The following is a 128,085-nucleotide window of genomic DNA, read 5'->3' as shown; positions in this document are numbered from 1 at the left end:
AAGAGCGTTCTTCCCCAATTTTCAGTAAATAGCAGCATGTGTAAAGGCTGAATTAAATATTACCAATCTAATTTTTTAAAACTATTTTTACCATATTCGTATTATTACAGTATTCACCATTTAATTGTTTTACTATTTACTATCACCTTTGCTGTCTCATATAGTATTTCCCCTGGGGGTTGTATTATAAAATTAAGAAGGTACTATTTCTCTAAATGGCTCACTCAAAAACTGGCAGTTATCAATCCCCCTTTAATTCTTTAAAACTCTGGAAATAACCAGCCTATATAAATGAGAAAACCTAACACATCTAATTACAGATATTTACTGATAGCTCTAATAATTATTGAGTTTTGATTTACTAAGTTAAATAGTAGGCACTTTAATAAGTGATTCTAAGTCCAATTACTCTCTCAGGCAAGCAAGCAAAGCATTTCTAGCAAGAGGAAATTGGACTTTAAACCCATATAGATCTAGTCTTGTTTACTTCTCTTGCTTCTTTTTTTTCACACGATCTCCCTCATCTCACTGTGCTCTAGCTAGGTTGAACCACACTTGCAGCTTCCAGGATATGGCATATTCTTTAGTTTCTGAGCATTTGCACATAACTCTTTCTGTAATGCTCTTTCTCAGTGATTTTCCCTAGCTAAATCCTCACTGACCCTTGGTTTAACTAGCCATCACTTCCCCTAAGAAGCTTTATCTAATGTCCTCCAGACTGAGCTGGGTACCTCTTGACTTAAAACACTTTATTTTACCTATTGCAGGTCTGATTCCCCCTCGCCACACCCCAATCATAAACTCCTTCATCTCAGGGATTACTTGTCTCTCTTTGAATCTTCAATTATTCGTGAGTGTCCATGTAAATGTGCTGAATGAATTAGTAAGTGGGTGGAGCATGAGACTTCCCTGAAGTCCCTTAAAAATGTATTAGATCCTCTGGTATATTATGACAGCTATTTCCTCTTTGTGGAGGGCAAAGAGAAGAACAGACTGGAACTCAAGTTCCCAGAGGAAATGGAAAGAGACCAGATGTAGATGAGGGGGGGGGTGGCCCTGGGAAAGGAAGCGAAGCAGGGGGAGGCTCCTCTCTCAAAGGAGAAGGAATGGTGGCTCTACATTTCTCCTTTTGAAAGCTGGCCTATGTCAGGGAAGGATAGTGATAAGTCCTAGCTGCCTCCTTCACTGGCTTGAATATTTAACTTTTAGAGATTCTAATGGTTAAGGAAGAGCACTAAGAAAGAGCCAGCAATGCATCCCACTTTATAGTGTTGATTGATTTAGATAAAAATGCACTCTGGGATGGGTTAAATTAAGATAAGTTAAGATAAGTTAAATTAAGATAAGTTAAGATATAGGTACCTTTGGAACATAGATTCCTCAGGGAGGACAGGAATGGGTAGGGGTTGGAGAAGAGGTGACTTCAGAGAAAGCTGGTCTGGAAATGAGGGAGGCTTCATGCTGAGGGGTAGGAGAGCAGCAGAGAAGCCAGAATGTCAGTTCCCTTTTAACTCTTTCTGAGATGCTTAGGAGTGAGCAGTACACCAACTTAGTGGTTGTTTTGGAGGAGTGAAAGAAAGACCAGTTTATCGCTAGATATTCTGGTGTCCGCTTAGAGGTAGAAAAGAATAGTGGGCCCTGGAGTAGACCAGGACAACTTCACAGAGGAGGTAGGGTTTATACCGAACCTCAAAGGCCCAGAAGCATTTGGATAGGTTGAAAGGAACGATCTGGCAACCCAAGTGGGAAATATCTCGAGTACCAAAAGGTTCATGGCTGAAGTGAGCATGGGAAATATAGGAGATGGTAAAAAGAAAGGGAAAAACAGTGGTTGGGGCGTCCAGGATTCATCTGGAAAAACTGAAGGAGATAAAACACTCTTTATCTCACTTCTACTTCCTTAACTTTTCTTAAAGTTCATCTCTAACTTATAAAGTATTAAGTAAAAACCTAGCTTCCCATTCTTCACCATGCTGATTCCAAAAAAATGTCTAAAATAAGAGGGTTTAGATTAATTTATTGAACTGACTCATTGAAAACTGGGAAAGGACAATGAAATTTCATGCAATAGTTAATGATTAACAGCTTTTGAATCAGATGACCTAGGATCAAATATGGCTCTAGCATTTTCTTAATCATGGGATCTTTAGTGAGTTACTTCTCCACCTGAGCCTTAGTTTCCTTGTTGGCAAAGTGGGTGTAAGATCTACTTTGTAGCAGGTGTGGAGAAAAGGGAAGCCTCCTACATTGTTGGTGGGAATGTAAGTTGGTACAGCCACTATGGAGAACAGTATGAAGGTTCCTCAGAAAACTAAAAATAGAATTATCATATGATCCAGCAATCCCACTCCTAGGCATATACCTGGACAAAACTAAATTCAAAAGATACATGCACCCCTATGTTCATAGCAGCACTATTCACAGTAGCCAAGACATGAAACAACCTAAATGTCCATTGATAGATGAATGGATAAAGAAGATGTGGCACATATATACAAAGGACTATTACTCAGCCATAAGAAAGAACAAAATAATGCCATTTGCAGCAACATGGATGGACCTAGAGATTATCACACTAAGTGAAGTAAGTCAGAAAGAGAAAGACAAATACCACATGATATCACTTATATGTGGAATCTAAAATATGGCACAGATGAACCTGTGTACAAAATAGAAACAGACTCACAGCCATAGAGAATAGACTTGTGTAGCCAAGGGGGAGGGGAGGATGGAGAGGGATGGACTTGGAATTTGGGGTTGGTAGATGCAAACTATTACATTTTGAATGGATAAACAACAAGGTCCTACTGTATAGCACAGGGAACTATATCCAGTCTTCTGGGGTAAACCATAATGGAAAAGAATATTAAAAAGAGAATGTATATACGTATAAAATTGAGTCACTTTGCTGTACAGCAGAGATTGGAACAATATTGTAAATCAACTATACTTTAATTAAAAAAATAGATAAAAGATCTACTTTGTAGAGTTGTTTTGAGGTACAGATGGGATAACATATTTAAACTTTCTAGCACAGTAGGATCAATGGTTAAGTTGTCTGCCCTTAGGAGGTTGAACAGTCTATATCTCTGCTCAAAAGATTTTATTGACATTCTTAACTTCAATGAGATTAAAATGCTTTTAACTTTCAAATGTCTATCTCTCATATCATTACACTGAATCTTCAAACCTGAAATTTCTAAAACCTCCTGGATATCTGCTCAAGGTTACCCCAGTGTCCTCAAATTCAGCATGAATCTAAACTGGATTCATCTTCTTCTCAGGATCTTTTCTTTGTTTTTGTTTTATTGGAAAAGCTGAACTTTCTAGGGAACAAGCAAAGTCTTCTTTCCCACCACTTTTCCTGTGAACATATTTTTCTTATCCTCTAAATTAAATCCTTGTCTGGCCTCAGAGTTTTTCTGATCATTCTTGGGTGATTAAAAAGTCCAGTGCTGGGCTTCCCTGGGGTCGTAGTGGTTGAGAGTCCGCCTGCCGATGCAGGGGACACGGGTTCGTGCCCCTGTCCGGGAAGACCCCACATGCCGCGGAGCGGCTGGGCCCGTGAGCCATGGCCGCTGAGCCTGCGCGTCCGGAGCCTGTGCTCCGCAACGGGAGAGGCCACAACAGTGAGAGGCCTGTGTACCGCAAAAAAAAAAAAAAAAAAAAAAAAAAAGTCCAGTGCTGCTTAGCATCAAAACTCCAGACTCATCGAGTTAAAGTTTCACCTAACTGCAGGCAGTCAAGGTTGGTTTCTTTTTGCTTTCTTGTCCCAGCTCTTCTCCCATCTAATAGCTGATGTTTTAAGCTGCTTTAAAATTGGAAGGTGGGCAAAGAGTAAGGGGAAGAAAGATCTTACCTCACTGTACAACCATGAATCAGTGGTGTTCTAGAACCACTGTCCTGTGAGAGCTGATTGTTAAAATTTCAGGAATTGTATAAATTGATTGTTAACGCAACCATTGTTAAATATTAAATTATATAAACATACAATTAACTAAACTGTATTAAAATAAAGGTAATAAATACTCAAAGCTCATCATTTCCTAATTATTTTACCATTATCTACTCTTGAGGTTATTCACATCTATTTTATCCATATGGTGAAAATATCATACAATGTTGTACTACTGCACATTTCTTCCCAATGCCTCATTCAGTGATGTCACGCTGATTGCTTGAAATTGGTCATGATGGGTGTATTTACACCACGGAAAACTGCAAATGATGCAAATCAGGGATTGTTCTGTTGTATTGCCTAGACTTCAGAAAGTGATGGAGAAAGTATTAATAATGCAATTAAATGAAAATTGTGTGTTATTTTTGTGGCACATTGTGAATAGCACAAAAAATCGAGGAAGTATTATTTCAGCGTTCAAAAGCAACTATCCAATTCAGCAAAGACATTACAGTTGTCATAGATAAACAAGTGAAGTTTGACCTATGTCTTTGTTGTTCATTTTCATCTTACCAGTTACCTTAGATGGAAATATCAACCAACATTCAAATTACACTCATTAGTCAATTGGTATTATAGTTTGACTTGGGAACAAGTCAAAAGTGTTAGAAATGTATGTGTTAGAAGTGTTAGAAGTGTATGAAAGTGTATGTGTTAGAAGTGTTAGAAGTGTATGAAAGTGTATGTGTTAGAAGTGTATGTGTTAGAAGTGTTAGAAGTGTATGAAAGTGTTAGAGAATCAGTTGGCTATATGGAATTTACAGTAGAGAGTATTGCATATTTATTATTATTATTAAAATTATTATTAAAATTTAAAATAAGTGCTATACATCTTTATATCAGTAAAATTTGCTTTATATATATGTACTTTTTCAGATACGTATTTATATGTGTGCGTGTATTTTTTTTCCAGAGAGCCAGTTGTTAAACATTTACCAGCACACTCCTGGCCATTGATGCCCTGCTGGTGTGACTGATAAATGCTGATTCTTGGACAATGAGAACAGACTGGTGGTTGTCAAGGAGAAGGGGGTTGGAGGAGGGATGGATTGGGAGTTTGGGGTTAGCAGAGGCAAGCTATTACATATAGCATGGATAAACAACAAGGTCCTACTGTATAGCACAGGGAACTATATACAATATCCTATGATAAACCGTAATGGAAAAGAATATTAAAAAAGAATGTATATATATGTATAACTGAATCACTTTGCTGTACAGCAGTAATTAACACACATTGTAAATCAACTAAACTTCAATAAAACAAAATGAAACAAAATGCTGATTCTTTCACTTTTCGAATGGGCATGCAGAGTCCCCCCATCACTGGGGATCTTTCACCTGCAGTTTCTGGGTCAGCCCTTCTCCAGACTCAGTCCCTCTTGAGATGACATAGGGTTCACAATGGGCCCTTGGCAAACTCACTTATCCTTTTTTTTCCCCAGCAAACCCTGAAATTGCACACTAACACACCATAGCATCTCTCTTCTCTCTGCCGTCAGACCACGTAGGTAGCCACACCTCCATGCCTTCAGCTGAATGCAGTGCCATTTCCTGTGTCCTCCAGACTCCAGGGGATACCTGTAGAGCTCTCCAAATAGAAGTCTTCCTCACTTATGCTAGGCACAGGGACTGGAGGGTGAGGTGAATCCCCTTCCCTTCTCCTTAACTGTGTGCACTGTGAATGCATTGGGGCTAGTGGGGGTAAGGGCAGAGGTTGTTTCCTACAGCATACCTACAACCCTCTTCAAAAGAATTCTTATTATAGCCTTCTTCTAGTCATCAGAGCATTCTTTACGTTCTCGTATATAGCCTCAAGGAATATGATGGACTAATGCCGGCAATTTTTTCCTTTTAGCAGGTCCCTACTTTATAATCCTTAACATGGTCTAGTACCTTAAAGGCATTGGGATGTTTGGTACCTATTATATTGTCCTTAGCTTTGGGAGCTGAATTAGCACCAACCCCCCCCCCCCCCCAATCACATTTAACTCCATGAGACACTGTTTTTGTTCTATAAATATCAGAGTCATGCCATTTAGAAAACTGGAGGCATTTCTTACACTCTACCCCCTGGCCCCCAAATTCTATATACCAAGTCCTACCGGCTCAGAAATGTTTCTGCTTCCTCATTTCAGTTTTGATTGTGACTGCTCTGTCTTAGGCCTTCTTCTCCCACTGTTAGAACAGGCTCCTCATGGGTCTTTCTTCCTCCATTCTCTGCTTCTAATTTATCTTCCATGCTGCCATACGTGATACCTTACTAAAAGGGAAATGTGGTTGCTCTCCCTTCCCACCTTTTTTTCTTCTGGAACTTTTCCAGTTCCCTGAACACATCAAGATTTTCTTTTCTCTATTCCAGGTTGCCTTGTCCCACTTATAGAATCTGTGAGTCTGTGAATGGCAGGCTCAGATGCCACCTTCCCCACTATTCTCAGGCAGAAATAATATCTATAGTAGTTTATTACATTTAACAGTGTTTATCATGTTAGAGCTGAGTGTGCCCCTATTGGGCTCCTCTTTGAGGAAAGCGTATCTTTTTCTTTTTCTTTATTTCTTTTCTTTTCTTTTTTGGCTGCACAGCATGTGGCATCTTTGTTCCCCAACTCCCAACCAGGGATCGAACCCATGCCCCCTGCAGTGGAAGCACAGAGTCCTAACCACTGGACCACCAGGGATGTCCGGAACGTGTATGATTTTTCTTGCCTGTGCCTCTAATCCCAGCACTTAGCATAGTGACTTAAGCAGCATATATTCAATAACCATTTCTGGAGGTGTCAGACTTAGCACTGTAGGCCTGATCTTACAAAGACTGAGTTCTCATAGAATGGTTAGATCCACCACTGTGGATTCTAACCTCACAGTGGATCACCGTTGTGAGGTATGAATTCGCCTTATGAAATATTCCTGTTCTTTCTTAAATAGTTTGCTGTGATATTTCTAGATCAAGTGTTCTGGGTAGTTAGGTGTTATGGTCACCCCATGGTATCAGGATGGAACCTCTGCTCAAAATTCGGTTTGGATGTCAAGATTTGATGATCACACACACACATATATACAAACCATGAGTAAATGGAAAGGTTTATTACTCACATAATGAGGTTTCCTGAACTTTCTGGAGAGAGCTGGGCAGGCTCTCAAGCTGATCTTTCCTTGAGAGGCAAGGAAAGGAGACCAACTTTGCTTTTATTACAGTTAGGGGATTGGGCTGGATGAAGGTTCGGCACAAGTGGGCCAGGTTTTGCTGTGGTTTAACTTTCTTGCCAGTGCCAAAGGTGGGCACCCCCCATTCCCTCAGCTTGCCCCTCTGTGGAGCAGAAGGGGAAAGGGTGAGGCTTGAAAGCAGCCAAACGCTGCAGGTGGAGTCAGGTCCTTTATTACAATAGCCAGCCTTCCTCTTTTGGTTTCCAGCTCTATGCGATAGGTTCATAAAATTTCCAAGCTTCATACTTCAATTTCAATTTCAATCCTTATCACCAGAAGACACTCTTATTAAATTATAAGCCCACAAGGCAATTCCAGAGTCAAATGTAAATTCTTTTTTATCATCCACATCTCTTTTGTACTATAGAAAATTGGGAATTCTGTTTAGCCTTTCAAACTTTTTGAGTCACAATTAAAACTTCTAAAAGATGCCCTTTATAGTGTGAAAGGTTATTATAACACACTTGCATGTCCTTTTCCATATACTCTAAATAGCAAATATTAGGTTTCAGCCTTATAGGTTTCATGCTATTTTTGAATAAAATGTTTCTGCTTAAGTTCCATAGCATTTGTTAATCTCTATGCTTTCCACGTATAAAATTGATGCGACAGCACTTGAAGGAATTATTATTTAATTATTTTTATGATTAATTATTTTCCATTTTAGTATGTAAGGCAACATTTTAATATCAGCCACATTGAAGATAGAGAAATTCTGATTGTTTTCTCAAAAATAAATAAAATACTTCCTATATTAAGGGAATAGAAACAAACAACACTGCATTTATACTTGTTTATTGAAATCACTAATATTTCTCATAAAATAAATGAAGGTATAAAGAAGGTAAAGCATATTTTTCCCTCCAAATGAGAAACAATGTTCAATTATGCTATCAAATGAATGTGGCTAATTTACTTCAGTCGATATTAAATACTGAAACTAGAAATTAGGTTGTACCTCAGTGAATTTTATCTGTTTTGAAAAGAAATAAACCTCTGTTGTTTAAATAATACTGCAAATACTGCATTATCCATTCACTACATTAACCCAAGACAGATTTATATGAAGTTAAAGTAAATTTCTCCAGTCTTGAACTTATTTTTAGGTTTATATGAAACTTTAGAATTTTAGCTGTCAAAATGATCTTTAATACAATTCATACGTGGTTAACAACAGTGATTCACATTGAACGTGCTTGCCCAAACACATCAAGCTAAAAGTGGAAAGAAATTCTCATCAGAAGACTTGGGAGATACAAGTTAACCAATGTTTGATTTGATTCAGGCCAGGTCGCTTATTGTATGAATGACATTTTGAAGAACAGTTGTATAAAAAAAATGTTGTATAACACCAAAAAATCTTGTTCTTATTGTGGCTGTGAAAGGTAGTCATGGAGGGAAAAAATTTTTCTCAGGAAGATGCAGCATTTGTTTAAAGAGACGTATCAGTTGGCTGTGCTATGATCCATTCTTGTTATCCTTGAAGTAATCTAAAGTTTTATCAGTTATAGAATAGTTACAGCATCTGGTGTTTGTAGAGAATCGGACGCCCATTTATTCCCTCTTTTCTTTGACTCTAGCCATCTGCCCCAGGAACCTACACTATCTTTTTCTGTATTTATCAATGCTTCCATTGAAAAGGAATGTTAAAGTCAATTATCAGATGACCATGACTCATGGAATCATAATGTAACTACCTTCCTCACATTCAAAGATAGTTTAGAAATGTGTCAAAACATTTTACAAACCTAATAGTTTTGCAAAACACCAATAACTCTTTTAACAATATTCCTATTTTCCTTTTCCATCTCTCAGTCCTTTTCCTGTGATGATCCATTTTCTTTCGCCTGACCCTACAAGCACTGTTTCTGAAAGCTCCATCCTCCATGAAGTTCTCTTCCCTTTCTATACTGCCTTTATCAGCACATCTCTTCCTGGTTGCCTTTGGAATATACATTCTTCCCTTCTTCCTTACTAATAGAAACCCAATTTTGTTTGAATTGCCAATATGCTACCTAAAAGTATTTGTCCTTCCAGACTCTTTTGCAGCTGAGGTGGCCACATGATACTCAGTAAGTGGGAGTCATCCAAAGATTTGGGGAAAACCTTTGTTCTCCTGATACAGGTCCTACTAGTTTCTCCTTTTCCCTTCCTCCTTCTTCCTGTGTGGAAGGTGGATGTGAGACTAGGGATAGAGCAGCCATCTTGTAACCACAAGATCAAAAGTATGAAGATGGGTCTTCCCTGGTGGCGCAGTGGTTGGGGGTCCGCCTGCCGATGCAGGGGACGCAGGTTCGTGCCCCGGTCCAGGAGGATCCCACGTGCCACGGAGCGGCTGGGCCCGTGAGCCATGGCCGCTGAGCCTGCGCGTCCGGATCCTGTGCTCCGCAACGGGAGAGGCCACAACAGTGAGAGGCCCGCGTACCACACACACACACACACAAAGTATGAAGATGAAGATATATTTGCTAATGATATGGAAGGAAGAGATGGAAATATCCTTCTCTAAATGCTTTATTGAGCCACTTTTTAAACTCTGGCTTGCCTACCTCCAGGCCTCTTGTTACTTGAGACAAATAAATCTCTATATGTTTAAGCCACTACTGTTTTTCTGTGCTTATCGCTGAATATAATCCTCACCTAGCCCCCATTTATTTAAGTACTTTAGGACAGAAACATTTGATTCACTCCAATTACATCCTATCTTTAAAGCCATATTTATTCCTATTACTCATCTCTGATTTCTCTTCAATGTGCTATTTGAAAGTATACAAAACTGAAGGCACCATTCTGAATCATTTGCAAAGCCAAATAAATGGCTTTTAGTTCAAAGGGGTTCACTGATTTATTGTGACATTTCTCACTGCGATTTATCTCCAACATTTTGCTGTAAGCATGGTGTGATTTATAATTTGGGGACCTTGCTGACAGTTTGACTTTCATACTCCATTCCTGACCACACTGGTGTCAATTCGTGTTAATCACGCCTGCAAATCCAGTCTAATTAATCTTTTTGTAAAGTTACTTTGTGAGAGGGCGTGACATATTTTATCAGACATAGATTTTGATTTGTTACCCTTTCTACACTGAGGCTGATTAGCAGTGAGCAGGAAGCAGACCACTGCTCATGGCCATCTGATAATATATATTACCTGTGTGTCTACTCTTAGATCTACACCTGCACATTTCTATTTATGCCTAGATCTGATAGGGGTATCAAATAGCTATATAAATGTAACTGTTTCCAAGACAGTGGCTTTGTTTTCTTCCCAATTATCATGGATTCAATTTAATGATTTAACATGGTCAATTCCTAAATCTGAATATATTTCTTCAGTTTCATAAATTTGTATTAACCGAAATTAGTCAAATATGCTTGATAAGCATGTTTTACTTTTATAATGAAAAATATAATCAAATGACTTAAGAGAAGTACATTTAGGTTATGCAAATGCAAATCAGTATGACCATTCTAGCGTCATTCGCAAGTTTTTAATTGTTACATTTATTCATTCAGCAAATATTTACTGAGTACCTGCTATGTGTCAGACATTGTTCCAGGCACTTGGGATATATCAGTGAATAAAACAGACAAAAATTTCTGCCCCACCAGGAAAAGACAGATAATAAAATAAATTTTAAAAATGAATAAATAAATAAATGGGGCTGTATGTTAAAAAGCACTAACTGTATGGAAAACAATTAGAACAAGGAAAGTGAGATCAATAATATGTGCTGTTTACAACATTAATTAAGGTCCATAGGTAGGTTTCACTGAAAAGATGATATTTGAGCTAAGACACGAAGGAGGTGAGAGAGTTAGGTGCATGTCTGAGAGAAGAGCATCTAGACAATGGGGCAGGGACAAGGTGGCAGGCAATAAATGGGAAGGCCCTAAAACAAGAACATGTAGGGTAAAACCTAGTTCTTTCTTTCTGTGTTTCTCTCCTGTGTGGCCCCTTTACTTTCACACTTCTGCCACACTCACACAGAGTACCTCACTTCTAACACTTCTGGTCACCAAATATGTGGCATTTTTTCCCCCACACTCAGCAATTCTCTGTGACATCAGCTGGGAGCCCTACAATTTCACTGAAATCTAACACTACTTGCCTGGAGAGAGCATCAGATCTCACAGGCTCAGGGCTCAGTCCCACAAGACTCTCCCTCCCTACTTCAGCTGCCAATCACAACTAGTAGATCCCCAGGTCACCCACAACTTCTGTCCATTTGGCTACAAATCGGAGGTTCCCACAACCTCTCCTGAGGACTGAGTAATTTTCTAGAATGTGTCATAGAACTCAGGGACTTCCTTACTCTTACTGGTATATTAAAGGATATGATAAAAGCCACAGATGAACAGCCGGAACAAGAGATGCATAGGGTGAGGTCTGCGAGGGTCGCCAAGTATAGGAGCTTCTGTCCCCGTGGAGTTGGGGTGTCACTCTTCTGGTGTGGTGTGTTCCCCAACCTGGAAGCTCTTGGGATTTTATGGAGGGTTCCTCAGGTAGGCATGATCAATTATTAAGTCCATTTCCAGCCCATCTCCCCACTCTGGAGGATGAGAGGTAGGGCTGAAAATTCTGAGCTTCTCAACATGGCTTGGTATTTCCCATGATCAGTCCCTGTCCAGGAGCCATCCAAGAACCCTCCCAGAGTTGCCTCAATAGAACAAAAGAGGCTCCTGGTGTTCTTAACACTTAGGAATTTGCAAGGGTTTCAGGAGCTCTGTGCCATGAACCAGGGGCAGGACCAATGTATATTTTATTGTCTCACAAACCCACATGCTCATCAAAGGGAAAGTAGACGACTACTTGACTGTGGTACATTCACCCAATGGAGTTTTATGTAGCAATAAAAACAAATTAACTTTGATGACATAGTATGCAACAAAATGGAAGAATCATAGCAATAAGTGAAAACATTGAGTCCTCTCAAATTACTTACAGCCTGAAGCTCTCTTTACAAAGTTTAAAACAATTAAACACCTACATGCATGTACGAAAGCACACACACACTCTCTTTAGAATTATACATAATTCTAAACTATATAAAAATGAAAGAAAGTAACGATCGGCAAAAGATTCACAATGAGCACAAGACTCAGGTGGACGGTTACCTTGGACTGGATGAGACAGGAGGTGGGTTGGTGGGGGAAACCACATGGTTAGATGTAGTTTATTTCAAGGTTCTAGGTTTTACAAATAAGAGCTTACCATGCACGAACAATGTTGAGACCAAGTTGTGAAGTAGGGAGTATGATTAATCTAATTCTGTGTTTCAGAGGTCCATAAAATCAAATTTTTTTCCAAATGAAGGATTTCCTAAAAGTGTCATTTTCCACATTTTAAAAATAGAGAGCAGAAAACAATTATGAGGGACCATGCCTGACTTATCAGTGTTCATGGCCAGGAAAGAACTTGTGCAACGGTTGTGAAAAGAACACACACAATGTGTTTGATGTTCAGAGAGACATAAACTGAATGTACAGAATCTGAGGGAAGCTTCTGTACCGTACAACTCAGAGACATAACTGTGATCTCAAAGGTTGTTTTCAGAGGCAAGGATGGTGGTGGGTCACTAGCCACACATGAATCCATTCCAGTACTTCACACTGCTATCTGTTTAGTTGCAGGTCCCAATTTTCACCAGAACTTCTGCTGACGCCACCCCAAACTGGCACGACTACTACCGGAAGCATTGTCCTATACCAGGGGTCAGCAAACTTTCTTCTGCAGAGGATTAAATAGTAAATATTTTAGGCTCTGCTGGCTACAACTGTTCAGGCTTGCCGTTGTACTTATGAAAGCAGCCATAGATAATATTTAAGTGATTGAGTCCAGCCATGTTCCAATAAAATAAATTACAAAAACAGGTGGCAGGCCACATTTGGCCGGCGTGCATAGTTTGTTGAACCCCTGTTCTATACTACCCATCCAATGATGAGTCTCTTTATCTTATGGTAGAGGGATATCCATACAGCATGCTTACCAGCATGGTAAGATGGTATTTAGGCCAGACCTTAGGGTTTAATGAGTTATCTCCCAACAGTTGCCACATCTTCCAATGTGAGAAGAAACAGAACTCTGTGGTCCACACTACAGAAATCTTTACAGTGGACTTATTATCAAATAAATCTATCTCCATTGTTGCAAATTTGGGATGAGGATTTGAGGGAAAGCAAGCTCTACTTTTCAGAGTTGAAAGGAGGCTTCTCAGTTTTCTCTGGGGAGTGGGACTTATAAATGCTATCAGAACCCAAGGTGCCTTTCTGGGGGTGATCTACAAATTCTGTATACATATTCTTTGCCAGTGTATTTATACATTTGAAGCTGTTTGAAAACAAAAGTAAGCTGTCTTCTACCAGCCATTCAGACACTGTTTTAGGATAGCTCTGTGGATCTTTGAGGCTCTTTGGACGTATTATTTTTCATCCTACTTTTTAGAGTGCATAGCAAGCTCACTTTTTGCAGTGACGCAGCTCTGTCTTATCTGCAAAAAAGAAAACAAATCCCACAATAAAAGGGTAGCCAAAACATCTTCATTGCCTGCTTTCCTAATTCATCTGCCCACCTAGAGATTTTATTTGGCCACTTACGGGACCAATGTCTTCAACATGATAGCGACCACACTGGACTTTCACCCACAGAGAAAGGACCGGTGACTCGCTTCGTGAACAATTTAGTGAATTGTTCTAGTGTTCTTCTCTAGTGGGTTCCCCAGCAAAGTGCTGAGGAGGCCAGGGAGAACGCGCGCCCCCTCCCACAACAGTGAGAGGCCCGTGTACCGAAAATAAATAAATAAATAAATAAATAAATAACGTTGCAGAGAATTGCGTGTTCTTTTTCCTTCTTTTGTTGCAATATGTATAAACTATCTCCTAGAGTGTTCAAAGCCTTGGAGAACTACACTTCTGAAAAAAATACTAAAAGTTTATGTATCTTCACTTTTCTCAAAAGAAAACATAATCCCATTGCTAATGTCCCAAGACACCCCTTTCCCCTGCCTGAACCACACCCTTACCCTCACCCCCGGCCCACCTGCCATCTCTACTCCTCCATCTTCTGGCAGGATCATCTAAAAGTTTTATGGAACAGTTTCCCAAGGTAATTTCTGGAGGGTATAAAAGCCATGAAGAGAAGCAAACAGAGGGATGGGGTTTTGAGAGTGTCCAGAGGCCTCTGTTTGGAGGGATTGTCTGGGAAAGCCCTTGAAGAAATAATGCTTGAGCTTAAATTCAGAGATTAAGATGAGCAACTGTGTAAAGATGTAAGACAGAGCCCCCCAGGCACTCCAGAACAGCAAGTACAGAAGCCCTAGGGTGGAAGACAGCAAGCAGGGTGCATTGGAAGACTGGCAAGGAGACCGAGGTAGTGGGAGCGGGGTGAGCTCTGACCATGGAGGAGAGACGTGGGTGGGGGGCGGCCGGAGCACTGAGCAGAGACAGGCCTCACCCAGTGCTGTCTGCGCAGCCAGGAGATAGGACTGTCTCCTGTCGGAAATGCGAAGCCATCGGAGGATGTGAGCAGAGAAATGACTCAATCAGATCTGTGTCTCTAAAAGATCGATTTGTCCACAGCCTAGAGAAAGGGCTAGGCACAGGAAGCAAGAGCGGAGCCAGACGGCTATTGTGACAGTCCAGGCCCGAGACCTGCCCGAGACCTTCAATGTCTTGGATAAGGGCGCTGATAGCAGCCATGGAGGGGTCTACACATTCCAAACATTCAGAATGTTTGGAAGACAACCTGAAGGATTCCCTGATGGAGGTGTTGTAGGGAAATGTTTAGAAAATTCTGTGACAGCTCCCTGTCAAGGACCCCCAGTAGCTAGGGCTTTATCTATTTATTTATCAGGACTATTTTCTCCAGGACCTTAACTATTCTGGTAAGTTTTTAAGCAAAGTAACTTTCCCCTAACTTAGATGGTCTTGCCCAACATACTCAAAAATAACTGTGATTGTACAACAAATGGACTTAAATAACAATAGAGAAAGGGTTTTCAAAACACTAATAATTGCCCCTTGGTCATAAACATAGTCTTCTTTTGCTTGTCTCTATCAGCCACCTTTTTTAAAATTAAGAAACAACATCGGGCTTCCCTGGTGGCACAGTGGTTGGGAGTCCGCTTGCTGATGCAGGGGACGCGGGTTCGTGCCCCGGTCCGGGAGGATCCCACGTGCCGTTGAGCGGCTGGGCCCATGGGCCATGGCCGCTGGGCCTGCGCGTCCGGAGCCTGTGCTCCGCGACGGGAGAGGTCACAACAGTGAGAGGCCCGCGTACCGCAAAAAAAAAAAAAAAAAAGAAACAACATCTCTTTTTTGAGTATCTACCCAAGGTCATTACCCCTCCTCAGCAGTGGTGAAACAGAGTCCTTGGCGCTGTTGCCATCACCCTGGCTCGGCTCCCAATACTGAATGTGATTTCCTTTTTTTTGCGGTACGCGGGCCTCTCACTGTTGTGGCCTCTCCCGTTGCGGAGCACAGGCTCCGGACGCGCAGGCTCAGCGGCCATGGCTCACGGGCCCAGCCGCTCCGCAGCATGTGGGATCTTCCCGGACCGGGGCACGAACCCGTGTCCCCTGCATCGGCAGGCGGACTCTCAACCACTGCGCCACCAGGGAAGTCCCTGCAACGTTATTTAATGCTCTTTCCCACCTGTTTACTAACTTAATGTCACCTCTTGAGAGGCAGTGGAGTGCTGGGTTCTGAAGCCTGGCTGCTGGGTTTAAATCTCTGCTCTTCTGTCTCCCAGCCGTCTGATCTGGAGGACATTAAAGCCTGCCTGTGCCCCAGCGACCTGACGAATTTGTTGACAGGATTAAATGAATTAATACACTTCGGAGAATGGCCTGTAGCACATAACGGACAGTAAGTAAATGTTAACTATCATTATTACCAGACAGTAGAAAACAACCCTGCCTCTTGGGGCTTCTTAAGAGAAATGAAAGGTTGGAATTTCCATTTCCACTGTGGATGAGGTGGCGGGAGGGATCAGAGCACTTCCTGCCCCACTGCCTCCCACTTTTGAAGTAGTTCCCAGATTTTGTCCATAGAGCTGCAGGATGGGCAAATATTTTTGTGTCCATCCTTTCCTCAGGATACTTACACACTTGAAAACAAGGACAGAAATCTCACCTTTGGAGGCGGAAGAGCAGTACAAGTAATATCTGAGAATTACTAAATATTATTTGGGTAGGAAAACATTTTCTAACTGAATTGGTTGCTAAGTATTCACATACACACACACTATACACAATTTACACTTTTAAAAATATACTTATTAAATAGGCCTAGTAAAGGGAAGAGTTCCTCTTAATCTTATTATGTTGACTTGGTTATTTTCTTCTTTCCTTTAATCAGAGCTAACAAAGTAGAAATTTAAACTACTTTGCTTATTTTTATATCCTTCGTACCTAGAATAGTATTCAGCCTAGAATAGGCACTCAACAAATATTTGTTGGAAGAAAGAACTATAATCTCAGCAATTCTTTGTGGTCAGTGCTATAATTATCCCATAGCACAGATGAAAAGACTGAGGCTAATGAACTTGTCCAAGATCACAACTCATCAGTGCTGGAGCTGGGTCCAGCTGGTGCTTTTAAGCATCCCAAACCATTTGTATTATGTCTCCCTGTTTTAACATATCGATCCAAACTATGTTCTGCCCTTCATCTCAAATTCCACCTGAATATGACCACCTCAGCACCTGACACAGTCCCTAATATTTCACTCATCCAATTCAGCTAGCAAGTTACTGATAGAATCATTGGTAAATGTTGGTTTTCTCACATCAGTCTGCTGTTGAAAAATGTTGGTAGCACCCTGTAGAAATGAATGTTCCTGTCTACAGCAATTCTGTGCTTCCAAGTTTATTCCTGTTTTGATATCATCTTTTCTTATGTCTTCCAGTCACACAGGAAACTGAACTCATGCTTAATGTATTAACACCTTAATTTACTGAATGAGTAAACCAGTAAGTCATTCTTTGATTTACAAAAGACTTGCTAAAGCACAAAAGCAAAAACTGAGAAAACTGAGGGTCAGCTAGCTAAGTAACATGAACTCATTAACTGAGTTCTCCTGTAGTCTCTGAACATGATATTTTAGTCAGAGCCCTGGCCACATAAGGGTTAACTGTTAAGAAAAAAGAAAACAAGAGAGTAAGGAGGAGCCTCTGGTTCCAACTGACTAATCTTTTCTCTAACCTGTTTTATGCAACCCTTAGAACCAAAGAAACTTTACCGAAGGATTAAAACTTATGTAAAACAGAGATCCTTTTATTTCCAACTCTGATTCTCTGGAGAGCAAGAAGCTCCAGCTCAAATGTGTGCAGAGCTTTATTTATATTGGTTACTCAATACGTAATTTTAAAAAATCTGATGATCTTACACTGTAGAGGCAGCAATGAATGAAGATGATGGTGAATGCTAAGGTAAAAGGAGTTCATTTATTTGGGTTGTTGTGGGTTGCAATTCAGTCACTTCTGCTTGGAAAAAATATAAGGTAGGCTTAGTATTGGGAAATATAAGACTCCTTGGGTTTTCTAATTACCTTGTTTATAATTTCCTGATAGTGACAATTCTATTTAATGCAGGACCGTGTAATAGTAACACTATTGCTTGTTCACAGGTAAGCATGTGGAAATATACTTTGATTTTTTTCTAATATGTAGTTACCAGTGGTTTGGAATATTTGAAGTGAGTCTAAATGATCCAGACAATGTTTCCTTCCTGCTTTTTCCAAGGTCTGAAAATTCCGCCTTTGTTTATCCAGTTCCTCCAAGTCCATCCTTCAAGTTTTGATCAAGCCGCATGTTCTCCATATACCTCTCTCCCTCCCCTGAAGTCCTAGAGCATTAGAGGTCTATACCACACACACACACACACACACACACACACACTTCATTGGCATTTTCTTTCAAAATTCAAAAATGAGAAATTTATTTTTTTAAGCCAAATAACACAAAAGTGTAAAAAGACAAAATCAATCTGGTGCACATCCTTTTACAGTTCTTTCTATGTTCATGTAAAAATTATACAGAATGTATATAATTGTATGTATTTATATACATACGCTCCCCACTACTCTTATTCACATGAATAGGATCATCATTATACACATAACTTGACCTGTTGCTGTATTCATTTAAACTGTGTACTCTAGATATTCCTCTGGGTCAGCACATGTACCTCAATCATTCTTGGCCTATTTTTTCTTAGAAATATGTCTATTTCTATAGGATAGATTTCCCAAAGTGAAATCACAGAAACAATATGTACTGCAATTCACAACCCTACCATTTCTCTACCCCATTCCATTGAATGTTAAAATCTTTAAAATTTTGCAAATTTAATATATGAAAAAAACTGAAGGTATTGTGTTGTTTTGAATTGCATTTCCTTGTCTACTAGTGAGACTTAGCATCTTTTACAGAAGCTTTCTATAAATTTTTTTGTCTATTTGCATTTCTTCTTTTATGAACCTCAGCTCATATCCATGTTTGTCTTTTCTTATCAATCTGTAGAAGTTCTTTTTTTACATCAAAGATATAACCCCCTGCTTCTTATATATATTTCAAACATTTCCTCCATCTTTCTCTCTCTCTCTCCCTCTTTTAAACCTTATTTATGGTATTTTTTTGCCTTTGTAACTTTGTGTAATTTGTATTTTGATGAAGTCAACTTTGCAGTTTTTTTCCATTATAGTTTCTTAGGTTTTTTTTTTTTTTGTATTTTTGAAGAAGTTTTTCTCAATCCTGACATTTTTCTCCTTTTTAAAAAAATTTTTTTTTACATTAAAATCTTTGATCTATTGCTTTTTAAATTTTAAACATGATATTTAGACAGGGCTGGCACTCTATTTTCTTTTCCAATAGAGAGTAAATTATGATATCAATATCATTTGTTAAATAAACTCTATTTTTCTTGAAAAACTATTATTAGAGTACATATCAAATATTACATTTTCATTTTTACTGGCTCTAGTAATGGACTCAGTTTTGTACCCGTGACCTGTTTGCCTGTTTTTTTGGCCCATGATGCACTGCTTTAATCAGACTAGTGTTACAGAAGGTTTTAGCATCTCCTGAAGCAGGTGCTTACCATCCTTTTCAATTTCAGGGCAGGGCGGGGGCCGTCCTTCTCTCAACCTCAAGCCTAGAGAGCATGGCTTTAAGAAGTTTGCTCCGAGTGCTTTATATTTGTCCTCTGCAGTTTGGAGGACACAGGGGACCGGTGTCGGACTCCTGCTTAAGAAGTTTAAAAGGCAAAAGGCTGTGAGCGGATCCGCCTGCCAGGAGGTGGAAAGAAGAGAGGGCTACGTTGAAAAAGGACCCAGTCAATGGTGGGTCAACCAGAGCTAGTCTGCGGCTGGCTTAGATCTGGACTGATTGGATTATATGGGGCGTTGATGAGACCTCAGTAGAAAGAGGCTAAACTTGTAGGCTGCACATCAAAATTTGAAGAAGTTGTGCCTGACTAGTCAGGGGACATGCATTTACCCTGCCAAGGACACTGCAGATGAGAGATGGTGAATGGAGGGTGGGATCTCCCAAGACCTGCGATAGTGTCCAAGAGAGAGTCAGTTTTAAATATCCGTCCGGGCCAAAGGAGGCAAGGATGACATTTCTGGTCTCATTAACTCCTCCCATACAAGTTTCAACTCTGCAGGAGACAGAAGCAGCCTTGTTCTACTGTGGGGGAAGAGATGGGTGTGTGGGCGTGGGGAGAAGACGGCAGAAGCGGATAGAAAACAGAAACAACCTGGACCTTTCTCCCAACCGCAGCATTTGAACAGGTTATAGTGGAAGGAAAGAAGCCTGAATTTAAGTGAAGTTTCAAGTGAACAAGATAGTAATCCGGAACTGAGACTTTTTATGGGAATGAACATGACAAGAGGGCTTTAATTTTTTTTCTTTTGAAAGTTAACAGAAAGTAGCATGACCTGTCTCAGATTCCACTTAGTGTCAGGAAGAGAACTGGCCCAGTGAAATGAAATTTGATAGGCAGTGGAGGGGAGAAGACTAAGGTTATTTTCTGCTATCACCGTGTAAATCCCATGTGTTCAAGGCTCTTGCAGTTGCAATCTGTTTCTAATATAAATATTGTTTGGGAGCACAACAGTGGCTTACTTCAGTTTTAAAGTCTTTTTTCAATAACACCTCCTTTTGAGAAAACGATGGCCTTCTCTTTGGAAAGACTCCAGGATACTGTTGCTAGCTTTTCTACTTAAATATTTTCTACAGATACTTCGTATTTGCCTTTTAACCTAACATATTTAGCTTTAGAGGCATGTCATCAATTCCATAGGATGAAAATTGGTAAGGACGGTCAAAGCACAGGAGTCAAATTTGGGTCACTCTATAACAGGAGATTTTTTTAGTAGAATTTATTATTGAAAATAGGGATGATCATAATTTCAGACATGTGTATAGCATTTTAAATCTTCCAAATAGCCATTTTTTTCCTTATTAATCAGGAAATAAATAGGATTACATGTCCCGTATTTGAAATGAAGAGAGTAGAAATTGTCTTAGGAACTACTTACTACAGATACTTAGAGGCAGGATGAGGACAAAATGAAACTCAAGCTTGAGGACTTGAGTTGTTCAGTTACTTTGTAAGCAACAGAGGCAGCAGGAGCTCCCAATTACTGAAACTTACAATATGTCAGGCTCTCAGACTGACACTTTACATCAATTATCTCATTGTTTATTATATGCCAGGTGGAAGTCTAATCTTTTTGGGGCCCAGCGAGAGATTTACATTATCTCCTCTTTAGTTGGTTCTAGGAAGCCTAAGGAGATTTACCTAGATGGTCCCTTGGCGGTTTCTGAAGCTTCAGAGATATTTAGGTCACTTGGATTTCAATGTTAGAATTAATTCAGATGTGGCAGTAGCAGCTTGGGTGTTTCAAATTGTCATCCAAATATACAGTGTAAATGACAGTGCAGGAATAGTATGGGAGAATGTAGACTGGATTCTACATTGGCTTGGTTCACCAACATTTTTGTCTTACAAATTAGAAATTTTTTGATAGTAATAATCTGTAGTTTCATCTATTTTATGATAATATAATATAGTGATTGAGTGAGACAGTGTATTTTTATTTGCATTCTAAAGTGGAGAAACAACATATGAAACAGGACTATGAAAACCCATAGGAGGCACTTTGTTTTGAAAAAAGTCCACTTTTTTCCTTTTATCTCCGTGTAGGTGAGATTTTGTGTTTCTTCATTGACTAGTGACACTTACGTCATTTCTGGTTCATAAGTTCCTGTTCTTTATGCTGTAAATCTTGTTGTTAAAACCCATGCTAGGGCTTCCCTGGTGGCGCAGTGGTTGAGAGTCCGCCTGCCGATGCAGGGGACACGGGTTCGTGCCCCGGTCCGGGAACATCCCACATGCCGCGGAGCGGCTGGGCCCGTGAGCCATGGCCGCTGAGCCTGCGCGTCCGGAGCCTGTGCTCCGCAACGGGAGAGGCCACAACAGTGAGAGGCCCGCGTACCGCAAAAAAACAAACAAACAAAAAACCCATGCTAGATGAGGCCAGTTGGTAGGACTACCTATATGAATTCCGATATTTATTCAGAATAAGTAAATTCAGAAATGTCAGAAATATACACTTGAGTATATCTTTGAATCTGCTATTCTATCTTTTGTCATATTTACATGGCAGAATAAGTTGTTTATATATGTAAGGAAGAGGGCAGAGGGTAAACTCTATTTGAAGTGTCTGTTTTCTAGTTGGGACTCTGATCATTTGCTAGATTGGATCTTAGCCTGGTAATGTCTCACTGTATCTGGAAATTATGGTCACATTTGTGGATTTTCTAAGGTTAAATTAAGTTTTAAATATATATTCCTAGAAAAGGCTAGAAGGAAATGTGTGTAGGTGGCAATAACACCTAAGCTTTTCTGGGGCAAATTTCCAGATGAAAATGTATAGTAAAATATAACTATTGATTATAACTATTTTTTATACGGGTAAACATTATCTCCGAATGCCTTCCTGTATTATAGATGGGAAAACAATTTACCTCAGATTATTGGTCACAGAGACCAAACTCATTTTTCGTGGTAAAGCAGTGCATTATACATTTCAGGTGATTTAGCTCCTAAATTCAAAAATACCAAAAGGACAACATATACTAGAGATATATGAGATTTAAAAGATTTTAAAGAGCCTCAGCACCTCATGTCTTAAGATAACCACATATAAGCGTATGTTAGATTGTTGTATTATGGTGTTTACAATGATAAAGTACAAAAGGGTCTCTTCTACGTGTGAATACACTCTAGAAGACCAATCCTACACTTGCAGATTTTAACAGTTGTAGCTATTAGACTTTCCTAAACGTCTTGACCTGGGTTTACTTTTTTCTTGTCTTTTACTCAGACGTCTTAGAATCAAGGTGAGGCCAAATGTGAAGTAGTGAAGTAGTATAATTTTTTTTAATGCCTCATGCTTTGGTCATGCCATATCCTAGAATTTAATTAATAATAATCACAGCTAATATTTGCTAAATGTGGTAGAGACAGGTATAATTATATTCTAAGTGCTTTTCATGAACTATATCTATCCTCATATCTCTGCCAAGAATGAGGGAATTGAGGCTAAAAGAAGTTAAGAGATGTATACAGTGTTTCGAAAAAGAGCTGTGATCCTAGCAAAGGTCGGTCAGCCTGATTCCAAAAACCCTGCCCTTCCTACTATACCAGTGGCCTTACCATAGTAGTTTTCAGTGTCCTGTTGACTTTTTGCTCTTCAACATCACAACAAGGAATTTTTTAAAAGCTTAATTTTACTTTGCTATTATGACATTTGAACACATTTAAACAATCTCTCCTGGTACAGACAGATACTAATCCTAAACTCAAATTCAAATAAAGCTCCAGAAACTGAGTTTGAATTTCTAGGAACTCAAAGGAGAAATTATTTGGTTCTGTTTCAGAGCCTCTTATTTTCCGTGTCCTTTTCTGCAGCAGGGGTTCTGGACAAGAGAGTTCCTGAGGATCCAATAGTGTCTGAGGAAGCCTGAGGATGTTTCAGAGAAACAAATGGTTTCCACTGTCTTGTTCTTTTCTCTGTTTTGTCCTGCTAGCATTCTCTACCTTGTCGACCCAGGTTAACATTTAAGATTTTTATAACCAAAGTAGAATTGGTTCTTTAAATCCTACTCAGGCCTAGCTGTTTGCAGGCAAATGGTTGCAAATGTATGTAGGTCCCAAAGCCCAAACACAGAAATTGAAGCTAATTAAGACTCCTTTATGCCTTTTCCCGCCCTTCTTCCTTCTCCTTTTTCTTTTCCTTACAGTTGACCTTGCCTCTTCCCTCATCATTTTTCATGTCTGCAGTTGCCTATCCCGTTCTCCTAGGCTTTTGTTCTCAGCTAGCTGTTAAGTAATTTCTTCTAGGGTAATAGTGATAGTGATAAGGATTTCCCTGTCAAGAGAGATTTATTTGTCTTTTAATGAGGGACTCTTGAAGTAAAAAGTTTTCAAAATGCAAAAGAATGAATTTCAAATTGTAGAAAGTTTGGGAGGTTAATTTGGGATGGGAGTTCTGCTCCAGACTGGTTGCTTGTTCAAATAATTCATAGTTTGAAAGTGGAAGTACGTATTCAATAAAGGAAGTGAATAAAGGAAGTGAAACCAGAATACACTTTTATTACAGTTGTAGCTGGGACCACAGCCTCCTAGCCTTCATGTAAGCTCACACTAATTATTTCATCATTTCAGTTACATAGACCCCATGTTCACATGTTTATAGGATAATCAGGGCATTATGCCTATGAAGATGAAGAAGAGTCTTCTTCATCTAAAAATCTCCAAATTTTAATTAAGTTAAAACAGTCGTGATAGTTTTTTCTTTGTTAATGCAAGTATGGTTGATTTACAATATTGTGTTAGTTTCAGGTGTATGGCAAAGTGATTCAGTTTTATATATATATTTATTATATAGTTACATATATATATATTTTTCAGATTATCTTCCATTATAGGTGATTACAACATATTGAATATATTTCCCTGTACTCTACCATAAATCCTTGGTGCTTAAGAAGAGATTTTTAAAAATTTAAGTCTACGTTTTTTTAAAATTAATTAATTTAATTTATTTTTATTTTTGGCTGCGTTGTGTCTTCGTTGCTGCATGCGGGCTTTCTCTAGTTGCGGCGAGCAGGGGCTACTCTTTGTCGTGGTGCGCAGGTTTCTCACTGCGGTGGCTTCTCTTGTTGCAGAGCATGGGCTCTAGGCACACGAGCTTCAATAGTTGTGACGTGCAGGCTCAGTAGTTGTGCCTTGCAGGCTTAGTTGCTCCGTGGCATGTGGGACCAGGACCAGGGCTCAAACCGTGTCCCCTGCATTGACAGGCGGATTCTTAACCACTGCGCCACCAGGGAAGCCCTACAATTTTTTGATAAACTTAATTTTCCTTTTTATAATGCCTGTCCATGATTTCAATTTAAAAAATATTGAATTTATTAATATAGAGTTTGTTATATAGGTGGTAACATTTCCAGCTACTTAAATTCTATCCTTTTAGAAATTTTAGAATTTTCTCTCACTCATAATCTACTTGCAGCACAGGTAAACTCTACCAGATGTGCTGTTTCTATATTGTCTGCTATTTCCTTTTTAGGATTTGTGTGCCACTTCTTACTGATCATAACTGTTGTTCTAAATAACAAGGAATGTTCCCACAGGGAAGAAAGAGGATGGATTTCTAGAACCTGCATCTTGTATGGTTCTGTCAAATTTTCATAATTCTAGATGCAATTGTGCAGAACAAGTGTCTTGCATCATTGGTCATTGGAGCAGGAAAGGTAACCAGTGATACAAATCCTATATAGGATTTGGGTAGATTATTCTCATTATCCTATTTCTGTTTTTGTTTCTTTGAACCTTTCCCTACATCATTTTGCGCCCACTTTTATTACCCACCTTTATCTCCCCCCACCCCGCTTTTTAAATCCTTCTGGTTTGCTATTAATAACAAAAGTACCCACTGTGAAACCATATCATTCTTTTGCTTGTGTGCAGTTATCATGGCTATAATAGTTACCACTGACTGAACCCCAAAACTGTGCCACATACTTTGCGTATTTCATTCCTAGTCTTTAATAAAACCCTACAATTATCATTTTTGTTTTACAAAGGGAGTGTAAGAAGTCACACTCTATCAACTTCATCACTGTGTGATATCAGAACTTTATATTAAAGTTTACTCATTCATTTGCTTGTTCATTATTCAAGGAACACACTCATTCAACCAGTATTTATTGAGTATGTGTTATGTGCAAGGACTGGATTTAAATATTGTGTGGATTACAGGAGTAACTCACATACCCTTGTCCTAGATTTCAGGATAGATGAGGAAATAATACCTGTGCATACATAACCAAAATACAAGGTAAATCTGTAAACTTCTTCAAGGTATGCTCTAACCCCCAGCCACTAAAATAGTATTGAATACCAATGTGAGCTCAATGGATATTTGTTGAGTGACTGAGTGAATGTTTCAATAAACTGATATCAGCATAGTAATACAGATAAAAGTCTATGTAAATTCAGAGGAGAAGCTCCTTGGAGACTGTGGCATTTGAACAGAACCTGGGTGTAGACTCCCAGAGGGTGAGGGGAGAATATCGAAAGGTGAGCAAATTCTGTGAGCAAGGGTGTGGAGGTGGGCAAGTGTGAGGTGTGAAATGTAATCTGAAGTTCTGTGGGAAGGACCTTCATGGACCAGTTACAGGATTTGGGCTTATTCACTTGGCAGAATTTTCATTTAACCATAAAAGAAAATTTTCCGAGTTGTATATAGAGCAAAGAAATGAGTCTCAATAGAAAAGTCAATATGTTAAGAGGTTGGAATTAACAGATACACACTACCATATACAAAATAGATAACCAACAAGGACCTACTGTATAGCACAGGGAACTCTACTCAATATTTTATAATAACCTGTAAGAGAAAAAAATCTGAGAAAGAATATATATATATATATATATATATATATATATATATATATAAAATTGAATGCCCGAGCGCCACAACTACTGAGCCTGCGCTCTAGAGCCCGGGTGCCACAACTACTGAAACCCGTGTGCCTAGAGCCCGTGCTCCGCAACAAGAGAAGCTGCAGAAATGAGAAGCCCGTGCACCACAATGAAGAGCAGTCCCCGCTCGTCGCAACTAGAGAAAGCCTGCACGCAGCAATGAAGATTCAACGCAGCCAAAAAAAAAAAAAAAGAATCACTGTGCTGTACACCTGAAACTAACACGACATTACAGATCAACTATAGTTCAATTAAAAAAAAAAAAGGAAAAGTCAATATGAAAACTTCAGCTGGATTTGGGAGAGGGGATAAAGGTAAGCTACAAGGGATCTTACAGTATTGGAAATTTTTAATAAGGGTATTAGACTTTTCAAACTTTCTTTCACTTGAAACAAAATACACAATAAAGTAAGACAAAGCTATCTGATACTGGGTAAAGACTGTTATCCTCAAAAGCAAAAGCAAAAAGTTCTTTATATTCTGAACACATATTTCTTGCACCATTATTCTTTTGCCTGACCTGTTTGTCCAGTTCTCAGACAAACTGCTTTGGCAGAGTACTATACAAAATAAGCCACAGTGGAAGTAGGGAAAAATGTTTTTTTGTTTGGACATGAAGTAGAGAAATTGCCTGGGCTTTGGAGTCTGATAAACCTCGGTTCCAGTCTTGGAATGACCCTTATTAACTGTGTGATCTTAGACAAGTCAGCTCATTTTCTTTTACTGATACTATCCTTTATTTTGACAGATATGGCTTGTTAGGAGAAGGCAAAGAAATCCCTGTCATTCTTTTTTTAAAAATATCTATTTATAATATTTATTTATTTGGCTGTGCTGGGTCCTAACTGCGGCACGCAGGATCTTCGTTGCAGCATGCGGGATCTTCGTTTTGGCACGTGGGCTCTAGTTCCCTGACCAGGGATCGAACCGAGGCCCCCTGCATTGGGAGCATGGAGTCTTAGCCACTGGACCACCAGGGAAGTCCCTGTCATTCTTATCTATTCTTACAGAATGAAGTTTTTGTATCAGCCCATTTTTTATTCCTTAGTTTCTATCAGCAAATTGTATAACGATACCTGCCTGATGGAGTTTTGTGACGATGAACAATACAATATATATAAAGCGCATGTAGATGGTACTTAGAAAATAATGACTTTTCCCCCACACTAATTCTGTCCTGATTTCTTGTTTTCCTCACAGTGTTGTGAAAGGAAGATAAGAGGTTTTACAGATGCCTTGGATTGGGGGAAGTGGTATAACATAGTGGCTAAAAGTTCTGGTACCACCCCCAAATTAGCATGTAAACTCCATGAGGATGGGGGATTTTGTCTGTCTGATTTACTGAGGCATCCCCAGCACTTTACAGAGTGTCTGCCATATATCAGGTGCTAAGCGAACATATGGAATGGTGAATAATTGGGTTAATATCTTGGCTTCACCACGGGACTTGGTTTGTATTTGGTACAAACCGAGGCAGAAGAAGGTGAAGTGATTTGCCCAAGGTCAAACAGCCTCGGTATCTTCATCTGTAAGATAGAGAATAATAATAGTATTTTTATTGAGCTATACTTGGCATATAACATTAAACTGGTTTCAAGTTTCACAACATAATGATTCGATACATGTATATGTTAAGAAAGATGACCACCATAAGTCTAGTTGACATCCATCACCATACATGGTTACAAATTATTTACTTGTGATGAGAACTTTTAAAGTCTACTCTCTTATCAACTTTCAAATATACAGTACATTATTATTACCTATAGTTAATTACATCCCCAAGGCTTACTTTATAATTGGAAATAACAGTATTCATTTCACAGGGCTTTATGAGGAGTAAATACATGTGAATGAGTTTAAAATAGCATCTGACACATAGTGGGCCTGCCATAAATGAAGCTCTAAATGGGGAGGCAGTGGGGCTTAGCAATTAATGGGTACCAATTAAATCATACCAAGTACAAACTGAGATAGATAAACAGATAGGGACATTCAGAGGTAGGGTAGAGTCTCTGTTATTAAAAAAGCATATTAACTGCTCCCTCAAGCACCTTTCTGACCTCTACAGTGGGCAGGTACTGCCCCCTTACAAAGTGTGATCCAATGCCACATCAGAGGGAGAAAGTGGAAGCTTCCTCTACAAGGAAAAAGGAAGGAAACAGCGTTTAATGCAGGGCAGATTTGCAGCCAAAGTCTTAGCTGTTTTCATCCCTGACACGATCTCATTTCATCCTCACTGCCTATCTCTGAGTTATTTATTACTCTTGTCATGTCACACATGAGGAGACAGAGGTTCAGAGTAGTCACCCAAGTCTATGTGACTCCGGGCTACACAGTCCTCCTACCCCATGGCACTAATGAGGATACACCTTCATTAGCTGTCCCATACTTCCCCCGAGGGGCTTTGCTGTGGAACAAATGCAAATCTCCCATCTTTGGCTGCATGGTGAACAGCAGCAAAATGGTGGTTCCCTCCTCTGAGAAAGAGGAGGATTTTCTACCCATGTCCCAGGAGAAATGTGTATATCTTATCTTTTCTAAGACATAAAAAAGACTTTGGATCAATAACAATACATCAAAACTCAAATCTCTGGTCCATACTGTTGTTCATTTGTTTTCACTTCATAAGCATTTCTACACTGTCATCATGAATAAATAGGAAGATTGAAATTATCAGAGATGTTATTGACACCACCTATACAATGAAGAATTTGATTGCAATTTTTAAAGAAGCTACCATGTTTTACTTCAACCCAGCACAGGTGTATTTCATGTCATTAGTAGATGCGCAGAAGTAGAATGGGCCTTGGGAGCACAATGAAATTTTCCACTAGATTTTGTTACTCAGTGATTTCTTTAGCAGCCAAAAAAAAAAAAAAGTCACTGTATTATAAAGGATTCCTCCCTAGGTATAACAAGAAAAACATTAGCTGCTATATGCTATATGACTAGTTGTCACAGCATAATTTAATTTTCTAAGAAATTACTGAGAGTTGTCCTAATTCCAGACAATATAAAGTGTGACAATTTTTATAACATTAAGGATACTAATTGCAAGCCAAATGATATAGCTATTTTAACTTAGTCACATGTAGCCTCACAAAAAAACAATTGGCTGTTAATATGTAAACTCTAAGCTCCTGTTTGGCTCCTAAAATGATAAACCTACTCAGCACGAATACTTAATCCATCTCTCTCCTGACTGACCAGAACTCTCAAGTTTGATTGTCATGTCTGAGCGTCATAGATAAATTTCTAATGTGTTCTGTGTCTTTATTTCTTCTGTTGGAAATTCCACAGAACTCTGACTCACTGTGTTCTTCGATATCTCAATGTGCACTATTAATAAATGTCTCAAAGCAGAGACTTTTTAGTCGGTGGAAATGTTGTCCAAATAATGTAGGTTAAAGAGCAGCATGGAGATGAATGGCCAATGCATATTACTATGTTTACACAAAAATGATCAAAATTTTAAAATTTCCAAAGTTTCAGCAATAGGCAGAGATTTGAATTTTGTTTATGAAATTTGTTCATGAATGAAATGTATGTTATAAATCAATAAATAATAAGGGGGAAGGAACATAGGCTAGCATATGTAATTTTTCAAATGAAAGAGCACTTTTCTTTCAATAAATTGAGAAACATTTGCTCCTGTCCCACTCCACCAGAAAAACCATTTTAATGGAATTTACTCAATCTTACTTGTTATGAAAATTTAGAATTTTTATTTTAATTATTATTTAATGGAATTTAATATTTAATTGTGTAATACTATGTTTAGTTTATTTGGAGGTGGAATTCATTTCCCAAAGGGTTTAGTAATTCAAATCAAGAAAACCATAATTAATATGTTCTGGTATGATGAAGAGACATTCCATAGCCATTTATCCATTATTTTTAGTTACATGGTAAAACACCCCTGGGATAAAATGATAGTACTTGCTTCTTCCATAAGCTGTATGATATGTTTAGAAAGCATAATTGTGTAATCCAGGGGTCCCCAAACCCCCCAACCCGGGCCACACAGCAGAAAGTGAGCGGCAGGCCAGCGAGCAAAGCTTTATCTGCCGCTCCCCATTGCTCTGCATCACTCACATTACCGCCTGAACCATTCCACCCACCGACTCCCTGGAAAAATTGTCTTCCACGAAACCGGTCCCTGGTGCCAAAAAGGTTGGGGATGGCTGGCTGAATCCATTGTCAACCAAAAGATGCTGGTGGTAAATAAATATCAAGTTATTTTCAGAAGATAAGAGCAGTTAAGCTCTATGCCAGCACAATACCAAGGACAGAAGATGGAAAATGCCCAAGTAGCCTACCATTCTCCAGAATGTGTAGATAGGCTTAATCTTCTTGATTGTGAAGTAGGAAATTTGTGAAATGGAGAATGACTAAGTTTCAGTCTCCGCCCTTAGTTAGGAATCTAGCAATGCTGAAGAGAAATGTTCAGTCACACAAATAATACAGCAATAATATAACATTATAATAGAGTATTTTAATATGAATAAAATAGTAATAATATGATACTTTAATATCAGATTTCTTTTGAATCTAAAAGATATCTTCAAAGTGTGGTTAGAGCTCAGTGGGTGGAGAAATCATATTCAGTAGGGCAATGATGAAAGATTCTTGACTTTGTCATTGAAAGATTTCAAAAGGCTGCCCCGGGGGGCATTCGTTCAATTTGGAGGGAATGGAGGGAAGAGTCAGAGCCTGGAAAACAAGAGAAAATGTGATGATATCAGTTAAACAGAAACAACTAAAAAAAGAGTTTGGCAGAGTGTATGTATAAGAAATGAAATGATGTGGGGTAACCCTGGAAAAGAGGGTAGGGGTTACTTTACGGAGGGACTTGAATGATAAGCTAAAAAAATTGATGTATTTTTGTAGATAATAACAAGTCTTTGAAAATTTTTGCATAGAACAACTGATATAATAAGAAATGTGCATTTGGAAACTTATTCTGGTATCAACGTATAGAATGGCAGTAAATATTGGAGGTGGAAAACTATTTCAGCAGCCTGTTGCAGAGATCCTGGCTTGCACAAAGAAAGCTGGAGCTACGTTACTGGCAATGGGAGAAGAAAGAAGAGACATATCCTAGTAGCAAGGACGTAGAGTACACATGTCCTGGTAACTAATTGGAATGTGGGGAGCAAGGAATTTGAGCGATCGGTGATAATTTCAAGATATCAAGGCTGAATTACTGTGGAAGAATGGTTACGCTGCTGTTAGATATAATAGAGTCAGGAGGAGAAGTACGTTCATTAGGTAGGATGAAAGTTTGACTTTGGTTATTTTGTTTTGGCACGCTGTAGATAAAAAGTCACAAAAGTTTATTTCTTGGTCATACTCCATGTCCAAGACAGGTCAGTAGGAGAGTTCTTTTCCATGAAGTCACTCAGGGCCCCAGCCAGAGGGACGCCTCACCAGCAATGGCTGCAGCAGAGTAGAGAAAGATTGAAATTTTTCACATAGGTTTTTTAACCTATTGTGTCAACCTAGATGTGACACACATCATTTCTGCTAATATTTCATTGGCCAGAATGAGCCACATAGCACCGCCTGAATGCAAGGGTCTGAGAACTATACTCCCTTGTATGCTTGGGAAAGAGAGGATGTCGTTGAGCACTAATAATGTCTACTACAGATGCACTGAGTGTAAGGAAGATGGATTTTTCCATAGTTTGGGGTAGTGTGTATGTGAAAGGGAAAATAATGGGTAGAAAAAGAATACTTTCTCCTACATTATATAAAAAGCTCTCCCTGCACTCAGCCAAAGGAGCTTTAGACTCACAGGCTTTTCTACTGTTAACCAAAAGGTGTTATTTCATCTCAGCATAATATTACCAGGTAATGATACTCAGGCTTCAGAAAAGTAAGAGGCTTATTGCAGAATGTCCTCTCACAATGCTTAAAGAGAATTTCTAGAAGTACTAAATGCAGTATTAATAAATAAATTCTTTGTTATGACTCTGTATTGCAACATGATCGATATAAGAAGCATTTTTATTTCTAAATCTTCAATAAAATATAATTTGTAGCATGGACATAAGTATTTGGAAGTTTACTCAAGAGTACTTATGATTTCATGCACCACAGACACAATGAGAAGAGTTGGGATAAACTTAGTCACCAAAACTTACTGTTTATATTTGCACTTACATCAATAAAGAAAAACTAATCATTATTTTCACAAGCTATTTAATTATGAGGAGCCAGGGGATGTATTTGGTACATAAGGCATTCCCAACCTTTATATATTTAGACTCCTACTGGCCTACGAATACCAACTAAGGAAATAATGCTGAATTTGTTCAAATGTTTCACCTTGATAATAAATGTAATGAGTAAACTTTAGAATAACATCTACTCTTAATGTCTATTGTTTCAATGTAATAACCTCTTTCCTTCTCAAAAGTCTCCTGGTTGGAATAAGTGACATAGTAACCCTAACTCTATCCAACTCCTTAGCACTAGAGGTCGTTAGGTTACTATACATTAATTCTTCTTGTTTTATGTCTGGGAATTGTGTACTGCTATATACAATGTCCTTGAATATCATATGCGCTCATTAAGATCTCATTAATGATTGAAAGATAGATTGGGGAGTTGATATAGATGTGAGATGCAATAAGGTGTTACTTAATGTAGACGACTGTGGGAAAATTTTTAAATAAGTGAGTTTAAGAGATTGTAATTTAATTGTACCTTACTCACTTTAAAATGTGCTCATATCCATTTTGAAAGAGGCTAACAATTGAACATCACAAATAGGAATTTATGTACTCATTTATTTCAGTATGCAATTCATGACATAAAATCACTCTAAATAACATCTTCTGTCTCTATATACTCCAAAAGACCCCAACAAACAAACAAAACAACAACAAAGTCTATAATCTGGTGATCTAAGGCATACTTCGTAAGGGGAAATTTTAATGTAGCAATCAAGTCAATGAGTCGGATTCTCACTAAGATTGAGATGCTTCCTTTTTCTATTTTCTTTTTAAAATAAAAGCTGAGTGCCTTTAGAAATGCATAATGCAGCATGATAGCAGTTTATATGAGTTAATGCTACTTCCCAAAGTATGAAACTCAGAGTCACGGAAAAGCAGATACCACATAAGAATCTGACTTAAAGCAAAACATTTCACTTCGTGTTCAGTACTTCAGCTTCCTTCCAAACAAAGGGCATCAAAAACAGAACCTCTGCCAGAAATGTCCAGTTAATTAAACTATGAAAATAAGTTACCATGGAGTACATAATTTCCAGAAGTCTATAGTCTTTTAAATGAATACATAGTTAATAGGAACATAAATTGCTTTTTCAGTACCTTGTATAAGAATATGACTAAGACTTGCTGAAAGCCACTTAGAATAAAGGGCATGTACATTTAATAAAATCTCACTGATGATAACTCCCAATGAAACCCTCAGGGACATTGCTTTTTAAATTTTTAAGTTACATCTTAGTACCAGCAAGTACAACAAAAAACAGAATTAAACAAAAATATTTTGACTGAATCAGGAGAAGGTTTTAATTTATTGTTTTAAGCAGCACTTTATCTCATTTCAGAAATCTAATGCAAAAAGGAATTGCTTAACAAGTGTACTTACAATTGCTGGTTTTCTAATGTTTATAATTAGAACTTTACTATTACTTGTTTACAATTTATCAAGTTTCCAGGAACCATTTTCTCCTTTGTTCTCAAACTCAGGTCATAAAGATACAGGCCAAAGTAATGACTTTTTAAAATGTTTTAAAAATAAAAATCTACAGCCAAAATATTTCATTTTTAAAGGCTGTCTTTTTATTATGGGATCTTAATTTGTATCAAATTTAAAACAATTCTTAACATGGCAATTTATATGTCCTGGCAACAAACATGGGACACATTCATATATTCACTCCAGAAATGAAGAAGCACTGTTAAAGTCTACAGCAAATCACTAGAGTATTTATACAATAAGAACTGTGAGGTGCACTGACCTCTAAAGGGAGTAAGTAATTCAGTGGTTCTCTCTTTAAAATCTCAACTGTATTCCTCTTGCCATATGTATTGGATCCTACCTTGGTAGGTGAGAAAATGGCGCCAAGGTTGTTGCTGGACCAAACTAAAAAATTTTCCAGGCGTTGGAGTTGCACAAGTGGCAGTGTAGCATTTCTGCTTTTCCATTTGATGACTGGTGACATTGAACAAATATTAAAGGTTAGAGACCGGAGTCAGGATTGGGTACAGCTATTATGTATGTGATGAAACGTAGAGGAGACATCTTCACATTAATAATCCAATATTTTGATTTGCAAATATCTGGATGATTGACAGAGCTTTTGGACACCTTGAAGATGCAGCTTGGAAATCATATAGCAAACCCTCCATTATAGTCAGTATTGAATTTCCCAGTGTGATCCTTTCTTTGGAAATTCAGAATATATTCAAGATGATAATAATAATGTCTTTGTCTTATATGCTTTTAAATACTGACTAATCTATTTCCCAATTTAAAAAAGGACTTAGAAAGTAAAATATATATGTAACCTGGAATATGTAGACTTAAAATATATATACATTCATTTCCTGCATCTTTCCAATAAGAATTAAGTAGTGTTAGTTAATTTTTGTTGGGTTTCCTGGGATCATTGAATTAGTAGTGTTAAGAGAAATGTCAGATATTATAAAGTCTCAAGGGAATCAATTTTATCACCTGTTCAGGCACTTTGACCTTTATAGTGTGGGAATTCTATTACTATTAGCCTAAATAAATGGAGATTACCATGTTCCTGCCACCTACTAGGTTCCTATGCATTCAACAATTTTAATGATAGAATTGGTTTAAATGTTAAAACAGAAAGGCTTTTTATGTCAATGGTATTAATATTCATCATATTCTTTCAGCCACCTGGAACAACTGCATAATAATATTATGGATAAGTCAGAAATTATAACTGTAAATAATTTGAATTTTAACTTCTCTTTCTAGTTACAGAGTTTACATCAACTCTCTCTCTCTCTATATATATATATGTGTATATATATACATATATATGTATATATATATACATATATATGTGTATATATATATATATACACGTATATATATATATATATATATTTTTTTGTGGTACGCAGGCCTCTCACTGTTGTGGCCTCTCCCATTGCGGAGCACAGGCTCCGGATGCGCAGGCTCAGCGGCCATGGCTTGCGGGCCCAGCCCCTCTGCGGCATGTGGGATCTTCCCGGACCGGGGTACGAACCCGCGTCCCCTGCATTGGCAGGCGGACTCTCAACCACTGCACCACCAGGGAAGCCCAACTCTGTATTTTTATACCATCTTTTGTTTTAATGTGTTCTCATAACAGTACTGGAAATAGACACAACTTTAACATTGCTTTTTGCTGGTTGCTAGGAGCACTAGGGAAATATTTTAGTTCTCAGCTCCACAGAAATCAAAATATTGGTTAACCTTACGTTAAGTGTAGAGCGGAAGAGAGATACATGTATGAGGCTAAAAACTCAATATCCAGAAGCCAGTGGATATACATAATTTGAGGCAAAATTGCAATGGTTTTGATCTCAATGGGTTTATTTTGTATGGAGAGTACTTCATTAATAGTTTGTATAGAGATAGCCTAAGAGTAAATATTTTAAAAATGCAAGTGAAACTTTATGTTTTTACTCTCAGATCTTCTCCCACACAGAAAATTTTTCTTTCAGCATTAAATGAACTGGTATCTGTTGCATGTGAGTGTATGTTGACAAACCAATTATTCAGGCAAAGGAAACCAACTTTGGGGCTGAATTACCTGGTTTGTATATCAGTCTTATTCATATTATCTCTTTAATTATTTCTTTTGCATGTATAGTACACATGGCCAATGTGCATGTCCAAAGAATGATTTAATGCTTTAAAGGATTGAACAAGTAACTCATACACTGAACATTCAATTCTAAAAGATGGTAAACTTTTCCTGAAAAACAGCAGTAATTGGAATTTGACCCAAACACTTCAAACTTATAAATTTAAAGCAATAAAGGAAATATGGATCAAATTGAGAAGGTTCAAAGGGATTTCTGGAGACTTCCCTGTGGTGCAGTGGTTAAGAATCTGCCTTCCAATTCAGGGGACATGGGTTCAAGCCCTGGTCAGGGAAGATCCCACATGCCGTGGAGCAACTAAGCCCATGCACCGCAACTACTGAGCCCGCACACTGCAACTACTGAAACCCGCGTGCCTAGAGCCTATGTTCCACAACAAGAGAGGCCACTGCAATGAGAAGCCCACCCACTGCAACAAAGAGTAGCCCCGGCTCGCCGCAACTAGAGAAAGCCTGTGCGCAGCGATGAAGAACCAACACAGCCATAAATAAATAAATAAATAAATATAAAAAGTGAATCTATTTTTTTTAAAAAGGGATTTCTCTTCCAGGATATGTTTGGCAAATGCCTGGAGCAAAGTGTGAAATACTACTCTATGTGTTAAATGTCTGATAATTGATACGTCTGATAATTGGTCTCAAAGTCTGTAATAGGATTTAAAATTATGCTAAATAAAATATTACCTTCTTTGAGTTAGCTAAGAGGGCCATCATTCTACTGTAAAGAAAAACTAAGAGCTTTTATGTTTGTTGGTTTCATAATTGTGAACCTGCTTTCCCCAACAGGACTTTTTGTGTAAATATGGTAGTCAGGATATATAAGATTCCACCCAAAACTATCATTAAGATGGAAAAAGTTGGCTGAAATGGTTAGTGAAAAGCACCATACTCCTATTTTCATGTGTTTTTTCCTCATTGACTACAAGGCAGACCCGGCCTGCCAGCCAACCCACCAGCTAGTAACAAATACTAGTTTAAAACTACTGACCACTTACACACATGCACAAACACATGGAACTTCTTGGCTTTAAGAGAGTTTAAACAGTGATGTTGACTATAGGCCAAACGTTAACTCTTAAATTGTCTCTCTTTAAAAACATCTCAGTGTCAAGAGTTTTTATTTTTTGGCCGCACTGCGTGGCTTGCAGGATCTCAGTTCCCCCACCAGGGATTGAGACCTGGCCATGGCAGTGAAAGCCTGGAATCCTAACCAGTAGGCCACCAGGGAACTCCCTCAAGAGTGTTTAAATGGATTCCTTATCCCAGGTCTTAATAGTTATAGCTCCTGTAGGGAGCTCCTAGTAACTCCAGAATGAAACCCATGTAATTATACTTTTGGTGGCCCTCTGATTATCTCCAGGCAGATAGTTACTACTGAGTCTTAAAAAGTTGGTAGGGATCCTTTCGTCTCACTCATGAGTGTAAAGTAACATAACTATGTTTTGATATGGTTTGTAAAGTCTGTTACCTCTTAATCCCATACCATACATGTATAAAAGTTGAAAAAGATCTCGAGTGAGATGATTGACTTTGTGAAAAAAATGACATTGAATAATAAATCTTCATCAGCTTTATTTTTTTAAAGGTGTTTAAAATTTGAGATGTTTCCTACATACGCTTTCTCAGCTTTTTTTGAGCCTTATAGAATATTACATGGTTGAACATCTCAAGATATAAAATTCTTCCTCCCCTTTAAAAAAAAAAATGACCACACCATACTGATGCCAGGAAATTCAGTTTCCTGAAAAAAATTGATGAATGGTTTATAAGTATTTTTAATAATAATTTAAAGTAAGAGATTGTACGACTAACATGAATATATAATTTGTTAATAAATAATGTTACATACTATTCTATTTCTGAGCAAAGTTCACCTCATAATAAACGAATATCCTTAAAAACATACTGGGTAAAAATACTTAGCAAATGAGTATATCTAATGAAAGAGAAGATCAAGATATAGACAGAAATACTAGGTAATATTGTTAATTTTCCTGTCATCATTCAATTGTTCTGCTAGTATACCAGAAACTTCAGGGCAGTTTTAAAGTTATTTTTATCCAGAAGAAAACCAATTGAAAATTACAGTCAGTTCTGAGAAGAACATCCTGTAAACTAGATAAGCCCTGAAATGAAAAGAAAAAATCTTCCGATGATTCTTATTATTCATTATACTTAGGTGCTTTAGAAATCTTTCCATATCACCAAACACTTGGAATCTTTCCATCTCAACAAAAAACACCTGGAAGGAAAATAGAAAAGATGCAGATAATTCTATGAGAAGAGTTCTAATACGACTTAAGGCAAAGTCTTTTCAAAAGTAACCTTATTCTCCTTGGTCTTTAAGAGAGTATAAATTCAGTTCTACAAAACTATATGGAATCAAAACCAATTTAGGCACAAATGAATCCTCATTATATTATTTATGACATATGCATGAATTTGAACTTAAGGATCTTTTAAATAAATGGAGAATCACAGTTTTAAAGGCTTTTCATTTGAAAGTTATAAATACTGCAAACGTTTTCACCCTACATAGGTTTTAGACCTCCTTAACATTACCATTCAAATGAAATGACACCTTTCAAAATAAGCTTTTTGAAAAAATCCTGATGCACATGCTACCTATTTAAAACATTTTCGGAGGTATTAATTTACATTTAGAACATCTTGGAAGTAGTCTCATGAAGAATCATATTTTAATTATAATTCTGTTTCATTAACAGAACAGTTAGCAATATAGAAAGAATCCCCCTAAGAAAAAATGGCTTTTTAACTAGAGCTTCTAAATTTAACTTCTTAGCAAATTTAATTTGCCTCTTTATTATTTCTATATATTTAAATTTCCAGAAAGAGATGTAAAAGTTTTGGATATTGCCAGAGCTGAGAAAAAAAAAAAAATATATAAACATACAGTAAAATTCCACCTCATATAACATATATGCTTTAAATTTCTCTAGTTTGTTTGAGAATCTGGTTAGTATAGCAGAAGTTACTACCTTTTGGGTTTTCTTGCTTCATGTTTTGGCTTTGCTCCTCTAAGTTCCAGCAGCATATTTCTGACAAAACTGGAACTATCCGTTCTTGTCTGTCAGAAGTTTCATCAGAGAGATTTATCAGACTGACATTATTCTTTAAAGAACACAGAATTTAAGGAACAGTTAAACAGCTTAATGTACTGTTCTTTTTTTTCTCTATTTTGTATTTACTTTTTAAAATAATTAATTAATTAATTAATTTTTTAACATCTTTATTGGAGTATAATCGCTTTACAATGGTGTGTTAGTTTCTGCTGTATAACTTTTATTGATGTAGTCCCTTAACAATTTTCAAATATTTTCAAAATTTTCCCTTACCCAATTTCCTTCTTGAAACAATCTGGAAAATTAATATTATACAACATTATCGCTTTAGCCCTTCTTTGAAATAAACCATATATTTAATCCCAAATTTGTTCTAATGCTAAATAAATAATACTAGCCCAGCAACAAAAAATTCCTTACCTTTTAATGTCTCAGTGTCAGCAATATCAGAAAATACCTTTGTTAACAAGGAAGCTTCATGAAAAACACCAGGCTTGCATCCACTGGAGCATTTACTCCCCGACTTGCTAACCAGTAATCCAGCTCTTATGTACCCTTCACACCTTTCCCAGCTCTGACATCAGGCAGTTCAGAGAGACTCTGTCATTAATTTCCATCCCTATAGATAGAAGGTACCTCATAGACAGCAGAAGCAGATGGGTCATTATTACATTAACACATCAGTGAATGTTAATGTAGTAGATACAGAGTATCTTGGTGGAATTAATGGTGTGTCACACACAGCAGAAACTTGAATCTGCCATCTTTGTAAAGTACCAGAGTGGATTTTCATGGATTAAAGAGACGTTTGTAGTAAGGAATGGTAAAAAGAAGTGATTAAGAATATCAACAATATGTTTATATGCAAAGAATGAAGCCAGGGACATTGAAGTGTCTACCTAAATTCAAATACTGCTAGGGGCTTAAATCCATGAACATTCGGTAGCAGATTGAGATATAAGGGCAAATTACATTAAAAAAAATATACAGAAGACAATTGAAAGCCATTTATAATGAAGTGGGAAGAGGAGGATTAAAGGCATAAAAATAATTTTCAACCCGTAAATTCATTTGTCAGCATTTAAATAGAGAAACAACTGTAGCCAAGCAGTTTTTTCACTGACTTTTTCTATTATTACATAGAAACATCACAATTATTTTGAAGGAAAAGATTTAATTTATTTTTTCCAAATTGTTCTTTTTTTCCTGAATTTCTAAGTCATATTTAATATTCTAAGTTATGACAACTTAAGATCATATATAGCAGATAAAACAAATTCTAACTGTCAGTGAAAATGTGTATGTCTGTATAATCTAGAAAAGGTGGAAGTTCTCCAGGTAAAATTTTAAGTTCTCTGACTTCATATATTTCTTTAAAACTGAGTAATAGAGTTTGAGGGTGTTTAGTAGAGATTTTAGGAGGAAAAAAACTGTTTTCCAATCCTAGTTTTAATTAACAATGATTCTGAAATTTTAGTATTTCTGTGGAAATTACTGATATTTCAAAGGGAAATATAAAATCACATGTTTTTGAAGAATAATGATTTCCCATAAGAAGATAATTAATGTATTTAACAAAGTATATATAATGATATAGAAATAATACAGAGACCCAGAGATGTTAAATAATATGTCCTATGTCGCATGTTTAGTTTGAGTTGGATCCTGGACCAGAACTCAGTTTTCTGATCCATGGTCTGGTTTTCATTTAGACCAAAATGCCTGATCTTAACCTACATATTTATTTATTTTCCTAATTGTTTTCCCTCTGAGATGTTAAAGATGACAAACATACATTCAAATATTAATTCTTTCACCACCTGGAAAATAAATGTTATAAGGAAAATAATCTTCTACCTAAGAAAGGAACAGGTGGACCTGATATTTTTAAGGACTACCAAACGCCAGGCACAGTTATTTAACTAATATGTGAGACCTCACTTCATCTGCACACCTCTAAGGTGGGTATCATTTGCCCCAATTGATAAATGATGAAACTGAGATTCAGAGAATATAAATTACTTGCTTAAGGTTGCACAGCTACCCAAGGACAAAGTGAAATTCAGATTCTCATCTGTCTGTCCCACGACATATATTGCTTTGTTATAAAGGATCTCTATTCCTATAGACTGAATTACCAATTGCTTCTTGTAAATTCTGTATTTTGTTACAACTCTTTGAATGATTTTGTTATAGCTAGACATGGCCTTATGTTGGTCTTGTATAACGTTTGGGTAAGGTCAACATCGACCCCAATCTCAAACAATTTTAGGTCTTACTTGCTTCCTATAGCAATGGAAGTCATCAAGTGGTGGTGATTTAGATCATCTTTATGAGGGAACTCCATTATCAGATCCTAAGCTCCTCCCTACAGGGCAAACATCACCACCGCTCATTTTTATATTGCCTCTAGCCTTGCTAGTCAAAAGTGTGAATAAGGTGCTGGTAACTTTGACATCACGCAGGAGCATTTCAGAAACACCGAATCTCAGGCCCCATCCCACATCTTCTGAATCAGAATGTGCATTTAAAAACAGATCTCCTAAAATAAATAAATAAATAAAATTAAAAAAAAAAACAGATCTCCTCAGTGGTTATATGTACACTTTTGAGGAAAAACTGTCCTATTGTATATTCCATTCACTGATTGATTCAGTCAGGAGTGATTAAGGACTTACTCTGTGACAGGGGATATTCTAGGTACTAGAGATACAACAGTGAACAAAGCAAAGTTCCTGGTCTCATGCAGCTTAGAGCCTGTGGAGGAAACAAAGATAAGCAAGTGAATACGTAAATACGCAATTACAAATGGTACATACTGTGGAGAGAATTGACATGGTGGTGAGAGAAAGAAAAAAATGGCAGCACTTAACTTGAATCCTAAAGCATGAGAGAAAATCAAGGAAAGAGTGCTGGGGAAATGTTCGAGGCCAGAGAAGCAGCATGTGCAAAGGCAAGTGGAGGAACAAGAAAGTGGTAGAAAGATGATGCTGGAGACAGAAGCAGGAGCCCGAAGATGCAGGAGCTCAGAGGCTGAGCTGACTTTGGGTTTATTCAGAGGACAATCCGGGGCTATTGAAGGGGTCCGAGCAGGGGTGTGACTTGAACTCAGCATCTTTAAAACATCAGCCTGACTGCTGTGTGTGGAATAGATCAGAAGGTGGCAAGAGTGAAAACAGGACATCTGTTGGGAGACTAAGCAGTATTCCAGATGAGAGATGATGAAGCCTTGGACTTCAGAAGACTTAGAGAAGTAAACGGGTTCAAATCATATTTGCGGTCATGACATGATGTGGAAAGGATTAGGTATGGGGAATAAATGAGAGGGAATTGAGAATACAGGTGAGGATATAATACATAATATGAATGAATGGTCTATGTATAAAATTTTTAAAAAGTAAAAGATTTTTAAAATGTCTTTAAAAAAATAATTTCTAGTTTGACCAAATGTGTGTTTTCACAATTTAAAACACCCAAACGGTATTACAATCAAAACAGCAGTCCTCTACCTACCTCTGAATTTTGAGCAGGGGGAAGCCCAATTGGTGGGCCCATGGGTGGTCTCATACCAGGTGGAGAAGCCGTAAGGCCTGGAGCTGGGGTTGCTGGACCAACAGGTGTGGGTGGAGTCCCCTGCCTTGGTGAGTCCTGAGCTGGGGCTCCAGCAGTGCCGGCAGTAGCAGCCACTGCAGTAGCAGCTACAGTGCCTCTCCCCTGGAGTCATTACCTGTTGGGATGGCCTCCCAACCCCTCGGACAGGACCTGCTAATCCAGCAGGAGCCTGGGGAATTGGAACACTAGCTGGTACACTTCAGTCAGCTGCCTTGCCAACCCCAGGACCTCTTGTAGTTCCAGCAAGTGGTATCCAAGCAATGTCAGTATATTTGGGGGTGTACCCTCCACAGTCACAGAAACCAAGTTCTCTATGTGGCAACCCCAGACCCCAAACCTGCTTTTCTTCATGCTCTGGCTGCTTTGGATTCTTTAACCTGATCTCCTTGATCTCATTCCTGTCACAGAGGATCAAGTTCATATGTTCGTCAAAAGCCTTAAAGATGCCAATGAAGATTTGGCCACCTTGCAAGATACATCTCAATCTACAGTTAATGCACTGCAGCATCTTGTTGCTCTTTCCACAGTCATGGTTGCCGTTCCACCAAATCTAATGTCCCCTGGAAAGTTTCAGGATCCTTGAGACCTAAGGGAAGGCTATAGTTAGAGGTATGACGCAGGTTCTCCTACAAACAAGGCAAGCTGGGGCAGAATCTTCAAAGAGTAGATAAAGCATTGGTTTTTTTTTTTTTTTTTGCTTCAATCAGCTACCTGGCTATTCCAATACAGCTTTACCCATCTCTTGGTGTCTCAGCTAAGAATGTCCATGTCAATTTTGCCTTAAAATCTACCATGGGTACTTGCTGCTGCTGAGATCTCTGCGGGCACAGCGGACACTCCTGATCGCTTGGTGAGGTTGTCCTTCTACGTGTGACTTGAACTTCCACCTCTGGTATGTGCCTGTTCTGTGGTCCGTTTCAGGTGTGAGCAGTCCCTGGTCTGCTCCATTGCACCGCTGGCTGTTCTTCAAAACAGAGCATTAGGCAACACTGGCCGCTCCACTCTGCTCCTCCAAAAGTCTTTTGAGGATTAGATTTATTAGTTTAATCTTATGTATTTTTTTCTCACTGGTTTTCCATATCTTTAGTTTTTTGAACGTCTTAGAAATATCCTAAACTTGATAGACTAACTTTTCTATTTAAAAATCAACTTTGGGGCTTCCCTGGTGGTGCAGTGGTTGAGAGTCCGCCTGCCAATGCAGGGGACACAGGTTCGATCCAGGAAGATCCCACATGCCGCGGAGCGGCTGGGCCCGTGAGCCATGGCCACTGGGCCTGCGCGTCTGGAGCCTGTACTCCGTGGCCGGAGAGGCCGCGGCAGTGGGAGGTCCGTGTACCGCAAAAAAAAAAAAAAAAAAAAAAAAATCAACTTTGACAATCATATATTTTTTTAATTTTCAAGATCTCTTGCCTTTTGAATAGCACCTCGGTTTTGTTTCATTGATGTAAAATCCATTCTTATCTACGAGGATACTATTTAGAGCTTTCTCTCTCTCTCTTTTTAAAATTCTTGTCCCTTTGTGGTCTCTATTTCCTTCAGTTCCTTTTTGTTTACCTTTGAATGTTTGTTTTGGTCTCTGTATTTCTTACTGGAGCTTTCTTTAAGTATCTGATGATCCTTAGCTATCCCTTTATTTATTTTTATATTGTTTTACATCTTTATTTAGGTACTATAGAAATAAAATAAACTGCACATATGTAAAGTGGACAGTTTGATTGGTTTTCACAAATTTATACACCCCTGAAACCATCACTGCAAACCATCGCCACGACCAGATGTACAGATGTTTCCATCTTCCAAAAAGTTGTCTTGTGCACTTTTGCAGTTTATCCCTTGTTCCACTCCTTCATTCTCCTCTATTCCTTTACCCCCTCGCTGGGCAACCACTGATGTGCTTTTTGTTCTTGTATATTTGTTTGCATTTTCTAGAAGTTTCTATGAATGGAATAGTACAGAATGTACTCTTTGCCTGGCTTTTTTTTCCCACTCAGCATAATGAATTTGAGATTTATCTGCCTTCTATATCAATAATTTTCCTTTTTATTGCTGAAGAGTATTGCTTCTTGTTAACATTGCTCTCTTAGCCTTATGGAGACTGAAACATAAGTCATTATATCTCCTCAGTTGTTTTTCCATCTTGCATAGATGTGTAGCTGTCTTCTGCCTGTAACTTTTCTCTCTCATTCTCTTTGGCTTTGTGGATTCATATTCTTTTTATCTCTTTGATGTCATTTTAAGATTGGCGTGATTAAATGAAGTCTAACATTGCATGCTGATTCCTTCAAGAAGTATTCCACGGCTTGGGAAGATATTTAGAATTCTTTCCTAACAAGCTTTACTTTTTATTTTTTTACATTAAAAAAATATTGTTCATTCCCTGTTTATAGGCTTCAAACTTAACAATTAATTTTTGATTATAAAAATTTAAAAAGGAATAAAAAATTGAAAGATATGAACTAGTGACAAATAAAACAAAAGATACAAAATTGTTAATATATACAGTATTTACATATGAAAATAGAACACAGTAACAGTTTTTGTGTTAGAGTTCCAGGTTATGACTGATTTTTCTCTAAGCATTTTTTATGTTGCTACATAGTTTTAAAACTATCTCATTAATGGATTGCCAAACATAGTGTGAAGGTGGTATCAGTGTTCTAAACATTCTCAGAAATGTGTTTTAAATCCGTGTTACATGGTGTCAAATAATTCTTCTATTATTCCACTCCACCATGAAGATATAAGTAAGATTATTTTCTATGCAAAAAGCTACAAATTAGGGGCTTCCCTGGTGGCGTAGTGGTTGAGAGTCCGCCTGCCGATGCAGGGGACATGGGTTCGTGCCCCGGTCTGGGAAGATCCCACATGCCGTGGAGCAGCCGGGCCCGTGAGCCATGGCCGCTGGGCCTGAGCGTCCGGAGCCTGTGCTCCGCAACGGGAGAGGCCACAGCAGTGAGAGGCCTGCGTACAGCAAAAAAAAAAAAAAAAAAAAAAGCTAAAAATTAGCAACCTGGGTGATTTTCTGACACACACTCTCTCACCTCTTTGCACCACAGAATCACTTTGCTGGAAAGTAATTTAGAATTGCCATTGTTTTCACACCACACGTAGTCATTCTTTCCTGCCATCCTTTAAAATGCATCATAGGAATTTTTAAGTCCCTAAAGTGAAAAATGCCTTTTCCAACATTCCCTTCACATGTCCTACCAGATTCAAAAGGCATGAATAGTATATTTGTTTAATTAATTTAATTTATATTTTTATCAAAGTATAGTTAACTTACAATTTTATGTTAGTTTCAGGTTTACAACATAGTGATTCGATATTTTTATAGACTATAGTAGGGTATGTTCCATGTGCACCTGAAAAGAATGCAAATTCTGCTGTTTTTGGATGGAAAGTTGTATGAATATCTATTAAATCCGTTTGGCCTAATGTGTCATTTAAGGGTACTGTCTCCTTATTGATTTTCTGTTTGGATGATCTATCCATTGATGTAAGTGGAGTATTAAAGTCCCTTGCTATTATTGTATTACTGTCAATTTCTCTGTTAATATTTACTTTATAAATTTAGGTGCTCCTATATTAGGTGCATATATGTTTATGACTGTTATATCCTCTTTTGGATTGACCCTTTTATCATTATATAATGTCTTTCTCTGCTTTATTTTTTTTAATAGACTTTGTTTTAAACACTAAGTAGTCTGATACAAGTATTGCTACCCCAGCTTTCTTCTGATTTCCATCTGCCTGTAATATATCTTTCCATCCCCTCACTTTCACTCTGTGTGTGTCTTTAGTTCTGAAATGAGTCTCTTGTAGACAGAATATAGATGGGTTGTGTTTTCTTAATCCGATCAGCCACCCTATGACTTTTGATTGGAGCATTTAACCCATTGACATTTAAAGTGATTATTGATAGGTATGTACTTATTGCCTTTTTGTAAGTTGTTTTCTGGTTGTTTTTGTAGTTCTTCTCTCTTCTCTTCTCTTCTTTTTTTAGTCACTTCCCTTGTGGTTTGATGATTTTCTTAAGATTTTCTTAAGGATTCCTTTCTCTCTCCCTTTTTATTTCTATTGTAGGTTTTTGATTTGCAGTTACAATGAATTTCATATATGTCAACATTTAACTATATCTACTTGTTTTAAGTTTATAGTCATTTAAATTCAAACACATTCTAAAAGATATATTTTTTGCTTCCCCTTCCTCTCACATTTTGTGTTTTTGATGCCGTATTTTACATCTTCTATGTCTGTCTCTTAACTGTTTGTTGTAGTGATAGTTGAGTTCACAATTGTTGTCTTTTAACCTCTGTTCTAGCTCATTTAAGTGGTTGATCCACTGCCCTTACTATACCTTTGCTGTTACCAGTGAGATTTTTCTCTTCCTATATTTTCTTATTTGTTATAACATTTTCTTTTTCACTTAAAGAAAACCCTTTAACATTTCTTGTAAGAACCATTTAGTGGTCATAAACTCTTTTAGCAGAAAGCTTGTCTGGAGAACTATCTCTTTTTCAATTTCAAATCTGAATGGTAACCTTGCTGGGTAGAGTATCTTAGGTTGTAGGTTTTTTCTTTTCAGCACTTTCAATACATCATGCCACTCCCTTCTGGCCTTCAAAGTTTCTGCTGAAAAATCAGCTGATATCCTTCTGGGGATTCCCTTGTATGTGACTCTTTGTTTATCTCTTACTGCCTTTAAAATTCTCTTTACCTTTGACTTTTACCATTTTAATACATGTTTGTGTGGGTCTCTTTGGGTTCATCTTGTTTGGGACTCTGCTTCCCAGACCTGGGTATCTGTTTTCCTCTTCAGGTTCAGGATGTTTTCAGCCATAATTTCATCAAACCCATTTTCTGCCCTCTTTTCTCTCTCTTCTACTTCCAAGACCCCTCTAGTGCAAATGTTAGTATGCTTGATGTTCCAGAGGTCTCTTGAACTATTCTCATTTTTTAAAAATTTTGTTTTTCTTTTTACTGTTCTGATTGGATTTCCACTATTGTCTCTGCCAGATCACTTATGCATTCTTCTGTATCACCTAGTCTGCTGTTAATTTCTTCTAGTGTATTTTTCATTTCAGTTATTGTATTCTTCAACTCTAACTGGTTCTTTTTTTATATCTTCCAGTTCTTTGTTGAAGTTCTCATTGTGTTCTTCTATTCTTTTCCCAAGTTCAGTTAGCATTATTATTATTGCTTTGAACTCTTTATCAGGTAAATTATTTATCTCCATGTTATATGGGGTTTTTTTCCCATTTTTTTTTCTTGTTCATTCATTGGAAACATATTCCTCTGTCTTCTCATATTTCTTTGTCTCTATGAAATTAGGTGAAACTGTTACCTATCCTGGTCTTGAAGGTGTGTCCTTGTGTGGGAGAGTCCTTATGCAGTCTATCTGTGCCCAGTGGCTTTGGTGGGAGAGATGGATCTGAAGTGAGCATAGGCTGTGACTTCTCCTGAGCTGTGCTGACAGCCACCACATTGGTGGGAAGTAAGGTTGGAGTCAGAGGGGCTAGAGCTGAAGGCAGGTGCAAGCCAGGGCTTCACCTAGGTTCAGTGCTGGTCACTGCCCTATTGTGGGTGGGTCCAGGGCCTTGAGGCACTGAGGCTGCACATCTTAGCTGGCTCTGGGTCTCTGCCTTGCTCAGAGGCAGGGTCAGGGCCCAAGGAATTTGAGCCACACTTCTGCCCTGGCTATAGGCAGCGCTGGCCCTGAGCTGGCTCTGCTTCTTCCCTGGTGTGTGCACACGCATTTGCAATGGTGATCTTTGCCCTAATGGGAGAAGTGCTGGAGCAGAACAGGCCAGAGCAGGAGTTCAGGGCAGGCTGGAGTACACACGGGGCCGTTCTGGCAGGCTGGTCAAAGCCCCTGGCAGTTTTCAATCTGATGTCTCTGTGCTGGGGCTGAGAGCAAGCAAGTTTGTTATGCACTCTTCAAGAGGGTGGAGGTCTTGACCAAATCTCTTCTCTTCCCTTCCTACCGAACTCCATGTGGTTTATTCCTTACAGCCTTGGTTGTAAAAGAGCTGTTGTTCAGGTGGTTCTCAGCAAGAGTTGCTCTGTAAGTAGTTGTAGCTTTAATATGTTCATGGGGGGATAGGAGCTCAGGGTCTTCCTACTCTGTCATCTTGATCTTGCCCCCTCATGAGTAGTATTTTGAAAAGAGACAGGAGCTAACCCCATTCCTGCTGAAGTTTAGGGGAGTATGAACAATGCCTTCTCACTCAGAGCTTTGTTTTATTTTTATGCTTTTGTGGTGAGTTCCGTGTTTAATGGCTTGCAACTTTATATTTTAAAAGTGTCTCAAGAAACTATCTTAATGAATGCTTGGACCAAATTTTGGTAATATTAAGCAGTATAGAATAAATGTTATTATTAATATAACAGAACTAATCCCAAACATATCTATTATATTAAGAAATACATGGGCTTACCTTACTTACTAAAAGAAAGATATTTCAGATAACCCACAAAAGAAATCCCAACTGTATGCTCTGTATAAAAGACATACTTTCCGTCCTGTTTTAATAGTTTGAAAAATGATGCATTTTTAAGGACTTCTAAGATCCTGTTAATTCAGACATATGGATTAGCAGCTTTTGAAAGACCTGATGTTCCCCCAAAATCAAAACAAAATAAGCACACAAACAAATGAACAACAATCTCTGAGTTAGAAGAGACTGTCAGGAGAATTTAATTTACTCTCCTTTAATGCTTGAATTATTCATTCAGTAATATTTGGAGCAACTATTGGGTACTAAACTCTTAAGTATAGTCTAGTTTGGAATTTGGGCAACTAAATAAACACTAGCAATGATGTTTTCAACCTGCTGGAAAAAATACCACAACTGACTTAAACATCAGAAATTTATTGTCTCATTGTTCTGGAGGCTGGAAGTCTGAGATCAAGATGTTGACAGGATTGGTTCCTTCTGAGGGCTATGCTATATCTTTCCCCACCTTCTCGTAGTTTGCTGGCAAATCTTTGGTGTTCCTTGGCTTGTAGAAGCGTCACTCTTATCACAGTCTTCATTTCCATTTGAATTCTCTGTGTGTATGTCTCTGTTTCCAAATTTCCTTTTTTTTTTTTTTTTTATTAAGACACCAGTTGTATTGGGTTAGGGAACCAAACTACTCCAGTATGACATTGTCTTCACTAATTACAACTCCAGTGGCCCCATTTCCAAATATGGTTACATTCTGAGGTAGTATTAGAACTTCAACTTATAAATTTGGAGGGAGGGGAAATAATTCAACCCATAACAATTGTTTTCTAGAAATTCTGCAAAAATGTTTGTTTGTTTGTTTTAAATTCTCTCCTCTAACTCAATGGTTTTCTTTCTTTCTTTGTTTAGTCTTTCTCAGTGGAGGAGTTTCTTTTATTGTTTTGTGGTATTTTCTGTGTTATTTATATTTTAGACTTTATTAAATTTTTTTGTGATCTAATATATGGTTAATTTTAGTAAAGCTTCCATAAGCACTTGGAAAAAGCTGTATTTTCTAATTCAGGTACAAAATTCAATATATATCCATATCACCTCCTTTATTGAAAACATTATTTAAGTCTTCTGAATCCTTTCTTATGCTTTTCATTTTGCTATGCCTTGGACTGGGGGGAGAAATAAGTTGCTATTATTTATTTCTCTCCCTGAATGTCTCTGCCTATCTATCTTTGCATATCCTGAATTTCCTGCTTTATGAAATTGCCGTACTCCCACTGGGTGCATAGAAATACATAACACATCTTCACTGTGTATTGTTCTTCTTAGTACCTTTAACATGCTTTTTGCTCTGAATTTTAATGCCTTTTGCTCTGAATTTTACCTTGTCAGATATTATGATCATGACTTCTGCTATTTCTTTTTTTTTTATCTTTTCTTTTTTGGATATCATTGCCCATTCTTTTAGTCTTTCCGAATAACTTTGTATTTAGTGTGTCTTTTATACACAGCATAAAGTGGGGATTTGTTTTGTGAGTTATCTGAAAAAAAATCTTTCTTTTAATAAGTAAGTTAAGTTCATGTATTTCTTGATATAATGGATATGTTTGGTCTTAGTTTTGTCATATTAATAATGACATTTATTCTATAGTGCTTAATTTATCAGACTTTGATCCAAGCATTTTATATATATTATTTAATCCTTACACAAACCCTCATTTTTAAATATATGATGAAACTGAGGTACAGAGAGGATAGTAACACACCCAAGGCTACAGAGGGAGTTAGTGGTAGAGCTGGGATTCAAATTTAGTCTAGTTCCTCAATCTTGTCTTTTATTGACTGTATTATATAGCTTCTTTATTTTGTACTTTTTATGCTAACTCTGGGTAATTAATTTCTTAAGATTGATTTTTCAATTCACAAATTATCTCTTTCATCTGTATCTGATATGTTGATACCCATTCTGTGTGTTTTTAATATCAAAGATTAAGTTGTTTTAGTTTTAAATACTTCTTGGTCATTTTTAATAGTCATTTTAGGTTGATTTGAAAACAGTGCATTTGTTGTGTTTTTAATCATTTCATAGATGGTCAGTCAATATTGTTTATCTGATTATCTCAATGTATTTTCCTTGGAAATTTGGTCTGTGTTTTGTTTCTGATGACTCTCAGTGGCAGTGGCTTAATTTGTGTTTATAAGATCATATGTTCTTTTTTTTAAAATTCTTTTTTGTAAATTAATTTATTTATTTTTGGCTGCATTGGGTCTTCATTGCTGCACACAGGCTTTCTCTAGCTGCAGTGAGCGGGGGCTACTCTTGTGGTGGTGCGCGGGCTTCTCATTGCTTCTCATTGTTTTGGAGCATGGTCTCTAGGTGCATAGGCTTCAGTAGTTGCGGCACGTGGGCTCAGTAGTTGTGGTGCATGGGCTTAGTTGCTCCACAGCTTGTGGGATCTTCCTGGACCAGGGCTCAAACCTATGTCCCCAGCATTGGCAGGTGGATTCTTAACCACTGCGCCACCAGGGAAGTCCAAGATCATATGTTCTTCAACTAAATCTGTGGGAATCCTGAGGGCCCACATTGGGGATGTTCCCTTAGAGAGGATATGGTTTATTTGCCACTGTCCAGAATTTGCTGACATCTGAGATAACTTAAGCTCCAAGGAGGGTCAAGGTAATACAGGAGACTCACATTAGCTTCCAACCTTGAGACAGACCCAAAGCTTAGGACTTCAGGATCTCAGGACTCCTATTATTATTTGTTCCCAGAGAGACTTTCTTTCACTTACTGTTTACTCACTGCTTTCTGCTCAGATTTCATTTCATTGCCTCCCCCATCACACTCAGATTTCCTTTCCTTCTTGTGAGCTTAGCCATGCCTTAAAGATGTTTGTCTTAATTTGTCCAGGTTCTTGTTGTCTTTTAGTGGGAGGGCCCTTCAGTATAACTTCATACTACAAAAGCAGAAGTGTGTATGTATATTTTAAGGATTTCCAATCTATATAGTCAAATTGCCCTCTAGAAAGCTTATGATAATTTACACTCCATTAGCAGTGCACTAGGATACACTTTATTCTTAAGTTTGCTAACACAGGATATTATTTAGAAAAAAAATACCCATAAATCACAGGAAAAAGGAAAGTAGTATCTTTATATTAACATAAAAATTTTTTTAATTTTATATTAGAGTATAGTTGATTTACAATGTTGTGTTAGTTTTAGGTGTACAGCAAAGTGATTTAGTTATACATATACATATATCTATTCTTTTTCAGATTATATTAACTTAATTTTAAAAAATTACTAGTGAAGTTTAAAAAAAATTTAATTGTTTCTTTGGGTCATTTATGCAATTTATTTTTTAATCACCTAGATATATGGATTTGGATATCAGAATAGGTCTGATCTGGATATAGAAAGTCTTAGACATGGATTATATAATCCAAGGAGAGCATGTACAACAAGAATAAATTAAGATAAAGTATATCTTAGGAAACATCAAAATTTATGAGTCATTTTGAGGAATAGGGGCCAGAGGAAGAGATGGGAGTGCTCAAATATGACTTATTGGGAGAAAAAAGTGATGTCAGAAATCAATGAAAGAGAAAGTCCAAGAAGGAAAATCTTGGTATGAATGTCACATTATGCAGATAAATAACATAGGATGAAGACTAAAAAATAGAAATTTGAGGTCAGCCAGTAAAAGTTCACTGCTGACTATAACTGGGGTGCATTCAGTGCTTGGTATGGGCAGACACAGTATAATGGCATAGTGTGACAGTCCTGAAATGTTACTGATATAGATCACTGGATCTTAACATATTGAGAATCAAGCATCCTTTTAAGACTCTGATGGGGAAAATGAGCTCTGTTTTTCTGGAAAATGTGGATTTGAACATGTAATTTAAAATTTGAGCACAATATCTAGAAATTCATATTCCCTCTGACAACCTCCTTTATATAGATTCCCCTACTGTAGCCTCATGGCAGACTTTTGATCATAAAGGCAAGAAGAAAGACAAACCAATAGCTTCAGGAAAGGTTAGCGTTAGGTTAAGATAACAGGTAAAAAAAAGGCCTGGCACTTACTAACTACATATTCAGTAAATGTTTATTGACTTTTCAGCAGGATAGGAGAGTTTGGTAAGACAGGAGAGGGAAAAGATGATTGTTGGTATAGTGTCCCCAGAGAATTGGGAGGCAATGGGATCGTGAATATAGTAGAGAGGTTAGTCTTATGGGGATGAGGGAAGCAGACATTAGGAATGTGTGTTTTTCAGAAACTGCTTTGTGTCAGGCATTGTGTTAGAACATGTTTGTACAATACCTCAATCTTTAAACAACCCTGTGAAGTAGGAAATGTTAGCTTTTACAGATGAGCACTTGAATGTTTAGAGAGATTACATAACTTTTTCAAATTCATGTTAGAAAATGGCAAGGAGAAGAGTCTAACCTCCATGTGTCACACAACAAAACTGCCACACCTGGTACAGTTATACAGAAATTAAGGAATTAATTACTATTGCTAAGATTGGACTTGGAGGGGAGGGAAATTTGGGAAATTGGAGTCTCTATTTTCATTGTCAAACTGTTACCAGAGCTTCCCTGGTGGCGCAGTGGTTGAGAGTCCGCCTGCCGATGCAGGGGACACGGGTTTGTGCCCCGGTCCGGGAAGATCCCACATGCCGCGGAGCGGCTGGGCCCGTGAGCCATGGCCGCTGGGCCTGCGCGTCCGGAGCCTGTGCTCCGCAACGGGAGAGGCCACAACAGTGAGAGGCCCGTGTACCGCAAAAAAAAAAAAAAAAAAAAGAAAAAGAAAAAAAAAACCTGTTACCAAACTCAGGCTCAGCTGTTTGCAGGTTGAAAGTCAATAAATGAGAGACAAGTGTTGGTGAGAAAAGGAAAGCTTGCTTTATTCAGAAGGCCAGCAACCTGGGGAGAAGGTGGACTTGTGTCCCAGAACCAGCTTCGAAGATTCTGCTTGGCCATGAAAGCTTTTAAAGAGAAAAAAGAGGGAAAAAATCTCAGTTAATCACTGAAGTAGGGGGTCAGATTCTTTACCATCTTCCATAGTGCGCAGGCTTGTTGACGTCTTGTGATCTTTTTTAGATGCTATCTTGTTTATGCAGTCAGCTCACCGGGTTACTGAAGGGGAGGCTGGAGAAAAGATCTAGTCCTCCATTAATTATTTATTCTTCATTCCTACTTCTTCAATCTAAGAAACAAATCAACAGGTTAGACAAGGCGTGGTGTGATCGAAAGGTTTGAGAGGTGTGCTTGGGTGGGGGATTGGTGAAGCGTGGAGGCACCTGGTATAAAGGTTAAGTTAAAATACAGATTTGCTAAAGTGGCAACAAAAAGGGCCTCCTGCAAAGAGCTGCTTCCTGCAAAGGGCTGCTTACAAAATGACAGAATGATCCACTGAGAATGACCAGTAGCCTGGCCTCCTCCTCTCTACTGACTTATCAGCACCGTCCCTTAGATGTCTGGATGGATGTCACACAGTCCTGCAGCCCCTGGGTCCTGCATCCTGCCCACCTCCAGGTCTGACAGCATTGGAAGCTGGGATTGACGCAAACCTCTGGGAAAGAGCTAAGTTGTTCGTAGGAGATTTTCAAATATGAGCTAAATGAAAAGGGAGAACAAAAAGGACATAAAAGATCCATCAGAGCAATCGTGTATTATTTCTTACCAAAGCCACCCAGCTTTGATTTTATTTTTGTTGTTAGTTTGTTTTTTCCTAAGACCGCCCAGTGAGTACAGAAAGAAGCTGTGGAATCGTCCGTGTTGTAGAAGCCTCAGGACTAACTTTTTCCCCTCTGTACAATATTACCGTCTATCTTGGTTCAGCAGATTATTAGCTCTTTGAAACCTTATTTACATTTTTTGTTTTGTTTTATACTCAGGAACACTTCACAAATAATATTACTTTTGTTGTTTGTATTTGAGTGTTATTTTAATTTGATCTAAAGCTAAGTAACTCCCAAGCTAAGTTGATATGTGATAGAAATTAACTGGTTCCAAATAGTCATTTTTTTGTTGCTGTTGTGAATACTGTGGTTGGATATAATTATAGAGATGAGTTTTAAGTGATAATGTGTCTAGTCAAAAGAACTCTGGTTTAGATTTGATTATTTAAGCAGATCTGATAATAATTAAAGAGTGATACCCTGTGATTAAGTTGTAACACTGCTCAGAGAAGTGGCATATGGTTAAGGTTGAAACCTAGCTATTTTATTTTCACTGTTAAAAAAGTTTAATAACCTATGCCAAAAATTCCTTTAAAGATTAGTGTTTTCCCTTTAAGTGTAAATTGATTGGTTGACAAAATTGCCAAGTTCACTGAGATATTTTTACCTACATCCACTCGTACCCCTCCCATCCCCACTCCCACGGAAACAGTCAAACAACCAATGAACCAACCAAACAGCAGAGGAACAGGGAAAGAGTATTTTTATTTCAATGTGTCTCAGCATAAATGGATTGAAGCTATTTGTTGCACTAGACTTTTGGCTGTGGGTGGAAAAGCCAACATCTATGTATTCTGGAAATATACGGTGAGTTTCAAGGCCCCACCACAACAAAGTGTTATGTGTAAACAGCAGATGACAGACAAAAAGGAGTGTTTACCTGTGGGCAGCCATGAAGGGCTCATTGAGAGTGAGTGATGTTTTGGACACACACTCAGCCATAAAAGCACCCTTAATAGGAAGACTCAAAATGTTCAATTTAGAGATTCCCTCAGTCAGATGACCTAACTGAAATCAGATGAAGGGAGAGATATAGGGTAGTGATCCAGTTACTGGGAAAATAGAACAGGATTAGTTGGGATTTTACTGACACTACGGAAATGGAGCCACCAGACTAAAGCCCCTTAGGGCTTAGAATTGTATCTAGTTGCTACCATGCACCCCTCCTAATCTTTCCTCTCTTTGCATTTCCAGAGATAAATTCCGTTTTGGCGATGTAGGTCTGGACTGAAGTGCTTGGTGAAGTACAATTCTAATCTGTCAATCTTTGAAATAAAACATTAAACCTTCCTTTTAGAGACTATCCTGAAATGCAAAAGGAAGAAAGGCCAGGAGGGGTGGATGATACCAATTAGACAAAATTCTAAGGGGTTTGTCTTTAACGCCCTAAGGAGCTTTAGTCTGGTAGCTCCGCATGCAATGGAGGATGTTATGCTACAGGGAATAACCCGCCAGTCACAGAAGGACAAATAAGACGTGATTCTACTTATACGAGGCACCTAAAATAGTTTAACTCCTAGAAACAGAGCAGAATGGTGGTTTCCTGGGGCTGGGAGCAGCGGGAAATGGAGCGCTGCTGTTCAACAGGTATAAGGTTCCAGTTACACAAGATGAATAAATTCTAGAGATCTGTTGTATAACATCGTGCTTATATTAACAATACTGTACTGTGTCCTTAGACATTTAAGAGGGTGGATCTCATGTCAATTGTTCTTACCACAATAAAAACAAAACGAAGCAAACCAGAAATAAAATAAAATAAAAATAAAAGGTGGACTGTTAAAACCAAGACAAAACCAAATCAAACAAAAACCCCAGCAAGCGATTAAGAGGCTGATGGCAATTGGAGACCTGACATTTTCCGTAACAATAGAGGGATCTGAGGGCATCTTGAATCCCTCTCAATCTGTCCTACAGATTTTGTCCCAAGATTTTAAGTCACAGACTGCCAAGACTTCTTTGAAACCCAGGAGAAAAGCTCCTAAGGCCAAGTTCAAATCAGTACAAACTAAGACCCAAAGGCCAAGGGCATGTTGGTGGGCTTCCATGGCATTTGTCTGATCTCAGTTATTTGGGGACATAAGAAAGCCTGATGTTGGTGCTTCAAATAGTCCCTTGATTCACGGTTCCTTCCAAAACTTTTAACATTTTCCAGTAATGTTTATAAGTATTGTAAGGCATTTTAGGAAGTGCAAGACACCAGATGTGTGTTGTTTGTGGAGACACTTTGAACTCTCCTGAGCTGGGTGAGAGTTTTCTTTAGGTCTGAGGCCCAGGAATATGTTGTAGGTGAACTAGAGACCACACTTTGAGAAACTGCACAAATGAAACAAAACAACTTGCTTTTCATTGTCACCACACCCTGAACTCTGTGACCTCCGGGCTTGTACCTCTCATGTTATGGATGGAGCACGGTTCACTGTGTCATGTAATTGTCTACATGTCTTATCTATTGGCTTCTAAGGTGCTTCAAAGTGAGGGCTACTGATTGCTAACTTCTCATTACCCAATGCCTCTTAGCAGAGTGCCTTGGACACATTTAGTCACCTTGTTATTTTAGTGCGATATCATATGTGTTTCAGTTTTTCCCAGATTCTTGTTTGCTAATAATAGCCTTTATTTTTTTGTTTGTGGTTGTTGCTCTAAACTTTAATTTTTTTTTTTTTTTCTGGTACCCGGGCCTCTCACTGTGTGGCCTCTCCCGTTGCGGAGCACAGGCTCCGGACGCGCAGGCTCAGCGGCCATGGCTCACGGGCCCAGCCGCTCTGCAGCATGTGGGATCTTCCCGGACCGGGGCACGAACCCGTGTCCCTTGCATCGGCAGGCGGACTCTCAACCACTGCGCCACCAGGGAAGCCCTTGAATCCACATTTTTGAACTGCCTAGTAGTAGGTAGGTAGTACACGTTCCAAACTTAGCACCAGCTGGGAATTGTGGGTATAAAAATATGGTAAAACCATAGGCTGGGCAACACCTGAGACATACCCACATGAAGCAAGAAACGTTTCTGATCAGTAAGAATGGTACTTACATTCTAACGGTGAAGTACAGACAATTATTGCAAATGCAGGTAGAAAAGCTCATGAACTGGTCTGAGGTTACTGATTCACTTCAATACCCAACCCACTGCTTTGCACCCTTTGTACCAAATAAATTGCTCTTGAGGAAACAGATCAATTTGGGCTAACTTATGTACCAACAATGAAGTTTTAAGCAAGGTTTCTTCAAAGTTGTTTCCTTTTTAACAATCAACGTTTTTTCAATTCAAATTACCAGAAGAATGACAATTCCTCTGTACCTTAAAACACTCTTCATCTTTCAAAATGAAACAGTCTTGACAGATGGGCTATAAATAGTGGCTTTTCCCCCTGTAGTTCAAAATAAGTCTGAACTTGGGATCAGTCATATTACTAAGAGCTTCCCACAAGGAGTGAAGGAAATGCTCTACCTTACGTAGGTGGATTTACATTGCAATTACCATAAAATACAATGAACCTACTATTAATGTCACAATGGCATGTGTATGGCTTGCTAGCTCATCTTGTTTCCAAATGAAGTGTATTGGAAAACGTGGGTGTTTCTTTTCCAGTGGAGTGGAGCAGACAGCCTTGGTTATATCTTTGCAGATTCAGAATATACAGTATCTGATGATATTGGAGTTTGGGTCACACAACAGGCAAAATTCCAGGCAAAGGGAAACTGCTTTGGAATCTATAACTAGTTTTTTACTTTGTTTTTTAAAATAACTAGATATTTATCACTGCTGGGAAGATGTTTATACCAAAGGTTTTGCTGAAACTGGGTTAAAAAATAGTCATATATGCAAATACCATATGATATCACTTATATGTGGAATCTAAAATATGACATAAATAAACTTATCTATGAAACAGAAACAGACTCACAGACATAGAGAACACACTTGTGGTTGCCAAGAAGAAGGGGAGTGGTGGAGGAGGGATGGATTGGGACTTTGGGGTTAGCAGATGCAAACTATTATATAGAATGGATAAACAACAAGGTCCTACTGTATAGCACAGGGAACTATATTCAATATCTTATAATAAACCATAAAGGAAAAGAATATGAAAAAGAATATATATATACAAGTTTTCTTCAAAGTTGTTTCCCTTTTAACAGTCAACTTCTTTCCAATTCAAATTACCAAATTTGAATCACTTTTCTGTACAGCAGAAATTAATACAACATTTTAAATCAACTATACTTCAGTAAAATAAATTAAATAAATTGTCACATATGTTCCCCATATGTTTTCTTTGGAGGTCATATCTTCTCAATACAAAGTCACATAGTTGGCAGTTACAATTTGATTTGACCATACAGACTATCAACGCAAATTCTCTTAAACATAATAATTCATCCTTGATCTACATCCTGTGCTCAGCAAAAGTGTATCTGTGTTTGATGGCCCTTCAATATATACTCCCCTCTTGCCATCATTTCATGGAAGTAGGTGAATTCTTCAAAGATCAAGGTACTGAAGTTCATTTGTGGAATAGCCTATTTCTAAATTTACTAGTTTACCAGATATATTGTTTTAAGGAATAATCAGCATAAGCATATTAAATGGTTCTGTCTATGCTTTCCTATAAACATAATTTATTGACTATATTAAGTGAATATGAATAGTTTCTTTTTGAATACATTCAAATACCCAATGAAAAACATTTTACATAAATATATTCTTCATAAATGCATTCTCCCTAATTATATTCTTCATGAATATATTTTTCACAACTAAGAATATTTTCAGTGAATTTAGTCATCTTTATTATGCTTTTAATACTACCTTAGGGTGGGAGGGAGACACAAGAAGGAGGGCATATGGGGATATATGTATACATATAGCTGATTCACTTTGTTATGCAGCAGAAACTAACACACCATTGTAAAGCAATTATACTCCAATAAAGATGTTAAAAAATACTACCTTATTAGAACTTATTCTTAATATATTTATTTAATATTTATTAGAAAATTTATTTGAAAATAGTCATAAAATCACCAAATAAGCCTAGGACTCAGCTTTCGACAAATTGAACATTCCTTAAAATGTAGTTAATGAAAGTATATGCATATTTAAAAACAATATTCCTTATAAAAAGTTTTAGTAAATTTGACAAGTTTGGTGTTTGGTAAATTGACATTGTGACTGACCTCAGGTTTAATTCCCTTATCAGTTCATTTACTTAAGAAAGCATAATTTGTGATTATCTTTCATGACTTGGAATAGAAAAATACATCTTAGCTTTATATTGTTCATTCAGTCTTGCATACTTGGCTTCTAGGACGATATAGTGAAAACTAATTTAAAATCAATTATAATTTTTAACAGGATACTATGAATCCATTCTCACAAGTGATAATGATGCTGAATTTTTCAGGATTAGCTATTTACCTAAAATGAATGAGCAGAGCTCTGTGTTGTCTGTGCTCAATGGAAAAAAAGATGTCGTGGTCCTGCTTGCAAATAGATGTTACTGCTTCTCTGGTTCTAAAATTTTAGAAAAGGCTGGACTGTTCTCAGTCTCTAGACCACTATGTTTACGTCATAAGCATCGGTCCACCAAATTGTAATAATTTAGTTTTCCTACTGCAAGGAGGAGGTAGATTCCATATGAATATGCTACTTTCAACAGACATTTAGCCTGGATTTTCTAAGATTTAGGTGAAGAATGAATTGAATTTGGACCATGAAAACTCACGTTCCCAGAAAATTCTATGGTTGTACTTAACAAGACCAAACACAAAACCAAAACAGATCAAAACCAAAACACTTCAAATAACTGAAGCTTAAAAATTAACCTGCTTCTTTGAATGTGCTGTTAATGTTTTTACAATAACTTTTTGGGGTAATGAGAAGTACCATTTAGCTCATTTATTCACTGTCTCCCGTGGAGTGATTACTCTGTGTTTATATGAATATGGATTAGGAAAATTGTTCTGCACATATGAGCTAGGGATTTTGAAGAAAGAATCTTTATCCTCAACACAGATTTTACCAAGAAAAGGGGGAAGTGGTATTGCAGTTAGTTATTAAAGAAATAAGGAACAGGGTTTACTAACGTCTGAATTCAGTATACAAGAAGACTCACTCTAAATCTAAAAGCTCAAACTGTTACCTTTCCTTTAAAAAAGAAACTACTGATTTGTATATAACTTGAGTCAAATGCATTGTTAATTTTGCATTGAGTAGGACTTTAACTAATCTGTTCATTTTCTCTTGTCTTTCTCTTAGGCATATAATTTTCTGCAACATTCATTCAGATAAGTTACTGTATAGTAGGAAGGATCTTAAAACATTTTCCAAACCAAATGTATTTGCCTCTTTGGTTTCTTCTGTACTAAAATTCCTAACATGTGAGCTAGTCCTTTTAATTAAAAAACTTAACAAAGGGCCCCTATTAAAATATGAATCTGCCTGGGAGGAGCATATTAAGTTCAAAATTAAAAGGTGGTAATATATCAGTATGAATGTATTAACTAGATTAGTTTCATAGCAACTAGAAAAGAGTAGAACCAAGACATAAAACACTGTGGAAAGTGAGTCAGGTGAAGCACTATAATTCATACCTCTGTGAGGCCAAGTATGGGGTACACTGTGGGTTTATGGTATGGTGGGTAAGGGGAGGGAGGTATTCCTTGGATTACATCTTCTCTCAGGTTTCCTATAATGCTAAAACTGTGCAGCTCTCTCATTCTAGCAGTTCTGAAAGGCAGCACATGGAACTGTTTAACCCTTAACATTAATGCTACATACAAAGAGTCACTCAGTAAGTGAGACTTATCTGATTTTTGAAGATACATAAATTCAGTTACGGAAATGCCAGTTTTCACTGCTCAGCGGTCCTTTTATCAGATTTACCAAGCTGGCAAAAGAAAAAAGTTTGACCCATATTATCCCTTTGCTTTTTTTCTTCTGTCAGTTCCCACACCTTATCTGTATGAAGTTGCCTACGTGTAGACAGAGTAAGTGGCCAGGTAATGTATGTGATTTGAAAGGTATTGCAAAATTTTGTGTTATTCTTTCCCATGTCCCTGCCAATGGAAATGTCCATTATCGACATTTCTCCAACGCATGAGATAACCAAGGTGAAATCTTCCTCCTGCATTTTACAAACATATGCATTTTTCCCCCCTCTGGGAAAGAGGAAAAAGATAAGCTACTTCCTAATCAGAATGGTGTCTTAGGTAAGCAGGTGTTACACTGGAAAGTAGCAAAATGAGGCAGTCAAGGAACATATATAAAGAGTTAGGGGAAAGGGAGAAGAGAAAAAGCAGGCTAAAAAATATGTTTTCATAGAAGTTAGTCTTTGATTTAGTCTGTCATCTCTCATATTGATTAAGGAGGAAAAAGGTGACAAGGGCAATTTGACTCTCTGGAGATGACAGGTGTAGGTCACGTGGGTGCACACGTGCATGTGAGTTTCTCACAGTGTGTGTAGGTGTTTTAGCAGTCCTATTAGTCCCTAGGTCGATTTCAGTGAGAGTTGCTCTGTATGTAGTTGTTGTTTTGATGTGCTTGTGATGCGAGGTGAGACCAGTGTCCACTTACTCTGCTATCTTAATCTCTCTTGAAAAGTTTTATAAATTAAAAAACGTTTATTTAAAAATAGATGATTCTGGGCTTCCCTGGTGGCGCAATGGTTGAGAGTCCGCCAATGTAGGAGACGTGGGTTCGTGCCCTGGTCCGGGAGGATCCCACATGCCGCCGAGCGGCTGGGCCCGTGAGCCATGGCCGCTGAGCCTGAGCGTCCGGAGCCTGTGCTCCGCAACGGGAGAGGCCACAGCAGTGAGAGGCCTGAGTACCGAGAAAAAAAAAAAAGATGATTCTACCTAAAATGTTTTATTTTAGATCAATATGTTTGTAGACAAATTATAAACTTTATGATATTTGGTAATATTAAGTAGGAAGGCAAATTTTTGTCATATATATCATGCTATTTATCATGTGATATAAACTCCTTATTTTAAATTAATATTGAGAAAAAAGCATGACCTGTTAAAAAATAAATTCAAAGGTGACATTCTGTTGTATTTGGCTTCAGAGAGTCACACATTAAAATGTAGATTGGTGTTTAATTATTATATGTGTTAAAGTGTTAAAATAAGAAAAAAGCTGATATAATGTTTGGAAGTTTTACACTCTGGAGTTTAAAAATGTTTGGAGTTTAAAAAATCTTAAAAATCAATAAACTTAGTATTATACTGTTTGTATTTTCTTTAGAACTGAAGAAATAAGATAATAGGTTTTACGTCATTATTTGCAGATATTTCTAACTAGATGAAAAAAGAGCATTTAGATGCCATTCTTCATTTTATTCTTTCTTTCCAAGAATTGGTTTTGATATAATGAAAACATAAAATGAAGTACGATGCTATTGGAGGATGGAGGGGATGAAAAGTGCCCACTGAACTGAGAAGGCGTCTTGAGACTGAAAAACAAGGCAGGCAGCTCCATATAATCAATGGATCCATTTATTATAGGGCAACTTACAAGGCAGGATCTATTGGGATCAGGTGACAACAATCCCGAAGCATTCGCATCTGCACTCTGCACCACTGAGGAGCCGTTGGGGCACTTTTATAGTTAACCTAGGGAATGGGGTGAGTGCTTGGAAAAAGGGTGTACATTCCTAAGTCAAGATTTGTGAATGGGGGGACTTCCCTGGTGGCACGGTGGTTAAGAATCCACCTGCCAACTTCAAAGCTTTTGCACAGCAAAGGAAACCATAAACAAGACCAAAAGACAACCCTCAGAATGGGAAAAAATATTTGCAAATGAAGCAACCGACAAAGGATTAATCTCCAAAATTTACAAGCAGCTCATGCAGCTCAATAACAAGAAAACAAACAACCCAATCCAAAAATGGGCAGAAGACCTAAATAGACATTTCTCCAAAGAAGATATACAGACTGCCAACAAACACATGAAAGAATGCTCAACATCATTAATCATTAGAGAAATGCAAATCAAAACTACAATGAGATATCATCTCACACCAGTCAGAATGGCCATCATCAAAAAATCTAGAAACAATAAATGCTGGAGAGGGTGTGGAGAAAAGGGAACACTCTTGCACTGCTGGTGGGAATGTGAATTGGTTCAGCCACTATGGAGAACAGTATGGAGGTTCCTTAAAAAACTACAAATAGAACTACCATATGACCCAGCAATCCCACTACTGGGCATATACCCTGAGAAAACCAAAATTCAAAAAGAGTCATGTACCAAAATGTTCATTGCAGCTCTATTTACAATAGCCCAGAGATGGAAACAACCTAAGTGCCCATCATCGGATGAATGGATAAAGAAGATGTGGCACATATATACAATGGAATATTACTCAGCCATAAAAAGAAACAAAATTGAGCTATTTGTAATGAGGTGGATAGACCTAGAGTCTGTCATACAGAGTGAAGTAAGTCAGAAAGAAAAAGACAAATACCGTATGCTAACACATATATATGGAATTTAAGAAAAAAAATGTCATGAAGAACCTAGGGGTAAAGCAGGAATAAAGACGCAGACCTCCTAGAGAACGGACTTGAGGTTATGGGGAGCGGGAAGGGTGAGCTGTGACAGGGCGAGAGAGAGTCATGGGCATATACACACTAACAAACGTAGTAAGGTAGATAGCTAGTGGGAAGCAGCCGCATGGCACAGGGATATTGGCTCGGTGCTTTGTGACAGCCTGGAGGGGTGGGATAGGGAGGGTGGGAGGGAGGGAGACGCAAGAGGGAAGACATATGGGAACATATGTTTATGTATGACTGATTCACTTTGTTATAAAGCAGAAACTAACACACCATTGTAAAGCAATTATACCCCAATAAAGATGTTAAAAAAAAAAAAAAAAGAATCCACCTGCCAATGCAGGGGACACGGGTTCAATACCTGGTCCAGGAAGATCCCACATGCCGTGAACCAACTAAGCCCGTGCACCGTAACTACTGAGCCTGCGCTCTAGAACCCATGTGCCACAACTACTGAGCCCACGCACCACAACTAATGAAGCCCATGTGCCTAGAGCCCGTGCTCCACAACAAGAGAAGCCATTGCAATGAGAAGCCTGTGCACCAGAGTGAAGAGTAGCCCCTGCTCGCCGCAACTAGAGAAAGCCCCCATGCAGCAATGAAGACACAATGCAGACAAAAATAAATAAATAAATAAATTTATTTAAAAAAAAGATTTGTGAATGGGTAACTAGTTTCACGGGTGCTGGAGAATACGTCAGCGAAGGTTTTCATCGTTTTGGAGGGACTAACAGAGCATAGGGGCCACCTGGTCCTAATGATTATTAAACAATATCTATTAACTACAAATCCCTTGATGACAGAAAAGTGGTTTATTGCACAGTATAGTCCTGGGTAGGGTCAGTGGAAAGAGAGAAGAAACTCTGAGGGCTCAAGATGGTGTCAGTTATTCTAACAGCCTTACACAGGCAGATTTTAGGGACTTCCCTGGCAGCCCAGTGGTTAAGACTCCACACTCTCAATGTAGGGGTCATGGGTTCGATCCCTGTTTGGGGAACTAAGATCCTACATGCCATGGGGCCAAAAAATTTTTAAATAGAGGAATGTTACTTACTGATCAGATGAACGTACTCTTGAGGGACATTTATAACATTATTTTCTTTATGCTCCTTATTAGGTTAGATTTTAACATCAGTGCTTTTCATGCTTTCTGTCTTTACCCAATGGTCTATTAGAGGTATAAATAAAACAGTGTATGACCAAAAATAAAGATAGTTTAAAATTGTCTAATATTCAAAACCAACATGCTGACAAATGGTACTCAGCTGAGTGGTAAACGGAGGAGAGGCTAGTCCTTCACTCACTCATCTGATTAACACTAGACCTGAGCATCTCACTTGATATTTATTCAGAGCTCCAAACTGTTCCCTTTATATAATTTAAACAAGTGTTTTATTTACTAATACCAAAGTAGAAATGAGAATTGATACCCTTATGGCCAGAAGCACATGGAGCCAGTTGGGAAGTTCTGAGTAGCAACTCTGGATGCTTCCCGGCTCTCACAGTCAGTGGCTCTGGTCAGGAAAGCTACAGATGCCTCAGGCTGTTTTGCTAAATTAAAGTCCAACTAATCAAAGAGAAGGGAAAGAAAGAGGAGACTGACAAAGGTTCTTAGTGAAAGCAAAATAATTAGAGAACCAAGGGAAAAAAAAACAGTTAAGAAAGTTGTTCATATTTTCTATTTCTTCCTGATTCATTCTTGGCAGGTTGTGCATTTCTAAGAATTTGTCCATTTCTTCCAGGTTGTCCATTTTATTGGCATAGAGTTGCTTGTAGTAATCTCTCATGATCTTTTGTATTTCTGCAGTGTCAGTTGTTACTTCTCCTTTTCATTTCTAATTCTATTGATTTGAGTCTTCTCCCTTTTTTTCTTGATGAGTCTGGCTAATGGTTTATCAATTTTGTTTATCTTCTCAAAGAATCAGCTTTTAGTTTTATTGATCTTTGTAATCGTTTCCTTCACTTGTTTTTCATTTATTTCTGATCTGATTTTTATGGTTTCTTTCCTTCTGCTAACTTTGGTTTTTTTTTTTTTGTTCTTCTTTCTCTAATTGCTTTAGGTGCAAGGTTAGGTTGTTTATTCGAGATGTTTCCTGTTTCTTAAGGTAGGATTGTATTGCTATAAACTTCCCTCTTAGAACTGCTTTTGCTGCACCCCATAGATTTTGGGTCATCGTGTCTCCATTGTCATTTGTTTCTAGGTATTTTTTAATTTCCTCTTTGATTTCTTCAGTGATCACTTCGTTATTAAGTAGTGTATTGTTTAGCCTCCATGTGTTTGTATTTTTTACAGATCTTTTCCTGTAATTGATATCTAGTCTCACAGCATTGTGGTCGGAAAAGATACTTGATACAATTTCAATTTTCTTAAATTTACCAAGGCTTGATTTGTGACCCAAGATATGATCTATCCTGGAGAATGTTCCATGAGCACTAGAGAAAAATGTGTATTCTGTTGTTTTTGGATGGAATGTCCAATAAATATCAATTAAGTCCATCTTGTTTAATGTATCATTTAAAGCTTGTGTTTCCTTATTTATTTTCATTTTGGATGATCTGTCCATTGGTGAAAGTGGGGTGTTAAAGTCCCCTACTATGAATGTGTTACTGTTGATTTCCCCTTTTATGGCTGTTAGTATTTGCCTTATGTATTGAGGTGCTCCTACGTTGGGTGCATAAATATTTACAATTGTTATATCTTCTTCTTGGATCAATCCCTTGATCGTTATGTAGTGTCCTTCTTTGTCTCTTCTAATAGTCTTTATTTTAAAGTCTATTTTGTCTGATATGAGAATTGCTACTCCAGCTTTCTTTTGGTTTCCATTTGCATGAAATATCTTTTTCCATCCCCTCACTTTCAGTCTGTATGTGTCTCTAGGTCTGAAGTGGGTCTCTTGTAGACAGCAAATATATGGATCTTGTTTTTGTATCCATTCAGCCAATCTGTGTCTTTTGGTGGGAGCATTTAGTCCATTTACATTTAAGGTAATTATCGATATGTATGTATGTTCTTATTCCCATTTTCTTAATTGTTTTGGGTTCGTTATTGTAGGTCTTTTCCTTCTCTTGTGTTCCTTGCCCAGAGAAGTTCCTTTAGCAGTTGTTGCAGAGCTGGTTTGGTGGTGCTGAACTCTCTCAGCTTTTGCTTGTCTGTAAAGGTTTTAATTTCTCCATCAAATCTGAATGAGATCCTTGCTGGGTAGAGTAATCTTGGTTGCAGGTTTTTCTCCTTCATCACTTTAAATATGTCCTGCCAGTCCCTTCTGGCTTGCAGAGTTTCTGCTGAAAGATCAGCTGTTAACCTTATGGGGATTCCCTTGTGTGTTATTTGTTGTTTTTCCCTTGCTGCTTTTAATATGTTTTCTTTGTATTTAAGTTTTGACAGTTTGATTAATATGTGTCTTGGCGTATTTCTCCTTGGATTTATCCTGTATTGGACTCTCTGTGGTTTCTGGACTTGATTAACCATTTCCTGTCCCATATTAGGGAAGTTTTCAACTATAATCTCTTCAAATATTTTCTCAGTCCCTTTCTTTTTCTCTTCTTCTTCTGGAACCCCTATAATTCGAATGTTGGTGTGTTTAATGTTGTCCCAGAGGTCTCTGAGACTGTCCTCAGTTCCTTTCATTCTTTTTTCTTTATTCTGCTCTGCAGTAGTTATTTCCACTATTTTATCTTCCAGGTCACTTATCCGTTCTTCTGCCTCAGTTATTCTGCTATTGATCCCATCTAGAGTATTTTTCATTTCATTTATTGTGTTGTTCATAGTTTTTTGTTTCATCTTTAGTTCTCCTAGGTCCTTGTTAAATGTTTCTTGCATTTTGTCTATTCTATTTCCAAGATTTTGGATCATCTTTACTATCATTATTCTGAATTCTTTTTCAGGTAAACTGCCTATTTCCTCTTCATTTGTTAGGTCTGGTGGGTTTTTATCTTGCTCCTTCATCTGCTGTGTGTTTTTCTGTCTTCTCATTTTGCTTATCTTACTGTGTTTGGGGTCTCCTTTTTGCAGGCTGCAGGTTCATAGCTCCCGTTGTTTTTGGTGTCTGTCCCCAGTGGCTAAGGTTGGTTCAGTGGGTTGTGTAGGCTTCCTGGTGGAGGGGACTAGTGCCTGTGTTCTGGTGGATGAGGCTGGATCTTGTCTTTCTGGTGGGCAAGTCCACGTCTGGTGGTGTGTTTTGGGGTGTCTGTGGACTTATTATGATTTTAGGCAGCCTCTCTGCTAATGGGTGGGTTTGTGTTCCTGTCTTGCTAGTTGTTTGGCATAGGATGTTCAGCACTGTAGCTTGCTGGTCGTTGAGTGAAGCTGGGTGCTGGTGTTGAGATGGAGATCTCTGGGAGATTTTCGCCGTTTGATATTATGTGGAGCTGGGAGGTCTCTTGTGGACCAGTGTCCTGAAGTTGGCTCTCCCACCTCAGAGGCACAGCACTGACTCCTGGCTGCAGCACCAAGAGCCTTTCATCCACACGGCTCAGAATAAAAGGGAGAAAAAGTAGAAAGAAAGAATTAGTAGAAGTAGAAAGAAAGAAAGAAAGGAGGGAGGGAGGGAGGAAGGAAGGAGGGAAGGAAGGAAAAAAAGAAAGAAAGAAGATAAAGTAAAATAAAATAAGATAAAATATAATAAAGTTATTAAAATAAAAAAATTATTATTAAGAGAAAAAAACGGACGGATAGAGCCCTAGGACAAATGGTGGAAGCAAAGCTATACAGACAAAATCTCACATATAAGCATACACATACACACTCACAAAAAGAGGAAAAGGGGAAAAAAATCATAGATCTTGCTCTTGAAGTCCACCTCCTTAATTTGGGATGATTCGTTGTCTATTCATGTATTCCACAGATGCAGGTACATCAAGTTGATTGTGGAGCTTTAATCCGCTGCTCCTGAGGCTGCTGGGAGAGATTTCCCTTTCTCTTCTTTGTTCTCACAGCTCCCAGGGACTCACCTTTGGATTTGGCCCCGCCTCTGCGTGTAGGTCGCCGGAGGGCGTCTGTTCTCCACTCAGACAGATGGGGTTAAAGGAGCCGCTGATTCGGGGGCTCTGGCTCACTCAGGCCAGGCGGCAGGGAGGGGCACGGAGGGCGGGGCGAGGTTGCGGCGGCGGATGCCAGCATGACGTTGCGCCAGCCTGAGGCGCGCCGTGCGTTCTCCCACGTAAGTTGTCCCTGGATCCTGGGACCCTGGCAGTGGCGGCCTGCACAGGCTCCCCGGAAGGGGGGTGTGGATAGTGATCTGTGCTCGCACACAGGCTTCTTGGTGGCGGCAGCAGCAGCCTTAGCATCTCATGCCCGTCTCTGGTTTCAGCCGCGGCTCGCGCCTGTCTCTGGAGCTCCTTTAAGCAGCGCTCTGAATCCCCTCTCTTAGCGCACCAGGAAACAAAGAGGGAAGAAAAAGTCTCTTGCCTCTTCGGCAGGTCCAGACTTTTCCCCGGACTCCCTCCTGGCTACCCGTGGCGCACTAACCCCCTTCAGGCCGTGTTCACGCCGCCAGTCCTCTCCCGGCGCTGCGACCGAAGCCCGAGCCTCAGCTCCCAGCCCCGCCCGCCCCGGCGGGGTAGCAGACAAGCCTCTCGGGCTGGTGAGTGCCTCTCGGCCCTGATCCTCTGTGCGGGAATCTCTCCGCTTTGCCCCCGCACCCCTGTTGCTGCGCTCTCCTCCGCGGCTCCGAAGCTTCCCCCCTCCGCCACCCGCAGTCTCCGCCCGCGAAGGGGCTTCTAGTGTGTGGAAATCTTTCCTCCTTCACGGCTCCCTCCCACTGGTGCAGGTCCCGTCCCTATCCTTTTGTCTCTGTTTATTCTTTTTTCTTTTGCCCTACCCAGGTACTTGGGGTGTTTCTTGCCTTTTGGGAGGTCTGAGGTCTTCTGCCAGCGTTCAGTAGGTGTTCTGTAGGAGTTGTTCCTCATATAGATGTATTTCTGGTGTATCTGTGGGGAGGAAGGTGATCTCCGCGTCTTACTCTTCCGCCATTTTCCCGGAAGCCCTCATTGTAGTTTTGATTTGTATTTCTCTAATAATTAATGATGTTGAGCATTCTTTCATGTGTTTGTTGGCAATCTGTATATCTTCTTTGGGGAAATGTTGTCATAAGGTTTTATGATAACTAAATGAATTGGCAACTCTAAAGCTTCTAAAACTGTGTCTGGACTATAGCAAGTAGTATATAATGTGTATATGTTGTATTATTATCTCCAGTTATATATAGTTTTACAAAAACGGTGTCACATTTTATGTAATATATTAGGGTTTGTGTTTTTCTAATCTGGTCGTAGCCCTTTAGGACAATCTGCTTCTACATGCTTTTCTTGTATGTTGGAGTCTTTGAGAGTGTCCAATCAATAAATACCAATAAGTACCAGTGCCCCCCCATCCTAACTGTGAATCAATTGAAAAATAAGAGACACGTATGACTCACAGATTCCAAAACATCACTTCTAGCACTGACAAGCTGATGTGAGGGAATGTGCCTTATTTCTGCTGGCAAGCAGGCTTTCTTACAGTTAACCTCCAAATAGATCAGCCTCCCCACGTCAGCCTTCTCCACATGGAGTGAGTGAGGGTATGGAAAGGAAGGACATGTCATGCTCATGGAATTCCATCTATATAGAAGGAAATAATAAGAATGAGGAATAATAATATTATCCTTTTCCCTTTTTCTCCTCCCACCATGGAAAAGTTTTCCTTCTGACTTTAATGTACTCTTTTTACTCTGCTTGTTGAAGCATTTTAACAAAGCACTTAGTGGTAATTGAGACTATGTATCTCGAATTTCTTTGGACATTTTCCCCACATATAACTTAAATAAGAAAGCTAGATATACCTTGGTAAGTTAATAATTGGTGACAATGGCTGTGTTTTACCTGATGCGAAAGCAGTTGGTTAATATATCTGACCAGTTAAAAATCAGTTGATTTGATGACAAAATCTCATTTGGTATCACATAGAGATTGCAGGGTCTGCATATGTAATGTCAAGAGCTGGCCAATTATGCAAACTAGTTAAATCTCCTGAATCTTCTATTACTGAGAATAAAAAGAGCATTAAGGATTGAAGGTATAATATCAATAACATCAATAGGTACCCTTCACTGAATGTTGATTGTGTGCTAGCATCATATTACACACTTCTTATGTATTATCTTATTTAATTTTATTGCAACTGATTGTTGTTGTCGTGGTCACTTGTATTGGGCCCTCTGATCCTTTCTGTCCTCCATGGGACTGACTTCAGAAAATTAAAATTTCCAGGTTCCCTGATTTCCAGTTAGGTTGTCAGTGGGAGGTATTGGTGTGAGACTGGGGTTGTAGAGGGGAAAAGCCATTTCTCCAGCTCCATGCATTAAGTGGTGCCTCTGGCAGTGGCTCGAGCTCCTGCAACTCAGCCCTTTTCCCTTTCTGATACATTCTCAGGAGTGAGAGAGACTTGCCACTGCCATAAATCTCTGCGTTGCCCACCGTCTGCCCAGTTTGGCTTTTTAATTCTTCCGATGCCTTTAGAACTAGTTTCCCGTAATTAAATCCTCTATTGAACTACCTGTCATGGGTTCTGTTTTCTTGTCTGAACCTTGATTTATGTAAAGATAGAGATTATATTCATTGTATGGGTAGATTAAGTGACTTGTATAGAATCACACAACTAGTTTAAAAACAGGCTTTCAGGACTTCCCTGGTGGCGCAGTGGTTGAGAGTCCGCCTGCCGATGCAGGGGACACGGGTTCGTGCCCCGGTCTGGGAAGATCCCACATGCGGCGGAGCGGCTGGGCCCGTGAGCCATGGCCGCTGAGCCTGCGCGTCCAGAGCCTGTGCTCCGCAACGGGAGAGGCCACAACAGTGAGAGGCCTGTGTACCGCAAAAAAAAAAAAAAAAAAAAAAAAAAAACGGAAAAAAAAAAACAGGCTTTCAAACCAGTAGTGCCTCCTTGCGAAGCCCAAGTCCTTAAACTACTATGCTGTATCGAAATGATATTCCAAGTGAATGTCCAAATAAATACTTTTCATGAATTGCTTATTTTTATTACTTAGTTCAAATTGTCTGCATGATGGCACGAAGCAGCTATTATTATCCTTTAATTGTCTATCTCTCCCATTAGCTTGTGAGACTGCTTGAGAGCAAGCACATATGTTATTCATCTTTGTAGTCTTAGCACCAACTACTGTGCTTGGAATGTAGTAGAGCCTTAATAAATATTTGTGGAATGAATGAATAATAATCACTGTCATTTACAGAGCGACTATTTCATTCCAGCAAGCATGCTAGGGGTCTTATGTAAAATTTATAACTCAGTCTTCATAACAATCTTGCAAGGTAGGCATAAATATTCCAACATCATAGGTAAGGGAAAATAGGGTCAGAGTTTAAACAATTCACAAATAAACTAGAATTAAACCCAAGCTAACTGGGCTTTAAAGTCTGACCTTTTGTCTACATCTAGCTGCTTCCATTAGTATGAAGGAACAAATATATAAATAATTGGGTTGGAAAAAAATCTAACATCTTATTGGATTTCCAGTTATTAGAGGAACTTCAGAAACAGGTGAAGTCTTATCTCTATGAGAAAAAAGAGGAGTTCTGTATTTTCTTGCCATAATTAAATGAAGAAACAAGTTTTTGTATCTCAAACTATGCCTATTCAGGCAAAAGGAAGAGAAATTGGGATAATAATCTGAAATATGAAATGGTTTAAATTGCCAATGTGGAAAACATTGGCTATTCCCATAATTACCTAATCATTCTCTAGAGTTACTTGGCATGAGATGTAACCCTGATGATATTCACAACTAGCTCTCCTAAAGACTTAGAAGTCAGGTTTTAGCTTTACTTTTCTATGTCCTGGTTTATTATCCAGCACGAGCCAGTAATTTTCCAAAGTACCTGGGTAGGTATTTTTATTGCTGGATTGCTGATGATGGTTTTCACTTGTGTTTCTGTGTGTTCCATACTTTGCTTTGCATGATGAAATCATATGCATGAGTCTATGGCCCAGTTAAGTTTCTCCCTTAGTTTTACCAGAGTGATGCATTTCTAGTAACTCCTCTGAGCTTGGACTTAAAATAATACCTGTATTTGTAAGGCTGATTTGCAGAATCCATGTCTTATTCTTTGATTTCTGATGAAAAGGAACTAATAGAAGCAAAATAATTTGGTAGGCGTCATACAAAGAGTCATTGTTAATTCTCCACGTGCTTCTTTGGCACATACTTGCTTGGTTTGGTATTGGTTGAAATTATTTCAGCTGGATACCACCAAGAGGCTGTTCTCTTCTTGCAGAGCTAGGAGCCATTTGAAGATTCTGGAAATAAACAATTTTCATAAGATCTTTGCTGGCGTGACCCTGTCTTTTTTCCCAGGGAAAGGATGTTCTCCTAAATCTTCTTCATGTATGTACTACTAGTTTTGCCATGATAAAGTAAAGCCTTTATTTTGTTAATTCAATAGGAGAGATTAATATAAAATTAAATGTAGGCATTTTCCCAGGTGATTTATAATCATAAAAGCTATGTCTATGTATTTAATACTGGGGAAAGAACACAAGAAGACCGTTTATTTGTTTGATAAAAAATTGTATTCTCTTGTCGTTGAGACATGTCATTAAGGACTGGAAACCAAGGGGTGTCAAAAACCCCAGAGTGTTGCTGTTGCATGGGTGTAGAGTTTCAGTCATGCAAGATGAAAAAGTTCTAGAAATCCACTAACCAAAAGTGTGCAGGGAGTGAACAATTCTGTAATGTGCTTTTACCACAATTAAAACAAAAATAAAAACAAACACAAAAAGCAGAGTCGTGACCAGTAGACATGGAAGAAACCCAACTACATTTGTGCTGAAGAATTACCTGCTCCCATCTGAATGTCGAGAAGGAGTTAGAGAAATAAACTGATTCTCTGCTTCATAAAACTGCAGCAAGTCGTTTTCATTAGCAGTGATGACTGATGGAGATTGTCGGTGATGCTGTGATCCCAGGAGCAGAAGTCACCGTGTAAACAAAGCTGTGCTGACAAAAGGGGACTGTTCACAAAGCTGACACTAGCGCGGCGTTGAGAATATGAAGAAACAACGTGTGCATTCGCTGATTTGGGGCCAAAGTGCTCAGTAATGATTGTGCCATTAACTATTGGAATTTACAAATTTTAAGTAAAAAGAATAGATCTTATTCATTCATTTATTTATTTTCCTCCGCTAAAATTTTTCAAAAGTATCTGAAAAGCTAAAATGTTTTCACTGTATAAGTTGGCAAATTAAGGAAAGTTTAGTGTTAATTGAATCGCATTTAATTCTTTCCAAGTGCTTAGCTTTAAACACTACAGTGAAAAGACAACTGTTTAAAAACTTCTTTCAGGGCTGGAAACACATTTTGAAACAAACCTTTGAGACATGATGATAAAACCTGCACAATATCACAATGCATAGAAGGAAAAACAGAATTCCCTGATGTGGTGATTTTCTGTGTTACCAACTCCAACTTCTATGCCTCCTCAGGTATATAGGAAAAATAGGCATTTAGAATAGGGATTTTTTTTTTTTACATCTTTATTGGAGTATAATTGCTTTACAATGGTGTGTTAGTTTCTGCTTCATAACAGAGTGAATCAGTTATATATATATATACATACGCTCCCATATCTCTTCCCTCTTGCGTCTCCCTCCCTCCCACCCTCCCTAACCCACCCTTCTAGGTGGTCACAAAGCACCAAGCTGATCTCCCTGTGCTATGCGGCTGCTTCCCACTAGCTATCTATTTTACGTTTGGTAGTGTATATATGTCCATGCCACTCTCTCACTTTGTCACAGCTTACCCTTCGCCTTCTTCATATCCTCAAGTCCATTCTCTAGTAGGTCTGTGTCTTTATTCCTGTCTTACTCCTAGGTTCTTCATGACATTTTTTTTTCTTAAATTCCATATATATGTGTTAGCATACGGTATTTGTCTTTCTCTTTCTGACTTCCTTCACTATGTATGACAGACTCTAGGCCCATCCACCTCATTACAAATAGCTCAATTTCGTTTCTTTTTACGGCTGAGTAATATTCCATTGTATATATGTGCCACATCTTCTTTATCCATTCATCCGATGATGGACACTTAGGTGAATAGGGATGTTTTTAGCCACTAAGATGAGTGAAGACAACTTTGATACCAAGAGGAATATGTTATCTCCCTCTCTTATCTTGACTGGGTAGCTATATTGAGCTCTAATATATTGAAATATAAGCAGGCAGGAGCGGGGGAAGAAAAAAACATAAGGGAGAGAGATTGAGTTCTAAATGTATGAGAAGGAAAAACTGAGAGCAGTTGAGAGGTTTATGATAAAACCAGAGGTATTATAGATGAAGACCAAAAAATAGCAGTTTCCACTCTTTTGAAAAATTATCCTATTCTATGGGTTTTTCTAAAACTAGTGTTACGTACTTGCACTATACTTAAGGTGACTTGGAATTTTATGGGAGGGATTTCAGCTTGAGTTCATTTGTATTGTCATTCAGAATTGCCAAGAGTGGTCTCTCATAATTTTCACTTATGACCTATGGATTTTTTCACCACTTACATACCAAACAATTTGTATTTGATCATACACTGTCCAGTTCTATTCCAATGTGTTTACTGAAAAGTTTTACCTTTCCCAATAAAAGTATAATTTCCTGGGGATCTGGGTCCAAGTACCTTTCACAGAGCCTTATACTTCTCTACCTAGTTTATATTGTCTGTAGGACAACTTGTCTGTCTTGTTCACTGCTGAAATCCTGTGCTTAGCACAATGACTGGCATATAGTAGACTTTGGGTAGATATTTGTTGTCTTCATAAAAGAATGAGTAAAGAGAATTAAGCTCATACATAATTGTTCAGTGGCTATTTCCTTAATGTGTATAGGGGAGTGGGATTCAGGTTTTAAAAATTAGTGCCATTTGGGATATTGTTAAATGGCTATTGTTCAGAGGATTTTAATCAATTAACCCTGGGGATACTGTTAAGATAGCATCTGGCAACTGGAAGTAGATTTACTAGATTAAATATAGTCAGAGTGAAATACTTTGGTATTAGTACAAAATATTGCCCTAATTTCAAGAAACGAATAGACAAAAATCTTTGACAAAGGGTTAGTAGAATTTAATAGAGTTTAAATCATCTTTTTGTTTTAGATATAAGACATTTTACATATAAAAATGTGTACCTATATATTATATATACACATAGACACACATATATCTGTATTTATTATATATGTATACATATAGGTTTCCACTTCTATGTTTGATCTTCTCTGAAACCTCACTTCTTAACTTGCAGGATTCTTTTCCAGATCATAGAATTATTTGTTATTTTTACTTAAGCGATTTCCATGATTAAAATTCCATGTCTCCCCAGGTTTCCGTGAATCAGCAGTGCCCCAGAAAGCGTTTCGCTTCCTGAGACTCCAGGGAAGTCTTGGAACACAAAGAACTTGAAGAGGGAGCCTGGCCAAATAGAGATTTTTGAGCCTTTGTAGCCTTGCTAAAGCAGATTATTAGTACAAACAAAATCAAAGTCTGTGTGTTCCTAAAAGCAGCATTTTCATGTAAGTCCAAGGAACTCACTTTAGTTTTATTTGCTTTGGCTAAAGAAATGAAAAGCTTTGTTTTAACCACGTGGGCACTATTTTGCAAGGGGATCATAACAAATTGTTCTAATCTTTAATTTCACTAAAGAGTTACTACAGTGATTTGATGTAACTTTTTCAATGGAAAATTAACAACTAAATCTTTTCTAACGTCATTGTTTTCTAGATATGAATCAGAAGCTTCCTAGGTATTTTTGTAACACAATGGATTCTGATTCTGTTATTCAGATTCAGTGTTTTCTTCAAAAGAATGACGCTTTATGACTTTGCCAGCAATTTAATAGATTTTTGTCTTCTTAAAAGAATAGAACTAAGAAATATCAAGACTTAAAGCATAAATACCTTGGAACACTCAGAAGAGCAACATGGGAGAAACTGAGAAAAGAATTGAAACTCATAGAATAAGATGTCTTTCCAAGTTGAAGGTATGGACTGCTTTGTGTGGATATATGTGTATGTACCATATATATATTTTTAAACCGAGACCTTGTAAAGTTGCTTATATCTTCATGTATTAATCTAATAATAATGTCATACTACCTGATATATTGATAAGTTCTCGCTTTAATGAAGGTGGTTTGTAACCGAGGGTGTGTCTAAATAGGATTATTGATTCAGGCAATTTCAGCAGAAATAATGTTGAGGGATTTAAATGGAAGACAGGATCTTAAACACTTTCAAGTACACATTATATGACAGTAGGATTTAATTTCCTGGATTAAAGGCCAATTTAATGTTCACCCTTCTGGGGCTTCTAAGTCAGAGGAGTATGGAGGTCTCTCCTGGAAAATGGTTCACTGGACAGAAATGCTTTGTTGATCTGTATTCAGTGATGCCTTCACAATGACCCACTAAAACAAATGTTTACTTCAACCTCTGGCAACATACCAATCATTCTTTATAAGAAAAATGCCCATTTTGTTAGCGGTTTCTGGTATTCTTGACTATTTCAGAGCAAATTCTTTTTGCGTAGCCTCAAAGCTGTTTTGCCTTCAAACAAAATTTAAATTTATTTTAAACCAAGGAATCTGGATAATTGTCTTGATTCCACAGCTAATGCCTGCAAGTGGTTTCCAAACTATGACACTGCCACCAGTTTCCTTCCTATCAAAAGTTTGTTTTCTCTTTATGTGTAGGAAAGATCTACACATGTACTGGAAAGGGGAGAATCATGATATAGAGCTAGAAAATTACTTTTGCCTGAAATGCTCTGTTAATTATATATTTTTAAAATCCCCTTAAATTCTTCCTAATTCTCATGTCCATCTCCTAACATTGAGGGGTTAAAAATAAGGACTGAGGCCCAGGCTTGGTTTATGTCGAGTTCAACTACTGACTTGCTGTGTGACCTCCTTGTGGCTCGGTTTTCTCATCTGAAAGGGGTAACAACAGTACTCATCTCATAGAATGTTTTTCTTTTTACATCCTTCAAACAATGACTGGAATATTGTAAACATTCAATAAATATTAGCTATTATTAATAATAGCATTTGTGGATAAAGGTCAAGTATTATTTATAAACAATTGGTCCTTAATTTTTTATGACTGGAGTTTGGCAGGACTAGATATTGATCTGAAATGAGATAGCAAAATACTGCAAGCACAAGTTTATCAGGTAAAAGTAAGAGACAATTGCTTCATAATTAGCCGGGTTTCTCTGTTTCTCTGACCTTAGACATAGGCTCATTAAGCAACATTTTTAGAAGGTATCAAAGGACTGTCTTCAACAAATTTGCTTCAAACTCTGGGGCATTATTAAAAACTGGTAGGACTAGCTTTATAAATATAGAGGTTATTTTGCACTAGACATGAGTCACAATAGCCACTGGTTGCTTTCACTCTATGAAGAAAACCGTACAGGTTAGGAAGCCCATCTAAATGTTTCAGGAAAAGCACTGGGATCATGATTTATCTAGTTTCCTTTCTTAAAGTGTTAAATAAAAGAAATTATTCTCTCAAACATGATTTGTACTTTATTTGATAGGCCTTGCTTGCTTTTAAATATAAAATCTGAATTATAAAACCATGTGAAAATTGTTTACTCTCAACAATGTGCTCTGAAAAGATTTACATTGTGATGAGAGACAGAATTTCTACAACTGGTATTTAATATAAAAGGATAAATAGCTAGAGATATAGTTATACTATCTTGGCAGTTATATAACGATATTAATTTTTTTTTTTTTTTTTTTTTTTTTTTTGCGGTACGCGGGCCTCTCACTGTTGTGGCCTCTCCCGTTGCAGAGCACAGGCTCCGGACGCGCAGGCTCAGTGCCATGGCTCACGGGCCCAGCCGCTCCGCGGCATGTGGGATCTTCCCAGACCGGGGCACGAACCCATGTCCCCTGCATCGGCAGGTGGACTCTCAACCACTGCGCCACCAGGGAAGCCCCACGATATGAATTTTGACTCATATTGAGCTTGATATTTAAATTTCCCAGGTCTTTTCCACATACATTTCTATTCAGATTTCCCCAAACTAATGGGTGCCGATAACTTTTGGCTTAGTTGTATTTAATCCTATTGAATTTCATCTTATATTCAGCTTACTTTCAGCAGTGACTACTTCTTCAAGGTGTTTTTGAATACTGATTCTGTCATTCATTCAGTAAACTTGTACTGGATGCCTACTGTTTGTGAGGCATGTACTAAACCCCAAAGATACGAAGGTAAATAATATATGGATCCTGTCATCGAGTTGTTCACAGTATAGTGAGGGAGAAGGTTATAGGCATCCAAACACATAAATAACGTGCACTGTGGGGAATTCCCTGGCAGTCCAGTGGTTAGGACTCCGGGCTTCTACTTCAGGGGCAAGGGTTCAATCCCTGGTCAGGGAACTAAGATCCCGCATGTCACGTGGCACGGCCAAACAGATAAATAAATAAAGTCCTTAAAAAAAAATAAAGTGCACTGTGCTGAGGGCTGTAATAGAGGCAGTCACACAGCAGCGTGGGGAGATAGGGAGTGAGTGGTCAAGGCTACCTGGGAAGTAGAAAGACAAGGAAGACTCCACAATAGAAATAATGATAGAGTTGAGTTTTAAATATTGAGCATATATTTATCAGATGCACAGGTGAAGAAAAACATTGCAAGTGGAGGACCACCTGTAAAAGAGATGTAAAGTGGCATGGTGAATTAAAAGAACTATAAATAGAACATTATGTTTAGGGACAAGCGGCAAGAGATGATAACAAGGTATATACGAGGTTTTATTTGCCATCTAAGAAGTAGGGATTTTTGTTTATGGGAAGCCACTAAACAGTTTCAGGAAGTGGAGTCACATGCTAAATACGCATTTTATTCATCTGTTTGACAAACATTTATGAAGCTCCAAATTAGTGGTGGCAGGAGGTGGAAGGGAGATTGGAGGTGGGAAAGACTAGAGGAGACTAAAAAATGATTGCAGTTGTCTAAGATAAACTGTGTATACATTTGAGAGATTTCAGCATCTGGGTGGTAGTTAAAGCCATGGGAATAAGTGAGATTTCCTAGGAAGAGCGTATATAGCAAAAAGTGGAGGGTATGAGACAAAAGCCTGAGAAGAGAAGACTGGATAGAAAGAGTCTAGAGATAGGTGGAGATACAGGTATGCATGGGGGGAGGGGAGGGAATTTCAGGAAGAAAAGAATGATTAATGATCTTAAATGACTCCGAGATATCAAGTTAGCTGAGGACTGAGAAGTACCTATTGGATTTGAAAATCAGGAAGTTGTTTATGACTTTTATAGAGTAGCTTCAAGAGAGGCTAGACTGAAGAGTGAGTGGAAGGTTCGTGAATGAATCTAGACTATTCTAGAATGAATATGAATCTAGACTATTCTTCCAAACAGCTTGATGGTAGCTGGAGCTACCATCAGGGATGAGGGAAGATTTTTAGGACAGAAATGTCTTGGATATATTTATAAGTTAGTGGGGAGAGAGGCAGTAAAGAGTATGAGGATGAAAATAGAGGAGGGGGTCAACAATTGATGAATCAGGATCTCAGCAATGGGAAGAATGGATTCCAGACCATGGCTGGAGGGAGTTTCTTATACAGGAGGAGGGATGCATCCTTTTAAGATGGGAGGGAAATTGGAGGGGTAGGGAGGGGTAAATTTGAAGGTGAAGTTGCTGAGATCATTTGCTGGTCAAGAAGAGGATGAGGCTGAGTTGGAGACTGACAAAAAGAAAAGATTGTGAACAATCTTGAAGGGAGTGTACAAAGTGCATTATAAATTGTGGGGTTGGTTCAAGATTGAGAAATTGGAAGATGGAGGGGTGAGGATTTTATAGATATGAGTGTACTGGCTGGAGAGTAAATCGAATGGTCTCTCAGGATGGAAGTGTCATCAGGCAATGGAAAACCCCTATGGCATAGGATTAGGGACTACCATTCAGGCTGACATAAATATATTTATCTATAATTTGTTGATTTTGAAGCAGTAATTAATCTACCTAACTTATGATTACCCAGTTTACAATGCTCCTTTTTCAAATCCCTTACTAAGACCTAAATCTTTTCACTTCCAACTTAATAAAACTATCAAAATTTTAACTTTTTAGTAAAACCATACTACTTTCTGCTGATCACAATGGTTCTATCTGTTAAGTTGTCCTTGATTTTTTTGTTACAGATGGTGTCAGCCTGACTACTGTCTGGAATTATATCAATACCTAGGAAGTGTGATTCAATATGCAGAAATTTACTGTACTGTATTCATATTCGTTTATCATAGCAAGTACCTGTTCAGTTTAGAAACATTTTTGTATGGTTTATAATTAAAATATTGCTTTAAATAAATTAACTGGCAATGAGTAGCAATAGAATGTTGTATAAATTGCATATTACTTTGTTCGAGAGAACTTAAGCAAATTTTCTACAGAAATAATGTCTTTGTGTAACGTCACATTCCTTTTTAAAAATTAACATACACATATTCTTTTGTACTACAGATAGTGTTGCAATGCTGAAGATCAATTTAAATCGTTTGCTACATGTTATTTAGAATGATTACTTGCTTCTGTGTATGTATAAGACGTGCCCATAAAATAATGAGGCTACAAATGACCTACACAATTCAATATCACTAATCAATTAGTCCCACTTTGGATTTTCAAAGAGAGAACATAATATGGAAGACCAGAAGAAGAGATCACTTTAAAAGCTTCTTCCAAATACAAGAGTTACTTGAGCTGGAGACAATCAGTCTTTTGGTAGAAGATATTTTGCCAACGGGTGGCAAATGTACAAATTTAAAAATAAATTTTTCATATGTTTTCTTGCACTTTTTTTCTCCCTAGATGTTTCTGTTGGCAATAACATGTGCGTATGTATCCAAAACACTATCTGGATCTTATATGAATTCCATGCTCACACAAATAGAGAGACAATTCAACATCCCAACATCTCTAGTTGGATTTATTAATGGAAGCTTTGAGATTGGTAATGAATTACTTTTCCATTACTTCTTTTTATACATTATTTTATCCAGGGAGCTAGTCTGAATTTTACTCTCCTTATTTTCCGCTTTGTACCATTTAATGTATTTTCTAAAATGACTTTGTTCCATTTAATGTATTTTCTAAAATGACTTAAATAGCCTAGCTATTGTATTTAATGTATTTTCTAAATGTATGTATTTAATGTATTTTCTAAATGTAATGTATTTAATGTATTTTCTAAAATGACTTAAATAGCCTAGCTCACTTTCGAATATGTTGAGAAACAATTCATTTCAATATTATCCCTGAATAACACTTAAACATCGTCACATATCCCGTCACGGGACTTTTTATTCTAATAGTCCTTTGGTTAGCTAGCATGAGTAGCAGAGTGTTTAGAGTACTAATATTTAATCTATTATTTGATAACCCTTAGGGCTTTATTTTCATGTTTAGAAGATATCATGGGAAACAAAGGAATCTGTTTTCAAAAAAAAAAAGCAAATATTTTTCTTCTCCTGTTGTTTCTGGGAGGTTGACAATTCTCCTTTCTAAGTGCAGAGGGAAGAAGAAACAGCTTTCACATCTCGCTGAATTTATTTCAGAAACAGCTTTTAGGGAAGAATAAAGCCTTTTCTTAGGCTCTGATTTTTGTGGCCGACTGGGAAGATGTGAGGACAGAGAGAAAGAATGAAGGAGGGAAAGATTTCTTCTGTGAACAAACCCTCAGAGAAATACAAATGTCACTCCTTTACAGTTTTGTAATGGCTTTTACTTCCTTCAGGATGAAAGTTGCCTTTAATATTTTTAATCAGTATCTGAAAGAAAAATTAGGATGGGATAGAGGCAAAACTGAAACAGGTGATGCTTGACCTTGTCTACTAGCGCTCAGCTCTCTCAGACCTCATTCTGTGCCACCCGTTTGCTGGCTATGGAGATCCTGGCTGTGGAGTCAGAAGTCACTCCTTGTAGAGTCCCTGTGTAAACTCACCTCGCAGTCTAATGGAGGGCATAGGTGCCAAATAATTTAACTGAATGCAGTAAGTTTGGTGACATAGGTATATGCAATGTCCTATAGGAACACAGAGGAGGGACACAATCTCACTTAAGGAAGATAGGCTCTTGAAGTAAAAAGTTTCCTGGGTGACGAAACAGGGTTAGATAAGTATGAAGAGAATTCCAATAGAAGAAGAAGCGTAATGTTGAAACAGCATGGTAGTTGTGTAGGAAGCAACATTCAGCCCAGTGTTATGGACTGGCCACACTTCAGGTGGCAATTCCTAGAATATAGGTCTGGAGAAATGGGCAGGGGTAAGAAATGGACTATTGGAGAGCTTCGTGTGTGTGTGCTATGGAACTTACCTTTTATCCTCTAGGTAATGGAGAGTCACTAAGAGATTGGCAGAGGTTATTAACATTTCTGTGTCAAGGACCTCTTTGGCAATCTGATGCCATATAATCTCAGAATAATGTAATTGCATAAAATAAAAACCCTAAGGGTACAAAGGAAGTCAATTATACTGAAATAAAATTATAAAAATATTAAAAGCAGCTTATATAATAATACTTCTTACCATCACATTAAATAACAATATCTACACTAATTTTGAAGTAATCATCAGTGTCAATAATATTTTGAAGTATCTGCAACGACTGTAATGTCGTATGCAAATACCTGTAACTTCTGTTGATGATAATTGATGACAAAATCATACATACTGTTAATACTAATGTGGTTTGTGTCTACTTTCACAGTCAAAGGAAATACTAATATTAAGTTACTGAAAATAAAGATGCAATTTTTTTTCTCACTCAAGTTCATGGAGCACTTGATTTCTATCCATGGACTCGTTTGGGGTTTATAGACAGCAGGTCAAGAACTTCTGTTAAAAGACATTGTGAAACAGAGCTCTCCCTCAGGGCAGGTTGCGTCCTATTCATTTATGTCATGCATCCCTAGCACCACTCCCAGTATTTCAGATATTTATTATACAATAAATGCTGGATAGTCAATGATTGGGTGAGGCTGTTAATTTAGACTTTGTTTATACTAATTGAAATATTCATTTTTCACATCAATTTTTTCTAGGAAATCTTTTGTTGATTATATTTGTGAGTTATTTTGGAACTAAACTGCATAGACCTATAATGATTGGTGTTGGATGTGTGGTTATGGGCCTTGGGTGTTTCTTACAATCACTACCTCATTTCCTCATGGACCGGTAAGTACTGCAGTCTCTGATGATTTCTTTAGGTGCAACTTTCTGCAGGAAATAAGCTTAGATTTCTTTCTAGGAACAATGCTCCTAAAGACACAGAGCGCTGTAATAGAAACTGCAAGGTTCAGATTCTGTTCCACCCGCCTGTTCTGTGCTCTAAGCCGCCTGGCTTCCACTTACACGTCAATTTATGAAATAGAGATTTGGGACAACTCTTTTATGGAGTTGAGTCTGATGAAAAGATTCTTAGGACCTGGCAAGGTTTGGGATTACTCTTTTCTAGGGACTATTTAGACACTTCTAATTACAGTTGAGTTTCTGTTTAATTATGGGTCACCAAAGGATAGACCAGTCTGAAGGTTGATTTTCATTTTAAATTTTTATCAAAGTAGTATGTGTGCAAAATTGTGAAAAGTAAAATTATATTGAAAAAAGCATTGTCGCCCACCCCTTCAACATTGCTCATGTTACTCCTCTCCGGAGGCAACTACTCCCGACTCTTCTAGCTCTTTCTTCTTCTATTTGCTTCCATATTTCTAAGTAAATGTTTATCCTTTTAGTTTTTGATACTTTAGTGTTCTATAATATACATATTGACTTCCTACTATAAAATCATACTCACTCTTCCATGTGTGTGACTATGTATATGTTTTTCATATTTCAGCTGAACCATGCTGTTATTTTCCCTTTCTTATATCACTTTTTATTTTCCCTGGATTTAATAATTCCCTCATTTTATATTTGATTCATTTTCTTTTTATGTCTCACTAATCATCAGCAAATTCTTTACCGGTAGGACAATGTCTTCTCAATATAGTCGTACATATCAGAGGGTTTCATTTTTGTCTTTGAGATCCCTCTCCTGTCATCATCAACTTTCCATCTGCAATCGGAACTGGGAACTCTCCAGGCCTGCTGCATGGCTGCTCCTTTGAAATTTTCACTCACCATTCTCCTTGGGAATTTGTTTTACCTCTTTCTTCCATTCAGTTATTTACTTCCCGGGTAGTAATATCTTCTCCTTTCCTTTTCATTCTTACTCCTTTTGTGGAAAATGTCATCTAATAGGTTTCTGAAAAAGTGTGCAAGGAAAGTAATAATTTTAAGACCTTAAACATCGGGAAATATTCCTGTTCTACTCCCATACCCGGTGACAGTTTGGATGGTATAAAATTCTGGTTTGAAGTTTTTTCCCTAGGGATTTTTTTTTTTGCGGTACGCGGGCCTCTCACTGTTGTGGCCTCTCCCGTTGCGGAGCACAGGCTCCGGACGCGCAGGCTCAGCGGCCATGGCTCACGGGCCCAGCCGCTGCGCGGCATGTGGCATCTTCCCGGACCGGGGCACGAACCCGTGTCCCCTGCATCGGCAGGCGAACTCCCAACCACTGGGCCACCCCTTCCCTAGGGATTTTGAAGACATCATTTCCAATACTTTCTAGTTTCCAGTGTTACTCTTGAGAATCCTATACCATTCTAACCCCTGTGACCAGTTTCTTTTCTCTAGGAGCTGTTGGGATTTTCCTTTAAACTCCAGAATTTGAATTCATGATAATCATGTTGGTATAAATGATTTTCCTTTATCGTGCTAGGTGCCTTCAATCTGGACATTTGTAAAAGTTACTTGTATTGTTTCTTTGATAATATCCCACCCCTCTACTTTCTCTTTCTAGAACTTCTACTTGTTCTTGAATATTGTTACATTCTGAGTTAAGCTTATAGTTTTCTCATCTTTTCTCTCCAACTTTCTGTCTCTTTGCCTTCTTGTTATTTTTAGGGGAGATTTCTAAAGATTTTTTGTTTTTTTTGATGTGGACCATTTTTAAAGTCTTTTATTGAATTTGTTACAATATTGCTTCTGTTTTAGTTTTCTGGGTTTTTTGGCTGCGAGGCATGTGGGATCTTAGCTCCCCAGCCAGGGATGGAACCTGCACTCCCTGCATTGGAAGGCAAAGTCTTAACCACTGGACTGCTAGGAAAGTCCCTGGGGGAGATTTCTTTATCTTCCAAACCTTTGAATGGATTTCTAACTTTTGCTCTCATATTTTTAAGTTTTAAGGACTCTTGTTGTTTGAATGTATCTTTTTAGGGAACATCTTGCTCTTACTTTAAGAATGCAATGTCTTTTCCATCTACATTTCAAGTGTACAGTTTTTTATTTGTTTTGTCTTTATGTTATAGGCTTCCTTCATATATCTGGCGGTCCTTGGTTAGCTATTCATATTTGAGAGAGAGGAATAGCAACAACAAGCTAACCAGAAGTTCTGTGGTACATGTGTAGGATGTGGTTGTTGGAGGGCTTCTTCCCAGCACAGGGACTGGGTGTTTTAGAGATGGCTCAGAACTGTCCATAACCTGTCAGTTAACTCAGGCAGGGATTCTCCAATCTGTTGCCTGAGACATGGCAGCTTGGCTACCAGCCAGGTGGGAGTGGGAGTCTCTTTTATCACTATGTAGATTTTTCTTTTACTTAACATCCCCAGGTTTTAGTATGGCCTCCTATCCTCAACGTGCTTGTTTTGACTCTCTGCAGTCTAAGGCCATGTTCGTTGGGATGGTGGAAGGTGTCTATTATAAGGGTTTAACTGTTCCTTATACACACTTTAAACCAATCCTCTGATTTTTTTGGATCATACCCACTCCCGCCTTTAGAAGTATCTTGTATCCTGCCTGAAACTTTCCAGGGATATGTGGCACATGTTTGGTTCCTCCCCTGCAGGCACGCACTTAGGCTTGTGTTTCTCATATTTTCTAGTTCAGCGACCACTCATCTCCTTTCCCGTTTTCAGAATCTTTATCTTCTTGTCGAATATTCAAAATCTCTTTCTCCTTGTCAAATCTTCCATTTTCTTTATCCTTGTGGCATTATGCCTTTTCCTTTGCTATTTTATAATCCATCAACTGTCATTTTGCTGAAGTTTTGGGGATGAATGAACGTTGAATGAGTTATTGGGGTTTAGTGGATAAGTTAAATGAAAATGATATGTTATCTTCTCAGGTATTTCTGAAGGGATCAGAAGTGTTCAGGCAAAGAGTTTTTACTGTCCTTTTAGTTCCTATCCTGTCCAAGACAACATCAAGTAGTATTCAGCTATTATTTACATTTCTTTCCACTCTCTGCCAAAGGTGTTATTTTTTTTTGTCTGAAGCTGGCAAGTCTCATGGGATCATGGGTATGGAGAGAGAAGCCTTTGTCCACAGTTCACAGCCACTCTGTGACCATGACTGGACAATTGTTCAAAGGGGAAGGCATTTTGACCCTTTTTATTATGTTCTATAGCATAGAAATCAGAACTATCAGTGACATACAAGCATAGCACTCTTTAGCTCATTTGGAACTCAGAAGGGCAAGGTTGTCTCTGTGTGTGTGTGTGTGTGTGTGTGTGTGTGTGTTTTGTTTTGTTTTGTTTTTGGATTTCACTTATCTACTAGAAATATAGAAACCAGTCCAGCATAATTTCTACCAAAGAGAGACTTAGCTGGACATATTTTCTTCCATTATTGCAGCTTATAATTTACTTTCTGAGAAAGGGCATGGGATCTTGTGGTAATTTGCCTAAGATAATATGGTCACAGTGTATTAACCCTTTTGTCCTTACGAGAAGAGAAAAACTCATTACATTGCACTGTCACAGTGTTTGAATCTCCAAAGGTCTCTCATTATGATGGGCAAATATTTTGTTTTTCTTGGGGATTGATGAATGCATGAAGGGATTATTGTTTGAATTCTCAGAAAGTGGGGTATATTTTTTACGAGCAAACCTCAGAGGATCCAAAGTTGGAAACTTGTGTGTTGTGTTGTTTTTCCTCCCAAAGCTTTATCTTCTTTATTATACTTCGTAGAGTCTATTATTTTTCTTCCTTTTAGTTCCTTATCCACAGCAATTATTTCCAGGAAATGATCACCTAAAAACCACAAAGCATTGATGTTAGGTAATCTAAAGGGTAGACCATACATATGCAGATAATTGAAAGCTGGCTGTCAATGAATTGCACATTTTCGTGAGTGGCAAGTTCTTTTTGATGATATCAATCTATGATGACTGGGTGGCAAAGATGAAAAGACATCTGCTTTCCTGGGTTTGGATGTTGTATCTTAAGTGAAGCAGGAGCATCTTCACAACGCTCACATTGTCCTCATTGGCTCCTTAACACAAATGTGTTTTCCCTGTGTTCATACAGATATGAATATGAATCTACAGTTCCAGTTTCTGGTAATTTGTCCTCAAACAGTTTCTTGTGTATGGAAAACGGAACCCAGAGTTTCAAACCAACAGAAGATCCATCAGGTTGTCTGCTTCATTTTATTACTTTAGTTAATTTGTAACTGAACACTTTCTGTGGAGGGTCTTGGAATGAGTTACTGGGTTTGGTTAAGTAAGGTAGAGGAACAAAAAGATATTTTTTCCCCTCTAAAGGATTTTAGAGGGGATCATGGAGGAGAATAAGGAAGAGGAATGGCTAATAATAGAAAATGTAATACCTCTTATAGTTGAATATACCTATTAAGACTGCCTTGTCTTTTTTTTTTTTTTTTTTTTGGCGGTACGCGGGCCTCTCACTGTTGTGGCCTCTCCCGTTGCAGAGCACAGGCTCCGGACGCGCAGGCTCAGTGGCCATGGCTCACGGGCCCTGCCGCTTCGTGGCATGTGGGATCTTCACGGACTGGGGCACGAACCCGTGTCCCCTGCATTGGCAGGCGGACTCTCAACCACTGCGCCACCAGGGAATCCCACCTTGTCTGTTCTTTAAAATGGTTATTTAAAAATCAGTCAAAGACATCCACCCAAGGGCCACTGTAAAATTAATTCCTTAGAGGAAAACATCTTAGAAGGATGGGTTTATACTGATGATTTGGTCTATACAATTATCTAAATAGGAAACAGAGGTAGAAACAAAGTTCAAAAGATTTGTGTTATATTATTGATATTCTATAGCAGAGAAAGCAGGCAAGTATGCTATAGTTCTGAATACTCTAGTCTCTTTCTTCTGAACTAGGAACTTGTGTTTTTTGCCCAGTTGTCCCTCTTTACCAGAGACTACTTCCTAATCCAGCACGATAGTGTACAATAATGGTGTTTCTTCCAGGTTCTTGCAGTCCTAGGCACCAGCATACCTGCCCCTGCCCCTTCATGTGCTAAAGGACCTATATAATCTGGTGATACTTTGTCTATAGGTGACCCTGTTAATTTACCTCAGACCAGAACTTCTTTTCGTGTGATGGGCACATTTTCAGGCTGGATTCATATTAGTGGAAGTTACGGTGGTTCCTTAGGCTGGGAATTTCACCGCCAGCATGGGATAAGAGGGAATCAAAATAGTTCAAATGAGTATAAGAATAGCTGTCTCAGAAACTCTAAATCAAAGGAACCCCCTGGGGAAGCAAAAGAAAACAGTGACATCAGCAATAGCCCACGTTCTCTCCTTGAGTTGGCTTTTGCCAAAGAATGACTCAGGTCCTGTTTCCTATTTTTCCTAATGTGCATTGTAGTAGATAAACAAAACCTTCCCAGCTGGGTGTATCTCCAGGGAAATGTGTTGATTCCTTAATCACCTGATATTTTCAGTTTTGCCCTAGAGGAAACCTGGAGTTTGCCTATGATCTATAGACATAAACATTGTGCTCATCATAGATAAAAATATGAATACCCAGCAACGGAGACTATGATTTTCTGGACTGGGAATGACTGAGAGATAGCCTCACAAGAAATTTTGAGACTCAGCTGTGTTCAGGACCCTCACATCTGTGGGTGGCACAGTTTACTAACCATCGGGAAAATGCAAATCAAAAACCACAATGAGATATTATCTGACACCTGCCAGAATGGCTGTCCTTAAAAAGGTAACAAATAACAAACATTGATGAGGATGTAGAGAAAAGGGAGCACTTGTACGCTGCTGATGGGAATCTAAGTTGGTGCAGCCACTATGAAAAACAGTGTGGAGGCTCCTCAAAAGATTAAAAATAGAACTACCACAGGATCTAGCAATTCTACTCCTGCATATATATATACATATCTGAAAAAAACAAAAACACTAGTTCAAAAGGATACATGCACCCCAATGTTCATAGTAGCATAATCTACAATAGCCAAGATGTGGAAGCAACCTAAGTGTGATCAACAGATAAATGGATAAAGAAGACGTGGTGAATACATACACAGTGGAATATATTACCCAGCCACAGAAAAGAATGAAATTTTGCCATTTGCAACAACATGGATGGACCGGGAGGGTATTGTGTTTAGTGAAATAAGTGAGAAAAAGAGAAATACTGTATGTTTTGACTTATATGTTGAATCTAAAAAATGAAACAAATGAATAATACAAGAGAACAGAAACAGACTCATACGTGCAGAGAACAAACTAGTGATTACCAGTGGGGAGAAGGGTGGGAGGAGGGGGGGAAAACAGGAGGAGGGGATTAAGAGGTACAAACTACTAGGTATAAAATAAATAAAAGGATGTAATGTACAACACAGGGAATGTTGCCAATGTTTTATAATAACTTTATATGGAGTATAATCTATAAAAATATCAAATTACTATGTTGTACACATGAAACTAATATAGTATTGTAAGTCACTGTACTTCAATTTAAAAAGAAGTTATTTGGTGATCACAGTATACAGTGGGCTCTATAGAGAAAATGTGATTACTACTCAGTTAAATATTTTTCATTTCTATAAAGTAATTAGAACTGTAGAGAATTCAAAACTCAGTGAGCCTCTTACATAAATCTTATAAATATAGTCTCAATTCTAGGGAGAGATATTTGTGTTTTTTCCTCTCCCCAAAGTTAGTATATATATTGGGTAGCACTTATAACAGCTAACTAAGTTTAGTAGTTGCTGGTAAACTAACTCTCTGGAGGGAAAAAAAAGCCTTGATTTTTAGTGTTTGTCAATTTCTGTGGTGTAAATACTCTCATCAAACTACCAGCATGTTATCACTAAATACTGAATTGGGAAGAGATGTATATACTCATCTCTCCCCAGCCAGTAGGAACTGGCTCCAGCGTACCACTTATTGTTAGCCATACGTAAGTACTCTGTCAGAAAGTGCAAAAGGGGTGGCCCAGTGAGTCATTGCTGGCATAGTAAATTGTTGGCAAGGTGCCATGGTCACATAAGAACTGTGGAATGCTTACCTACCAAAAACTTAGAATTAAGTATTGCTAATATTTCACTACCAAAACACTAATGTAATGTCTTTTTTTCTTTTAATGCAGAATGTGTGAAGGAAGTTAAATCATTAATGTGGGTGTATGTACTAGTTGGAAATATTATACGTGGAATTGGTGAGACTCCCATCATGCCTTTGGGTATTTCCTACATAGAGGATTTTGCCAAATCTGAAAACTCTCCTTTATATATTGGTGAGTTGGAAAATCTGCCTTAGCCTCTTTTCAGGACAGTAAGCTCCTTGAGCATGGATATTAGTTATTTATTTGCATGCTTAGTGATGAACAGAATGATGAACACAGTGCTTTGGCACAACTGGCCCTCATTTAAAGTTTGTTGAATGGAGCAATTATGGGCTGACTCCAAATAAGCCACTTTGCTAAACCTGCTTTTTACTATTGAAAATGCCATTAATCTAGTGTCCCTGGAGTTCTGTTTGACTCCTCCATTTGCTGGGCACCACTCTATACCCAATCTGTTAAGAGATTTAGCAATGTTTTCTCCAAAATGTCTCATATTCAAAACCTGTCTCACTATTTTCATTACTTCTGTTTTTGTTCAGGTCTTCATCACTTCATGTATATGTTATTATAATTTCTATATTGGTCATTTTATCTGTAGTATTTATAATCAATTTCTTATAAAAATTCTTGCAGTATAATTTTTCTTAACTATTTTAAATATCTTCTCTTTAATGTTGATGAAACATACTGATTCTATCTATTAAATATGAGCTCTTTACTTATTACTAGCTCTGTACTCAGTTTATCTATTTAGTTTCCTATATAGTTTCTCTTTATCACAATTTCTTTATAATAGCCAGGCTGTTTCATATTTTTCACAAATATCTGTCTTCATAATTTTGGTAATGTTTCCTGAAAATTCATTTTCTAAAATCTATCAGTATCTCCCACAATAGGCAACTTAAGATCCACCTTGTATGTTGTCTTACAATCTCCTGAATATTCTTAATTTATTATGCATAACTTGCTTATGTTCCTTAGTTACTCCATCTGTTGTTGGTTATAAAATCATAACTTTGAGTACAGGGACATTTTTCTGTTAAAGTAGAAATATCTTTTTAAAACCAGAAAAGTCAAAGTGGGTGAGAGAAGATAGTAACAGAGCTACATGTAATGAGGAGATTAAAATATTTAGGAATGATTATCCCAAGCAACTTTGGGTGATTTTGATGACTCACTGATTTTGCAATAATCTTTTTCAGTGTTTTTCTATTCAGTCTTTGAAATCCATTCACATACTTATATTGAAAGATTACAGAATGCTTACCTGCAATAAATTAGCAAACACCTTGTTAAAATATGTGTTTCTTTTTTCAACAAATATTAAGGTATATAACACATAGAAACAATGGATAATCTCTACATGTATTAAGATGAATAAGACATTGTCCATATAAAGTTTAGTATATAAATACATAATTATATATCAATAAAATCTGATAAATATGTGTATAATTAAATTTGGAAATCAAAGTAATAATTATTAATTAGTAATCCGTGTATAATTAAATAATTATAAGTCAATTAACTATACATCAAGAAAACAATTCCATGTATGGCTCTGGAGTTTAGGAGAGAACATAAAAGCTGGACATGAAATTTAAGAATCATCTATACAGAGACAAAAAATAAAATCAAGAGGGAGAAATGAGGTTGCCATAGGAGGTCAGATGCTACATAGTGAGGAGCCCTAGGATAAAATACTAGGGAATACTTCTACTTAAGTGAATAGAGTAAGAGGAAGAAAACTCAAAGAAGGGGTAGTCATAAGGTACAAGACTAAGACAATAAATGAATGTATAGTTTTGTATCAAGTGGTAGATTTGGGAGTGAAGCTTTCCTGAGGAATATGCCATAAGATATTTATCATAACATAGCATTTCTTTAAAAATCCTCCAAAAATATGACTGTGGAAGGCAACAAAAGAATTTTGCTCTATACTGTGACTTTCTTAATAGTAAGATCCCAGCTGTAATACTGAAGGAACCATAGAATCAAAATATCCACCCATGATACAGTAGTGATAATTCTATTCCAATACCGGACACAGTAATAGTTTACTCACAAGACACAACAAAACTCACCAAAAAAGGCCATCACTTTAACCAGTCTCTAATACCACAAGAGAAAATGGCTTTGAATCATAATAGGGACAGTCCCACTAATCTCATCTTTTTTTTTTTTTTTTGTGGTACGCGGGCCTCTCACTGTTGTGGCCTCTCCCCTTGCGGAGCACAGGCTCCGGACATGCAGGGTCAGTGACCATGGCTCACAGGCCCAGCCGCTTCACGGCATGTGGGATCTTCCCGGACCGGGGCACGAACCCGTGTCCCCTGCATCGGCAGGCGGACTCTCAACCACTGCGCCACCAGGGAAGCCCCATAGAATTTAAAGGTTCCCATTTCCTTAGTTTTATTTCAAAATTATTATTAAGGAATGAAGTCATACATACACACTGATAATTTTAAGTAAGTTAGTCTTTCATAAGAGAAAAGGAATATTTTCATCTTCGAGAAGGGCGTTTGCACACAATATGGTCACCCAGCTGCAGCCAGTCTCTTCTAACTGCAGATCTTTACCTGTAACCGAGTGTGAAAGAGAATTTGGAGGCTTAGAGAAAGTGGCTTCAAATTAGGAGGCTCCTGTTTCAACATTTAAACAAACATCCTTGTTACTTATACATACACCAAGTTTAATTTTCCTACAGATTGAACACATAAGGCAAAAATATCTAAGGTAAAAACAATTCAACCTTCAGACTCTTCATGGGATTAGAACTCTTTATGTGGGTGTATAACTTTATATTTTCCTTTATTTTTAGGGTTTATAGAAACAGGAGCTATCATTGGTCCTTTGATTGGACTTTCGTTAGCGTCATTCTGTGCAAATGTTTATGTTGACACTGGATCGGTGAACACAGGTAACTCCATAAAATCTATTTATACAGTGTCTAAAGTACACAAAGCACCATCAGGTATGTTGTCACATTTAATTGTTACTTTATCTGACCCTCAGTTAGATAGAATCTCCACTTTCCAGGTGACCAAATTGAAGTTGAGGAGTTTAAATAATTTTCAATATTTCAAACCAGTGAGGAGAGCAAGATACAGTGCTGATCTTCTGACTCAAAATCCAGTGCTCTTTCTACTGCACTAATCATATTTCTTGTTTTCAAAAGATTTAAGCACATAGGTTTGAATTCTTTTAAAATCAAGCAATCATTTGAGGATAATGAAATAGAATTTGTAGCTCTTTAATATGTACCTATTTATAAATTTACATGATAGGACAGATAGTCAAACGAGCTTATTGCTAGACAGTATTGTAACACCACATATTTTCAGACAAGTTTTATCAATGTCTGAATTATATGCAATTTCTGTACTTGGATAGAACCTGACAATTATAATTGTAATAATTTTCTATAGTTCATAAAAGAAATAATGACTCAAGCTAATAAAAATTGTGTGTATCTCTTTACAGATGATCTGACCATAACTCCCATTGATACTCGTTGGGTTGGTGCATGGTGGTTTGGCTTTTTGGTTTGTGCAGGAGTGAATGTGCTTACTGCCATTCCTTTTTTCGTTTTGCCCAAAACGCTTCCAAAGGAAGGACTAGAGGATATTGCTGAGACCATTAAAAATGACAAAGAAGAGAAACAAAGCGAAGTCAGGAAGAAAAGGGTTGGAATCACTAAAGGCAAATATAAACATTTTATATTTTACAATTTACTTTTTATTTTCTATAGTCATGTCTGTATCTTAGTCTATTACAATATGCTAGGCTGAGTTAAAACAATTTGTCACTGACAGTCAGCAGTCAATAATGTCTAGCTGTGCTACTACAATAATGTTTTCCCATGCTACCACATGGGAGTGAATGATATAGTTTAGAACCTGACTTAGATCAGCATTTATGTGAAATTTTATGTCAATCTGGGTACTCAATAAATAAATAAGGTCCCATCTGCCTTAAAAAATCTATTTTACAAAGAGCATAGGTCTAATTAAAGATGAAACTCAAACCAAGAACAAAAGGAGGAAAAAATATACGCTAATCCAAATAAGTACCATATAGGTCTGAAACCAAAAGTATTAGCTGAGCTGTGAGCTTCTTGGAAGTTAAGGCAGAAAAGAAAAAAGGCACCTCAATTATAGGTCATATAATTATCTATATTTGAGAGTGGAAAGGATAACAATTCTTAAAGAGAAATTGTTGCCCAAGTAACAAGTTGTAAAAAAAAGAAAAAATTATATGATGTAGAATACAGGTAATATTGAGTCACATAGTTGTTTTCCAGCAAATTCAGGAGCATATTTCATGTAACAGGTTTTTTTTTTTTTTTGGTATAGATCCTCAATAAAAGCTCAAAGCATAATTTACAGAAGGCGTATCTATGGGAAACTAAGTAAGATAATCTATGTATAGTATTCTGGAATACTGGTTCTCAAACTTGGCCACATATTGGAATCACCTAGGGAATTTTGCATGGAAAAATTTTGTAGTATTACCCAGAGGTCTGATTTAATTAGTATAAGGTATGGCCTGGGCCTTGGAATTCTTAAAGAGTGTCCATTTGGAAGGTGGTGGGGGGCTTAGTTTCCTTACCTCAAAGATAGGGATAAAATACTATTTATTATTATAAGGTTGTTGGGCGAAGGTAAAAGGAGTTCTGACACATATTACTATTATTACTGCTTACTAGTATTATTATTGTTGATGTTGCCACTTTTACTGTCACCCGTAAATTATAATATCAATTTGCACAGAATTTTTAGCAGTTACAAATTCACTTAAACCACAATTGAACATAATTTAATACCTCTCATATCATTAGGAGCCAATTCAGAATCTTACAAATTCTCAGAGTCCTTACGATTATATTCACAACACTTGTCAAAGGGCCGGTATGGACTGGTAGGGAATTTTAACACAGAATATCATTTATAGTCTGCAAGATAAACTAGGAAAGGGCTTAACTTAGTATATGACATCTAGAAAAGAAATTGAAACTATTGAGACTCATCTATTAGGACAGTATGTCAACAAACATGTGTGACTTCAAAAGCTCCAAAGAGCTGTGAACACAAGTCACTTCTCTGCCATGTACTTCATTCATAAATATGAATTCTGCAACTAGAATTCATTTCTTTGCATTAAACTATGCTTCCTCCTCTTCCAAGTTGTTTACTGATTGATACTTTGCTAGATTGGATTTTAGGCTGTTTATTAAGCAAACCAGGATAATACACAATAAGTAAGGAAGTCAAGGCAGACAACATGAAGATAGGAAAAGTGAAAAGAAACTATAAGTGAGACTTTGACCCAAAATGGAGACAGTGTGACCTAGAACATTTGCTAGAGCTGGCCACAAATTTGGCTCTGAGCTTTGTCTGTCCACACAAACAGGAAAACATTCGGTTAACTCATTCACATGGTCTTTAATATACAGCAAATGAATCAGGATCTCAGGGAGCGAGACCTGGGCGTTGGTACTTTAAAAGACTGTGAACCGTTAGAAGCAAAGAAATGCCTAGTACTTGAGAAAATTTATATATCATGAATTTCCACATCTAACTACATTTTAAATGTTCAGGAATGATTAATCAATATGTGAGTGTGAACTTCTTTGTCAAATTGTTTTCCTTCCTGGCTTTAGAGGACAGAACAGGAGAACAAGCATCTTTCATTCTAGATGATCTCTAGAGAAGAGAGGATATTAGTACAAGTAAAAGAGAAGGATAGGGCTTCCCTGGTGGCGCAGTGGTTGAGAGTCCGCCTGCCAAAGCAGGGGACACGGGTTCGTGCCCCCAGTCCGGGAAGATCCCACGTGCCAGTCGGGGAAGATCCCATGTGCCGCGGAGCGGCTGGGCCCGCCGTGAGCCATGGCCGCTGAGCCTGCGCGTCTGGAGCCTGTGCTCTGCAACGGGAGAAGATAAGAAAGAAATGGTGTGAACTCGGACAATATTTTTGTCATGTAATAGTTATACTTTTTCCTTAAGACATGTTAGTATCTTAGTGAAGGCAAAACGACTGTGTTCTGATCCCTTCCCACTCAGCTGCCTCACTGTCTTGCAGAAGCTACCAAAACAATGATACAACTTTAGCTTTCAAGGGGCAAAAAGAATCAAGAAACACAAGTGCATTATAAAACAGGAAAACATACTTTAGAGGGGAGGTTGATGTTTCAGAAAAAGTCAATCATAAAATGCAAAGCCAAGTTTGTATGACACTGTTGTCATCCTTTCCTTTCAGATTTTTTACCATTCATGAAAAGTCTTTTGTGCAACCCAGTTTACATGCTTTTCATACTAATAAGTGTGCTGCAATTCAATGCATTTGTCAATATGATCTCCTTCATGCCTAAATATCTGGAACAGCACTATGGAAAATCAGCTTCAGATGCAATCTTTCTCATTGGTATGTTTGTTCTTCTCTGCAATTGTAGCCTACCTTTTTTCCCATGAAATGGTGAACAGTGTGATGATGGGTCTAGGAAACTCCTCAATTGAAATCTGTTAGGACATTTTTGCCTCTGGTAATATCCCCCCGTCTGCTCTCCAGGGAAATCAAGAGAGGGTAAGGAAGGGAAGAAGCCAGAAAATCCTGGTTTTCTTCTTTCTTTTGCTCTTTTTGTAGTCAGAATGCAAATCTGAAATATTTGTGGAAAGTTCAGGGAATGTACAAGTTAGATACAATTTTCAGATTGGTAATTCATTTATGTAAAAAGGCAGACAGAGTTAACGCATCAGGAATTTTGTTTCACATCCAGGTTTTACTTTTTTGGCTCCAATTCATGAATTCCGTGGTTTCTAATTTAGTTCCCTGGCTCCCCTGGTGTTTTGAGATGTCTCTGCAGCCCATACATTCTGATTTTCCTGCAACCACACTAACCTCGGTGGTTCTACTCCACCCTGAGTTTCTCCTGGGATCTTTTTTACTGTTTTGAAAAGAGAATTTCCAGATTACATGTACCCACATCACCTAGAGTGTTTGTTAAAAGTTCAGATACCTGGGACCCATCTCAAATATACTAAATTAGACTCTCTGGAATGGGACTTGAGAATGGATATTAAACAAGCTCTCCCAAGAGTGTGATTCAGTGAACAGACCCTGGCACTGTAAGGACGAAACCTAGGGCTGTCTTTTCCCTTTTTTTGGGGGGAGAACTGGGGGAGGGAGAGTGCTAGTCAGTAGCAGCAAGACATGAAATGTAAAGATACTTGACAATCACAGGCTCAGCAAAGTACCTCTAAAATATCTTGAGCTGAGTCAAATTCTTAACAATCAGAGTGGGAATAAAAAGCTGCAGAATCATACAAATCATTCTATGTATGATTATATAATACTGTATATGTTATATACAAATCATTATATATATAAAATCCCACCCGAAAGAATGGAAAGCAATAAATGACTGGTCGACTTTGACTTGTCACTTCTACCTAGATCCTAAGAAAAGAGATATAGACCATGATCTCTGCATACAAGAAATTTACAACTTACTGCTAATAATTAAATGAATGACAATGATAACAGTCTTCCAAAATATATTTCAATGTTGTGGGGCATTTAAAAATCTCTCTGTATGTAATACATAACTAAGTGGGGATAAATTTAAATTAGGCTTCTTCACTATGAGCTGGACCTAAATGGTTTTTTATGTGAGACATATTAGATAAATGTGTTATCATATTTTTTCCTTTGCTAAGTCACTTTGTACATAATATTTTACTTGCATTTATAGGTATTTATAACTTACCTCCAATATGCATTGGATATATAGTTGGTGGTTTAATTATGAAGAAGTTCAAGATTACTGTCATACAAGCTGCCCACATAGGATGTTGGTTATCTTTAATTGAGTACCTTCTCTATTTTTTGTGTTTTCTCATGATCTGTGATAATTCTTCAGTTGCTGGCATAACCACCTCTTATGAAGGGTATGTTGTTTTCTAATGAATGTCATACTCTGTCAAAAGTTAATAACATATTTTCTACAGTGATTACTCATGACCAGATTATTTGCTAATTGGAGTTAATGGCAGGAATTTGTGGTCTTTCTCCATCTTATTAAAGAGGTTGGGAATATATCACAGAGTTAGTGAGCTTATGATTGCGTGTGTGTGTGTGTGTGTGTTTGTCTTTGTGATATCCTAGTAGATAGTAAAATGAATATCACAGAAACTAGTTATGGTTTTAGGTTGTATTAGGATGTGTTATTCATACATTTTATACAACCATAAATAGGTAAAATTAAGAGTTGACTATACAGTCTCAATCACCTTTATATGGTTCCACGATGGGCTTAAATTTAATGTAACTGAATCCTAATACATGATATATCGATGCTTATATAAATTTATATATTTTATTTGTATAGGTATATCTATATTGTTGAATGGTTTTAGATTTGCATTTTGAGGGTTACCTGGGTTCACAGGAAGGTTTTGCATAGTGATATGAATTTTTAAAAGTAATTTGTAGGACATATCTAGATAATGGAGTGATTAGCTGAAATGAAGAGCATCCTAAAATGATCCCTTTAAAATTACCAAGGACTATACAATTGGAATAATATTAAATATATAATCATAAAAGTAATTTTATATATTATCTTATTTGAGTCTTGCAAATTCCATTTAAGATAGCTGTTGTTATTTCCATTTTACAGATGAAGAATTGAGATTCAGAGAGATTAAATGACAAAGGGGGTCATGGAAAACCTCTTCAACTCCATCAATATATAAAAATAGAATTTAAAATTGGTAAAATCTTAAAGATTATCTCCATCTCCAATTATCCTGATTCCCAGAGCAAATATGTAAAAAGGCATAATCTAGTCATGAGTCAGGACTTTAATTCAGTTTCTAGACTCCCATGCTAGCGTTCTTTTCATCATATTACATTGAACATAAGAAAAGTAATCTTGTTAGACCTTTAGATCTGTTTTTAAATCGAAGTATAGTTGATTTACAATGTGTTAGTTTCAGGTGTACAGCAAAGTGATTCAGTTACACACACACACACACACACACACACATATATATATATATATTTCTTTTTCAGATTCTTTTCCATTATAGGTTATTACAAGATGTTGAATATAATTCCCTGTGCTATACAGTAGTTCTTGTTTATTTTATATAAACTATTCATTTTTTATACAATTCTATTTATTTTTTTATAGTGTATATCTGTTAATCTCAAACTCCTAATTTATCCCTCCCTTCTTTCCACTTTGGTAACCATAAATTTGTTTTCTTCATCTGTGAGTCTGTTTCTGTTTTGTAAATAAGTTCATTTGTATCATTTTGTTTAGATTCCACCTAAGTGATATCATATGATATTTGTCTTTCTCTGTGTTAGACCCTTTTAAAAAAAACTTTTTCCCTGGTTTTATTGAGATATAATCGACAAAAAACATCATGTAGGTTTAAGGTGTATAATCTGATGATTTGATACATTATATATTGCAAAATGATTATCACAATAAGGTTAGTTAACACATCCATCACCTCACATATTTACAGTTTTGTGTGTGTGTATGGTAACTTTTAAGATCTACTCTCTTGGGAACTTTAAAACATACAGTATTGTTAACCATAGTCACTAGGATGTACATCGTATCCCCAGAACTTATTCACCTCATCTCTGCAAGCTTGTCCCTTTGACCACCTTTCCCCATTCCTTTTCCTACCTCACAGCAACCACCAATCTACTGTTTCCATGAGTTCAGTTTTTTTAGATTCCACAAATAAGTGAGATCATATAGCATTTTTCTTTCTCTTTCTGACTTACTTCACTTTGCATAAAGCCCTCAAGCCTCATCCATATTGTTGCAAATGGCAGGATTTCCTTCTTTTTCTACGGTGGGTGATATTCCATTTTGTGTGTGTGTGTGTATATACATATACCACATTTTCTTTATCCATTCATCTGTCAGTGCGCACATAGGTTATTTCCATGTCTTGGTTATTATTATGAATAATGCTTCAATGAACACAGGAATAGAGATATCTCTTCAATCGTCTATTTTCATTCCTTTGGATAAATACCCAGAAGTGGAATTGCTGGGTCATATGGTAGTTCTGTTTTTAATTTCTTGAGGACACTCCATACTGTTTTCCACAGTGGCTCTATCAATTTACATTCCCACCAAAGGTGCACAAGGTTTCCCTTTTCTCTACATTCTTGCCAGCATTTGTTATCTCTTTCCTTTTGATAACAGACATCCCCTTAAACATCCTAATAGGTATAAGGTGATATCTCATTGTGGTTTTGATCTGCATTTCCCTGATAATTAGTGATGTTGAGCACCTTTTCATTTACCTGTTTGGCTGTTTGTATGTCTTCTTTGGAAAAAATGTCTATTCCGGTCCTCTGCCCATTTCTAAATTAGATCATTTGGTTTTTGTTATTGAGTTGTATAAGTTCTTTATATTTTGGAAATTAACCTCTTATCAGATATATGATTTGCAACTATTTTCTCCCATTTCATAGGTTGCCTTTTCATTTCGTTGATGGTTTCACTTTCTGTGCAGCAGCTTTTTAGTTTGACGTCATCCCACTCATTTATTTTTCCTTTTGTTACTTGTGCTTTTGTTGTCAAATCCAAAAAACTCATTGCCAATACTGGAGTCAAGGAGCTTACCCTTTATGTTTTCTTCTAGGAGTTTCATGGTTTCTGGTCTTAAATTTAAATCTTAATCAATTTGAGTTGATTTTTGTGTATGGTGTTAAGATAAGGATCCAGTTTCATTCTTCTGCATGTGGCTGTCTGGTTTTCCCACCACCAGTTATGAAGAGACTTTCCCAACCCTGTTGTATATATTCCTGGCTCCTTTGTTGTAAATTAATTGACATACATGCATAGGTTTTTTTTCTGGGCTTTCTATTCTGTTCCATTGATCTATGTGACTGTTTTTATGCCAATACCATACTCTTTTAATTACAATAGCTTTGTAATATGGTTTGAAATGAGGAAGTGTGATATTTACACCTTTATTCTTTTTTCTCAAGATTCCTTTGACTATTCAGGGTCTTTGTGGCTGTAGGATGGGCTCTGTGGCTGCCCAGGCTCTCTGGCCAGGCATTCTGGATGGGTGGGAGTGGAGGCTATACTTAGCAGTTGTGTGGAGCTCCATGGCCAGGGTGGTGCATTGACTGGGAACCCAAACCAGGCAGAACTGCCAACCGAGCTCTCTGGCCAGATGGGGTCACCACTCAGCTCTGCAGATGGGCAGAGGCACTAGCTGGGATCCCTGCTTGGGCACTGCTGCAAGCAGGAATTCAGTTTACCAAGATCTGACTGCTGGTTGCTGTAAGTCCTTCCCCCCTCTCCTTCTCCAGTGGTCAAACCCCCCAGATTCTCCCAGTGATCCCCTGTGGAAAGATCTGAGTGGGCCTCCTGGAAAGCATTCAACAATCTGGGGGTACTGGGCTTTCTTTTCCCACTGGAGAAACCATAGGCTTAGGGGGACTGTCTTGATGTGGTGTTGTGCTAGCTGGGGGTGGGGGGCAATCTGCTCAGAGTGTTATTGCTCCTGTTATCCTTCTAAGGTCATCCTCCTCAGTCTCTGTGGCTCAGGAGGTGCTTCAACCTCACAACTGTGTTCTGGGATTTTCACAGTGGTGTCTTGTTTATGGATAGCTGCTAATTGGTCTTCTTGATGATCACTGAACACTTTTTATACTAGAAGAATATATTTGTCTACTCAAGTAGTTGTTTCTGGAGCTAAGTGTATTATATACATTATAAATTGCACTTACAGACTTTGCTCTTACAGATTTTGAGCCCTTGAGATTGTTTTTATAAAATATGATCTCTCTTGTTATTTTCCACCATGTGGACCAACACTGGGATTTGTTCATCTTCATTTTTGAGTTCTAGTTAATACCTGGAAAAATACTTTCTGTGTAGTAGGTGTTCAGGTAATGCTTGTTTATTGGCTTTTGTTTACCTGAAAGAAATCATTGAAAAACTGGCTGTGGTCACCAAAGTAAGGTGTATTTTCTTGCAGAGTTATAGTATCCAAGCCATACATCGACAGTTGGAAGATTTATGCTTCTATTTTGGGAAGTAGAAGAAATATAATTGGGAACTGAGCTGAAAAGAAAAAGAAAATGCTCTAATATTCTTTCAATATCCATGGCATTATTTTAAATCATTTCAGAGTGCAACAAGATTTACATGTGGGAAATGGCATCCTTGCTGACTGCAACATGGATTGTAACTGTCCAACTAAAATATGGGACCCTGTATGTGGAAACGATGGTTTGTCATACATGTCAGCTTGTCTTGCAGGTTGTGAGACATCCTCTGGAACAGGAATAAACATGGTAACACATCTTATTGGCCTTTTATACAGAACTTTTGTTTTATGCACTGCATTGGCACATTCCAACTATGAACTGGGTCCATATTTGACAAAAGTAAAATTAAAGTCTTTCCTCAAAACAAAATTATAATTTTTTTGTGGAAAAAATAAGTTAATTTCTATCTGCTCACTTAATTTATCTTTTACTTCCTAGATCTCATTTGAATTCTTCTGCATGTCTGAGCTCTGATCTTTAATTTCATAACAGTTGACATTATTACTTAATGTCATTTAAAAATACTCTAGACTGAAAAAAAAATACTCTAGACTGAGATAAAGTAGGCAGTTTTGCTCTCAATTATCCAGTCAATCTCTTTGTTGGGTTTTTTTGCTTTTTTCCTGTGTATATGTACACATGTACTTTCTGTGTTTTTACATCGTGACAGCTTTTTAAGAAGATAGAATTGGGCATGTTTTCTTGCCTAAAAAATGTCACTTATAATGTTGGTTGTTGATCAAAATAAAATACAAATTTTGATTTTTTTATTTTATTGCTGGGTCAAAACATATACAAAATTCTAACGTTTATAATGGTTATTTATTCATTTATTTAAAACATCTTTATTGGAGTATAATTGCTTTACAATGGTGTGTTAGTTTCTGCTTTATAACAAAGTGAATCAGTTATACATACACATATGTCCCCATATCTCTTCCCTCTTGTGTCTCCCTCCCTCCCACCCTCCCTAACCCACCCCTCTAGGTGGTCACAAAGCACCAAGCTGATCTCCCTGTGCTATGCGGCTGCTTCTCACTAGCTATCTATTTTACATTTGGTAGTCTATGTATGTCCATGCCACTCTCTCAGTTTGTCCCAGCTTACCCTTCCCCCTCCCCATATCCTCAAGACCATTCTCTAGTAGGTCTGTGTCTTTATTTCCGTCTTGCCCATAGGTTCTTCAGGACCATTGTTTTTCTTTATTCCATATATATGTATTAGCGTACGGTATTTGTTTTTCTCTTTCTGACTTACTTCACTCTGTATGACAGACTCTAAGTCCATCCACCTCACTACAGATAACTCAATTTCGTTTCTTTTTATGGCTGAGTAATATTCCATTGTATATATGTGCCACATCTTCTTTATCCATTCATCTGTTGATCGAAACTTAGGTTGCTTCCATGTCATGGCTATTGTAAATAGAGCTGCAATGAACATTTTGGTACATGACTCTTTTTGAATTATGGTTTTCTCAGGGTATATGCCCAGTAGTGGGATTGCTGGGTCGAATGGTAGTTGTATTTTTAGTCTTTTAAGGAACCTCCATACTGTACTCCATAGTGGCTGTATCAATTTACATTCCCACCAACAGTGCAAGAGGGTTCCATTTCCTCCACACCCTCTCCAGGATTTATTGTTTGTAGATTTTTTGATGATGGCCATTCTGACCGGTGTGAGATTATATCTCATTGTAGTTTTGATTTGCATTTCTCTAATGATTAATGATGTTGAGCATTCTTTCATGTGTTTGTTGTCAATCTGTATATCTTCTTTGGAGAAATGTATATTTAGGTCTTCTGCCGATTTCTGATTTGGGTTGTTTGTTTCTTTGATATTGAGCTGCATGAGCTGCTTGTAAATTTTGGAGATTAATCCTTTGTCAGTTGCTTCATTTGCAAATATTTTCTCCCATTCTGAGGGTTGTCTTTTCGTCTTGTGTATGGTTTCCTTTGCTGTGCTAAAGCTTGTAAGTTTCATTATGTCCCATTTGTTTATTTTTGTTTTTATTTCCATTTCTCTAGGAGGTGGGTCAAAAAGGATCTTGCTGTGATTTATGTCATAGAGTGTTCTGCCTATGCTTTCCTCTAAGATTTGATAATGTCTGGCCTTATATTTAGGTCTTTAATCCATTTTGAGTTTCTTATTGTGTATGGTGTTAGGGAGTGTTCTAATTTCATTCTTTTACATGTAGCTGTCCAGTTATCCCAGCATGACTTATTGAAGAGGCTGTCTTTTCTCCATTGTATATTCTTGCCTCCTTTATCAAAGATAAGGTGACCATATGTGCGTGGGTTTATCTTTGGGCTTTCTATCCTGTTCCACTGATCTATATTTCTGTTTTTGTGCCACTACAATATTGTCTTAATTACTGTAGCTTTGTAGTATAGTCTGAAGTCAGGGAGCCTGATTCCTCCAGCTCCTTTTTTCTTTCTCAAGATTGCTTTGTTTATTCGGAGATTTTTGTGTTTCCAAACAAATTGTGAAATGTTTTGTTCTGTTAAAAATGCCATTGGTAGTTTCATAGGGATTGCATTGAATCTGTAGATTGCTTTGGGTAGTATAGTCATTTTCACAATGTTGATTCTTCCAATCCAAGAACATGGTATATCGCTCCATCTATTTGTATCATCTTTAATTTCTTTCATCAGTGTCTTATAATTTTCTGCATACAGGTCTCTTGTCTCCTTAGGTAGGTTTATTCCTAGATATTTTATTCTTTTCATTGCAATGGTAAATGGGAGTGTTTCCTTAATTTCACTTTCAGATTTTTCATCATTAGTGTATAGGAATGCAAGAGATTTCTGTGCATTAATTTTGTATCCTGCTACTTTACCAAAGATGCTGTTAGCATCTTTAGGAATCTCTATGTATAGTATCATGTCATCTGCAAACAGTGACAGCTTTACTTCTTCTTTTCCGATTTGGATTCCTTTTATTTCTTTTTCTTCTCTGATTGCTGTGGCTAAAATTTCCAAAACTATGTTGAATAATACTGGTGAGAGTGGCAACCTTGTCTTGTTCATGATCTTAGTGGAAATGCTTTCAGTTTTTCACCATTGAGGACGATGTTGGCTGTGGGTTTGTCATATATGGCCTTTATTATGTTGAGGAAAGTTCCCTCTGTGCCTACTTTCTGGAGGGTTTTTATCATAAATTGGTGTTGACTTTTGTTGAAAGCTTTCTCTGTATCGATTGAGATGATCATATGGTTTTTCTCCTTCAGTTTGTTAATATGGTTTATCACATTCATTGATTTGCATATATTGAAGAATCCTTGCATTCCTGGGATAAACCCCACTTGATCATGGTGTGTGATCCTTTTAATGTGCTGCTGGATTCTGTTTGCTAGTATTTTGTTGAGGATTTTTGCATCTATGTTCACCACTGATATTGGCCTGTAGTTTTCTTTCTTTGGGACATCTTTGTCTAGTTTTGGTATCAGGGTGATGGTGGCCTCGTAGAATGAGTTTGGGAGTGTTCCTCCCTCTGCTATATTTTGGAAGAGTTTGAGAAGGATAGGTGTTAGCTCTTCTGTAAATGTTTGATAGAATTCATCTGTGAAGCCATCTGGTCCTGGGCTTTTGTTTGTTGGAAGAAGTTTAATCACAGTTTCAATTTCAGTGCTTGTGATTGGTCTGTTCATATTTTCTATTTCTTCCTGGTTCAGTCTCGGAAGGTTGTGCATTTCTAAGAATTTGTCCATTTCTTCCAGGTTATCCATTTTATTGGCATATAGTTGCTTGTAGTAATCTCTCATGATCCTTTGCATTTCTGCAGTGTCAGTTGTTACTTCTCCTCTTTCATTTACAATTCTATTGAGTCTTCTCCTTTTTTTTCATGATGAGTCTCGCTAATGGTTTATCAATTTTGTTTATCTTCTCAAAGAACCAGCTTTTAGTTTTATTGATCTTTGCTGTCGTTTCCTTCATTTATTTTTCATTTATTTCTGATCTGATCTTTATGATTTCTTTCCTTCTGCTAACTTTGGGTATTTTTTGTTCTTCTTTCTCTAATTGCTTTAGGTGTAAGGTTAGGTTGTTTATTTGAGATGTTTCTTGTTTCTTCAGGTAGGATTGTATTGCTATAAACTTCCCTCTTAGAACTGCATTTGCTGCATCCCATAGGTTTTGGGTCATTGTGTTTTCATTATCATTTGTTTCTAGGTATTTTTTGATTTCCTTGTTGATTTCTTCAGTGATCTCTTGGTTATTAAGTAGTGTATTGTTTAGCCTCCATGTGTTTGTATTTTTTACAGATTTTTTCCTGTAATTGATATCTAGTCTCATAGGGTTGTGGTCAGAAAAGATACTTGATACGATTTCAATTGTCTTAAATTTACCAAGGCTTGATTTGTGACCGAAGATATGATCTATCCTGCAGAATGTTCCATGAGCACTTGAGAAGAATGTGTATTTTGTTGTTTTTGGATGGAATGTCCAATAAATATCAATTATCTCCATCTTGTTTAATGTATCATTTAAAGCTTGTGTTTCCTTATTCATTTTCATTTTGTATGATCTGTCCATTGGTGCAAGTGGGGTGTTAAAGTCCCCTACTATGATTGTGTTACTGTCAATTTCCCCTTTAATGGCTGTTAGCATTTGCCTTATGTATTGAGGTGCTCCTATTTTGGGTGCATAAATATTTACAATTGTTATATCTTCTTCTTGGATTGATCCCTTGATCATTATGTAGTGTCCTTCTTTGTCTCTTGTAATAGTGTTTATTTTAATGTCTATTTTGTCTGATATGAGAATTGCTACTCCAGCTTTCTTTTGATTTCCATTTGCAGGGAATATCTTTTTCCATCCCCTTACTTTCAGTCTGTATGTGTCCCTAGGTCTGAAGTGGGTCTCTTGTAGACAGCATATATACAGGTCTTGTTTTTGTATCCATTCAGCCAGTCTGTGTCTTTTGGTTGGAGCATTTAATCCATTTACATTTAAGTTAATTATCGATATGTATGTTCCTATTCCCATTTTCTTAATTGTTTTGGGTTCGTTATTGTAGGTCTTTTGTGTCTGTCCCCAGCGGCTAAGGTTTGTTCAGTGGGTTGTGTAGGGTTCCTGGTGGAGGGGAATAGTGTCTGTGTTCTGGTGGATGAGGCTGGATCTTGTCTTTCTGATGGGCAGGTCCACGTCTGGTGTGTGTTTTGGGGTGTCTGTGGCCTTATTATGATTTTAGGCAGCCTCTCTGCTAATGGATGGGGTTGTGTTCCTGTCCTGCTAGTTGTTTGGCATAGGGTGTACAGCACTGTAGCTTGCTGGTCGTTCAGTGAAGCTGGGTCTTGGCGTTGACATGGAGATCTCCTGGAGATTTTCACCGTTTGATATTTCTTAGAGCTAGGAGGTCTCTTGTGGACTAGTGTCCTGAACTTGGCACTCCTACCTCAGAGGCACAGCCCTGACACCTGGCTGGAGCACCAGGATCCTGTCATCCACACAGCTCAGAATAAATGGGAGAAAAAAATAGAAAGAAAGAAAGTAGAAGATAAAATAAAATAACATAAAATAAAGTTATTTAAATAAAAAATACTTATTAAAAAAAGTTTTTAAGTCATAAAAAGTAAAAAAAGAAAGAAAGAAGAGAGCAACCAAACCAAAAACCAAATACACCAATGATAACAAGTGCTAAAAACCATACTTAAAAACAAAAAACAAAAAACGAACAGACAGAACCATAGGACAAATGGTAAAATCAAAGCTATAGAGACAAAATCACACACAGAAGCATACACATACACACTCAACAAAATAGAAAAAGGGTTAAATAAATAAATAAATAAATAAATAAATATATATATATATATATATATATATATATATCGTTGCTCCCAAGGTCCACCTCCTCAATTTTGGGATGATTCATTGTCTATTCATGTATTCCACAGAGGCAGGTACATCAGGTTGATTGTGGAGCTTTAATCCGCTGCATCTGAGGCTGCTGGGAGAGATTTCCCTTTCTCTTCTTTGTTCGCACAGCTCAGGGGCTCAGCTTTGGATTTGGCCCCGCCTTTGCGTGTAGGTCGCCTGAGGGCGTCTGTTCTTCGCTCAGACAGGACGGGGTTAAAGGAGCAGCTGCTTCGGGGGCTCTGGCTCACTCAGGCCGGGGGAGGGAGGGGTACGGAGTGTGGGTTGAGCCTAAGGCGGCAGAGGCCAGCATGACGTTGTACCAGCCTGAGGCGCGCCGTGCATTCTCCCGGGGGAGTTGTCCCTGGATCCCGGGACCCTGGCAGTGGCGGGCTGCATAGGCTTTCGGGAGGGGAGGTGTGGAGAGTGACCTGTGCTTGCACACAGGCTTCTTGCTGGCGGCAGCAGCAGCCTTAGTGTCTCATGCCCGTCTCTGGGGTCCACGCTTTTAGCCGTGGCTCGCGCCCGTCTGTGGAGCTCCTTTAAGCAGCGCTTTTAATCCCCTCTCCTCGCGCACCAGGAAACAATGAGCGAAGAAAAAGTCTCTTGTCTCTTCGGAAGCTCCAGACTTTTCCTGGACTCCCTCCCTGCTAGCCGTGTTGCACTAACCCCCTTCAGGCTGTGTTCACACGGCCAACCCCAGTCCTCTCCCTGGGATCCGACCTGTGCAGCCCGAGCCTCAGCTCCCAGCCCCGCCCACCCCAGCGGGTGAGCAGACAAGCCTCTCGGGCTGGTGAGTGCCGGTCGGCACCGATCCTCTATGCCGGAACCTCTCCTCTTTGCCCTCCGCACCCCTGTTGCTGTGCTCTCCTCTGCGGCTCCGGAGCTTTCCCCCTCTGCCACCCGCAGTCTCTGCCCGCGAAGGGGCTTCTAGTGTGTGGAAACCTTTCCTCCTTCACAGCTCTCTCCCACTGGTGCAGGTTCCGTCCCTATTCTTTTGTCTCTGTTTTTACTTTTGCCCTACCCAGCTATGTGGGGGAGTTACTTGCCTTTTGGGAGGTCTGAGGTCTTCTGCCAGCGTTCAGTAGGTGTTCTGTAGGAGCTGTTCCACATGTAGATATATTTCTGATGTATTTATGGGGAGGAAGGTGATCTCCACTTCTTACTCTTCTGCCATCTTGAAGCTCCACCTTCCAAATTTTGATTCTTATTGAAACCTGGGAACATAAGAATTCAAAAAGGGTTGACTTTGTTCTGTTTGTGAAATAAACTATATTTTTTGAAATAAAACTTTGTTTATTGGTAAGTAAACATTTCAACTGAGCATTCTGAAACAAATTTTATTTGTCATATTTAGCATGTGGCAAAACAGCATGTGTTTCTAAAAAGCATGACTTTTAGGCAACAGAGCTATTGCAAATGTACTCAAATTTAGAAAGAAATACCCTTTTTCGGAAACCACCTTCTATGTTTTGTTTCACGAGATAATCCTGAGACACAATAAAGGATATGAGAACAAAGGGAATAAACTGTCTATCTTGACCTAATTGGGCATGCAGAAAATATTTGAGATTTGTATTCAAAACTTTCCTTCCTTAAATAGGATAATATATTATTTTTGACAGGTGTTCCAAAATTGTAGCTGCATTCAAACACCAGGAAATTCATCTGCAGTTCTTGGGCTATGTGACAAGGGACAGGACTGTTCCATGATGCTCCAGTACTTTTTAATCTTGTCGGTGGTCAGCAGTTTCATCTATTCTTTATCTGCCATCCCTGGATATATGGTTCTCCTGAGGTACAAGAATTATTTTCTTTATTTAGATTTATTTCTGGTTATTTAGTAAGGGAGCTTTTTCTAAGAAAGCCACTTAAGTCCACAGTATCTAAGGACCTGGTGCTCTATATATACCAGTTATTAAGATTTTCCCATTAAGCATTGTTGAATTTTACCAAATTTTAAAGTTAGCAATAAAAATGTTTATCTGTTGGTATTTCCCTCCCTATCTTTCCTACCTTATTCTTAGAGTTAAATTAGTGAACCTCTCATTGTTTAACACAAGAAGAGACACATTTATATTTTAGGGTAAACCATATGAAATGATCATTTTCCTAGTACAGAGTGGTTGCCTAGCTGTCATTTCTTATAGTTCAGCCTATAGGACAGCAGAGTTTAAAGCTGTCGGAAGTCTCAGTTTCACCAATTACTACCCACAGGGCAAAAGGCAGGTCAATTGATCTTTCTGAGCTCCTTTTATCTTTAATTAAAAAATGGATATATAATGAATGCTCAACTGTCTTATAAGGCTATTGTGAGACACAAACATTGAAGGGCTTACTGAAAATAGGAAATTGCAGAGCTAGGATTCAGACTTAGGTTTATTACATGTATTTTTCCAATTACAGCAGCTTCATGCCTTGTAAACAATTCTAAACATGCCTAGTAAGCAAAGTGCATTGTTTTCTCTTTTCTTCATCTTGAAGCAGAGTTAAGTTGATCATAATTCTCAGTTCATAGTTTATCCTAGGTGAGGTAAGGTTTCCCTCTTCTTTTATTTTACTTTATTTTAATTTTTTTCATTCCATTCCCCACTTCCTATTACCACCAACATCTATATTAATATGATAGACATATGTTCTTAAATACGTATTTTCCTTTGTAAAATATTAAGTTTTTTGTGTATTGTGTTTTATATTCACACAAATAGTGTTGTGCCATAAATTTGTTTTGGTTCAAAAGGCACATGGATACATAAATTCACCAAGTACTGCTAGTACTTATGAGTTATTCTCGTACCATCAATGCATGGGAATTTCTACTTCCTTATAGCCTTACCAACACTTAGAATTATTGAACTTTCTGACTTTGACTCTTCCAATGGGTGTAAAATGGTAGCTCACTGATGTTTTAATATGTGATTTCCTAATTCAATGAGTTTAAAAATTTCTTCAAACTTTTTTCTAGCTATTAATGCTTCTGCCTCAAGATGCTTATTCATTATTTTTGCCCATTTTCATTATAATTCCTATACTTTTCTTGGTGAATTATAGACATTAATGTAATATTGTTTACTTGCTACAATTATCTTTTCCTGGTCTCTCATCTTTCCTTTGAATTTTTTCATAGTATTTTTTATGAAATTAAATCCTAAATTTTGTTGTAGTGAAATCTAACAATTTTCTTGCCTTAGGGTTTGTGTATTGGGGAGTCACATTTCAAAGGGTTCCCATATTCCTAATTTATAAAAGTATTCCCCTAAATTTTATCCTACCAGCTATACAGCTTTACCTAGTTCTTTAAGTCATCACAAGTCTATCTTTATGTGTGGCTCAAGAGAGAGAGATATTCAGTGTTATTTTTCTCCAGAAAATAAAGTAGCTTTCCCAGCATCATAGCACAAATGAGAGGTCTTTATTCCATTGATTTGTGGTGTCATCTTTATCGTATTTAAAGTTTTTATATAACATGGGCCATTTTCATTCTTATTCTGTTCCACAGTTTATTTGTTCTCATACCAGTGACATTGCATATGTTAATGTCTCATACAGTAGCTCTTCCTCACCCACCCAACACTTTCACCTTCACTCTTCCTTTATTCTTTTCTTCCTAAATTGATTTAGCTATCAATGCATGGATCTTTATACTCACATATGAATTTGATTGTATGGATTCTATATATTAATTGGAGAAACTCTGACATCAAATATTTGTGAACATGGAATATTTTTCCATTTATTTAAAATTTCCTTTATAGATACTACACACACACACATATAATATGTATATACACACACAAAATGTCACCATGTACAATTGCAAATATATATGTACCCATATATATCCAAACATACATATATGGACATGTACTTATTTGTAATTTAACATGGTGTTATTTTCTTTTATATTTTCTAGTTGGTTATTGTTGGTTTAGAGGAATGCTGTTGATTTTTTAAAGTTTACTTTTTATCCAGCAACTTTTCTTATTTTTCTAATAACTTGTTGATTTTGTTAGGTTTTCTATGTAGAAATATGTGCACATATGGAGAGTTTTATCTCTTCACTTCCAAACCTTACACATCTTAGGTTTTAAAAATTTTCTTACAGCATCAGCTTGGACCTCCAAAACTGTGTTAAACTATTTGGTGATAGTGAGTATTCTTGTTCTTTTCTAATTTTAATGGAAACCATGTAAAATTTTTCCATTAAATATGATGCTTGCTATAGATTTTTAGTATGAGTTTTCATCTAGTTTCTGAATTTTTAATAATAGAATCAGTATTCAACTATCAATATATTTTTCTTCATCTAGGAAAAAATTTACATATAATCTTCCAACTCAGTACTTTTAGTGTAGTGGAAAAAAGTGATAGTTTTTTCCTACATTGAACTGCTTGCATATCTAAGAAAAACCATACTTAATCACAATATATTTTTATATATGATTTGATTTAGGTAATAATTTATTTAAAATTATTATATCTATGTTGATAAGTAAAACGTACCTTTTATTTTCTATTCTTTTTTGTTTGTTTTTTTTGGAATCTTTCTAGGCCCACAAAATAAATTAATAAATTTTCTATTTTTAAACCTCTGGAACAACTTGCATTAAATATCTGTTTGTTGAAAGTTTTATGAATTCACCTGTAAAACTATTTGTACTTTGGGCTTATTTGGTCAGTGATACTTGGTTATTATTTTCATTTATTTAATGTTAGTGTCTATTCACATTTTCCATATCTGCTTACACCAATTGTATACTTGTTAGTGTATGGTGTTTATAATATTCTTTTATCATTCTGATATTCTCTGATATATATATATATATATCAGAGAATATATATATATATATATTTCTTTTTTAAAGAACCAGTTTTTGGCTTTGATAATCTTTATTTCATCTATTTCTGCTCTTTATTTTATTTATTTAAAAAATTTTTTCCTTTTGGGCTTGCTCTGTTTTTCTTTATTCAACTATTTGAGTTTAACACTTAGATAATTTGCTCATTCTGATTAATGTAAATAAAATCATACATTTCCTTGCAAGTATTGCTTTAGTTATATCTGAACTAGTATTTTCCATGAAGCTTACTTCTAACTCTTTTGTAATATCTTTTATGTTTGCTCCACCACACAAAAATTTATTTATGTGTTATATAATTTCCATATCTATGAGAAATTTCTATAGGTATCCTTTATTATTGTTATTTCATTTTCATGTTCAGAGAATATAATCTGACAGATGTGGGGTTTGGGGGGAAATATTGAGGCTTTCTTTGGGGCGTAATGCATGTTCAATTTTTGAGTGTTTCATGTGTTTCTGAAAAGAAAGTGTAACTTCTGCATTTTGGATATACAGTTTCCATATTTCTTGAAGTTAATCACTGTGTTATCTAAATTTTGTAGATCTATGCTTGTTTTTGGTCTGCTTAATTCAACAGTTTTTTGAAGATGGATGTTAAAATCTTTTAAAATTGCTGATGTATTTCTTCCTATAATTCTGTCAGTTTTTTAATTTATATATTTGGAGGCTATATTGTAGGATGTAAATGTGTCTTTATCAGTATACTTCTATTATTAGCAGCACTTAATTTTCTTCTTTATCTTTCAGTCATTTCTTTCAGGCAATTCTATTTTGTCTCATTAAAATTGCAGTACTGGCTTTCTTTTGGTTCACTGCTTCCTGTTACACCTTTTTCCTTCCCTTTCTTTCCAATCTTCAGTCTTCTATTTCACTTTATAGACAATATGCTAGATCTGATTTTGTAATTTCAGATTGGTGAGTTTAACCCACTTGTATTTATTGTAATTAATGTGATAGGGCTCTTTTGCCACTTTATTTCATATATTCTATTTATTTGACTTTTTGCTTCTGTTTTTGCTTTCCATTGTATTTATTGGATTTTCTTCTGCTGCTTTAAAAGTCAAATCTTTCCAATGGCTAGCCTGATTATTGAAATTCTTAGCTACATTTCTGTTTTACTTATCAATTTCAAAACTTTTCAGTAATAATATCTACTTTCTATTAAGATGAATACTTAATCATGCTCTCATATCTCTTCATATCTTTACTCTCTTCCTCCAGCTCTTGCCAAGATCACATTGTTGGATTTAACACCTGAATTTTTATGGATATACTTATGCTTTTCTCTATTTTTGTGGAATCTTCCTGGATCTCCTACCATGATGGTAGAGGGATGCAACATCTATGCTACTCTGCCAGTTTTTAAGAACTATTTTAATTTCTCTCAGCATTTTCCCATAATTTGAATTTTAATTTTTCTTTCTTATTTCTGGATTCTAGAATTAATGTTGTTATCAATGTCAAATAGTGACAGCATTTGGAGAACAGTTTAAACTGTTTACAATTTCTTAGCTATAAGGATTTCATACTTTTGTGAGATCATAGGTGGTATATTAGAAATAGAGGAGAAAGAAAAATTCTTCAGTGAAATTTAAATGCCCTATTTTCTGTATTAAATGGTAACTATGGGAGCAAGAGAGTCACGCTAGGTCTCCTGGCTTTTCTTACTTCCTTCTCAGTAAAATCCTTGATGCTGTCTAAATAACCTACATGTTAGATAGATAATGACCAGATCAACTGTATTTCAGTCTATGACGCTGAAGAGTTATTTGAATTGGTAAAATACTTATGCCAAGAAAATGCCAATAATATGATGTTTTTGCTAAAAATGTACTACGTCCTTTTGTGAAGAAAGCTGCTTTCATTTTCTCAGCTTTGAGTTAATCAAAGAAGGGAAGGGAATACAGAGGAACTCTCCAAGTGAATTCTTGGAGCAGGTAGCCATGCTGCTGATGAAGTGAGTGGAGCACAAAAAGTGCCATTGGGGAATTATAGTCTTCATTTCTACTCATAGGAATTTCAGGCAACAGTGAAAACATCAGGCAATTTCTGGAGAGAATGGAGGAATCTATGCCACTCTTGAAAAGATACCAAGTCACTTAAAATATGTTTGCTTTGGATTTTTTTCATCACTTTCCTTTGAAAATTTTTATTCTGGCTTTCTTTTCTCCTTACATTTATTTTTTTAAATTCTTGGCTTTTCTGTATTTTGTTAATAGAAATAATTTAAATACACCTAGGGTTGTACTGTTCTTGTTTTAGGCTAAAGTTTTAACCATCAGAATCAAGAAATAGTATTCAAGAAGAGGATACTGGGGTAGAAATCAACAGATATGAAACATTTTCTTCCTTGATAACTTTATGATAGAAATGAATGAGCAAAAAGTGATGGATAAAAATGCCAAGGACCAGAGGTGGGGCTCCTGTGAAGGTTATGAACTGGATAATCAGGCCTTGAATAACCAAGACCTGAGCAGGCAGGAAAATTTTCTAAGGCTCAGTGTGTTACTAGCACACAAAGAGTTCTTTTAAGAAACTGTGGTAGATTTTAAATGTCTACTTTTTAAATTTATGAATTCATTTATTTTTTAGGTGTATCAAGCCTGAAGAGAAGTCTCTTGGTGTGGGATTACATGCATTTTGCACAAGGGTATTAGGTAAAAATAGTTATTTTTCCCAACATCACATCAGACCACTATTAAATACTAAGTAGATGAAATCACTCCCTCAGAGTAACAGTCTAGCAAATATCCCTTCTGCTTGTAAACAGCACTTTGTAATTAGTGTGAGAATGAAGAACAAAAAGAAATAGAGAACTTCTCTTTTTTATTTGAAAAAGACCTATCTGACCTTAACTCTACTTTTCATCAATGCAATTTGAAAAGCAAAGGAACAGGAAATGCTTTGTTAAAGTATAATGTGCATGTGACTGGCCCAAAACATTGCAGAAAAAAAATGTAAAGAATCATTAATTCAGTGTTTTTCTCTACTGATGATTTTTATTTTGCACTTATCCTTCAGATTACTTATTTTTTATAATCTAAAAACTTTACAGTAAAAGTAACTTCCAGTTTCTAAAAGTAAAATTTAAAGCAATAGATGTATATTTTGTTAAACTTTATTTGTTCTACGAATAAAGTTAAAATGTTTCCAAACAAAATATATCTTCTTACCTTGCTAATGGATTCTTCTTTCTCCCTTTTAATTGTAGCTGGAATTCCCGCACCTATATATTTTGGAGCTTTAGTGGACTCCACATGTTTACACTGGGGTACTTTGAAATGTGGTGAGTCAGGGGCATGTAGGATATATGATTCCACCAACTTCAGGTAAAGATAATTTTTTAAATTGCTTTCTAAGCATAGGCAGTGTGTAAAACGGTACCATTCATATCTAACATTTTCTTTGTCAAGGGACTAGATTACTTTTGCCTTTGTTTCCAGAATAGATAGTGGTACTGTATCTCCAATTCTTATTTATATACTAGAATTTTATTTCCTCAATATTTTCAAAGTACTTAATAAATATAAGCATGGGTGGCTTTCAAAAGCTTGTTCCTTAAATTGGTTGCAATCAATATATTGTTGAAGGTCGTGGCTGTACAAAAGCTACCTATCTAAATTATATTACTCTCAAGTACCCCCATTTAATCCTACATCATTTCAACATCTTACTAGGTTAAATCCTTACTTCCTTTCACTATCCACTTCTGATCTCTAAAATGGTATTTTTTTCTCCCTTATTAAATTTCACTGGCACAATATTCTTCATGTCTCTTAAAGCTTTATTTTTTTTTAATAACAGACCTGATTTTGAACAAACCTCATATGATAATATTAACCTGTTTTTTAACAAAACTCTTCCATTTTTCTCTTTTTATGTTCACATTCTTTTCCATTTGGAGACCTGGATTTTGTTTAAATTTATATTAATTTCTCCTTATGGGGCAGTAAGAATACTCATTTTCTAAAAATGATTTAGCATTATTTAAAATAGTCTAAGGTCTTCTCTTGATCAGTAAAAGGATATATGTCAAGAACTGTGAAGAGAGCAGACAGAATGTGATTCATGTTTTCATCAGTTCCCCTTTCCCCTAAAGTTCCACAGGGGTAATATGGAGGTGGGCACAGATACATACTGTGCATGCAATGGGTTTGCATCACAATTGAGGAAAGCCAAGGATCCCTAGTGTAGGTTGGCCTCATCCTGCTGCTTTGATTCCTGTTTATAGTAGCTTTGATTAAATGATATTAGACAAAATTATTATATTTGGTACCATCCTCTGTCAGTCAGGTGAATTAGAGTGACCAATGAAGTGTACTCATGAGAAAATTCATCAGAAACTAATACAATGTAGAAACAAGAGTTACATGTTGATGGACAATTCTTCATGGGTTCCTTGAATTTTGGCATATCTTGTCAGCAGAAGCTTTTGTTCTGAACTATCTTTTCAAAGATGTTTGAACAGTAAGTGACCTTGGAAGATAAAAATGGTCTTTTCCTCTGGAGCAGAGTTTTCTGTCCAGGATGATAAAGGTAACATCCCCCTCTGGGGCAAATGTTGGCAGATTTGCTTGCAACCCATTTAAATGATAGGGATTTCCTAAACTCAGGATTGCTTAGCTGTGACCCGAACGCAGTGTGTGCACAACATCCACCTGGGTCTCCTGTGTCCCCACTTCGGGACTTGGGGGGTGAAAACTAACCTGAACATGAAGCTTGTGCTGATTGCTGTAAAAAAGTCCTTTGTCTCTGACCAAGGAGGCTTGTATCTTCTGCCAGTTTCCATGCAGCTATGGCAGGCTAACTTGTTAGCTTAAAATCCAGGTAAGATCTAGGACTCTTTTACAATTCTTGAGAACAAAATACTGATTAACTTAAAAATTGGCCAAAAATGTAAGGATGATCACTTACATTTATTACCATCTAATGAAAAGTGGGGAAAGGATTAAGGAAAATTTGATGGAAGTAAGGCATAGGAAAATAAAAACACACAAAATAATTGAAAATAAAGCCTAAATATACCAGGTTTCACAATAAGTGTAAACCAATTGAACTCGCTTCTTAAAAGATAATGCCTTTCATATTGAAGTTTTCCAAATTCCAGCTACATGTTGTTTACAAGAGAGAGCCTAAAAATATAATGAAAAGAAAGGTTGAAGATAAAGGTCAGAAAATGTATACCAGACAAATGTTAAATCAAGCTTCTGTGGTTATATTAATGACTGTAAGACAAAGTAGAATTTAAAGTGAAAAGAATTAATAGAATTAAAGAAGGGTATTACTTAATAATAAAAAAAGCACTTCACCAAAAATATATAACAATCATGAATCCATATAAATCTGTCAACATAAACTCAAATATATAAAACAAAAATTCACAAAATTACAAGAAGAAATCTACAATTAGGAAAATTTCAACACACTTCTACAGCAAGTGAATATAAAATACAGATGAAAAATTAGTGAGAATATAGAAGATTGAACCATCCAATTGCGCAAAAATTATCTATTGGTAGATATATCGTGGTTTTTTTTTTTTTTTTTGATTTGCGGTACGTGGGCCTCTCACTGTTGTGGCCTCTCCCGTTGTGGAGCACAGGCTCTGGACGTGCAGGCTCAGCGGCCGTGGCTCACGGGCCCAGCCGCTCCGCGGCATGTGGGATCTTCCCGGACCGAGGCACGAACCCGTGTCCCCTGCATCGGCAGGTGGACTCTCAACCACTGCGCCACCAGGGAAGCCCTATCGTGAGTTTTTTTTTAACCCAAATAACAGCAACCATGGGAAAATAATGCAAACCTCATTGTAAAAGAGATTTAAAAAGAAACCCTTTTGCACGTTATTGCTGTGATTCTAAGGAGGGAATAAGATACAGATACACCCAAGAACTAGACCGAGTGATCTACTCCCTCTGTGGTTATTCCCAGTATCACTATGAAAAGAACTAGGAAAGGCCTAAGAACCTGGGGGACAGGGAAAAGCAAAGGGAGAATGATCAAATTTGGAGGAGTAAATACAGAGAAATAGAACAGCAAAGAAAACCAAAATAAACAAAGAACAACAACAAAATACTCAAGAAGAGCTTGTAAACTGAAATGTTAAAATACATGAATAAATCCAACAGTAAGAAAGACAAGCACATAAACTACCAATTGAAACATGACTTGATTCCAGATTAAATTTAATCTAATATAAGAATCTGACAAAGACTTTAAAATAAGTATGTTTAACCAGCTCGATAGGTTTAAAAATAATAAATTGATGGCATAATACCCATTAAAAAATGAATAAGAAATTATGAAAAAATTCTAGCAGAAATAAGAATATCAAAAAGAACTCTTGGAAATATTAGAGATTAAATGGATAGCAGTGAAATAAAAAGAATCCTAAATACATAATAACTTTCAAGTCAACATAAGATAAGAATTGGTGAAATGGAAGAGAGTACAGAAGAATTTATCTAGAATGTAAATCAATGATTTGAACGGATGCAACAAAAATGAACTACATAAGTAATGTTAAAGACCAATTAGCAATTAAAGGATATATCTCAGAAATTTTCTAGAACAGAGAATAGAGGAAATGGCAGAGATAAATTAAAGAACTAATGGCTTAGAATTCGTTAGAATTTAACAGAGTCATACATTTTCAGATCAAAAGTGCACTTCAAATGCCTAATGGAATAAATTAAATAGACATATCAGAGTGAAATTACAAATGCTCAAGATAAAGAAAAAACATGAACACTACCCAGAGAAATAAACATGTGACTTATAAAGAAATAACAATTAGACCAATAGCAGATAGGTCATCAACAACCATGGATCCTAATATCTTTATGGTCCTTATTGCTTTGGGTTTGTGTTGAAACAAAAACACAAACCAGAGAGCAAGAAATGATCAAATGTGACTACATATAAAATTTTTAAAAATGTTTGCAACAGAAAACACCATAGACAGTGAAGAATGATAGAACACAAACTGGAAGCATCTGGAACTCTCGTACACTGCTGGCGGTGAATAAAAACTATTGAAAAGAACCTTTGGGCAATATTTACTAAGCTGCATCCTCTAAGATGCTTACACATAGTTTAGAGAAACTCTTGCTCACATGCACAAGGAGACATGGCAACAAAGGTTTGTTGCAGTTTTGTTGATATTTAAAAAAATTTGAACAAAAGCGTCCCACAGGAAAATGGATAATTAGCCGTGGTGTGTTTGCTACCGAACTCAGGTTCGGCTGCTAGCCACTCAAAAGCCAATACACTGAGAGGCAGTGTCAGTAGAAAGGAAAGGTGCTTTAGTCAGAAAAGCTGCCAATCTGGGGAGAAGGGGGACTCATGTCCAGAGACCAACTCCGAAGATTCTGCTTAGCCATGACAGTTTTTAAAGGAAAAAGTGTTGGGGGGGAGGGGGAGGGTGGGAAGAATCTCAGTGAATCATGGAGGCAGGAGATTGTTCTGCATCATTCCCACGGAGTGCAGACTGGCTGACTCTATCTTCGGATGTTATCTTGCCTGAATGATCTGCCTGCAGGATTGCTAAGCGAGCTGTTGGGAGCAGAGAGCTAACCATTCTTTATCTATTTAATTCTTCACTCTTACTTCTTTTTAACTAGGAAAAGAATCAACAGGCTAGGCAAAGCATGGTGTGCGTTAAAGAAAGCGTTAAGTCAGGAGTTAGTTTCAATTGTTTAGTGATTTCATTCCTATAATTAGGGTTTTAAAGTTAGAGGGGGACAGAAATGGGTAAACAGGAAACGGGCAGAAGAGTTGCTTTCATGTTCATACATCACAATGTTGTTCAACAGTTAAAAATAAATGATGTAGAACTACATGTATGAGCCTAGTTTTAAACTACATGTAGAACTAGATGTATGAGCCTAGTTTTAAAATGGTGGGCTGATAGAAAAACTTTCAAAATAAAAATATAGTATTATGCCAATTATTTAAAATGTAAAAATATATACAATAATTGTATAAATTACGAATGGATACATGCATACTTTGTAAAGCTATAAAAATAAACTAGGAACAAAATCCATAAAATTCAACATAGTGTTACACCTGGGATGGGTTAGAATGTAGTAGGATCACAGGAATTAAATATTTTCTTTTAACCTGGTCTGAAACAAAAATGGCAAAATTTAATCATTTAAAAAACCTGGAAGGTGAGTACAAGTATGTTTAACTCTTTTTTCCTGCATTCTTGAAATGTTTCCTAATAAAAGAACATTTTAGAAGTAGAACATGAATATAAGAAGCAGAAATTAATAAATAGACTACACACCATAGAGGTAACCCCAAAAAAGCTGTGTTTTCTAAAAGATTGAAATATAATAATAACAATAATCTGGAAAGGCAAATAAAGAAAGAGAAGAGGCATAAATAAACACTATTAGGAACTAAAAAGGAAATGTAAGTACAGATACTTAGGAAGTTTATACATAATAATTTGGAAACACGTTAAATAGTTTTCTAGATTAATATGTATTATCAAATTTTACTATAAATATATAGAAAACATGAATATTTTCATAGCCATTTAAAAAATTTGAATCAGTCAAAAATTCTCATCTTCCAAAGACATCAAGTCCAGAAGCTTTTAAGGCAAGTATTACAAACCTTCAATGAACTGATGATTCCTGCATTATACAAGTTATTCCTAGAAACGGAAAAAGAGGGAAAATTTCCCAATTCATTTTACAAAGCTAGTGCAACCTTGATATTGACATTAGACAAGTTCAGTATAATGAAAAAAGTATAAGCTGATTTTACTTGTAAATATACATGCAAAAAATTATCAAATTGAATCCAAAAAGATATAAAAACTAACAAATAGAGTTTGTTCTAGAATTATAATAATAATCTTGGATATTCTGCTAATTACGTACAGAAAAATGATTTAGTGATATTTTACAAATTCACAACTAAAACTCTGAGCAAAGTCAAAAGAGGAGAAAGAAACTTCCTTAACCTGATTAAGATCATCTAAGAAAACACAGGAGTAAATATTATAATTAGTGGTGATTTTTGGAAGCATTCTTATTAAATATTGAAATAAAACTGCTATCCCTGTCAGTATTAAATTTAAGTTGAGGAGTCTATTCAGTGTAAAAAGATAAAATAAAAACAGTAACAAAAGATTAGCAAAGAGGGAAATAAATTTCGATCGTCTGGATAAAAAATCCCAAAACTCATTTTAACAAACATTAGAATTCATAAGTGAGTTCATGAGGTTAATTCATAAGGTTGACGTGCAAAACAATTAGCTGCTGCTCTCCTTATGAGAGTAAAATATTAATAATTAACTATATGCAAAACTATCTTTATAAGTTTTAATATGTTTTAACTTTTTTTGATAGATACATCTACCTTGGATTGCCAGCAGTGCTAAGAGGATCAAGCTATATACCAGCCTTTTTAATCCTCATTATTTTGAGGAAGTATCGTCTGCCAGAGGAAAATGCCTCTTCAGAAACTATGCTTGAGGCCAAGTTTACAGGGAAGGAAAATGAGAGCAAAGAGACGGACCAAAATTCCAAAGTTTTGAATGATGATGAATTGAAAACTAAACTATAATGCTCTTTTATATCATGCTTCGCAGAATTGGAGAACACACTACAACTTAATTGTTTTTAAAATCAATAGAGGTACTTACTGCAGGTAATATTTCCTTGTCTTTAAGAACCTCAACATTTTTCTTTACTCAAGGTAAAAAAATGTTCACTGATGGTATTTCTGAAGGAACAATGGCATTTGAGATTTTCCTCAGAGGGACATTTATAAACAACCTTCAAAGTAGGATATTAGAACCAGCTTTATTTTTATGTTAACTTGTTAAAACAGCAATTTCTCTTTTCACTCATGCAAAATAAGGGCATATTTCCCACATCTTTTCCACATGATGCTAAAAATTTCCTATTATGAAAATCTATTTAATTCCATTGAATTTCTGCTTTGATATCAGGATTATTTCGAGACTTAAATTCTTATCTTCTTATGTGAATATTTAAGTATTTTATTCAAATTTATCACTTCATGTGAAAGAAGAGTAAATCTTTTAAATCTATTTTGGAATTGTTCTTTACCTCTTCCTATTCATTCCAGACATGATTCTTTTAAAATAGATTACTCACTAATATGCCATCACTTGATTTCAATTCATTCCCTGCTTTTTGACTCATGTCATATATTTGCTCATTTTGTTCAGAGTACTGACAAACTTAATCAGGTAATTAAAAATCATGTAGCAAAGATTGTTGGATTTTTTTTTCAGCAATTCAATGGCAACTGAACTCTCTCTTAAAAACAAATGTCTAAGTCAAAGTGTGAAAGGTCATTATTAGAAAATCACTAGTCCTTTTTTTTTCAGTATTTTTTAATTAATTAATTTATTTTTGGTTGCTTTGGGTCTTTGTTGCTGTGCATGGGATTTCTCTAGTTGCATCGAGCAGGGGCTACTCTTGGTTGTGGTGCGCGGGCTTCTCATTGCAGTGGCTTCTCTTGCTGCAGAGCATGGGCTCTAGGTGCGTGGGCTTCAGTAATAGTGGCACGTGGGCTCAGTAGTTATGGCTGGCGGGCTCTAAAGCACAGGCACAGTAGTTGTGGTGCATGGGCTTAGTTGCTCCGCGGCATGTGGGATCTTCCCGGACCAGGGCTCGAACCCGTATCCCTTGCATTGGCAGGCGGATTCTTCCCACCAGGGAAGTCCCGAAAGACACTAGTCCTTAAAGGCTGTTTGTATTGCCAGATGTTATCCAAAAAATCAGTTTCCCAGATTCAGGAGGCCTCCTTAGTCTAATGTTTATGTCACCCAACGTGTCCTAAGTTAGAACACAAACACGAATTTTCTTTATGTCCTCTTAGAGAATGAAGTGTTTAAAAAGTAGCTTCTGTTATGGAACTGGGGTTAAGAAAATTCAAGATGTACATTTAAAACTAAATCTACCCTTATTATTATTTTGTAGCTTAGGGATACAATAAAAGTATGAAAGGATTTTAGAGACACAAGAGGCCTTATGGGTGATATGGAGTTTCTGGTTCAAGAGAATAGAATGAACAGCCATGTTTATCTACTTCTTATTCTCCCTCCCACTGAAAGGACAGTCAATATAGATGCAATGATAGAACTCCCTTAAGGGTGAGGAAGATGTGGAGAGGGAGGATTGGAAAAGTGGGTGTCAATATACTGTGACTATTTATGTGTCATATAAAGGGAATGGGAGTGTCTCCAGGGATAGAACAGGGTGGCAGGAGCTGTCATTCAGGATGCACTTAGAAGGAGCCTGGGATGTAGGTAGGAACCTCTGAGTTGAAAGTTCAAAGAATACAAGTTAGACAGAAAATAGACCACAAGCTAGACAGGAAATAGGCCAGTTAACTGAAGGACTGTCTATGTATACTTTGCAGACCAATATGATTTCCTAAGAATTGGATGCATCATTTAAGGAGAAAGCAACAGAGAGGACTGGGTAGAACAGGTTTGAGGGGAAGATTTAAGAGTTCAGTTCTCTGCTCACGAAGTCTGAGACTTCATCAAGACTGTGATTCAAGACAGGAACAGTGTTGACACTGGAGAGAGGAGCTAAAACCATTGGAAGTGAGGAGTTCCAACTCAGGGGACGTGTGGCAGATGAGGGACAGTTCTGTGTTAGGGTCAGATGACATGAAACTTGGAGCTGCTTTATTTGGGAAGGGAGGAAATGGGGAGAATGCTCTGGAAGCTAAAAGAGGAGCAAGAACTCACCCTATATCCAGAGAGTTGTGAGAAAAAGTCAACAGTTACGACATGAGATGCTTTTGGGGGAAGCATTGTCCTCAGGAGAAACCCAGATTTTGGTGAGGCTGCAGCCGTGAAGAGAATGCTGGTTTATGAGTTTGAGAATATGGACAGTTTTGGAGATGAGGGACTCTGAGTTCCAGGGGACAAACTGAAAGGGGGCAGATTTCAAAATTGGAGTCTGAGAGAAAAAGTTGATAATTAGAGGTATATGGAAATTAGAGAATGAAAATTAGAAGAAGGGGAACAAGAGATCATCTGGAATTCTGGGACTTTCTAGGTAACTGACATAATGAGGTTAGTCCTGATAGATTTCAAGGCAGATAGTGTTGGTGACACTGTGAGTGTCAAAATTAGGAGGGGTCATGACTGGGCTTCCTCATGACCCCCTGTCATGGAGGCAAACTGGAGAATCAAAATCTTACTTGAGTACCTGTGGGTCTTTCTTGACTTCTGTTGATGGGTTTAAGTTTATCAGAGAAAGCTGAGTCTTAACTCTGTGCACAGTTCACCCACTTGAATACCCTCAGTGGAGCAGGGTAGGCCCAGAGAGACATTATTTTGGACCCAATGTCTTGGGCTCACTCTTATCGCCTGCTGGGAATGATGGCATTTTAGTCTAGGGTTCTCTCTAGACACTTCTTGGTGGAGGAAAGAAAATCCGAGAAAGTGGGTATTGGAGTGCTCTGTGACCTCTCCTGACCTCTGTTGTTCAAGTCCATGAGGCCTAGGGAAGTCAGTTATTATTCTGAGCATTTGTCCTCCCTCAGGATAGGGTAGAAGTAAAGGCACAGCAGACGGAAGTAGAGGAGAGAAACAGCAGGAAAACCGGTAGTGGGAAGTCTAGGATCGTTCATTGTCTTATTTAATACTGTGAGGAGTCTAGGTTTATGGAATCAGAAATGGTTTAATATATTATTTATAATTCTCAATATAACTGATATTTATGGGAACTTTAAAAATAAGTACATAGAAAAACCACAAAAATTGGGAAAAAACATAAAGGGAAGGAGAGGAATTCTTCATATTTTATAGCATGGAGTTAAAATATATTTTAAGCTTAATAAATTCAGATAAAATTGGCAAACACATCTTATCAGAACTGCTGAGAAGTGGTTGTGTAGCATTGGAAGCAGGAAGAAAAGCAAAGAACAATGCATTTGCCTTTCATTTTTGCCCCTTTTGTACTCTGATTTCTTTTCTCTTTTGCATGTAAAATACAATGAAAAAAATTTCATAAAGAATACACATCAGCAAAAACAATAATAATAAAAGAAATGAAATAGGGCATTTTATAGAAAGGGAAGAACTGAGTCCTCCAATTGTGAGATTTTCAAAGGTTCTCCAATGGGTGTTCATTTATTTACTTATTATTTTAGTTTATTTTTTAACATCTTTATTGGAGTATAATTGCTTTACAATATTGTGTCAGTTGCTGCTGTATCACAAAGTGAATCAGCTATACATATACATATGTCCCCATATCTCCTCCCTCT

General features: G+C 37.3%; 1 protein-coding gene and 2 pseudogenes across 3 annotated transcripts; 1 reads left to right on the top strand and 2 right to left on the bottom strand.

The window, feature by feature from the left end:
- Positions 1-42,676: 42,676 nt before the first annotated feature.
- Positions 42,677-43,316, bottom strand: LOC101277430 (small nuclear ribonucleoprotein-associated protein N-like; annotated as a pseudogene).
- Positions 43,317-43,530: 214 nt separating this feature from the next.
- On the bottom strand, positions 43,531-43,747 carry LOC101277674 (SNRPN upstream reading frame protein-like; annotated as a pseudogene).
- A 30,075-nt stretch (positions 43,748-73,822) lies between these two features.
- Positions 73,823-125,064, top strand: SLCO1A2 (solute carrier organic anion transporter family member 1A2). Of its 3 annotated transcripts, XM_049693840.1 has the most exons (16): positions 73,823-73,930; positions 76,914-77,103; positions 77,449-77,570; positions 82,429-82,570; positions 84,659-84,791; positions 88,967-89,073; positions 92,016-92,162; positions 94,813-94,911; positions 95,475-95,693; positions 98,250-98,414; positions 99,742-99,937; positions 104,171-104,336; positions 111,571-111,743; positions 117,400-117,464; positions 118,019-118,136; positions 124,173-125,064. In XM_049693840.1, the coding sequence occupies exons 3-16, from the start codon at positions 77,511-77,513 to the stop codon at positions 124,387-124,389; spliced, it is 2,007 nt and encodes a 668-aa protein (XP_049549797.1). In that variant the 5' UTR covers positions 73,823-73,930; positions 76,914-77,103; positions 77,449-77,510; the 3' UTR covers positions 124,390-125,064. The 3 variants fall into 3 exon arrangements, with proteins under 3 accessions (XP_049549797.1, XP_049549798.1, XP_049549799.1); XM_049693841.1 differs by lacking the exons at positions 73,823-73,930; positions 76,914-77,103; positions 84,659-84,791; positions 88,967-89,073 and having other exon boundaries at positions 77,216-77,570; XM_049693842.1 differs by lacking the exons at positions 73,823-73,930; positions 76,914-77,103; positions 82,429-82,570; positions 84,659-84,791; positions 88,967-89,073 and having other exon boundaries at positions 77,216-77,570.
- The last annotated feature ends 3,021 nt before the right edge of the window (positions 125,065-128,085 follow it).

This window comes from Orcinus orca, chromosome 11 (assembly GCF_937001465.1).
Source record: "Orcinus orca chromosome 11, mOrcOrc1.1, whole genome shotgun sequence".
Taxonomy (NCBI): Eukaryota; Metazoa; Chordata; class Mammalia; order Artiodactyla; family Delphinidae; genus Orcinus; species Orcinus orca.
Note: the sequence above shows the minus strand (reverse complement) of the source record. Positions and strands in the feature narration are given on the sequence as shown.

What these genes read in the sequence shown, in the direction of transcription:
- SLCO1A2 (XM_049693840.1), top strand. Translation starts at nt 77,511, where the DNA reads ATGGGAGAAACTGAGAAAAGAATTGAAACTCATAGAATAAGATGTCTT. An exon ending in CCTCATTTCCTCATGGACCG is followed by an intron (nt 84,792 to 88,966) that starts GTAAGTACTGCA and finishes GTGTTCATACAG; the next exon opens with ATATGAATATGAATCTACAG. An exon ending in AAGGGTTGGAATCACTAAAG is followed by an intron (nt 95,694 to 98,249) that starts GCAAATATAAAC and finishes CTTTCCTTTCAG; the next exon opens with ATTTTTTACCATTCATGAAA.